The sequence below is a fragment of the Carassius carassius genome, chromosome 34 (assembly GCF_963082965.1).
Source record: "Carassius carassius chromosome 34, fCarCar2.1, whole genome shotgun sequence".
Lineage (NCBI taxonomy): Eukaryota > Metazoa > Chordata > Actinopteri > Cypriniformes > Cyprinidae > Carassius > Carassius carassius.
The window spans coordinates 26,725,702-26,869,880 of record NC_081788.1 but is presented as its reverse complement, the minus strand read 5'-3'; the positions used below and the strand labels follow the sequence as shown (position 1 = coordinate 26,869,880).

Sequence of the window (144,179 nt, the reverse complement as noted above, 5' to 3'; positions counted from 1 at the left end):
TATTCCTTCCACCGTCCAACGACATCCCCAGTTGAGGTCAACAGCTCCCCACCTCTACTGTAAACCGCGTTGGTAGGGCACTGCTTCCCTCTCCTGAGGCGCCGGACGGTTTGCCAGAATCTCTTCGAGGCCGACCGATAGTCCTTCTCCATGGCCTCACCGAACTCCTCCCAGGCCCGAGTTTTTGCCTCCACAACCACCCGGGCTGTAGTCCGCTTGGCCTGCCGGTACCTGTCAGCTGCCTCAGGAGTCCCACAAGCCAACCAGGCCCGATAGGACTCCTTCTTCAGCTTGACGGCATCCCTTACTTCCGGTGTCCACCACCGGGTTCAGGGATTGCCGCCTCGACAGGCACGGAAACCTTACGGCCACAGCTCCGAGCGGCCGCTTCGACAATGGAGGTGGAGAACATGGTCCACTCGGACTCAATATTTCCAGCCTCCCTCGGGATCCGGTCGAAGCTCTGCCGGAGGTGGGAGTTGAAGATCTCTCTGACAGGAGACTCGGCCAAACGTTCCCAGCAGACCCTCACAGTACGTTTGGGTCTGCCGAGTCTGTCCAGCTTCCTCCCCCGCCATCGGATCCAACTCACCACCAGGTGGTGATCGGTTGACAGCTCTGCCCCTCTCTTCACCCGAGTGTCCAAGACATACGGCCGGAGGTCGGATGAAACGACCACAAAGTCGATCATCGACCTACGTCCTAGGGTGTCCTGGTGCCAGGTGTACTGATTGACACCCTTATGCTTGAACATGGTGTTCGTTATGGACAAGCTGTAACTAGCACAGAAGTCCAATAACTGAACACCGCTCGGGTTCAGATCAGGGGGGCCGTTCCTCCCAATCACGCCCCTCCAGGTGTCACTTTCGTTGCCCACGTGGGCGTTGAAGTCCCCCAGTAAAACGACGGAGTCCCCAGTTGGAGCACTTTCCAGCACCCCTCCCAGAGACTCCAAGAAGGCTGGGTACTCTGCACTGCCGTTCGGCCCGTAGGCACAAACGACAGTGAGAGACCTATCCCCGACCCGAAGGCGCAGGGAAGCGACCCTCTCGTTCACCGGGGTAAACTCCAACACATGGCAGCTGAGCTGGGGGGCTATAAGCAAACCCACACCAGCCCGCCGCCTCTCACCATGGGCAACTCCAGAGTGGTGAAGAGTCCATCCTCTCTCAAGGAGTGTGGTTCCAGAGCCCAAGCTGTGCGTAGAGGTGAGCCCGACTATCGCTAGTCGGAACCTCTCAACCTCACACACAATCTCGGGCTCCTTCCCCGCCAGTGAGGTGGCGTTCCGTGTCCAGTGAGCTAGTTTCCGTGTCCAGGGATCGGGCTGTCGAGGCCCCCGCCTTCGACTGCCGCCCGATTGTCTAAGCACCGGCCCCTTACGGTCCCTCCTGTGGATGGTGAGCCCACGGGAAGGCGGCCCCATGTCGCTCCTTCGGGCGGAGCCCGGCCGGACCCCGTGGGGGGAGGCCCGGCCACCAGGCGCTCGCATACGAGCCCCAACCCCGGGCCTGGCTCCAGGGTGGGGCCCAGGGTGCGCCATACCGGGCGACGTCACGGTCCTTTGATTTTGTCTTCTCATAAGGGGGTTCTGAACCGCTCTTAGTCTGACCCGTCGCCTAGGACCTGTTTGCCTTGGGAGACCCTACCAGGTGCATATAGCCCCGGACAACATAGCTCCTAGGGTCATTCAGGTACTCAAACCCCTCCACCACGTTAAGGTGGCCTTTCAAGGAGGGGCATACATACTTTTTAAATAATCATGTTAAAATCCAAAATTGATGGTGAAGAGCTATATTACCCATGATTCTGCAAAGAAATCGTGACAAGCAAATTGTACCAAAAAACCACCCTCTCAGATAGCGCTTTACAAATTGCCTCACATACACTCATTCACACACCGACGGTGATGTCAGCCATGCAAGGCGCCATCTAGCTCGTCGGGAGCAGCTGGGGTTAGGGGTCTTGCTCAAGGACACCTCGACACTTGGTCAGGTGGAGCCGGGGATTGAACCACCAACCTTCCGGTTTGTAGACAACCTACATGAACCACTGAGCCACTGCCGCCTTATAACTCTTTAACAATGACTTTTAAAAATCTCTAAGGGAATAATGAATGGGGACAAAGAGATATATCTGGAACCAAGGGTGCTTAAAAAGTGTTTTACTTTCTAAAGTACAAATGTGAACTTGCCAGTAATTGTTCAATTAGTCGGATCATATTTGAGCATTATATTCTGTTTGTCCCCTAGAACTGTCACTTGTGTCTGGGAATGGGAAGAAGCCCCTGTACCAACTGTGCTGGAGCTGGAAATGTAAGTAAATTTTCTCTAGCACAGACCAAACAAGCTGCATGCCAGGCATTTAATTGTTATCAAAGAAAAATAAAGCACTTGTATTGAGTAAACGTATCTCTTTGTATGGTGACTGGATAGCAATTCAAGTTGAATTGTGCACACAAACCACAGAATGTTTTTTCATTGTTCATCATATGACGTAAACACCCTAATATATGACCTGTTGGTCCTCTATTGTTTTCCATGTGCAGAAAGTCTGTTGGGTGTGTAATGGTTCTGGTAACCGTAGTGGGGATGACCGCTGCACACACTGCAATGGGGGCGGACGTGAAAAGTAAGTCTTCTATAGCAGTATATAATGAGACATTTCTTCAAAACCGGTTTCTCTCTCTAAAAAAAAAATGGCTTATCTTAATTGTGACCCTGGACCACAAAACCAGTCATAAAGGTAAATTTTTCGAAATTGAGGTTTATACATAATCTTAAAGCTGAATAAATAAGCTTTCCCATATGGTTTGTTAGGATAGGACAATATTTGGCCGAGATACAACTATTTGAATATCTGGAATCTGATGCTGCAAAAAATCTAAATATTGAGAAAATCGCTTTTGAAAGTTGTCCAAATGAAGTCTTAGCCATGCATATTGCTAATTAAAAATCAATTTTTATATATTTACAGTAGGAAATTGACTAAATATCTTCATGGAACTTAATATCATAATGATTTTTGGCATAAAAGAAATATTTATAATTTTGGCCAATACAGTGTATTTTTGGTTATTACTATTTTTAATTACATTTATTGTATTTTTATTATATTTTTATAACTTTTGTGGGTTGAATTCAGATTAAATCCTGCAGGGGACTTCAGTGGTTCTGTATTTTTCTAAATTTTGACTTGTTTGGTGTCTTTCAGCTGTACTTCATGTAGCGGCAGTGGCTCCTGCCAGTGTAACACCTGCCATGGAAAGAGACAGCTGCTCGTCTTCATCAACCTGAATGTTAAATGGTACGATCTGTATGATATAACATACGTGTTTGCTAAGGCAGGCATGGCTGTTTACTATATTAACTAGTTCCTCAGTCACTCTTTGTGCTATACAGTGCTCTTCACTAATATTGACACCCTTGGTAAATATGAGCAAAGGTGGCTGTGAAAATAAATCTGCATTGTATATCTTTTTGATCTTTCATCAAAAAAAAATCACAAAATATCTAACACATCATTTAAAGTAAAACAATTGAAAGTGTGTCGGGGGGTTGAGGTGGGGGGCTTATAATTAAATTATTTTTCTCCAATGCATGTTGGCCACAATTATTGGCACCCCTAGAAATTATTTTGAGAAAGTATATTACAATTGATTAAGTTTTTTTTTAAGTGCACACCTGGGTGACTAGGAGCATGAAATTGTACAGACATTCCTGTTCCACATGTTTATAATATGAGGAACACAAAGGCCAAATACTTCTTAAAACCAAAGAATATAGTTCTGATGTGCAGAACAAGATTTTTGAGCTTCACAAAATAGAAAGTGGCACAGATTGGTTGAGATTTGGGGTCAGAAAACCTAAAAAAAAAACAAAAAAAAACAAAAACATAATATATCAAACAGCCCCTAAATCACATGTTGTTCGGGAGGGTTTCAAGGAAAAATTCTCCTTGCTCCTCCAAAAACAAACTCTGGAATATTCAGTTGTCAGACATGACTGGAACTTCAAATGGCACTGGCTTCTATAGTTGGACGAAAAAAAACTAGCTTTTGAGCAGCAAACCCACCAGATAAGTTTAGTACAAATGGGGATAAAAAGTACCCCATATCCAGAGTTAACTATACTGCTGGATCTTTAATGTTGTGGGCCTGTTTTTCTGCTGGAGGTCCTGGACATCATGTTCAGATACATGGCATCATGGATTCAGTCAGATACCTAAAGATAAAAAATCGAAACCTGACGGCTTCCATTAGAAATCTTATAATGAGCCGTAGTTGGATATTCCATCAGGACAATAATCCAAAACAAATATTAAAATCAACACCAAAATGGGTCACTGAGTGCAAAAGAAGCTTCTGCCATGGCCGTCCCAGTGCTCTGACGTGAACCCTGTAGAAAATGAGTGAACTGAAGAGAAGCACCACCATCATGGAACTGGGAATCTGAAGGATCTGGAGAGATTCTGCATGAAGGAATGGTCTCTGATCTCTTATCAGGTGTTGTCCAAACTCTTCAGGCATTATAGGAGAAAACTCAGAGCCTTGGGAAAAGGATGTTGAAATAACTGGGTGCCAATAATTGTGCCCACCGTGAACCACAGAAAACATTTATTTCACATTGAGATTTTCCCCCCACTTTAAATTGTTTTACTTCAATGATTTGTTAGTTTGTGAATTTTTTTTTTTTTGAACGAAATATCAAAAAGATAAATAATGCAGATTTATTTTCACAGCTGCCTTTGCTTCTATTTACCTAGGGTGCCAATATTAGTGGAGGGCACTTTATATATGATAACTGCAGTTTGAGGAGATGTTTGTGGTTCTGTTTTCTAAATGATCATACTCGTAGACTTACATTGAAGTTATTCTTTGCACAAGAGAGCCCTCATTTATATATTAAATAAAAATGAATCAAGTCATTATTATTTATTTCATGATAATCAAAAAGTCTTTCAAACTGAACGGTCTCATTCATAAAGATATTTTCGGATTACTTCAGGAGCATAGAGAAGGATGATTTCGTAGCACAAGATTCAAGTGGTCTTAAAGTGGAAAAACTGCAGGAGGTTTCGGGGAAGGAGCTCTTCAAAGACGCCCAGTATATGGTACGAACATAACATTCATATAGTGAGAGGTTTGTTGAAATTTGTAAGTTCATCAGATGGTTATGTTTACTGTAGGTCTATCCAGTGAGGGGCTTTCCAGATGTTTCTGTTGCACAAGCTTCTGAGCGTTTAGTAAGAGAACATCAGGGGAAATACGCCCAAACATCCCGCATTTTACAACAGGTACCACTCTCTTCATATGTTTATGTGCTTCCAGATCTTTTTATATTTTCATTTTTATCACTTGATTATTACCATTCATAGTTTTCAATTATTAGTATATAATAAAACAATGTTAACAACAAACTGTGCTATATCATTACCAGTCTGTAACTAGAGACAACCATCACGCTGAATCTTTCTGTAATGTAATCTGTTTCAGAGGCAGACAATCGAGCTCATTCCCATAACCAAAGTGAACTACAGGTGGAAAGGAAAGCCTAATTTTTACTATGTGTATGGAAATGAGTTTAAAGTGAACGCTGATGACTATCCCGCCACCTGCTGCTGTTCTGTCATGTAACATCAAATACACCTGACCAGTATAAGTACAATATAAATACTGTACATCCATTAAGATGAACAAGTGTAATGTATTTGGGCTTGATCAATACATCCTATATATCTCAGAATCATGATATGTTTAGCTGACAGACACAAAACTCAAGCTGCCCAAATGGGGCATTGTTTATGCAGCTTAATTCATTTACACTGTATGTAACATTTTATATCACCTTACTCAATATGACCAAATGTGGATTACTAAACCTCTTGTAGATTGCATGCATTTTTCTAACTATTGAAGAATGTGAAATATAGTCTGTAGTAAATCTATAAACAAAATCAATGTTTTAAGTTTAATAGTCATGAGAAAACACCCCAAAACTTTTCCCATTGTATTGGTGTTGTTGTTTTTTAAGACTAGACATTCAAAACCAAACCAGGTTCATACTTCCCAACATTCATTAAATACAACCACAAATCAGAAAAAGTTTGGACATTGGAGTCCCCATGCACACCATCGCTAACACCATATGAAATGGGCCCAAGATCGGACAGTGGATGATTGGAAGAAAGTGGCCTGTTCTGACGAATCAAGATTACTGGTTTCATCAGGTTGATGGCTGAACCCAAATACGGTGATTACCAACAGAGGCTATGACACCTGGGGGGTATTCCAGAAAGCAGGTTATGTGACATACCTGGGTATGTTTAAGGGTAAGTTCGTGGATGACCTCAACGTTCGGTTCCAAAAACAGAGGTAACTTTCTGGGTATGTATGTAACCATAGCAACTGACTCTCTGAAGATAACCTGCTCGAGAGCAGGTTATGTTTCAGTGTAACTTCGTTTCAGAAGGTTGGTGAGCATGGCGTGCCCTTTTGACGAGGATCCTGTGGACGTAGAAGCACAAATTATACGAGGTTTTTTTTCGTCGGGAGAGGGTTATAAGACCGAGTATTGATGTGTTTGCATACCCTAATGAATATTTAAACGAGCGTTATCGTTTTTCAAAAGATTCATTAGTTTATTTAACACGTCTTTTAAAACCGCACATCGCAAAATGTGACAAACCGCGGCTCTGCGCTTAGCACAGAAAACATTCTGTGCATAGCACTTAGGTTTTTTGCGTCTGGCCATTTTTTGTACAGTGTGGGCGATTCAGAGCATGTGGGAAAGGCAACTGTGTGTAGAGCCGTTCGTACAGTGTGTCTGGCACTTAAACAGTTGTTACCCACGTTTGTACAGTTCCCTGGCCATAAACCTCTGCTTGTTATTAAAGACGAATTCCACAGAGTGGCAGGTTTGTCCTTTGTAGTAAAATATATGACGCATATTTAATATTGTCATATTATTAATATCTATACATGTATTCATTATGCACATACTTCATACTTCCATAACTTTCTGTTTCAGGGTTTCCAAATGTAATTGGGTGCATTGATGGCCTACCCTGAACCTGAGCCTGGACCACAGACACTGTTTAACCTGGCTCACAGCCGAACACGGGCCAAGTTGGAGATGACTATAGGGATCCTCAAATCTCGGTTTCAGTGTCTGCGTGGGCTCCGGGTTAGTCCAGAGAGGGCATGCGACATTATTGTGGCTTGTGTTGTGCTTCACAATATTGCCACTATAAGAGGAGAGAGCCACCCTCCTTGTATTGAGGAAGATGGCCCAGAGGAACACTGACAGATTTTAGAGGCCAACAGAGACGGAAGACTTTTGAGAGACAGGATTTGTCAAAATTACTTTTATTCGTTTTTTTTGCACTGGTCTGCCAGGCAGTTTATTTCTTCATTTCCTGAAAAACAATAAAAGTACAATTCATTAAAATGTTTTTTTTTATATTGCTTTACACATACATACAGATAGATAGATAGATAGATAGATATATAGATAGATAGAGACAGACAGACAGACTTTTAACATGCAACAGATTAATATTCAGACAAGTTCTCACCTTAAGGCGATTCTCAAGTAATTCTATTTCAAGTGCTGCTTTTTTAATGAGGAGCCTTTTCTCTTCCATTTGAAGCTGTATAAGGTCCATCTCCATGTCACTTTTTATTTGTTTTTGAAGATGGACCTTATACAGCTCCTTTGCTGGCAACTAAGGTGGAAAATTGTAATAAATGAGATTGTTTGGTCAGACAATAAAATTCAAATATGGACACATGGACACAAGTTCTTACCCTGCTTAGATTGTGTGCTGAGGCTGAAGGACCCTCATCAGCGGGCAAATCCCTAGGTATGTACTATGAAAGGACAATGACAGTTTGTTACTCTAATGCAAAAAGGGGCCATACATCATAATGGTATGCATCATACCTCAGTGGATCTACCAGCATTGTCCACTTCTGTCACAGCAGATGTGGTCTCTTCATCGTCATCATCATCTTCATCCTACAAGACAAATATTCAAGTATACATTATTTGGCAAAAAAATAAAATAAAAAACCTAAAAGTACCTGACAACAAATCACTTACAACTGTGACAGACTGTGTTCTTTCTGGAGAGTCCAATAATACAATCCGTCCATCAGTATCTATAAGAACACACAACCCGTTAAATTCTCAATATTATCAAAAAAAAATAATACATCATATGCAGTTAAATAAAATAAGCCTACATAAAAAATTAATCTTGTTTAAAAAGTCTTTAAGTGACAGAGATAGTAATTTATCAGGACAAAAAATGAAAACAAATCATAGAGGTAAACTTACATGTCACCCTTTTTTCACCATCACTTGTGGTGCATAGTATGTGTGATGAACTGCCCCCTGGAATGCCAGCAACCACTGGTCGCCCTTTATTAAGGGACAGAGCCAGCTCCTCAGATGGGGTGAGGGGAGGTGGTGGTGCCCCCCCACCCCGCCAGTTAGACGGGCTTCAGTCTTCTTTCTGTTAGCTGCATGACAGAATGAATATACTAAATCCTGTTATAATAATAGTTCAGTAATTGTGTAATCAAATATTACCTTTTTGCAGAATGTTTTTGTGTTTCATTTTGACTTGGCTTAAAGTTCTTGTGGCTTCAGAAGGATTACACCTTATTAAATAAGAAATATACATTATTATTTCAAGCTAAAGAAATAAATGGCAGGAAAAGTAAATGCTTTCATAGTGATTTAACAAATTCAAAAGGATGTATAAGTCATACTTCATTATTTTGCATTTCAATAAAACGGGAGCCAATACCAAATTTGTAATTTAATACACTCACGCATTTACTCTGTCCGTTATTTTTTGCCAAGCCAGCTCTCTTGCTTTAGCCGATGCAGCTGTATTGCTTCTTTTTAATATTATTGGCTTAAACTCCTCATAAGCATGCATTAAAAATATGCCGCTCTCTTTTTTTCGCTTTGAGTTTCCATGGTGACTCGTGAAAACGGCGATCCATTGAAAATGTCTTTATACATGCACCGTGCACGCGCATTAACTCTGGATAACCAGTCAGAGGTTGATTAAACTAACTCTTCTCAGGTGTTTTGGAACCGACATACTCATGGTATGCCTGTTTGGGGTAAATCAACCCAGAGGTTATAGTTTATCAAATGGTAAGTTAACCAAGCTTTCTGGAATACCCCCCCTGGGGCCCGTTCTTCGTACGTCGCTAACTCAGTTAGCTGGATTTGATTGTTGACGATTTGGCATGATCTTGGATCGTTTGGTTCTTCGAAGCTCATCCCGGAGCTGCTGTCATAGCAACAGGTCCGTAAGCTTAAACCTACTCCGGAGCAGGCTTATTTCATGTAAACAGGATTAGATCGCTTCTTTTCAATCAGAACTGATACTCAAAATATGTCTGCTACCACCGCTACTTTATTACAAGTGTATCGTACTGATCCAGGGACAATAATTTAAAATAATAATCATTAAAAAAGATATTTAAAAATAATATAAAAATGCTGTGTAATCCATAACAGCCTACTAAAGACAGCCAGTTTTACTCACTGAAATATTTATTTGTCATAAAAGTATTACTTCATAATTGTATTAGAGTCTTACACACATTTGTCGATTTTAGGGACAAAATTAATCGGCACAGTTTGAGAGAGGATCTTGTACACCTTAAGACGTCTGATTGCTCGCTCAATGTGTATGCGGACATTAGCAATGCGTCTTGTGCGAGTGACCTGCTCATTTGTCAGCTGGCATTTCTTGCGCGTAAAAGCTGGCATGATCAAACGAACATGCCGTTCCTCTAGCAGATCTCTAATGGTGAAGCCACGGTCCCCCATCACCTCATCTCCAGCAAATGGTCGAGAAACCCAGAGTTCTGAGTGATGAATCTATCGCTACATTTGCCACCGTAAGCCTCTGAAATGTACATAACCATACCAGATGGAGCAATTGCTACTAGATACTTGACAGTATTGTTTGCATAGTAGTGACTATAAGATTCAGTTCTTGAGTCCAGATTTTTTGCCTTCTGCAAGACACTTTCTGTGCAGTCAATGACACAAGTTGTGTTGGGGAAATTGTCCTTAAAAATTTGCGGCAAAGTGGCTTTTATTGTTTCGCGCGGCAGCCATGGAATGAGATCCTGGGTGTGCTCAGCAATCACATCTATCCAGAATGTCAGTGTTTTACTGACCTGACCAGGTGACATTTTGAAGCGTCTAGCTAAATCGGCAATGACAAAGTTCTGTCTAAGCTTCATTAATGTCAAGAGGATTTGGTCCTCTGCTGAAAATGCTGAAGATGTGGGGGCAAAACGTTGCAAGCAAGACACAAGGGTTTTGAATTCGAGAAGTGGAATCCCTGTGTATAGCAGACAGTCTGTATTGTCTTTCAAAACAGCATCTGCAACAGACAGTGTCCTCTCAGTGAATGGGGCAGTTGTCATACCACATGTGATGGTAGGTGCTTTGAAGTAGGTGTGGTCCTCCATTGTTGGGTCTGACCACTGTGTCTGGGCATCATGGAAGGTCTGTAAAGTAGGATCTGGGTCCCCAGAAACCTGCATCACATCAGGCTCATCTGCTGGGAATACATTAAGTACATATTTAGCTGTGGTGGTCTTATATTTAGCTGGTTAGTCCTTCAATGATGATTTGTTTAGTGGCAGAAAAAAAAAACAAATAATTAGGGGGCATTAGAGTCTTGAAAAACATCTAGACTGCGTTTAATATCATCAATATAGATATTCTGTAACGTTTAATGTTAACTAATAGAGGAAATTAAATTAGCATCTGTCACTGTGTACCATTGAGCCCTCCAAGCTCGTCACAATAAAAGTTCATGCGAGGTAAAAACATCAGGCTACCTGTCTACCATCATGGCACAGTTTTTCATATATTAATAATAAGTAATTCAAGGGCAAAACAAGCTAGTTGACATTACATTAATGTTAAGTTACCTGTTGTTGTTGTTGTGACATGTCGAATCCTAGGTCGGCGTCTCTTCTCCGGTTGCTTCTCGTAACCCAGAAAGAGCGTTGGGTACGGGTTATCCACTGTTGGCTTCTTGTCCACGAAATGAAACGAGCACACAAACAGGTGTTTTGGGGGTGTTTTTAAGTTTAAGTTCTTCCTCCATATTCTAATTGATTCGTCGTCTTTTGGGAGTTGATGGAAACTGTACAATCGTTCACAGGAACACTCAGATTTAGTTTTAGGCTTATGTTCAAAACACTCACGTTTAAGCCACTGAATTAGTTTAGTGCGGTTATATGTACAACCACGAACAGCACATGTTGTCCCTGAGCTCCGTAACGACATCTCTCATTAATGTTTGCGACTTTAAAAAGTAGAAAAATGTACTCGAAAAATACCTAACCTCTTCGCTATGTAACACAAAATACCGTTGATTTACTACTTCCGCCACCTAACCGGAAGTTTCACCCACGTTCTATTTTACAGTAGCGCCCCCGGAAACAGGTGGATACAGATAATAGAGTCGTGCATTATTTTGAGTGATGACTGCTATTATAAGAGTGGCTTGATGGAGTGCAGGAGATGCAGATAACATGATATTGACCCTTAAGAAACTTTCATTAATGCTGTCACGTAACAAATCTGTCCAAATATGAAATGAAATGAATAGATAATTTCTACATTGAAATAAAAATGTAAAGACTGTACAACTATGATAAATTGCGAATATAAATAATTGGGAATCATGAAAAAAAATCTAATAAAATAAAAACATGTATCTATTATCTGTTTCATGTATCTACTATAACATTTATGTAGTTTTGTTTGCTTGGCTGTTTCCTTATAAAAGTCCAGAAATTTGTCAAGTTTTTCGTCGGGTGTAATTTTAAATTATATGACGTCATTACATTGCCGTCTTGCCACCAGCCAATTGCTGCACTGCTGATCATGGTTTCGGGTATCGATACATATCCCCTTTTAAGCCAACACATGAACGCGCAATTATCTCAGATAACTCAATCCAGCGATACTAATCATACACAACAGTTGTGTTCGAAGAACCCAATTAGCCGGATCATGATTAGCACGATGATATCATCTTGGAATGTGTCATTTGATCTCGGATGTAATAAGCGACGTACGAAGAACGGGCCCCAGGATGCACTGTGTGGCTGACGGCAGCGGTGTTATGATGTGGCCCATGTTTTTCTGAGACACTTTTGGCCATATTATGCCAATAGCACAATCCCTAACAGCAAGGGCTTAGGTTTGATTTTGGCAACACACATTTGATTGTTTGATCCGAATTATTGCTTAGGACAATTTAGTATTTGCTGGATATTGGTATGGACATGTAATAGCTTCCCTACTAAATGATCTATATGTGACCCTGGGCCACAAAACCAGTCTTAAGTCACAGAGATATATTTTTAGCAATAGCCAAAAAATAATAATTGTATGGGTAAAAAATATCAATTATTCTTTTATGCTAAACATCGGATATTGAGTAAAGATCATGTTCCATGAAGATATTTTGTAAATGTCCTAATGTAAATATATCAAAACATATTTTTTCATTAGTTATATATACATTGCTATGAACTTCATATGGACAACTTTAAAGTTTTTTCTCAGTCTTTTGATTTTTTTGCACCTTCAGATTCCAGATTTTCCAAGTTGTATCTTGGCCAAATATTGTCCTATCCTAATACACCATACATCAATTGAAAGCTTATTTATTCTGCTTACAGATGATATATAAATCTCATTTTCGACAAGTTGACACTTAAGATTTGTTTTGTGGTCCAGGGTCACATATAATGACAATAAATCAACAATTACTCCAGATAAAATTTAGATATAATATTTGACTTTTTACATGATATGCAATTTTCACCAGTCTGTTCAATGTGTTAATGACACTTTTTGAAAGTGATTTATCTTTAATAATTGAGATATCTGTTGAAATGCACATGTAATTATATACTTGCTCATATCTGGAATATTGTGTTAATAAAAATTATTTTGAAAGAGAATGTTGCAAAGGTGCTAACCTGAAAATGACACTTTTATTGAACTAAACTTTGTAATGTTCAAATGAATGTTTTTGGATTTTTTTTACTTATTTCTTTTATAAAATGTAAGTGGAAAGAACACTGTAGGATCATTAAGCTAACCGTAAAATAATGTTCCAGCAACATTAAACAAACTGGACATTTTAACGTTCTTGGAATGTTCCAAATAACCGTTCATAGAACATTTTGTTTTTAAATGAAAATTAAGTTTCAGGAGTGTTGTAGGAACGTTATGCTGACCATAAAATAATGTTCTGTCCTGGGAACATAAAGCAAACTGGACATTTTAAACATTCATAGGATTATATTTTATGAAATTTAGGTGTTTTAGAGTGTTGTAGGAATGTTATGCTAACCATAAAATGTTCTGGAAAAACGTTCTGGAACGGTTAAGCAAAATGGACATTTCCACATTTTTTAAACATTCAAAATAAAGTTCCCAAAACCAAAATATAACGTTAGGACAACGTTCTCAGAACATAAATTTGTTATCTGGGCATGAGTCCATACCACAGCTATTTATCAACAGGAATCACTTTCAGATCAAATTTGTTCAACTGATTTACAATAAAAACAAGACAGCCAAACAGAATGCACCCAATTTAAAGAGCTTAAGTATTTAAATGGCAGACAGCAAAGCAGCGCTCGCTTATAACAAACAAAACAATTAACTGGCATTTCCAGATTCTTGCTTCTTAGACGGATGTGTTCAATTAAAATTAACATGCCAAAAAAAAGGCTGACTCTGAGGTTTGGACAGATAACCTGTACTGTTGGAATGAAAAGAAACTGCACCAAAATTTTTGCTTGATACAAGACTTCAGCTGCTCAGCACTCCATGATTTTGTTTGTTTGTTTGTTTATACAGCACAATTTAATACAACTCACATTGCCCAAAGTGCTTTACAATCACAAGTTCAGATCTGGACTTGCAGGTAGACCAGTCAAGCATGTTCTCCTCTCTGTGTCTGCCAGGGTTCTCAAGTTTTATCAAAAGCTTGGAGTGAGATTACATATGGTTAGTGGAGGAGCCCTAATGGAGCTCATCCCGCCCCCCAATTTTACCCATTGTTCATAATTAACCAGCACAAATTGAAATTATAACTATAATTAATTGTATTAATTATAATATAATTGCTAAATCTCATAAATGACAGAGCAATTCATCACATCAAATATACTCTTTAATGTTATATGTCAAAATTTCAAATAATCAAAAATTAAAAAAATATAACAAATTGCTCTAAACAGTTTGGAAAAACAAATCTTTTTGCATTTTGAATGTGTCTAGTCGAAATGGTATAATGACTTATTGTGTGGTGGGACATTGTGAACAAATGGACATATTATAGTATTAAAGTGTGTGTGTGTGTGTGTGTGTGTGTGTGGGTGTGTGTGTGTATACAAGAGTACACACTCCAGCTTATGAAATGTGTACTGCTTTCTGTTGTAAGTGTTTGTTGCACATTTTGATGACATCTTTGAAAAATACAAAAGCAATGGCAATTATTAATCAATGTATGTTTTGACAGGATATAAAATATCACCCAGAGCACTCTGCTTTAATACATGTAGCCTTAATGTAACTAGAAATACTATTAAAATACTAAATAAAATGAAGAAATACATCTTCATTCCTTCCCATACCCACTAACATTTCCCTTAGTTTCAGATAATGTAAGCCAAACTGAGCCAAAGATTCTGGTCTGGTTGCAAAGTAGTTGTAGAGTTTTTGCTGCATGAATAATAATGTATACGATGGGCTATATGTTAAATGTTCTAGCCTAAAAATGTTAGACAAGCTTTCTACAGACCCGGAAAGAAGACAATGCTGAATAAAGTCGTAGTTTTTGCTATTTTTGGACCAAAATGTATTTTCGATGCTTCAAAATATTCTAACTGACCTTCTGATGTCACATGGACTACTTTGATTATGTTTTTCTTACCTTTCTGGACATGGACAGTATACCGTACACACAGCTTCAATGGAGGGACTGAGAGCTCTCGGACTAAATCTAAAATATCTTAAACTGTGTTCCGAAGATGAACGGAGGTCTTACTGGTTTGGAACGACATGAGGGTGAGTCATCAATTACATAATTTTCATTTTTGGATGAACTATCCCTTTAAGTAAAAGTGTATAAGAAAGTTCCTAGGAATTCTGAGGCAATCATTGTTCTATGGAACTGGACTTTTCCATAATTGTACTATTCACGCATTTTTCTAACTCTTGTCTTGGCAAGCCTACTTCACTGAAGGAGATCGTAGGATTTCTCAATTTACAACTGTACTATACAATTATCCACCCACTCCTCCAGTGCCATCCAATAGCAGCAGCTCTTGGATCTGTATTATACATTCCTAAATCATAAATACGGGAGACTTAAGTCCATAGTCATTATAGTGCACACTGCTCACTACTGACTTTCTGGAGCCTTACTACAACAAGAATTAGTTATTCAAGAAAAAAGTAAGTTATTACTTGGTGCAGCCTTTAATAATATTTTCAATAGCTTATTTGAAAAGGCTAAGCAGCTGAAGACTTAATAACTGGCTATTTATAAACTATTTGGATTTTTTTACAAATGTATTTTAATAAAGGCTGCTGTGACTGGGCAGTCAGAACCAAATGTTTTAGAAAGCTGTGCAATAAATATATATGAAAGTGTCTGAATGTATAGTGACATGTCTGTGATATTTGAAACAGAATTTTATGAAAGGTTACTACAGTAAAATTCTTTCTTTGTGCATAACCAGTGGAAAAATTCTCTAACTGTTTCTTTTTTCTCATTCAGCCATGGCAAACTTCCACGTACCCCCTTATGCACCACCTGCAGCCATCTTCAATACAGTCCCTGGATATGCTGGAACAATGTCTGGCGGAGGCGGTAAGCGTGAAGTTATGTCTTTAAGATAAGTCAGCAAGAGAAAACATGCTTAGGCTCACATGGTGCGTTTAAATCATGTCAAAAAGATTTTATTTAGAAGTTGACCACACATAGACGTCATCACAAGTGGGAAAGTTTTCTATAAACCTTGAGTTTTCAAACTGGGATTATTTTAGTTGCATGTCTTTCTTGGTGCACAACCAGTGAAAAAAAATCCCTAACTGTTTTTTTCTCTCTTTTTTTTTCTCAATTCTCATTCAGCAATGGCAGCCCCCCCTGCGGCAAGCATCCACACACCCCTTTATGCACCCCCTGCAGCCAATATGTTCAATATAGTCCCTGGATATGAAGGAACAGCGGCTGGTGGAGGTGGTAAGAAGCATGCCAAATTTAAGATATGTCAGCATGAGAAAATGTGCTTAGCTCATATAGAGCATTCAAATCATGCCCGAAAGATTGTATTTACAAGTTGAGTGCACATGAACATCATGACGATTGGAAAAGCTTAATTATTTCAAATTAAGGGGTATTTTAGTTTACAAAATACCATAATATTGTAAAATGACCATAGAATATATAGCCTAACAATTACATTTACAGAACCATCATAGATTTAAAAAAGTATAAAAGCAAAGACACAGAAATGCACATTTTTTTTTATCACTTTGTAGATGTAGAGTTATAAAAATGTTTAATTGAGTTGAATTTTATGTAAAAAATAAATAAATAAAAAAAAAAATAAATATAAAGGTACATCTCGGTCTTGCTTTGAACAATGTTTCAACGCACCTGATGTCATAATTACAACTTCATTCCCAACTAGTAAATACAAACATTAGGAGAACTTGAACTATAAACCTTATAGTGTTCAGAGCATGAATGGGCCCCTAGTTTTGTCTAGGTTGACAGTTTTGACATGTCTCTATTTTCACAGGTGCGTATATTCCACCTCCCCCTCCATCTGTACCGATGCCTGTGCCTGAACAGGCCCCCAGCCAACCAGACTGGCAGTAAGAGACTTTTTTGCTATACAAAAAGCACTGAATGCTTGCATTGAATCTTAAACGCCCACCTATGCAATCATCATAGTAAGTAGGGCTGTGTTTGATGCATCGATACGACGATGTACTGTATCATCCCAAGCACTTAGCTATACGTGTAGATACAGCTGTTTCTGTATCGGTCTCGCAGCACGTGCGCAGTAGCTGTAGCTACCATACTAAATTAGAATACAAGAACAGTGTTTAAATTCAATTGAAAAGTGCAAGGTTTCTAAAAAATTAAAATAAAATAAATTAATAGATAGAGATAGAAAAGACAATATAATATAGGCCACTATAACTAGTTTAATCTGGTCGCAGAGGAATCCAACCAGGTTGACTGATATAGTCAAGTCAAGACAAGTCACCTCTATTTATATAGTGAAAGTGAAAAGTGAAAACGCTTTATATAGCGCTTTAAACAAAAAGTATTGTGAACTGACCAACATTAATTAGGAAAACAGTGTGTCAATAATGCAAAATGACAGTTAAAGGCAGTTCATCGTTGAATTCAGTGATGTCATCATTCAGCTCAGTTCAGTTTAAATAGTCTCTGTGCAATCATTTGCAATCAAGTCAACGATATCCCTGTAAATGAGGTGACCCCAACTAAGCAAGCCAGAGGTGACAGCGGCAAGGAACCGAAACTCCATCGGTGACAGAATGGAGAAAAAAACCTTGGGAGAAACCAGGCTCATTTGGGGGGCCAGTTCTCCTCTGACCAGATGAAACCAGCAGTTCAGTCCAGGCTCAAAGAGCCGTAATCCCCGATACAGAGTTTAACACTTGCGCAATATGGAATTATAAGTGTGTTACTAATTTTTGTCAACCTGGCAACCGTGCACGGGCTCTCTCTTCGCTGTGGATAAAATATAAAAGTGCCAGCTTTCTAAAAACACAGGTAAACTTACAATTTAGCGATATCCACTATTCTATTCTCAGAAAATTTTGATTCATCAAGTTCATTTACGAGATGGAGAGACAGTGCATTTCTCTATTAACAGTAAATAGGTGGCTTTAATTGCTTCAGAAACGATGCTACCAACTCTTTGCTGAGAAAAATAATGTAGCCTACCTCTTCTAATGTACCTCTTTTAATGATGAAATTGCATGGCAACATTGAGTTAAATAGAGATGGAATGTAAGCATGATCTACAGCAAAGACAGCGCATTAGAAGGCTTCTAATTTATGGTTTTATTTTTTTAAAGTAGAAAATGTGTTAATTTGTGCAATGATAATCTACCAGCAATGTAAAGTGATGTTATTAATACACATTTAGCAGACACTTTTATCCAAAGCGACTTACTGTGCATTCAGGCTATACATTTTTTTTTACCAGTATGTGTGTTCCCTGGGAATCGAACCCACAACCTTTTGTGCTGCTAACGCAATGTTCTATCACTGAGCCACATATATATTAGCAGGAGCACTTTATTATTTACGGGCTTAAAAACAAGATGCAAACAATCAGAATATTGTACCTGGTGTGGAGTGCCCAATTTTAACAAGAAACCTAAGCCATTACCTGTATTTGTTATACTGTGGTACAGATAAAGGTGCAGGTTGTAGGACCTGCCACAAGAGGATGCACTATCAAAACAATAACAATCGTGTCGTTTGATGATGCTAAGAAGGAGCGTGGAATGATGGGATGTGTTGTCTTCTACCCAACTGCTGACGGCCATCAATCAGACGGAAAGATAAATCATGGATTTAACGCGAGTTCAACGATTTGCACAAGTAGATTACATACAAAGTCAACGCAAAGACGCGATCAGACGATGGATCAGACGTGTCCTCATGCAGCTCTAGAGATGCGATGCCCCGAGTTTGGCATATATGCCCCATAACACTAATCTTGTTCATCGTTATAATAGCATAAGTTTTCTGTAAAGATACAAATTAAAACAACTCACCTGTCGAGGTGACAGGTGCCGATGCCGATCTCCAGGTGATTAAAACACAAGCGAGATCAGCATCTCTTTCTAGTTGAAGTTTGTCGTGAAGCTACTTCCGCATTTGTCCACGACACTGTTGTCATGTGGTTTCTACATCAGTAAAGGTGATAACGTCTCGGTTACGTATGGTAACCCTTGTTCCCTGAAGGAGGGAGCGGAGACACCACGTCGGTGACCAACGAATATGGGATATCGCTTCGATAGACCAATCTACTTTGAGTGTAAACTAAATGTGCCAATGCACATTGGCATGCAATTATTGCATCCAGCTGCCGCTGATCACTGCGTGAGTATAAGAAGGCAGCAGGTGCAATGCATTCCAGTTTTTCACTGAGGAGCCGAGCCGGGGACCCGGCAGCTCAGTGGCGGTACAGCAACCATGGCGACGGGACGTGGCGTCTCCGTTCCCTCCTTCAGGGAACGAGGGTTACCATACGTAACCGAAACGTTCCCTTTCAGTCAGTCACTCTCGACACCACGTCGGTGACCGATGAATATGGGATCCCTATCAAAGCGCCATGAGTGCTGCCCCTTCCAGTGCCCTGTGCGAGCAGCCTGCACCCCTATTAGGTGTAGGCCGGGGCTCAGAACAAGTAGCTCCACTCACCGTTGTCAAAGCACTACCTCACTGGGTGAGATTGGATAACACTGGGAAAACGTACCCGATCCGCTTGGAACCAGGACGCTGCAGCAGCCCCATCCTTCCGGAAGGAGGTCTCGGAGGCAAATACACATATAGCATCCTTTAAGGAGTATACGGAGAAATTTGAGGTGATTAAAAACCCTCTTGGGAAGGCAGAAGTCTGCCGGGGAAACACAGGCTCTAAGGCTATACCGTGGACTATACACATACGAGTACCGCTTAGGCCTCAATATGGAACCCACCCTTCCATGGTTCTCACGGATACATCATGAAGGCCTGGCGCCAGACGTTCCGCCGAATCCAGCTGCTTAGGGTGATGGAGGATCTCAACAGGGTCTACAGTACGGACACTGTGGAGCAGTTTAAGCAAGCCGACACTAACCGGGGCCTCTCAGTGCCACTACCCGTTTGAGGTGAGAACACAGGAGGATACCGGCTCTACACGAAGGCTATAAAACCTAGCGAACGTGTTAGGGGTCGCCCATAACTCTACAAATATCTGTCAGCGAGGCGCCACAAGCCAGCGCCCAGGAGGATGCAACACTTCTAGTTGAGTGAGCTTGCAACCTGAACGGGCAGGGCACATCCTGAGCCTGATAAGCCAGGGTTATGGCATCCACAATCCAGTGGGCCATCCTCTGCTTAGAGATGGCACTCCCCTTCTGCCGGGCCTTCATAACAGACAAAGAGCTGGTCTGAGGTCCTGAAGCTTTGTGTCCAGTCTATGTAGCACCTTAATGCTCGGACGGGACAAAGCACAGCCAGGGCTGGGTCTGCCCTCCTCCAGGGGCAGCGCTTGCAGGTTCACCACTTGGTCTTTGAAGGGTGTAGTGGGAACCTTGGGCACGTAGCCAGGCCGGGGCCTCAGGATTACCTGGGAGTCAGCCGGCCCGAACTCTAGGCACGAATCGCCGACCGAAAATGCATGCAGGTCCCCTACCCTCTTGATGGAGGCCAGTGCAAGCAGGAGCAGAGTTATCAATTAAAGAAACTTTAGCTCAACTGAATGCAAAGGCTCAAATGAGCCCCGCTGTAGTGATTTAAGCACTAGAGACAGGTCCCAAGAGGGTATACAAGGGAGCCGGGATGGATTTAACCTCCTGGCCCCTCTAAGGAACCTGACGATGAGGTCATGCTTACCCAAAGACTTCCCATTCATGGGGTCATGGTACGCAGCAATAGCAGCAACCTGGACTTTGAGGGTGGAGGGAGACAGCCTTCGATCCAGCCCTTGCTGCAGAAATGACAGCACAACCGCAATCGGGCACCTTCGGGGATATTCTCGGTGAGAAGATCACCACTATACGAACAGGTTCCTCTTCAATGCGTAAGTGTGTCTCATTGACTATGCTCTTGCCGAAGTGATGGTATTCGCTACCTCTTGGGGTAGGTCACCTAGAACCTCCGTGTCCCGTCCAGGGACCAGACATGGAGTTTCCAAAGGTCTGGACGTGGGTGCCAAATGGTGCCCCATCTCTGAGTCAGTAGATCCTTGGTCAGAGAAATTGGCTAAGGAGGGGCTGTTGCAAGGAGCACTAGTTCGGGGAACCAGGTCCGCGTGGGCCAATACGGCGCTACTAGCAAGACTCGCTCCTCGTCCTCCCAGACTTTGCACAGTGTCTGTGCGAGAAGGCTCACTGGGGGAAACGCATACTTGCGTAGGTCCTGCGGCCAGCTGTGTGCCAGTACGTCCATGCCAAGAGTTCCCTCGGTCAGGGAGTAGAACAACTGGCAGTGAGAGGTCTCTGGAGAAGCAAACAGGTCTACCTGAGCGGCTCTGAACCGCCCCCAATTTAGATGGACCGTCAGGGGATGGAGTCGCCATTCTCCCGGGAGCATTGCTCGAGACAGCTCGTCGGCTGTACGACTGAGTTGGCCTGGAATGTGAACGGCACGAAGTGACCTCAGAACCTTCTGACTCCAAAGGAGGAGGTGGCGGGTGAGTTGCGACATGCGACGAGAGCATAGACCACCTTGTCGGTTGATGTACGCAACAGTCGCAGTGTTGTCCATTCGGACCAGCACATGCTTGCCTCGTAAGAGACCTTTGAGACGGTTCAAGGCAAGGTGCGCTGCTAACAACTCTAGGCAATTGATGTGCCACTGCAGCTGCGGGCCCGTCAAAACCCCTGAGACTGCATGCCCGTTGTACGTGGCCCCCCAGCCGGTGGTGGAGGCATCCGTGTAAACCACAGCATGCCTGGAGATCTGCTCTAGGGGCACCCCTGCCCAGAGAAATGCAAGATCTGACCACGGGGTGAGGGTTTGGCGACAGGCCGGTGACACTTGGACCCGGTGAGTGCCGCGCTTCCACCCCCACCTTGGGACTCGGCAATAAAGCCAGTGCTGGAGAGGTCTCATATGTAATAGGCCGAGCGGTGTAAGTGCCGCCGCAGCCGCCATATACCCCAGGAGCCTCTGAAAGAGTTTCAGTGGGACCACTGTCCTGCTCTTGAACATATTCAAGCAGGCTAGCACCGACCGCGCACGTTCCTCTGTGAGGCGTGCTGTCTGTTCGACCGAATCCAACTCCATACCGCGAAAAGAGATCCTCTGCCACGGAGAGAGTTTGCTCTTTCCCCAGCTGACCTAAAGGCCCAACAGGCTAAGGTGCCGGAGCACCACATCCCTGTGCTCGCACAACTGATCTCGAGACTGTGCTAGTATCAGCCAATCGTCTAAGTAGTTGAGAATGCGAACACCCTGCTCTCTGAGAGGAACGAGAGCTGCCTCCGTGACTTTCGTGAAGACACGGGGAGACCGGGACAGCCTGAAGGGCAGGACCTTGTACTGATATGCCAGTCCTTCGAACGCAAACCGCAGAAAAGGTCTGTGGCGCGGAAGGATGGACACATGAAAGTACATGTCCTTCAGGTCGATCGCTGCAAACCAATCTTGGGGACGGACGCACCTGAAAATGCATTTCTGTGTCAACATTTTGAACTGTAGCCGATGGAGGGCCTGATTCAAAACTCGCAGTGGGTTGCTCCACTGAATCAGAGTTGCAAGAGGAGTGGTGGTCCCCAGAGGGTTGGTTCCCTGCGGGGTTTGCCACCACTGTGACCCTCAAACCACCCGCGCTACTGCCGGAAGTGGTTCTCGTCTGTCGGCCGCCAGAACGAGTCCCAGATCGCGGCAACGGGACTCCGCCCCCTGAAGGTAGCGGAGCCTGGTTCGCAGCTCCGAGATGGTCATATTCCCACAGTGAGAACATGACTCATCCACGAAAGCCACCTCAGCGTGCTCGACGCCCAGACATGTGAGGCAGCGATCGTGACCATCACCCGTTGCCAGGTAACGACCGCACCCAGAAACGCAAATGGCATCCTTATGAGGACGATCCGTCGTCTTTACAAAGACACACCCATGAAGCTCTTTTAGAGAAATTTGCTATTTAGGAAATGCTCTTTTAGTGCTGAGGCGCACAGGGGAATTAGCCGCTTGCAACATGACAGGGGTTGTGCAGCCTGAAGTGTGCAATCCACTCGACACAGGAACGACCGCCGCTGAAGCGCCGTCTTGCCAACACACGAAGCTTCCGAGAGCGTGCTGAACTTGTAGTTCACAGCAGACACAGTTGAGCAGAGCGATACTAACGCTCGGCTCCGAAGTGAAAAGCTGGAATGCATTGCACCTGCTCCCTTCTTATACTCACGCAGTGATCAGCGGCAGCTGGATGCAATAATTGCATGCCAATGTGCATTGGCTCGTTTAGTTTACACTCGAAGTAAATTGGTCTATCGAAGCGATATCCCATATTCGTCGGTCATCGACGTGGTGTCGAGAGTGACCGACTGAAAGGGAACAAAGGGTAACCAACGTCATTGACAGGCGACTGCACTGCCCCGTGTCACTGTTTAAAATGGGAATTTTCTCATGATTTACAAGTAGTTGAAAGCATTAGAGATATTGTCAGTAATCAGCTTGACAAAATATAAAACACTAGCCTAGTGGTTTTTGGATATTTTATTGCAAATATCTTACAAATTGTACCTTTAAAGAGGCCGTTCATAATGCAAAAGTTATATAGCAGTGCTATTCAATTGGCGGCCTGAAGGAGGAGTTCGCGCAAGTCGCACATATGCCTTGTGCTAACTAGTTTGTCCACAAGGTGGCATCACTGGCACAGGCCGTTATTTCACAACCAAAAATGAAAAGGAAGAGATGGAACAACTTTCTGAAGACTGCAAATAAATTAAAAGTTATATTTTTCAGAGCCTACTAAATGTTGAAAAATAAGTATTTCAATACTGTAATGTTGAATGGCTATAATTGATGGCTAAAATTGAGGTGAAAATGCATTTAATAGAGATTTATCCTATTTTGAGATTTTCGATATCAAAATGTTTGAAAGCTTTACCTAAAACTTATTCTGCTGATTCACCTTTTTAGCTCATTGGTCTGCATTAATGTGGTGTATCAGCTTAGTAAATCACTTAAAAAGCATCACAGTAGTAGGCTACTAAAACATGTCCATGTCACAACACACCCTGTTAGACATGCAAAGTTCACTTACATATTGATATTTTCTCTTTGATATCAGTATACCCTCCATCTCAGAGGATAGGGCACGTGAAGCTTTTGCAGCATACGTCTCCAGCAAGTGCTGCTATAGTTCTGACCCCGTCAAAGATGGAGTCATAACCAATATGGAGTCCTTTAATACCTACAGGGTGAGACCTACAGTAAATCATCTTCATTATGACCATCGTTTTCTTCTCCAGTATATGGAGCAGAACAGTAGCAACTAGAGTTAGTTTTGGTGTTCATCTGTGGTGTGTCTGCTTATTCTGCTTCTGTTCTCAGTATCGTTTGGAGACGTTCTTGGAGTCCAGATCTACTGAATGGAGTCAGGAGCCCTACACAGGTACCCAGAAGTCAGAAATAGCATGTTTATACTTTATGTTGTCTTTTGCTTTCATTTACACTTGGCCATATCTATGAAAAATGGCCACAAATCTAATCTTGCATTCCTATAATATAAACAAATCCTCCATGATGATGCAAATGGCTAGAAGGGAAATTTTGCTGCATTTAGTGTGGCTTGTAATCCATAAAACCCCAACATTTCTGAATCACATTGCAAAATATTCATTTTTCTTTCATTTTTAAACCATCAGCCATGGCTTTTGGAATTTTTTTCAAAAAAATGTTTCTTCTGTTCAACACAAAAGATGTACAAATGTTATAGAACGGCTACCATCAACTGTTTGGTTGCCAAAAGAACCATGTCATTCTCCCTGTGACTCTCTCTCTCTCTCAGGTCAGCCTGTTGATGGTGGTGTTCAGCCTGCTCCAGGTCCGTGGCTGATTGCAGCTCAACCTCCGGCCTTCTTTCAAGAGCACAAGCAGACCATTAAAGTGCCCTTTACTTCATCAGTCAAGGTTTGACATTTAACCACTTGATCCACAAAAACTAAGAAAGCAGGTCCCATTCGACACACTTTAGCCACTTTTCCACCATTTGACCGAACGGTTCTAAGAGCGGTAAGGAACAGTATAACCTCTTGGGTTTGGCACGGCATGATTGCATGTAGTGTATGTAATAATGTTTACATTTTGTGATGTCTACGTATAGTGACATCACCACTCAGAATTGGTCCCTTGATTGTTGTCTGCCCACTAGTTCTCTCTCTCTCTTTCTCTCTCTCTCTTTCTCTCTCTCTCTCTCTCTCTCTCTCTCTGTAGCTGGCCAAGTGCACTATTTGACTGAAGTCAATAGAAATATCTGATAATCTTCCATAACATGGTCGCAATATACATCGCGTATCGTATGTGTACACTTGTGTTACCAAGGCAACAACTAATGCAATCCAGAATTCATGGTGAATTGCTACATTACCTATGAATCTGCAAAGAAATATCCACCAATCAGAGAACAATGAAAAGCAAATTACACCCCAAAAAAATATAATAATCACCCAGTCAGATGAAGCACTGTGAATTATCTATAATAGTCTCTCTGCACTTCCAGAAAATATACATATATACACTGCCGCTAAAAAGTTTGGGATCTGTAAGACTTTTTTTTTTAAGTTTCTTCTGCTCAAGGCTGCATTTATTTGATAAAAAAAAAAAACTTATTTTAAGTGAAATATTATTACAAATAAAAATAGACATCTTTTGTTACCATATACACTACAGTTCAAAAGTTTGGGGTCAGTATTCATTTATTTTTATTAAAGAAATTTGTATTCAGCGAGGATGTACTAAATTGATACAAAGCGATAGAAAAGACTTGTATTGTTACAAAAGATTTTTTTTTAGCTTATTATTCATGAACAATTCCTGACAAAAGTATCACAGGTTCCAAAACAATATTAAGCAGCACAACTGTTTCAATCATTGATTATAAATCACCATGTTAGAATGATTTCTGAAGGATCATGTGTGACTCTGAAGACTGGAGTAATGATACTGAAAATTCAGCTTTGCATCACAGAAATAAATTACATTTTAAAGTATATTAGGATAGAAAATGGTTATTTTAATTTGCAATAGTATTTCACAGTGTTAAGTTGAAGTATTACATTTTCTGTATTTTTGATCAAATAAATGCAGCCTTGATGAGCAGAAGAAGCTTTTTTAAAAAACAATATAAAATGTGTATTGGCCACATCTTCAAATACTTTTTTTGCTTCGTGCTACAAATCAAAGTTTGTAATTCTTTGATTTTAACACATTTGCATGGCTTAAAACTTAAATAAATAAATTGGAAAAATAAATATGTTTGGAACCAAGGCTGCTAAAAAAGTGTTTTGCTCTAAAGTATGAATGGTTTCTGGCTTCATGCTGTATGTAAACATGCCAGTAATGGTTATGTTCAAAAAGTCAGATCATATTTTTGACCATTATATTCTGTTTGTACCCTAGAACTGTGACTTATGTCAGACAAAGGGAAAAAAACCCTGTACCACCTGTAATAGAACTGGAAAAGTAAGTAATTTTTTACTAGAACAGACCGAACCCGCTACATGCCAGGATTTTAATTGTTCTCAAGGTTTTATTTCACAGAGAAAATGACACTTGTACTGTATAAACTTGTCTGGTGCCTGGAGAAGAATTCAAGTTGAATTGTATTGTAAATGTGCACACAAGCTGGAGAAGTTTTTTTTTTAGTTCATATGATGTAAAATATCCTAAAATATTGTTGTCTGTGTGCAGAGGAACTGTACGTCGTGTAATGGTTCTGGTAACCGTGAATCTGGTCAACACTGTGTGAACTGCAGAGGGACTGGACGTAAAAAGTAAGTCCTTTGTGGCAGGTAGGTTTAAAAATTGGTGTCTCTCTAAAAACAGCTCCTCAGGTCATAAGTTCCATGATTACTCCAGATTTTATTTAGTTTTTTTGTTTTTTTAATTGTTTACTTTTAATTAAAAGTTAAATTCAGATTAAATCCTGCAGGGGGCTTCAGTGGTTTGGTATTTTTCTGAGTTTTTACTTGTTTGGTGTCTTTCAGCTGTCTTAAATGTAGCGGCAGCGGCTCTTGCCAGTGTGACACCTGCCATGGAAAGGGAAAGCTGCTCATCTTCATAAACCTCAATATTAAATGGTATGATCTACATGATATAACCAGAGGTTATATTTGGCTAGGGGGGTCCAGGGCTGAGCCCCAGCACGTTATGTTGGTAACTCATCAGGTAGGGCCCTATGATTTCCATGGTGCGAAAAACACGAATCTTGGAATCCAGTAATAAAAATGGAATTTACTGTTTAACATGGATTGTTAGGGTTAGGGTTAGGGTTAGGGTTAGGACTTCTAGGACTGCTTCCCCCGCGACCCGGCCCCGGATAAGCGGAAGAAGATGGATGGATGGATGGATGGAACATGGATTGTCTCATAATTTGCTAATTAAGAATGAATAAATCAAAAGTAGGTCAGTACACTTAAGTCAAATGGCAATATGGACCAGTGTTTGTGAATATTAAATGGCAAAAAGACTATTTAAATATGAGTACTGCATGTTCTGCGTGTCTCTGTGTAAATGCATGGTGCAGACACACAATTTCATATCATATCATTAACACACACATAGACATAACTCTCCACGGCAACCTGTCAAAATAAAAGTTTGGTTTAACTTGAAGAAATTGTGACACATATTACCATGGTACAGTAGAATGTATGTCTTACTACTATTACTACTGCTACTAAAATATGAAATAGGGCTGTGCAATTAATCAGAAAACTTTATAATAATTATAATATAATTAAATAATTAAATATAATTAAATACTTTCATCGGTCATGTAATAAATGAACGTAAAGAGTTGAGAATGAAAATGCGCATGTAACGGTAAATAGGATCCGTGCGGCTCTTAAAGTGACAGCGTGTTATTTTCCTGCTGCAACTGTGTGCAAACAACAAAAGACAAATTCAAAATCACACACTACTCTTGAGTAAAGGATTTTTGTAGCTTTAATAAGAAACGAAATTTAAATTCTTACAGTGAAGAGTATGCTGTTTTATTTTACATTTGATTATTAATTGCTGTAGTAGGCTGTAAGCTGCATGAGACTTGCATACAAAAGCACAGTTTTCTTCATTCGTATTTTTTTATACTATTGTATTTGTCCTTTGCTTTTTTTTTATTACTGACGGTTTAATTATTTTCAATAATTTTGAGGACCTTTTGTTTGTTTGTTTGAAATTTCGCTGGTTTCTACAATGTAGATGTCATCCTTATTTACAAGAAATACATATTTGACATGAATCACTATATTTAAATAAACCACTCATATAAAGTTTTGGTCATATGGTCATAATCATGTTAAATAATCGTGATTACAATATTGACCAAAATAATCTTGAATTATGATTTTTGCCATAATCGAGCAGCCCTAATATGAAAACTTTATTTTTAAGGAATAATCACACATTTTGTCTTCCATGTTTTAACAGTAATCCTCTGATGTGCAGCACTTTGTCTGACAAAAAAATGAAAGGGTTTGTTTAATTTTAATTTGACTAAAAGATCAATTCAATTAATATTTTATGCCATCATTTGATTACCAGACAAATTAAAGTAAATAACACAAAATGTCTGAAAATGCATGAATAAATAAACTAACAAACTTAATTTGAGAAAAAATAAACATATTTCATAAGTTTCTAAACATTTTTTATTTTTTGCTAAACTTTTAATAAACTTTTAATAAAAGTTGATAATTCCAATGTATAAGTCATGATTTCAATTAATTAGATATGCTTTTTGTTGAATCAGATTTAATTTGAACATTAAAACAGAGACAAAGACAAATTTTAACGGAAAAAAAAGAAAAAAAATGTTTTACACCCTTCTCGTTCTTGCTAATTTAAGCTCTCTTAACCGGTTACATTTAACAGTTTGTCAATTGATATAATAATTTGTGCACCCCTTGAAAGCATGAAACCAACCCCACATAACAAATCCCAATGTAACCCCTGGGTATAACATTCATGTTTGCTAAGGCAGGCATGGCTATTGCTATATTAACTAAGGACTGTGCAATTAATCAAATTTCTAATCGCAATTACAGTTATGGATGCCACAATTATGTAATTGTTGTGGCAATTAATCATTCAAAGTCCACTTATGTTATTCTGCACGCTTAAGAAATGTTTTTTTTTCTTCTGTCTACATGTTATCTTAAGAGGTTTTCCATTGTTTTTGTTTTAGTATAACATTATAATACCATTCATATTTTTACTTTTTTATAATTTAAAGAAGAAACCAGTCCAACGTATATCTAACATTTGAGGCTTAATATTCTAGAAAAGCAATAAAGGTTTTTTAGTTAGAGTGTTTTCAGCTTGTTTATTTTTTTATATAAAAATACGGCTTGCAGTTGCATCAAACAACGGTATAAACATAATTCAATGTAAATTGCGATAATCGTAAATAATAATCACAATTTCAATGGAATAATCGACAGTTATGATTTTTGTCATAATCGTGCAACCCTATATTAACTATAGCTCCTCAGTCACTGTTTGTGCTACAGTATATACATGAATCCTGCTGTCATGACGAGATGTTTGCGGTTATGTTTCTAAATTATCATACTCATAGACTTACATTGAATTTATTCTTTGCACAAGAGAGCACTCATTTACATATTAAATAAAAATAAATCAAGTCATTATTATTAATTATTTCATGACAATCAAAAAGTCTTTTAAACTGAACTGTTTCATGCTAAAAGCTATTTTTGGACTATTTCAGGAGCATAGAGAAAGATGATTTCGTAGCCCAAGACTCAAGTGGTCTGAAAGTGGAAAAACTGGAGGAGGTTTCGGGGAAGGAGCTCTTCAAAGAAGCCCAGTATATGGTACAAACATACCATACATATAGTGAGAGGTTTGTTTCAATTTTAAGTTCATCAGATGGTTATGTTTACTGTAGGTCTATCCATTGAGGGGCTTTCCAGATGTTTCTGTTGCACAAGCTTCTGAGCGTTTAGTAAAAGACCATCAGGGGAAATATGCCCAAACATCCCGCATATTACAACAGGTAATCTTTGTGTTTTTGTGAGCTTCCAGATCTTATTATATTGTAAGATTTTCAATGTAACTCTTTTTTAATACTGTATAACATTGGCATCGCTCAATATGAATAATTATGCTGTTTTGGCTTGAGTCCTAATGCTGAGGTACCCGGTCCTAATGCTGTCCCATTAAGGCCTCTTTTCTATTTAGGGGGTGCTGTTGCCGTACTTGCAATAAAACCAAAGTAAAATACTCAAATAACATTAACATTGTATTTTCTGATTAAATAAACTTTTTCATATGTATTGCAACTCTTTTGCTTTAGACCATTTATAAATGTTAACTCTATAAATAAAATGTTAAGGTTACCACTGCATCTGTCCGAAAACTGCAGTGATTGCTTTATAGTTGTTTTCCAAGCATTTAATACTCTCATTATGAAAGAATTTAAGTCTAACAAGTAAACGTTTGTTAAAAAATATCCAAACTAAAAATAATTTGTTTATAATCTATGCAGAGGAGAGACTTGGTCTTGCTTACAAACAAAATTAAATATATTGGTATCGGCATTGGCCAAAATGACTTATTGTCCAATTATTATCCAATATTGGCAAAATCCAATATCGTGCATCCCTAATTTCTGATTTGTTTTAAAACAATGTAATGCACCGGGCTCCAGACAAACTTTTTAAAATGGTTGTCCGGGATCTGGGAAGGAGGACCCAATTGCAGTGAGATAAGGTTTTGACAAGACAGACTGATACAAGAGGTAGTGAAGTGCACAACAGATACCACAACAGGAACACAAACAGAACAGCTAGGGAAGGCCACTGGGAAGGCTTCAGGAAACAACTGGCAGAATACTTGAGCAACAGAGGGGGCAGCAAAACCAGGCTGATAGAGAAGGCCACACAAGGCACCATAGAGCAGAGCTCAGAAACTTGACCACTGACTCTGGAAACAGACCAGATGCCAGGCTGGTAGAACCAGGGCAGGACACATGGGGACAAGTCAGGAACTCGAACACAAGACTAGACAGGACAAAGCTCCACAAAAACACAAGTTAAATCCAAGACAAAAGAATATAAACCAATGAACTAATAAAAGTAAAGTAACAATAAGAAATTACCAGTTTAACCAACTAAAGAGAGTGATCAAACAAAACCGAGAATCAAGACTAGAAATAGACTTAAAAAAAAAAAAAAAAAAAAAAAAAATTGAAAGCAAAAGGCAAGAACAAGCAAATTACTAAAACAAGGAGCAAGACAAGAACATAGAATAACAAGCACTAGACAAAACAAAGGCACAAGACCAACCAAACAGGGAGGAAGACACGGACACATATTCAGCCACATCCACAGACAGAGGGGATGAGAATGACCACGAGCCAGCAAACACAAAAGGGTAAGGTCCACTATAAATAGGGAGGAAAATACATGAGGGTCAGGTGAGCACAATTAGACCAACTAGGGTAACAAGAGGGTGTGGTAAAGAGGAAAAAAGGTGGAGGGGCTAAAGGAGCACATGGCCGAGAAAATAACTAACAAGGCCATGTGCTGACACTAGACACAAGAAACAAACATAAAACAAAGTGACGGTGCAAAACCCTGACACTGGTTGCACTGCACTGACCCAAAAGTTCGACCGCATCGCATTTAACAGCAGTTTTACAAGTTCACTTTTTGTAAATCACTGTCCATATAAACAATATTGACTTGGAGCCTAAATGATTAACTAACAATCTGTTCAATTTAAAATTCTTTATTTGAACCACAATTCTACAAGAAATTTTACTTACTGAAAAAGTGTCGATGTTTAAAGTGTTTCACTGAGCTGAAATGTAAACTTAAAACATCTGAAGATAAATTAAATAAAAAGAAAATCTAAATTAAGTGTTTTATTCCTCCATTGCAGTGCACATGCCCCTCGGATGGTCAACTCCTGTAGTTTGGCCTTCTTGATCTTTGGCCTTGGCTGAACTTGGCCCCTCTACACTGATTCTACTTAACAAAATAAAATAAATCGAAAAACTCTTTAATTATAATCATAATCTGTAAAGATGCATTTCTCTCTAAATGAGGTGGCAAGTCATGATCGGCAACTTCATCCTTGCAACACAGACTCAGAAAACACTAGGTCACACTCTAGAGCCCTGAATGCACAAACTTTGCTATATCATTACCAGTCTGTCTGTAACTAGATCTTAAATCTGTCATTCTGTGATCTGTTTCAGAGGCAGACGATCGAGCTCATTCCCATAACCAAAGTGAACTACAAATGGAAAGGAAATCCTTATGTTTACTATGTGTTTGGAAATGAGTTTAAAGTGAAAGCTGTTGACTATCCCGACCAATGTTGCTGTTCTGTCATGTAACATCAAATACACCTGACCTGACCAGTATAAGTACAATATAAATACTGTACATCCATTAAGGTGAAAAAAATGTAATGTGTCTTTTGTCCTGTATATCACAGAATCATCCCAGAATCATCTGTAGTTGACAGACACAAAGGTCAACCTGCCCGAATTGGTCATTTTTTTTATGCAGCTTAACTTCCAACCATGTATATTTATGTAATATTCAATATGACCAAATATGAATAACTAAACTTCTTATAGATCAAAACATTTTTCAGAAGACCTAACTAATGAATAATAAGTATATTCTGAAGTAAATCTATATAAAATTTTTATATAAAAATTTTTTTTTATTGATTTATTGTATTTCTTTTTCAAGAAAGAGTCCAAATAAACGAATAAAGTTTTGAGGAAGGACCTTTTTTGTATTTTCTTTTCATTTTTTGAATTAGATGATTTGCTTTGAGAAAGGACCGATACTGTGTCTTAACTGATACATGTTAAAGTATCAATTCAACTAATGGCATATTCAATCTGGTTTTGGAAACATTTGTGCAGCGATTGTTTTTTTGTTTTTTTTTTTCGGTACTGTTTAATGGAAAATGTTGTGTTTAAAAAATTTAGGTCAGTGGTGAGCCTCTGGTTATGTGGTCAAAAAGACCTCCTCGTGAGTCTGTTGTGAACTAAATTTTCATTTAAATGACCACAAACCAATGTATTGAAAAAAAGTCAAGTACAACTGTGTGTCATGGTCTCAGAAGAAAGCTGTGCTTGTGGTTTCATAGCTGAGCTCCTCACGAATGTGGTCTTGAGTTTCGGAAAAAAATAAAGCAAATTTAATTCAATTGTAATTTAATTAGCAGTATACTTCATCAGCATGGCTGTAGATGCTAGGAGTGAAAAAACAGCATATTTCCTTTTATCATTAATGAAGCATTTATTCAGACTGATTGTAGGCTAGGTACTGTATAATTGTGGAATCTACTGTAAATAGTGGTTTTGTTATCATTATGGTGATCAGTTTTCCATTTGACCTTGGTTACTTTTCATTCTTTTTTAATTTTTTGTTTTTGGCATTTTATCTCTGCACCAGTCTGTTAAATATTTCACTGAAGAGCCAGTGGTCATAAGTAATGGAGGTGGGTGGGCGTTAAACCACCAACCTGTAACCTCAAGTTCTTTAACCATCTCGGAAAATTACAAACGTCAGAATGCAAGACTCTTTACAGATATATAATCCTCATCTGTCACTTCTGATTTGATAAGCATCGCTGAGATACAAGAAAGTAAGTCTCTGGTTACCTCTATGTTGAGACAATAGCTTATTTTTGGCTAATAATAGGCGTATGTATTATACAGGATAATGTCTAGTAATGTAAATGCCTAGATTAATTGCTATATAATTATTAGTAACATATGCAAAAAGTATCCTATTTCTGAATATATTTTAGCCATTGCAGATCTAACTTAACGAGAGCTGAACTTAAACATTTAAATAACTTTTTTTCCAATGTTTGATATGAGCTGAAATTAATTTGCAAAATATAATTTATGATAAGCAAACACAAAATTGCATTAATTTGTTATAATCTCTTTCTTGCAAGTATGTTTGAAAGCATCCCAGGATACGAAGGAACTGTGGCTGGCGGAGGGGGTACGAAGCACAAAACAATATTTAGTAGTAATAATTTAGTAATTTAGTAGTAATTTTCCTTAATTTATATATTTTTAAATGAGCTATTATTTTATGTTATTTCATTCTTATTGCTAGTATTAATAGGTACTCTACCATATAACAGCATTCAGCAGTTTGGGGTCTGTGATTTTTTTCATTTTAATTCTGAAAGAAGACTGCCCACCAAGGCTGCATTTATTTGATCAAAAATAAAAACATCTATATTGTGAAATATTATTATAATTTAAAATACATTTTCAATTTTAATATTTATATATATTTTTTTAATTCCTTGTGATAGACAAAGCTGTTTTTTCAGAATTTTCTGAAAGTTTTACAAAGTTTGAAATAGAATTGATATAGAAACTTTGTTTATAATTGTTTTTACTGTCACTTTTGATCAACTGAATGCATCCTTGCTGAATAAAAGTATTATTTTCTTTCAAAAATATCATACTGACCCCAATTTGTTTTTGAATGGAAGTGTATATACGCTTTCATTAAATTATTAATTATATGAATGATCATTTTTTGAATCGCAGAGTCTCACTTGCTAGGGATCCAAGTGCATGCAACACTTTGTGTTAATACTATACTAAACAGATGATGTGGCAACTTTCTTGGTTGCAGTGGTATAGCTTCTAGATTTCAGTATAAAGTAACAGAATTTGGATGCTGGATTGGTTGCTGGAGTTATAAAGAGTGGTTTCTTGTGAATGTTCTTCTAACAGGTGCGTATCTTCCTCCTCCAATGCCTTCTGTGCCGATGCCTGTGCCTGAACACGCTGCCAGCCATCCAGAGTGGAAGTACGTATTTAATTTATATATATATTTATTCAAACAAAGTCACATTTATTTATATAGTTTAATACAGATTGTTTCAGGAAGCAGTGAAAATAGTTTTTTAATAGTAAAGCCAAAGTCTAATGATATCAATTATCATGTCTGACATTGTAGAGAGCTTAACATACTGTATACAGTCATTGCCAAAAATATTGGCACCCTTGGTAAATATGATCAAAGGCTGTGAAAATTAATCTGCACTGTTAATCCTTTTAATCTATAAAAAAAACGACAAAAAGCTAACCTTTCATTGGATAATAAGAATTTAAAATGGGGGGAAATATAGATATGAAATGTTTTTCTCAAATACATTTCGGACACAATTATTGGCACCCCTAGAAATTCGTATGAGTAATATATCTCTGAACAATATTTCCATTCATATTCACAATTTTGAGCACTCCAGGATGATGAAATGAACATGAATTATCCAGCCATGGATAAAAGAAATATAAATAGGAGGGAAAACAAAGCCAAAAATCCATTAATCATCAATCACAATGAGAAAAAACTAAGAATATATTTCTGATGTGAAGCAAAAGATAATTGAGCTTCACGAATTAGTGAATGAAGAAGCTTTAAGAAAAGAGGTAGAGCAGTGAAAATTCCCATTTCCATCATCAGGGCAATAATTAAGAATTTCCAATCAACATAAAAAGTATTGAATAAAAGGGTACCGTTAATTGTGGCCAATGTGTATTAGAGAAAAACATTTATTTCATAATGATATTTCACCCCATTTTAAATTCTTATTATTCAATGAAAGGTAAGATTTTTGTGAATTTTTAAAAATAAAATTAACAATGCAGATTAATTTTCATAGTCTTCTTTGATCATATTTACCAAGGGTGCCGATATTTTTGTCCATAAGTGTTTAAGCATTACCATTCTGATACATTGACTAGTAAACAACCCTATATACAACCCGAATTCCGGAAAAGTTGGGACGTTTTTTAAATTTTAATAAAATGAAAACTAAAGGAATTTCAAATCACATGAGCCAATATTTTATTCACAATAGAACATAGATAACGTAGCAAATGTTTAAACTGAGAAATTTTCCACTTTTTTCCACTTAATTAGCTCATTTAAAATTTAATGCCTGCTACAGGTCTCAAAAAAGTTGGCACGGGGGCAACAAATGGCTAAAAAAGCAAGCAGTTTTGAAAAGATTCAGCTGGGAGAACATCTAGTGATTAATGAAGTTAATTGATATCAGGTCTGTAACATGATTAGCTATAAAAGCTTTGTCTTAGAGAAGCAGAGTCTCTCAGAAGTAAAGATGGGCAGAGGCTCTCCAATCTGTGAAAGACTGCGTAAAAAAATTGTGGAAAACTTTAAAAACAATGTTCTTCAACGTCAAATTGCAAAGGCTTTGCAAATCTCATCATCTACAGTGCATAACATCATCAAAAGATTCAGAGAAACTGGAGAAATCTCTGTGCGTAAGGGACAAGGCCGGAGACCTTTATTGGATGCCCGTGGTCTTCGGGCTCTCAAACGACACTGCATCACTCATCGGCATGATTGTGTCAATGACATTACTAAATGGGCCCAGGAATACTTTCAGAAACCACTGTCGGTAAACACAATCCGCCGTGCCATCAGCAGATGCCAACTAAAGCTCTATCATGCAAAAAGGAAGCCATATGTGAACATGGTCCAGAAGCGCCGTCGTGTCCTGTGGGCCAAGGCTCATTTAAAATGGACTATTTCAAAGTGGAATAGTGTTTTATGGTCAGACGAGTCCAAATTTGACATTCTTGTTGGAAATCACGGACGCCGTGTCCTCCGGGCTAAAGATGAGGGAGACCTTCCAGCATGTTATCAGCGTTCAGTTCAAAAGCCAGCATCTCTGATGGTATGGGGGTGCATAAGTGCATACGGTATGGGCAGCTTGCATGTTTTGGAAGGCTCTGTGAATGCTGAAAGGTATATAAAGGTTTTAGAGCAACATATGCTTCCCTCCAAACAACGTCTATTTCAGGGAAGGCCTTGTTTATTTCAGCAGGACAATGCAAAACCACATACTGCAGCTATAACAACAGCATGGCTTCGTCGTAGAAGAGTCCGGGTGCTAACCTGGCCTGCCTGCAGTCCAGATCTTTCACCTATAGAGAACATTTGGCGCATCATTAAACGAAAAATACGTCAAAGACGACCACGAACTCTTCAGCAGCTGGAAATCTATATAAGGCAAGAATGGGACCAAATTCCAACAGCAAAACTCCAGCAACTCATAGCCTCAATGCCCAGACGTCTTCAAACTGTTTTGAAAAGAAAAGGAGATGCTACACAATGGTAAACATGCCCCGTCCCAACTATTTTGAGACCTGTAGCAGAAATCAAAATTGAAATGAGCTCATTTTGTGCATAAAATTGTAAACTTTCTCAGTTTAAACATTTGCTATGTTATCTATGTTCTATTGTGAATAAAATATTGGCTCATGTGATTTGAAAGTCTTTTAGTTTTCATTTTATTAAAATTTAAAAAACGTCCCAACTTTTCCGGAATTCGGGTTGTAATTCACTTTTACCCTTCTTATTCTGAATCAGTTTCTAGTTCAAACATACATGGCTGAATTAATCCAATATTGATAATATTGTATAGCCGTTTACTACTTCAGTTAACTGAGTGAAAAGGAAGCAGGTAGGTGGAACTGCTGTGGTTGAGCGGAGACAGGGACTAATTTTACATTATAGATTAATGCATTGTGCTTAAAGTATGTTGATTTCTCAACTGAATCATGTTGCAGATGATGCATTATTCAACATGCAATCAATATCTTCTTGTTAGTGACAACATTCCTTCCATCTCAGAGGGAAAAGCACGTCAAGCTTTTGAAGAGTACGTCTCCAGCAAGTGCTGCTATAGCTCTGCCCCCGTCAGAGATGGAATCATAACCAAAATGGAGTCCTTTAATACCTACAGGGTGACGTAATTCATTTTCATTATGAGCTTGGTGATATTATTCTTTTTGAGCATGTGGAGTGGAAATGTATAAGTGAACATGAATAAATATGGGGCTGTTTTGGCTTTATAGAGCCATGTGTTGATAGATGATGTATTCATGAGATCTTGTCTTTTTGTTCGGTTTCTGTTCTTAGTATCGTTTGGAAACGTTCACAGAGTCCAGAACTACTAAATGGAGTCAGGAGCCTTACACAGGTAACAAAAGTCAATAAAGATGTGGTTTCTTAGGCTGCATAAAATTTGCTGAATGAAATCCAATACTCAATTCTTACTCATTTTGGGGCGCAGATTCCAAATTAGTGCAAATGTTTGCTCAAAAACAAAGATTTTGCACACACATCACATTCAACAACCATATGTAAAGTGAAGAAGAGTCTTGTATCCCTTATTCAGTAGAAAAAATGCCACAAATACATGATCCAAATATTATTCTAAGCCAGATTGCAACTATTTATTGAATTCTCAGATGATTTACATATGTAAACTCAACTCTCTCTCAGGACAGCGCATTGATGCTGGTATTCAGCGTCCTCCAGGACCGTGGGAGATCGCAGCTCAACCTCCGTCCTACTTTACTGATCACAAGGAGACCATTAGAGTGCCTTACACTTCCTCAGTCAAGGTTTGATCAGACACTGTCATCAAAAATATCCACTGCAAACAACAGAGCCTGCAGCGAATACTGAATCAGATAACAATAATCTTTAACTGAAGCTTTTGGTAGCACTTAATTTAAAGAAGATCTTAAAGAATTTACGTTTCAAAAAAACAAAAAAGAAATGTACCATATATAGTCATGTAAATTGAAAGTAATTTGTTCCCTTTCAGTCAGTCATGTTTGATGTCTTATCGGTGACCAATGAATTGTGAATCTTGCCAGAAAAACCAATCTGCTTTGAGTGTAAAATAAACAAGCCAATGCATATTGGCATGCAATATTTACATCAGCCTGCTACACCCTGCAGAGTAAGTATAAATAGACATAAAAAACAAATTCAGCTTTTTGCTTCGGAGCCTAGCGGACTTGTTTGTTCTGCTCCACTAATCTGTTGATTGTTTCTAAATAGAAAGTTGGTCTAGGAGAAGCCTCACGATCACTGCCTCATGTGTCTAGGCAGCGGCCGGGTCACCAACTCATCTCAGAAGTGAAAACCTGAATATGCATTGCACCTGCTGCCTATTTATACCCACGCTGCAGAGCTTGGCAGTCAGATGCAAATATCACATGCCAATATGCATTGGCTCATTTAGATTACACGTGAAGTAGATTGGTCTCTCTGGTGAGATTCCCAATACGTCCGTAAACGAGGTGACCTCTGCGTTCCCTCCTTCAGGGAACAAGGGTTACACAAGTAACCAAGACAATTCTTGTTGTATCCTAGAAATGTAACCCATGCAGTGGAATGGGAAAAAACTCTTGTTCTTCCTGCACTGGAACCGGAAGCGTAAGTGACATCTTATTGTGTTAAGAGCAACTGATTATAGGAGGTTGTATTATTCTATGTGAAACTAGAGACTTTTTTATGTCTGTCTTAATGCAGAAAGTGTGCTCTGGATGTAACGGTTCTCGTCAATGTCCTGATAACCAGTCTTGCAATAAATGTGACTATAGCGGCCGTGAAAAGTAAGTCTGCCATTCTTCATGTAGTAACTGTTTGTATTTTTCTATCTTTTAAAAAAAAGACAAACATCTCAAGTCATCACTTATTTACCTAATGTTTACAACCGTTAATTAATGAGCTGATTAAAATTACTCTCCAAAATGACTGCAGAGTAATAATAAATGACCAGAAAAGCTGGAATCTCCAGGAAGCTGAGGTGCAAGCATTCTTGCACTTTTTGGATTATGCTACAGAAATATTCCAGTATAACTGTACAGCATGTAAGGAGATTTTTTTCTGAATGAAGGCTTAACAAATGTATGAGTTTTGGTTACACTTTACATTAAGAGTCCATTTGTTAAACTACATTAATAAACATGAACTAACAATGAAAAATACTTACAAAGTATATATTAATCTATTAATTCTTATTTTAATAATTCATTATTAAAATCAAAAGATGTAACTGTTAATATTATTTTATGCACCTTAGCTGACATGAACTAACAATGAACTGATGCAGTATGAATAACTCTTAATTATTGATTTTGGAGTCTTTTTTGGCCGTTTCACACTCTAAGATCAAAATAATTAATATAAAAAGTTACAAATTTAAATTAATAGTAATATTTTAAATGGCATCTCACTATTATTAATTGACTAATTCTTTGATTCTACATGTCTCTGACTACACTGGTTGTTGTGTGTCCATCCATTAAAGACTCTCATCACATTTGATTCAGAGTCAAAGCTCAACTGCAATGGTGTCCTTGCACTAATGCTTTACTTCCACAGTTTTTAAACAGTTGTAAATGCATTTGTGGTTTGATATTTCCTGAGCCTTTGTCTGACTACTTTTAGATGTAGTTCATGTAGCGGCAGTGGCTTTCACAAGTGTGACACCTGTGATGGAAAGGGACAGCTGCTCGTCTTCATCAACCTCAAAGTGAAATGGTATTATCATCAGGATTTCACTGATAATATCCTGACCCTGTACACTCTGTCAAACTCAACTGTCTCAATCTGAAAGCAACTTTTTGGGCAATTTCAGGAGCAGTGAGAAGGACGATTACGTAGCGCAAGATTCGAGTGGACTGAGACTAGAAAAACTGGGGAAGGTTTCAGGAAAAGAGCTCTTCAGAGACGCCCAGATTATGGTGGGAACAGATGTGCACTGACAGTTAGAGATAAAAGAAAGAATAATAAAGAAGCTGAAGATGATACATTTATCACTATGGTTGTTTGCCGTAGGTTTATCCAGTGATGGGTTTCCCAGATGTTTCTGTTGCACAAGCCGTCTGAGCGTTTAATAAGAGACCATCAGGTGAAATATACCAAGAACTCCCGCATAATTCAACAGGTACCTCTTTTATTTTATTTTATTGAAAGTTGCATTACATCATCATCATGATGACATACTTATGTATGATTTTATGTTGAATCTGGTTCTTTAGATCAATTTTCTCTTATTCCAGAGGCAGACGATCGAGCTCATTACCATAACGAGAGTGAACTACACGTGGAAAGAGAAGCCTTATGTTTATTATGTGTATGGAAATGAGTTGAAAGTGAACGCTGATGACTATCCTGACACCTGCTGCTGTTCTGTGATGTGATTCTGCATGTTCATTTAGGACTGTACATGCAAACATCTAAACTGTACATCCAACATTTCTAACCTGAAACACCTAACATAACCTGTGAGCGATGACTATTATTTAGTATTTAAAAACTGTTCTAGGCAAACCTACATTATGACCATGTAAAAATTTTAACATTTTAAAACATCTCACGAATAAAATGCTAGTTTACTGTAATTTTCTGATGGAAAGGTCTGTAATGTAGCCTGCAGTAAGTCTAAATAAAGTGAGTTTTGTGGATGGAACACATCAATTTGCCTTTTTATTTTTATACAAATAAATCCATCAAATGAAAACTGTTTAAAAATGTAAACATGAGGTTACATTTTCACACTTTGGGTTCGCAAAAAGTAAAGTAAAAAATCGCTGGATATAGAGATATACTCTTTCAGTTTGAGGCAGATGAATGGAGAAATGTTCATTGGTGACCAAGTTTGAATATAATGTTAATTAAAAAAAATTACATTCAGAGAACCGACATTCAACTCTCTGTTAAAGTGGTCATATGATGTTGCTAAAAATAACTTTATTTTGTGTATTTGGTGTTTATTTTGGTGTTTTTGGCGGTTTAAGTCAAGTCACCTTTATTTATATAGTGCTTTGAACAAAAAATATTCTGTCAAAGCAACTGAACAACATTAATTAGCAAAACAGTGTGTCAATAATGCAAAATGACAATTAAAGGCAGTTCATCATTGAATTCAGTGATGTCATCATTCAACTCAGTTCAGTTTAAATAGTATCTGTGCAATCATCAATCAAAGTGTTCCCGGTTACGGTTTACCTAATTAATGCAACCTAAAAACCCTTTAACGGATTTGGATATTAAAAGTGTGCTTAGATATATTTTTGAGATGGAAAAATGCAGTTTTACAAATGTTAGAAACGTGGCTTATCAAATAGCACACCTAGTTTCCTAACTGATGACAAAGAATTTAAGGTTCAAAAAACACATTATTTTCCACATACTGTACATTATTGTTTCTCCTCTATGGCCCGCCTTTCTGAAATGCATAAATTTTTACAAAGCTCATCGACTTGAAAAGCGAGGTGTGCTCTGATTGGCCAGCTATCCAGTGCGTTGTGATTGGCCGAATACCTTAAGCGAGTGATAGAAATGTTAAGCCCCTTAACATATTGTGATGCCACGTCTCGGCTCCCGACCAGACAAAACCAATAAAACCCATTACAAACTAAGCATTTGTTGCATCCATTGGGGACATAATTGCTGATTATAATGTCTTGTACTGTCTTTTTATGTTTTTGAATCATCAGTGGCAAATTTTTTAAGTCAGAACAGCCAACAGATCAGGAAACAGTCCTCAATAAGATGTGTTGCACACATCTGAATATTTTGGTCGAACTGTTCTGGAACAGTGTTGTAAATACAACTTAACCACTGATTTCTAGTCGTGTCTTTGGAAGACCAAACAAAGTAGTTTTACTTTCACAACGAAACTGTCAGGAACACAACTGGACACAGATGCAGGTTACAGTGCGAGACCAATTTATTCAAAAAAGTCAAAAGAAAAGCTCCCTCCAACAAACAAAAACAGGCCGGGAAATGAGGAAAAAGGTCCAACAAAAATAAGAGACTTCAATGTCCTTGCAAAAATGCCCGGCAGGGGGCGCCCAACGGCGCGGCCGCGTAGAGAGCGGTGAGGGGAGGAAGCCACGAGAGAGCCAGTGACGGAGCAAACAAAACTCTTCAGAAGTATGCCGGTGCCCGGTCTAGGAAATGAGGGAGGGGAAAAATAGAAAAACAAAACAAAACCAGTAGCAGCAAACAATGGCACGACAGAACAAGGCTTGACAGGATCAGACAGAAAGACTACACCGGGACTATTGACGAACAACGATCTGGCACCGATAGGCGCGACAGACGAGAATAAATAGAGCAAGAGATGAACAGACATTGAATTCAGGTGAGCGGAGTCAAACAATTAGAAGCGGAAACAGTAGTGATGAGGGGGAGGGATGAACGCCACAGATAGGTGCAAGACGAACGATCAAAACCAAAACCAAACACCATGTGCACACGAGCTGCAGACATATACAGAAACACACGCACACACCGAAGAACGGGGTGATCAGACAGCGGACATGACAGTACCCCCCCTCCGACGGACGCCACCAGGCGCCGCAGGATGGGGCTCACCTCGTCGCCGGTAGAAGTCCTCGACCAGTGTCCGATCCAAGATGTCCCGGGCCGGAACCCAGCTCCTCTCCTCTGGGCCATAGCCCTCCCAGTCCACAAGATATTGAAAGCCCCGACCCCTACGTCGGACATCTAGCAACTTCCGCACCGTATAGACCGGGGAGCCATCCACTAGACGGGGGGGAGGGGGGGTTGGGGCAGAAGGAACAAGAGGGGAATGGAACACAGGTTTAACCCTGGAAACATGGAAAACAGGGTGCACCCGACCAAGCGTGGTAGGGAGCTTGAGCTGTACCGCCGCCGGACTCAGGACCTTGGTGATCCGGTATGGGCCAATGAACCTGGGTGCCAACTTGCGTGAGGCTACCCTGAGAGGCAGGTCCTTGGTGGAGAGCCATACCCGTTGACCACACACATAGCGGGGAGCAGGAATCCGGTGACGGTCGGCCGCTGCTTTAGTCCGCCTACTAGCCTGGGCCAAGGCCGCCTTAGCCCTCTTCCAGGTGCGTCGACACCGTCGGACGAAGGCCAAAGCAGACGGGTCCGCAGCTTCGGGTTCCTGTGTGGGAAACAAGGGAGGTTGATAACCGACAGAACACTGGAATGGGGACATACCTGTGGCAGAAGCCGGAAGGGAGTTATGGGCGTATTCTACCCAGGATAGCTGTTGACACCAGGAGCTGGGATTTTGGGATGCCAGGCAGCGAAGAGTACGTTCCAAATCCTGGTTTGCCCGCTCAGACTGCCCGTTGGTCTGGGGATGGAATCCTGAAGACAGACTCGTAGAGGCCCCGATCTGCCGACAGAACTCCCTCCAAAACCGAGAGACAAACTGGGGACCCCTATCAGAGACCACGTTGACCGGAAGACCATGAATCCGGAACACGTGATCAACCATCACCTGAGCAGTCTCTTTGGCTGAGGGGAGCTTGGGAAGGGGAATGAAATGGGCCGCCTTAGAGAAACGGTCCACCACCGTAAGAATGACGGTGTTACCCTTAGATTCCGGAAGGCCAGTGACAAAATCAAGGGCCAAATGTGACCAGGGATGGGCAACGGGTGGAGCAGACCAACGGGAGGCGCATTGGAAGTCTTGTTCTGAGCGCACACCGAGCAGGCAGCCACGAACTGCCTGACATCCTTGGCCATGGATGGCCACCAGAATCGCTGGCGGATGGCAGCCAGCGACCTCCGGACTCCTGGATGACAAACCAGCCTGGACGAGTGACCCCACTGGATGACTTCAGAACGCAACTTGGTGGGAACAAACAGATTACCCGCTGGACCCCCCTTCGGCACAGGCCCCTTAATTAGGGCCTCCTCTACTCGTCTCTCGATGTCCCAAGAGAGGGATGCCACCACCACCCCCTTGGGCAAGATGGTGTCTGCTGACTCCTCCCTCCCAGGAACCTCAAAGAGACGAGAAAGAGCATCGGGCTTAACATTTTTGGACCCGGGCCTGTAAGACAGCGTGAAATTGAACCGGCCGAAGAAGAGGGCCCAGCGAGCCTGTCGGGAGCTCAGCCTCCTGGCCGAACGGATATACTCGAGGTTCTTGTGATCCGTCCAGACCAGGAAGGGCCGAGCTGCGCCCTCCATACAGTGATGCCATTCCCCCATAGCCAGCCTCCCAACTCCCGATTACCTATGTCGTAATTCCGTTCTGGGGGACTCAGGCGGTGGGAGAGGAAGGCACAGGGATGCACCTTTCCGTCCTCGTGCGACCGCTGAGATAGGACCGCGCCCACTCCGACATCGGAGGCATCCACCTCAACAATGAATTGACGTTCAGGGTCTGGAATAGACAAGACAGGAGCAGAGATAAAACGGGACTTTAATTTATCAAAGGCCTCCTGTGCCCCAGTATTCCACTTGAACGGTACCTTGGGAGAGGTGAGTGCCGTTAAAGGTGCAGCAATCTGACCAAAGTTCCGGATGAACCGCCGATAGAAGTTGGCAAACCCCAGGAACCGCTGCAGAGCTTTACGAGAGTCAGGAGCTGGCCACTCGGCAACGGCCCTTACCTTACAGGGGTCCGCTTTGATCTCCCCCGCGGAAACAACGAACCCCAGGAACGGAACCGACTGGGCATGGAAGACGCACTTCTCCGCCTTAACATAGAGCTGGTTCTCCAGCAGCCGTTGTAACACCTGGCGAACATGCTGAGTGTGTACCTGCAGAGATGGGGAAAATATCAAGATATCATCAAGATACACGAAGACAAAGCGATTCACCATGTCTCTCAACACGTCGTTAACCAGGGCCTGGAAGACAGCTGGGGCATTGGTCAGACCAAATGGTAGGACCCGGTACTCAAAGTGTCCCGTGGGTGTGTTGAAAGCTGTCTTCCACTCATCCCCCTCACGTATGCGGATTAGGTGATAGGCATTCCGAAGGTCTAGCTTGGTGAAGACCTTGGCTCCCTGCAATAGCTCAAAGGCAGACGACATAAGAGGCAAGGGGTACCTGTTTTTAATAGTGATGTCATTCAGGCCTCGATAATCTATACAAGGACGCAAGGAGCCGTCCTTCTTCTTGACAAAGAAGAACCCAGCACCTGCAGGAGATGAAGAGGGTCGGATGAGACCAGCTTTGAGGGATTCATTAATATATTTTTCCATGGCCTCTCTTTCAGGACCTGAAAGGGAAAACAAGTGACCCTTGGGCGGAGAAGTGCCTGGGAGGAGCTCAATGGCACAATCATAAGGGCGATGTGGAGGTAAGGAGGTGGCCCGGGACTTACTAAACACCTGGCACAGGTCGTGGTACTCCACCGGGACCCCCTTCAAATCAGCAGCCTCCACCTGCAAGACAGGACACACAGACACAGGGAAAGAGGCAGCACCCAAACAAGACGCAAGATAAAACTTACTCCAAGACAAGACAGAGTTGCTGGACCAATCCACGTGAGGGCCATGTTGCACCAACCACGGGTGCCCCAGAACTATGGGAGCACTCGGGGATTCAAGAAGGTACAGCGTGGTCACCTCACGGTGATTGCCCGAGACTATAAGATTGACAGGAGGAGTAGCATAGGAGACAGTGGTGATCAAAGTGCCATTCAATGAACGGGCAGGAATAGGTTCGGAAAGAGGAATTGCAGGAATTCCCCAGCGGGTGGCTAGAGAGAGGTCCATAAAGTTGCCCTCAGCTCCCGAGTCAACCAGTGCAGTACAGGAGTTAAGGACATCACCAAACTGAATGGAGACAGGAAGGAGAGTGCGAGAGGAGGGGGGGTGCAATAAAGGGGTAGCGCTCACCAGGATCCCCCTCTTTACTGGTGAGCCTTGACTTTTAGCGGACAGCCTGCTGCGAAGTGACCTGATTTGCCGCAATACAGACATAGCCCTAGGGCGAGGCGTTGCTGCTTCTGTTGAGGAGTGAGCCGAAGGCGCCCCACCTGCATGGGCTCAGGCTCAGTGGTTTCTGTGGGGGAAACAGATGACGACTCCTCAGTCCTCCAGGGTGCACGAACTGCCAGGCGTTGACGACGGCGGCGAAGGCGACCCTCGATCCGCAACGCCATGTTAACAAGATCGTCAAAATCACGTGGCAGGTCCTGAGTGGCCAGCTCATCCTGGATGTCATCCTCTAGCCCAGCACGAAACATAGCTCGACAGGCCTCCTCATTCCAATCGCAGGTAGCTGCCAGAGTCTTGAAATTAATTACATAGTCTGTTACGGAGCGACCCGCCTGACGGAGCCGTGCTAGCTGGTCAGCCGCTTCCTGACCTCTGGCAGAGCGGTCGAATAGCCTCTCCATCTCCTGGCGGAAATCTTTAAAAGAAGCACAACACGGAGCTTTAGTCTCCCAGACAGAGGTTCCCCAGTCTCTAGCCTTGCCGGTTAGAAGAGTCAATACAAAAGCCACTTTGGATATCTCAAGTGCGTATATGCGTGGCTGCAAGGCAAACACCACAGAACACTGGGACAAGAAGGCCCGGCAGGAATTGGGGTCCCCATCATAGGGTGGTGGGTTATTGCATCGGGGCTCAGGCTCATGGCGAGGAAGATGGTGAACTGCACCACCCTGAGCAGCCTCTCGTTGCAGTTCTTGGATGCGGTTGGTCAGCTCAGCCACTTGGTTGGCTAAAAACTCCACCTCCCTTGTGGTGTTCGTCAGTCTGGCTTCGTGCTGGCCCAAAAGAACACCCTGCTGGGTGACTGCGGTTCTGACAGGATCTGCACCTGCTGTGTCCATCTTGGCCAGATCGTTCTGTCAGGAACACAACTGGACACAGATGCAGGTTACAGTGCGAGACCAATTTATTCAAAAAAGTCAAAAGAAAAGCTCCCTCCAACAAACAAAAACAGGCCGGGAAATGAGGAAAAAGGTCCAACAAAAATAAGAGACTTCAATGTCCTTGCAAAAATGCCCGGCAGGGGGCGCCCAACGGCGCGGCCGCGTAGAGAGCGGTGAGGGGAGGAAGCCACGAGAGAGCCAGTGACGGAGCAAACAAAACTCTTCAGAAGTATGCCGGTGCCCGGTCTAGGAAATGAGGGAGGGGAAAAATAGAAAAACAAAACAAAACCAGTAGCAGCAAACAATGGCACGACAGAACAAGGCTTGACAGGATCAGACAGAAAGACTACACCGGGACTATTGACGAACAACGATCTGGCACCGATAGGCGCGACAGACGAGAATAAATAGAGCAAGAGATGAACAGACATTGAATTCAGGTGAGCGGAGTCAAACAATTAGAAGCGGAAACAGTAGTGATGAGGGGGAGGGATGAACGCCACAGATAGGTGCAAGACGAGCGATCAAAACCAAAACCAAACACCATGTGCACACGAGCTGCAGACATATACAGAAACACACGCACACACCGAAGAACGGGGTGATCAGACAGCGGACATGACAGAAACACAGTGTCACACACTGCGGGCTAGACTGAGTGGAGGTCAGCTTGAAAATGGTGCGGCCAGCTGATTTGACGAAAGGAGCTTGCGGCAACCACATGTGACGACCCCGGGTTGGGCTCCAATTCATCCACGTGGACAGCCGATCCAGTGATCCACAGCGCAAAGTTGATGTATTTCCTCAGCGACCAGCACGGATGAGCTCTAGGCATGACGAAGTGAATATCGTCCTCTTTTGGAAGGCCAAACAAAGTAGTTTCACTTTCGCAATAAAACACACAGCATCTCCACAACATGTCGGCACAGCAAAAACAACACTACAGCGAGAATAAAAGTTACGCCTTCTTTCTTTGCATAAACATTTGGGCGGCATTATGCAAACCTTCCCACATTGTGACGTAGACATGTGGGGGCGTGTTAGAATGTGCTGTTTTAGGGGGGCATGGTAGAGTCTTAACTTTTATAAAGAATATCTCTTTGAATTTGAAACTTTAGTCTTTGCAACTTTACATATTTTCTTTATGCACCAAGATCTTGTAACACTCCATAGAGAAAGGAAAAAACTGAAATCGCATCATATGACCCCTTTAAAAGAAAATGCAAGAGCCAACTTCCTCTTTCTCGACATTTCTGCACCACACAGCACTAGGCTACTGTTGCAGCTGATGTTATAGCAATAAAAGTCCTCAGCTGCCAGCTTTTGTTTTTGTTTTTGCACTAAAAAAGCCTTTGTCAACTTTTTCTTGTCAAATAAAATGCCAGCTGTGAACATGCCCTTACATCATTTGCTTACCAGCGGATCCTCTGCAGTGAATGGGCGAGAGTCCAAACATCTGATTAAAATATCACAATAATTCACAAGTAATTCACAGTATTACAGTCTGCATAACAGGACGTCTGGTAAACCACTGTAGCAGTCACTCTTCTGATTGGGAACACCTGTTGGTTTATTGTCACTTATTTGTGTTTCATTTCTTATTTTAGTTATTCACTGCTTCTTAGAGTCCAAAGGTAAGCACCATACACTGCTTCATAAAATGTAAAAATCTAGTTTTTGCATCCATGTTCACTTTAGGACGTTTCCTCATTATACAAATGACAAGGACTGCACTTTAACACAGGAAATATAAAGGAAGTGAAACTGAGCTAGTGCACACTGTGTTAGTAAAGACCATCGTTTGATGCACAATGAAGCTCCTTTCACATGTCCCTTTGCTGGTTCTAATGTTAGCTTCACGTAAGTACTTATACTCACGTAAGTATATTTTCTCCCATGTTTTATATTTTACTCCACAATGTGTAATAATAAACTATTAACATCTGTTTATCCAGAGAAATGTCAGGAATCAGAATATTTTACTGATTATATACTTCAAGACTATGGAGGGGATGTATGTCTTTTCTCAGCCCTAGAATAGAACAAGTAATATTACATGTCTAATATTTTTATGTGCCTTTGTCTGACAGACATTTCTAATCACTGATGACTACACTGAGGAGTATGAAAGTATGAACCAATTTTTTTAAACTGCATTAAAGTTCCTTGAAATACAATGCATGTTTATCATGTTTAGGTTAAGTGATTCTTGCTAGTTGTTTTAATTATTGTTGATGTCTTTTAGTGAACCAAAACACTCTGATTAATTTAAAAGCAACATTAATTACATTCCTCAAAACAACTATTTTGCATCATTTGGCTCCCTTCCATTCACCAGCATGTTGATGTGTTCCAGGTCCAGATGTTCCAGAGCCCAACATCACAGTGTACCGACAGATGGAGGACGGAGAGAATGTGGTCGTACTGTGCGAGTTTACCCAAATGTTTGAATGGAGATTCAGAATTCCGTCATATGAGTTGTCTGTGGAGAGTGAACTGAACTACACCATGGAACTACTGAAATGCTCTTCTGTAGATTCTTCAGAAATATGTGTGTTTCTGGTCACAGTGAATCCACCTGCTTCATTCACCTGTGTGAATGAGTTTAATTCTGGTTTAGATGTCACGAGCCTGCGCAGCCAGACCTACAATTACAGTAGATCAGGTAAACAAATACATCTCTGCAACTATGTTTAATGATGCATCCCTCCCATGATCATACAATATTGCTAAATGTTTGCTTTTTCCTATTTAATTTTTTTTTTTGTCTATCTCTCCCCCAACTCTCTTTCACCCTCATCTGATGTTTCGCATGCATAATTAGCCATTTAAAATTAACATGAATAAGATATAGCTGATCACTGGAGTGTCTATATGAGACTGTTTCAGTGCATGCAAGCCAAAGCATATTTTGACTGTCATTGCACTTCCTTGCAGTCTTTGATCATCACGAGGAAGGACTATCTTTATCCTACATCTGCTTTTCCTCTTTCATTGCTGTTGGTCTGTTCATCATGACTGCAGCAGTGATTGTGACCCACATAAGGAGCAAAACTAAAGGTGTGTGTTTACTAGTTACTCACTCATTTATAGCAGCAAAGAATATTATTAAAAGCCTGATGACCACAGTCAGATTTAAACCTAAGAATGAAAATGCATACACACTGATAGCATTTCAAAATGCTTCTTTATGTATTTCATTTGATTACTGGATCAATCATCCTCTGGCTGCTAAAGATGCCTTTCAAGAAGCTCAAATACTAACATGCAGGCTTTGGTTTTCAGATCTGTAGATTAAAGTAAATGAACTGAGTTTCTCTTCCTTGATCTTAATGCTGATAACCACACATTAGGTGCCAAGTATGTGTGTATATATATATATATATATATATATATATATATATATATATATAGTATATAGTTTTCTGTGTATGTCTGCTTTAAAATCTCGACATGCATTGGTAGTGAAGTTAACTTTTATTTGGAAGAATTTGGGTTTAAGATTAGATTTGGATAAGGCATAAGCTTCATTAGTTTAACAGCACACATAAACTAACCCTGAACTCTTTATTAACCTTTTAACAGACTCCATCAACCCCACAGCAGTTACCAACAATGACTATGAGGAAACATAACCACTTTCAGAAAAGAATAGTACAGGCCTGAAGAAAAAAGAAACAGTATAAAAATTAAATATGAATGAAAAAACTATTCCTTCCCATTCCTATGACTTTTTGCATTTTTTATTTTTTTATTTAGAATTTATGAAATATATTACAAGCACTATTTTATAAAAATTTCATTTGTAGAGGGTTTTTAAAAAATAAATTTTACAAGATTTTGCTTATGCTGTAACATCCCTCATTTGTTAGTATGTTTGGATATAAATCTTGTTATATAAAAATAACTGCTTCCCTTTCTGCTGTAGCTTTGAATTGTATACATTCAGCAAGGGGCAGAAGCTGAGGTATATATCAAATATATTTTTGTAAGAAAATAAAAGTGAATACTTGCATGTATTAATGTGATCTGTGCTTTGTTCTCATCTTGAATAATAAAAATTAAATAACAAAGCAGTATTTAGAAAGTATAAAAGTTAGTGTTTGAGAGTCACTTCTGCTTTGTCACATCTACTCTGCAAAGTGTTCTTTTTCAAACTACAGGTGCATCTCAGTAAATTAGAATGTCGTGGAAACGTTCATTTATTTCAGCAATTCAACTCAAATTGTGAAACTGGTGAATTAAATAAATTCAATGCACACAGACTGCAGTAGTTTAAGTCTTTGGTTCTTTTCATTGTGATGATTAAGGCTCACATTTAACAAAACCCCCCCAATTCACTATCTCAACAAATCAGAATACTTCAGAAGACCAATAAAAATAAAAATAAAAATTTTTTAATGAATTGTTGGACTTCTGGAAAGTATGTTCATTTACTGTACAGTCGTGGCCAAAGTTTTGAGAATTACATAAATATTGGAAATTGGAAAAGTTGCTGCTTAAGGGCCGTTACATAGTCAACGCGAGAAACGCGAGCAAGCAACGCGAGCGACGCGCTCCCTTTCATAGTCTAAACAGTGGACGCAAGCGTCACGGGCGATGCGTTTATGCAATACACCGCTCACGCAACAGGGGGTAGTAGAGTTGGGTGATATTAGTAGAGTCGGGTCGCGTGATATTCAGATCACAATGGTAACTGAAGAGGAGTGTATTCTGTTGCTGATTTTACATCAGCGGCAACAAAGGCAACGCAAAGATAGACGGTGGTATGTTCGCCCTTTAAATCAAAAAAGAGATCAGGATGGGGAGTTTGTGTCTCTGGTGCTTCCCATGTGAAGCCTGGACGAGGAGAGACATTTCCAGTATTTTAGGATGTCGGCGCCAAAATTTGATGAATTGCTTTGAATGTAATTGCGATGAACTATCGTATAAATGTGGATGAATACGTATAAGTTCGCATAATTTTTCCTTATTCAAACCTTCTTCTTCTGTTAACACAATATACTTGAATTAATGTACAATACTTGCAATGTCGCCCCCACCGACAACGCATAGTATTGCGTGCATCGGCGCGTCGCATATCAAAAACTAGGACGACACATTTGGCTACGCACCGACGCATAATGGTGGCCTAAGTGTAACATTGCTTAGCCTCGGGGACGCGTATGCGTACAGATGCATTGACTATGAAATGGCCCTAAGTTTTTATAATAGCAATTTGCATATACTCCAGAATGTTATGAAGAGTGATCAGATGAATTGCAGAAATTCCTTCTTTGCCATGAAAATTAACTTAATCCCAAAAAAACCTTTCCACTGCATTTCATTGCTGTCATTAAAAGACCTGCTGAGATCATTTCAGTAATCGTCTTGTTAACTCAGGTGAGAATGTTGACGAGCACAAGGCTGGAGATCATTATGTCAGGCTGATTGGGTTAGAATGGCAGACTTGACATGTTAAAAGAAGGGTGATGCTTGAAATCATTGTTCTTCCATTGTTAACCATGGTGACCTGCAAAGAAACGCGTGCAGCCATCATTGCGTTGCATAAAAATGGCTTCACAGGCAAGGATATTGTGGCTACTAAGATTGCACCTAAATCAACAGTTTATAGGATCATCAAGAACTTTAAGAAAAAATTCTTGTAAAGAAGGCTTCAGGGCGTCCAAGAAAGTCCAGCAAGCGCCAGGATCGTCTCCTAAAGAGGATTCAGCTGCGGGATCGGAGTGCCACCAGTGCAGAGCTTGCTCAGGAATGGCAGCAGGCAGGTGTGAGCGCATCTACACGCACAGTGAGGCCAAGACTTTTGGAAGATGGCCTGGTGTCAAGAAGGGCAGCAAAGAAGCCACTTCTCTCCAAAAAAAACATCAGGGACAGATTGATCTTCTGCAGAAAGTATAGTGAATGGACTGCTGAGGACTGGGGCAAAGTCATATTCTCCGATGAAGCCCCTTTCCGATTGTTTGGGGCATCTGGAAAAAGGCTTGTCCGGAGAAGAAAAGGTGAGCGCTACCATCAGTCCTGTGTCATGCCAACAGTAAAGCATCCTGACACCATTCATGTGTGGGGTTGCTTCTCATCCAAGGGAGTGGGCTCACTCACAATTCTGCCCAAAAACACAGCCATGAATGAATGGTACCAAAACACCCTCCAACAGCAACTTCTTCCAACAACAGTTTGGTGAAGAACAATGCATTTTCCAGCACGATGGAGCACCGTGCCATAAGGCAAAAGTGATAACTAAGTGGCTCGGGGACCAGAATGTTGAAATTTTGGGTCCATGGCCTGGAAACTCCCCAGATCTTAATCCCATTGAGAACTTGTGGTCAATCCTTAAGAGCTGGTGGACAAACAAAAACCCACAAATCCTGACAAACTCCAAGAAGTGATTATGAAAGAATGGGTTCTTATCAGCCAGGATTTGGCCCAGAAGTTGATTGAGAGCATGCCCAGTCGAAAGGCAGAGGTCCTGAAAAAGAAGGGCCAACACTGCAAATACTGACTTTGTTTAGCAGCAAACTTTTTGAAAACTAATATTTATGTAATTCTCAAAACTTTTGGCCACGACTGTACATGTACTCACTACTTGGTAGGGGCTCCTTTTGCTTTAATTACTGCCTCAATTCAGCGTGGCATGGAGGTGATCAGTTTGTGGCACTGCTGAGGTGATTGGGACCCATGTTTCTTTGACAGTGGCCTTCAGCTCATCTGCATTTTTTGGTCTCTTGGTACTCATTTTCCAAAACTGTGATGACGCGTTTAACTGTCATCAGCATCATAAATCTTTTTTTTTTATGTATGTTCATTAATAACACCATTCTTTGTATTATGTAACCTTTGCATCAAATTACAAAGAAACAGTTAAAGGGTTAGTCCACCCAAGAATGAAAAATCTTCAACTCACCCTCGAAGCATCCTTGGTGACTTTCCTCTTTCAGAATAATCCAATCGAAGTTATATTAAAAATTGTTCTTGCTCTTCCAAGCCTTTCAATGGGGTAAGCGGGTGTTTGTTGTCAACAGTTCAGAAGACATGAAATAAAGTGTGTGTAATAAAACATCCTTCACGTGGCTCCGGGGGGGTGAATAAAATCCGCCCGTAGCAAATCCATGCGTTTTTGTAAGATAAATATCTAGATTTCAAATGTAATAAACACTTTTTATCCACTTCTGCTGACTGCTGGAAACCGGAAGACGTGCAGTGGGGTCTGGCATCATCTATCGGCCCAATCCTAATGTCAGAGCAAGATATTGTCAGTTGAGACCGCTCATACATGCATATTAGTCTGGAAATAGCTTAAGCCTTGTCTGTATAACCAGGGATAAATCTTATTAACTTTAATTTATTTTATTTTAAATCTGTTTTAATACTTTTGGTCACATGAGCAATGGATGGGTTCAAACTAAAGGTGCTATCTTCTAAGTTGTTTATCAGATCCAGATGTAAATAATCTAATATTCTAATATTCTTTTTTTTATTTCTTGAACACCTGACATCCCCGCAAAACAGTTCTCATTCGGGCTTAAATATGAAACGTCCATGAGTGAACGTCATGATTCGGTTCATCTGGAAGAGAAGACCTGAAATGCCGAAGACCTCAGCTGTGTGGGAGCACTTTAAATTGTGTGAGGACAAGACAAAGGCTGTGTGCCAAATATGCGATTTGAAACTGGCCTACCACAACAGCACATCAAGTTTGAAAAATCTTCTACGCCTATAGTATATTTTTGGTGTAAAAGCTGCTTTTATCCGCCATGTTAATAAGTAATTTTACACATGATAAAAACGTGCACTTAATTTGCTTGGAAAATACTTGCGAATACGGAAGTGATAAAAAAAACGTACAGTGCAGCCTAATAATAATTTGTCGTGTCACTAGAACAGTGTGTACGTTTTAAGAGCATATAAGCCCTGCCCGCGTGAAGCACCGCTTCCGGCTCGCGCTGTTCTGTGGTTTAAAAGTTTATTCATTCTGAACATGTCGCGTGTCCAAATTGCACCAAAATGCGACACTGCACTTCTTTTGATCCGCAGCAATATACGGACCACCCATGAAGTCGATTGGATGAACTGTTCTTGGCATAAATAAAATGCAAACACAGACAAACACACAGAGATTCCAGCCTTTTATTCTAGAGAATAATATGTTCAGCCCCCTCGAAAGCTTCGAATATTCGGTGTTGATTACTACCGAAGAATTACATTTTTTTTATTTGGACCAGCCCTACTGTATGCATGCAGTAAAACATTTTCATCAGCTGTACCATGCAAAAATCACAAACAGTCTCTTTTTCTCTCTCTTTCATGCATCTCTGTTCGGAGTAACAATGAAGCTCCTCCCCCTCTGCTCTTCACTCTCTCTCTCTCTCTCTTTCTCTGTGTTTCTCTCTGTTTGGATCTGTCAGTCTCTGTGCTGGTGTTTGGTGGCAGCGTTTCTCTTCACTGCAGAGGCAGCTTCATTCTTTCCTCCAGGATGTCGGGCCTTCTGACCAGCTCTCTTCTGCTCTTCCTCTCCCTGACGCTGTTCCAGATCCCCACACCAGAGGCAAAGGTAAAGCAAACACAATACCAAACCCTCATCGTGTGTGTTTGTTGAGACTGAGTGCGTAATTCACTTTGATTTTTCAATAGTTACATCTTAACCTGCATGTTTTCTTATTTTTTTTTACCTCTATACAATTTGTACAGAGGTTTGCATTTGGTGCTAAATGACAATTTCATTGTGGTTAGAGGCTCTTTTCTACTTCATTTCAATTACTTGTGAATCATTGCACATGGGTCATATTGAATATGTGAAAGTACATAATGTACTATTTGTGTCCTTTTCATATGCTATGCTTGGCTGCGTGTAAATTTCTGCTTAACTGATGTCACAGAGAACAATGAGATCAGTAGAGCCAGATGGCGTGAAATAGGGCGTACAAATCATTATTGCCTGGCAACAACAGAGCACATATCAACAGGGCTTTACTGTTGAATACAATCCTGATTAAATTCTGGAAATTTCTCAGAAAGACAGTGCGCAGAAATAGATGCACAGCAAAAAGCTCTTGCAAATGACCCAAGATCACATTAAACATTGCATTCAGTTTTCAATCGCAGAGCTCCATGTTATTTTAACAAGGTAGACAGCATGATACTTATAACAGATGATGTGTTATGTGTACTTGTTGAATTTACTATTTAGTTATATTGCTGATGAAGACATTTTATGTGGTTTTAAACAAAGAATAATACACTTTATTTTTTTATTATTATTTTTATTTATATATATATATATATATATATATATATATATATATATATATATATATATATATATAAATTTTTTGCAACTAGCACACCAAAAAAGGTAATTAATGTTTAGAATCATTATTGATTCCAGAGCATTGCTATGATGTTTGGAATGTTTAATTGTGCACTGCTATGAATTTGCTAGGGTGATAGGACCTGTAATATACTGGTATCTAGATCCTTTGATCATGAAAATGGGAGTTCAGCCATACTGATGCATTGGAGAGATCTGTAGACACCTGATATAAAGGGCTGTGAATTAAAGTGACATGAGAGTAAGACATGAGAGTGCAAATGTAGCAGTCATTAGTGTGAGCTCATGTTTTCAGCACCATGGACAGCAACAGTCACTGAAACACAGTCATGTTGAGCTGAATGTAAACGCTACAGTCATTTTGGGAACGTGTAAAGGATTAAGGGCCATATCTGAAGGACAACACAGGATAAAATCAATGGCAAAGGGAGCACAATCTCATTAGCAGAACAAACAGCCACTCACTCCAAGCGGAGGAGGAACGCTGCCATGGCAACAGCTTTCGGAGAGCACTCTCAGTTTTCTTCCATCCATCCATCTATACTGTAAAAATGTTTGTCAGTTAACCTAGTAAAATGAGCTTCATATGCTATCATGAAAAAAAAAATTAAATGACTGAATAAATGTGAATATACTGGGCTCAGTGTTAATCTAGTATTATTTCAATACTATTATTTAATATTTTGAGCTATTTTATATATTTTTCAGCTTGCATATTAATTTAAGTTTGTCATTTTATTAGTTTTAGTTTTTTAATCTATTTACCTTTAGGTTTTTTTTTCAGCGTTTGTTTTTGGTAATTATTATTAGTATAAATATTAGTATTTATTACAGTAAGTTTCCAAGGTAACATTTCTAATTTTAATTTTTTTTTAAGTAAGTTTATATATTTAAGTTTTTTTATTTCATTTTAAAAATAGATTTTAGATTTTTGCTTTTTAGATTTAGATTTTTTTTTAGGTAAGGATTTTAAAAAGTAAACAAAACTGATTGGATTGAGTTCTTCTTAATTTTTTTGTTAAATGTTTGTTTTTTATTTATTTATTTATTTATTTATTTATTTTTATCCTCGCTTTTTTAATTACCGAAAACAATTTGTTATTTTTAGTTATAACAACACTGATTGGATTAAGTGTTTTTAGACATTTGTTTTTCATTTAATATCTTTTTTAATTTCATCTTTTTAAATTATCGAAAACAATTTTTTATTGTTTTAGCTAAAACAACACTGATTGGAAATTCACTTAATCTGTACACACACCAAACTGTAAAAAGGTTTTACTGTAAAATGTTTTTTACACTTGCTATTGATTTTTTTTATGCAAAAAAGTGGGTGCATGAAGCATCTTTTTTAGTATCTTTATTAAGTCCAATCCCATGAAGTGAATTGATAATCTGTTAATACATTTTATAATGACACACACAACTATATGCAAATTGATAAAATGACAAAGCACTTTGGCTGGAGTCTACAGGAGCTGTAACGTAACTTTGCAGATAGTTGTTCACATTAGAAACATTTCCATTGGTGCAGAGTGAAGCAGATGGTTAGGAACCGGAGGACATCGAAACCACATGAATTCATGATATTAACAGCAAGATTCATATCACCACACATGCAATGTGTACGTCTGGAGTGCTACAGACATCATAATGCACCAGAATGAGTCATTGATCAAACTCACACAGCGTCCAGAGGAATCCTGCTCCTTTAGTTTCAGACGTCACTATATCTGCTTCATTTATTATTAATCATAACAGCCCTAAATTACCACATAAATGTAAATAAACTTCATTTATCATTCTGACAAACACAGAACTTCCACATATTGTAGTTTTTGAGTTGCTAGTTGTTTCTCAGTGCTCGCTTTGCAATTTAGAATAATTATTTTGCACACAGAGGGTGAAGACATTGTCATGACTCAGCACTTTGTTAATAACCTCAGGCTTGAGCTCTTTTCAGTGATTAACATGAGTAGAGAAAGAGATTCAATGTTCTAGATCATAAATCACTGCTGAAACACAGGTCTCCTATCAGTAATGGACCATAACCAGGTGAGCAGATCACTCTCTCACTATTTGATTGCTCTAGTCTTTATCCACTCATCATCATCATCCACCAATCAGAACACACGAGAACTCTTTGACCACAGCTGCTGTGCTTCAAAAGCTCTTGCAGCAGCTCAACACTGGTTTTCTCTGAGGTGGTCGGATCACATCAGATTGTGGTTAATCTTGCAGATCATGACTTATATCTACTCTTCCTCTCCCTGCAGTTTGGTAATATAAAGATTCCTCCTTTGAACTCCCACCTCTTCTTTGGGTTTTATTGTTCTGGGTCTGAATTTGGGCTCCTGGGATCTCAGAAAAGAAACATTTTCAATCTCCAAGGTGAACGTTATGACAACACACTCTTACAAAAAAGGGTTCATTGGGTTCCTATATAGAACCATAGGGTTCTTTACTCAACTCGAAAGAACCTTTTATGCTAAAAAGGTTCTATAATGACAAGAAAGAACCCTATTGGCACAAAGGTTCTTTAGGCTATTATTCATTCATATATTACATTATTCTGCAATATATTTATATTTGTATATTTTCTATTTGTAATTAAATTATTGTTTGTAGTAACTTAATATCACATTTTAATCATGCTGATTTTTAGAGAAAAACTGAAATGGCACTCTTCGTGTGATATTGATTAACTACATAAAATCATATAAATATATACATTTTCTATCCCCCATATCTTGAATTTTGTGATCATTCACAGGCATTCATAAATGCATTTGAATACACAGAATAATGAGTGAAAGATCGCACTCAAAATGCACACTCGCACTAGTATGACTTCATCATGTAACTTTACATTAGCCTTGATGCGTGCACTTTTTAGGCACGATTTGTTTAGTTTTTGAATATACTTGATACTGTTAAAAGGCACATCATTAAAATAAAAAATAAGAGTTCATATAAATCACACCTAAACATGCTTGGAAAACGTAATTAGAACTAGTATTAAATATTAAAACTGACTCAAATGATTCGCGAACCCCAAACTGACTCAAATGATTCGCGAACCTGCTCCAAACTTCCAAACTGACTCAAATGATTCGTGATCCCGTATCGAACTCCCAAACTGACTCAAATGATTCGCGAACTCGCTACGAACTCCCGAAATGACTCAAATGATTCGCGATCCCGCTCCGAGCTCCCAAACTGGTTCAAATGATTCACACTCCATACTCCGAACTCCCAAAATGACTGAAATGATTCGCGATCCAGCTACGAACTCCTGAACTGACCCACATGATTCGCGATCCCGCTCCGAACTCCAAAACTGACTCAAATGATTCACGCTCCGAACTCCCAAACTGACTCAAATGATTCGCGAACCCGCTTTGAACTCCCGAACTGACTCAAATGATTCGCGAACCCGCTACGAGCACCCGAACTGGCTCAAATGATTCGTGATCCCGGTCCGAACTCCCAAACTGACTCTAATGATTCGCGTTCCCCAACTGATTCAAATGATTCGCGAACCCGCTTTGAACTCCCGAACTGACTCAAATGATTCGCGAACCTGCTACGAACTCCCGAACTGATTCAAATGATTTGCGATCCCCAAACTGACTCAAATAATTCGTGAACCCGCTCCGAACTCCCGAAGTGACTCAAATGATTCGTGATCCCGTATCGAACTCCCAAACTGACTCAAATGATTCGTGAACCCGCTATGAACTCTCGAACGGACTCAAATGATTCGCGAACCCGCTACGAACTCCCGAACGGACTCAATTGATTCGCGAACCCCGAACTGACTCAAATGATTCGCGAACACGCTCCGAACTCCCGAACTGACTCAAATGATTCGTGATCCCGTATCGAACTCCCAAACTGACTCAAATGATTCGCTAACCCGCTACGAACTCCCGAACTGACTCAAATGATTCGCGAACCCGCTCCGAACTCTCGAACTGATTCAAATGATCCTCGAAGCCGCTCCGAACTCCCGAACTGATTCAAATGATTTGCGATCCCCAAACTGACTCAAATGATTCGTGATCCCGTATCGAACTCCCGAACTGACTCAAATGATTTGCGATCCTGCTCCGAACACCCAAACTGGTTCAAATGATTCACGCTCCATACTCCGAACTCCCTAACTGATTCAAATGATTCGCGATCCTGCTCCGAACTCTCAAACTGACTCAAATGATTCGCGATCCTGCTCCGAACTCTCAAACTGACTCAAATGATTCGCGAACCCGCTCCGAACTCCCGAACTGACTCAAATAATTTGCGATCCTGCTCCGAAATCCCAAACTGGTTCAAATGAATCACGCTCTGAACTCCCGAACTGACTCAAATGATTCACAATCTGAAGTTTCCATCCAAATCAAATGACACCGCCAGCGCTACTATTGGCTTAGTTCTCTAATTTCATAAAATTTACAGATTTTAAGGTACAAAAAGTATGTTGTTAACAAATAAAATATCAATATTTCCATTCCGAACTGCTTTCCACGTCGAAACATCCATGGTGGACACAGATCTTCAGTGCCAGTGACAGAACTAATATAAGCTGAAGAGGAGCTGGTTAGTCATACTGTCAGAATGTGCTTGCTATGCACCCTACAGTGATTTCAGGCCCTAGAAAGCATCTTTCATTTCTTCTCAATAGTGTGGTAGTAATTGAATGTCTGACTCAGTGGGGATGGAGAGGAGGTGTAAGGATGGAGTACAGATGAGAGGAGAGGAAACATGCTTACTAATGCTTCCTCTCCAATGCATGAATGATTAGTATGTAAAGTGTCACTGAAGTGGGAGGTGAGTGCTTCTGTGCTCTCAAAGGCAAAAAATTGTACGTCAGAATCTACAAATCATAAAATCTCCAGCCCTTACTGCCATTCATCAGAGTTGGTCCTCTGTAGGAAATACATTACTTTCTAAAACAGATGACATTATTTAATTGCTTTCAATTATTGAACAATACATAGCAAAAACAAAAGTGTAGTTGAACATAACAAAATGATTGTAATCAATTACAGTCCGCCCAACAAAGACACATCACCAGTCAAAATAATAAATCAACGAAACTAATACTGCATCGTCACTTTTTTTTGTAACAACAACAAAAGTGAAGCTGAAATGGCCAAAAAGACTAAAAACCACTAAAGAATCTGTGCTAATTTTAATTAACGTAATTTCACTGCAGGCAAAACCAAAAAAAAAAATGCCCAAAGACACGTCACCTGTCAATATAATAAGTCAACGGAAAATAATTTCTAATAAGTAGAAAAAAAAACAATGGTCATTTCCTGTAAGGGACATTCCATAATATATGCACACCTAATATAAAACCATTTTAAATGGGACCATTAATACTTATTTTATACAAATATGTATAAATAACAATGAGTATAAATAAGATTTTCTGTTCCAAACTGTGCACAAATTTGAAAACATCGACATTTTTCACCAACCAGTTTGATTTCTTTCTCCTCTTCTCTGTATTTGTCAGCCTCTCTCTACCATGCGTGGAGGAGGTCGCAGCTTTGACATCCAGGCAGCTGGAGTCCGTCTGCGAAGAGACCTGCGGGATTCAGTGCCCTACGAGGCCCAGATGATGTCTTACCCCACTGCTGACTTCAGGAGTCGGAGCAATGATCTGTACTACCAACCAGAGGTCTTAAGAGCTCAAGGTCTTGGACAAGCCCTCCAGCGGCTGGTGGAGAACGATCAGAGGCGGGAACAGGAAGCAGTTTATCTGGCTTCAATGCTGCGTCTCCTTAACGAGGCACAGAATAACGGACAGGGCAAAGCAGAGGAAGAGGAGGAGGAGGAGGGTGATTTCCAGGGCCCATACCCTCCGGACTACGATGAGACCGAGCAGGCTGTGAGCATGGCCAAGCCCCAGGCCTCATGGCAGGGCCTTCTGGATCCTCAGCTTACTCAGGCTCTGCTCAACCGCTACAAGCAAGAGAGACTGATGCAGGCTGGACTCGCTCCGAACACCAACAGGATATCAGAGAGAGAGCAGGACAAAGACCAAGAGATGCTCAGGTAATGGAAACATGCCATTCATAACCATACCAATGCCTCATTGTCAAGGTTATTATCATTAACTAAAACTATTAAAACATTTTTGTTTAATGAAATAAGCTGAAACGCTAAAATTAATAACTGTAAATAAGTAATACAATAATAATAAATCTTAACTAAACCCTAAATATAAATATTAGATGAAAAACAAACTATAAGATTAGAAATAAATAGTGATATAAAAAAATGATAATAAAACTGACAAAAGCATATAATACATAATTATGTATAGCTATATCTAACAAAAATTCAAATGAAAAGAGAAATAAACACTCATTTAAAATAATAATAATATTAAATATTAGATGAAAAACATTTAAAAGAAATTTAAAAAGCACATAACAAATTACTAGAAATTATTCTGAAAACTGAAAGTATAGTTCAAATGGTAATTCAGAATATTAATTAAAATAGAAAAAAATTATTAGATGAAAAAATGATAACTACTGTAAATAGTCATATAAAAAACTAAAATGAGAAAAGAACATATCCAAATTAGTAAAAAATATTTAACTAAAATTTAAATTTAAACAAAATAGTAAAAAAATCGAATTCAAAATATTAATAACATAAATAAGACAAAGTATGAACAAAACTAAAATTTGAAATAAATAGTAATATTTAAATAAACTACTACAAATCACAAAAGCACAAAACTAAATTATAAAAAAAACTTTAAAACTTAAAAAAAAATGAAAAACTTTCATCTACAATTAGAAATAGTAATATAAAAAATACCACAAATGTAACTAACAGAAAACAGAAAATATAACAATAAAAGTTCATTCAAAATATCAATAAAATACCAAGCAAACATAAAACTATTTTTTATTTTTTTTGTCTTTATATATTGAAGGTACCTTGTTGAGAAGATCCTCTCAAGCTTGGCATTGGGTGGCAGTCAGGGAGGCCCTTCAAACCAGCGTGCTAAACGGGATCTGATCGCTGTGGCCAACATGGAGCAATCTGGAGGATCCGCCCTAAAACGCTCCCGCCGGTCCCTGGACTCCGCCCCTGGCCCCTCCCCCCATGCCGAGGCATCACTGCTGAGGGTGAAACGGCTCGATGGCGATGTGGATGACGAAGAGGTTGCAGGGCAGAGCAACAGAACACCACACGTTGGCCTACAGAGAATGAAGCGCATAGACACTGACCTGCCGCCCCCCAAAAAACACAGCCGTAAGCGCAGAGCCCTGACCTATGACCCCGCTCTGATCGCCCAGCACATCCTGCAGTACCTGCCAGCCTAGAGTATGTGAAAGTGAGAGGAATTAAAGGGAAATGTTTGGTGAAATAGAGAGAAATGTAGACAGACAGAGCAAGCAAGAGTTTCAGACGGGACTGCAACATTTCACTTGCTTACAGATACGCCAGTGTTCATTGTCGTTTGCCTAAACCTAATCAAGACCTGCTTGCCGAGGTACTCTGATATGATAATACTTGTTTCAATGTTATAATATAATAAATCCCATACACATAACAGCTTATGGAATATGCTTTTTCTTCTTTCTGGCTACATTCTACAGAATGTAAGCCCTTTTTCATCATGGAACAAAACAATTAAAAAGGTAACTGTGACTTTTTTTCTTGCAATTCTGGGTTTACATCTTTGAATTGCAAGGTAATTCCTCACAATGAGTTCATAACTTAAGATTCTGAGAAAAAAAGACACGTAATTGTGAGATCAAAAGTCGCAATTACCTTTTAATTTTTTATTCCGTGGTGGAAAAAGGCTGGCATTAACTGACCATACTGACATGGAAATAATCAGTTATTGGCTTGCACAAGTAGCTTTGTTACTGTTTTGTCAGAAACAACAGGATCAAAGTTACATTTACCTTAATTACGGATTCAGATTTTAAATCATTGCTTGACCAGGGTCATGCAAGAGAGCATTTAGGTGAAGTTTTGTCGTGTGCATTGAGGTTAGTTCCAGTTAGTTCCTACTGTAAGCCATTTGCCACTCGGCAACCCTGAGTTTCTCAGCAGATGAAAGGAGCATGACTGTTTCCTCAGAGATCCAAATATATCAGAGCTTATCTACAGCTACAGTGAGTTTGTTTCATATTGTGAGGAAATTAACAGTAACTCACAGCTCACTCAGTAATAATAACAAGCTCAATCAGTATCTACACCTACAGTACTGTTTTAGAAATTAAACTTAATTTAGATTTTTTTTTTAAACAAATGATTGAGAAACAAAAATGTCTGAAATCTATTTATTGCATAAGATATCCAGTACAGGTTTAAACAGCACAACACATCAGATCAGCTGCTTTATACAGCACTAATCAGCACTACAGGAGAAAAGAGCCCTTCTAAATGTCAAACATGCTCTAAGTGAGTTTCCTGTCCTCTCTTTCTCCAACTGGCTGTCTAAAGTAGTGTGCCATTTTCTTAGTGTCATACGCATCCTATCCAAGCTTGATCAAGTGTTTTTGTCCCTTGACTTGGCTTTGAAACACTCTGTCTGATTATGAATCACTGTCCCAACTTTCTGCCCTCTGGGTTTGTAATCTGTCTATTATGAATTTGTGAAGGAAATCATAGCTATATAATCATATATAAATGCTTTTAGATATTTGTGCAGTCATAAAATCTTGTAAAAAAAAATACATTACTGCAAAAATACAATACTGCAAGTTTTGTCAAACAACAGAAATCACTGTAAGTGCTAATAAAGTGTATGTGAACTACAACATTTTGTTTAAAATTTTGCATTGCTTTTACATTGGAAGTGGATTAGAAAACACATCACATTCAACATGTAATGCAACGGCTTGATAAAGTCAACCTATTAGTATTATATTTGAAACAAGCACAACTGACAATGACTTTTTATATATTAACGGTGGCTGAAGACAATTACGATTACAACAGTGGCATGCAGGTTTAAAGTCAGCATGAAACAGAAGTTGGAATCGACTTTACTACCATTGTGACGTCACGTGTTTCCATGTGAAACTGCTATTAATTATTATTATTTATTTTTATTTTTTTTTGCTGAAAGTTTGTTCACCATCAGGCCATTCAAGATGAGTTTATTTCTTTATCAGAACAGATTTGGAGAAATTTAGCATTAGGGTACACCACTTGCTCACCAATGGATCCTCTGCAGTGAATGGGTGCCGTCAGAATGAGAGTCCAAACAGTTGATAAAAACATCACAACAATCCACAGATCAGCAATTAACATCCTGTGAAGTGAAAAGTTGTGTGTTTGTAAAAAACTAATTCATCATTAATATTTCACTTCCGGCTAAAATACAAGTCCATAATCCATAATTACTCTTCCTCCAGTTAAAATGCCCCTCTTCTGTTGTCCTTTCACATTAAAATCCATTGACATATGTGACCCTGGACCATAAAACCAGTCTGAAGTCTCAATATTTCAAAATGTATATTTATACATCATCTGAAATCTGAATAAATAAGCTTTCGATTAATGTATGGTTTGTTAGGATCAGACAATATTTGTCTGAGATACAACTATTTGAAAATCTGGAATCTAAGGCTGTAAAAAATCTGAATACTGAGAAAAACACCTTTAAAGTTGTCCGAATGAAATTCTTAGCAATGTATATTATTATTTAAAAATTAGGTTTTGATATATTTATGGTAGGAAATTTACAAAATATCTTCATGGAACATGATCTTTACTTAATATCCTAATGATTTTTGGCATAAAAGAAAAATCGATAATTTTGACCAATACAATTTTGTATTGGCTATTGCTAAAAATATACCCCAGTGACTTAAGACTGGTTTTGTCTTCCAGGGTCACACATTTATTTAGAATGACTTCAGAAACTGGATTGTTTTTCCTTGTAAACAGTGAGTAATCCGTGCATATTTCTCTCCTGATTCAGATGAGATGATTTTTTCACTGGAGAAAGCAATATTATGGACAGAGTACTCGTATTTTTGCAATGGTTTGAGTTTTAAAAATGTCTTCATGATAGATTTGTTTCTTATAAACACGCAGCTTTTCACTTTACAAAATGTTAATTGCTGATCTGGAGTGCTGTGGATTACTTGTGGATTATTGTGATGTTTTTATCAGATGTTTGGACTCTCATTCTGACGGCACCCCATTCACTGCAGAGCATCCATTGTTCAGCAAGTGATGTAATGCTATATTCCTCCAAATCTGTCCTGATGAAGAAACAAACTCATTTAAAATTTGGATAAGAAAATAAATAGGCAGATTTTTATTTTGTGCTTACTTAAAGTTATTAGCTACCTTTAGCTTAAAGATGATCAAATCATTAAATCTAAACGATTAAGACTTTACTGACCAAAAACTAAACTAAACAGATTTATAGTAATATTATGCTGAGTTTAAATTCAGACTTAAATTCATGCACAAAAACATCTAGAACATGGAATCCAACATCACAGTCAATCCTCTAAATATCATTTAACTGAAAACCACATGTGATCTGTGATCACAGAGACCTCGACTATACCTCCACTTGGAAATGCACTAAAGAAAATGGCCTTTGCTCTTCTCTATTTAGAGCCGCCATTACAAGATCAGAGTAATGTTCCTCCATCAGGGGAGAAAGGACTCTGTTGCCAGGTGACTGTTTCTATGCAGACAGGTTATGTAAGCAGAATTCACAGGACGGTGACATCATGCTGAGGGGGAAAAGAGAAACATCTCTTCACATGTTTTATCTCATCATTATTTGTCAGGAGAGAAGTTCACAAACGACGTGATGAAACAGCCACCTGAGGGGGTGAGAAAGAACAGTGACATGAGTTACAGAAGAGAGAAGAGGATGCTGGGTCCAATGCTAGTTCAAGAAGAAAAACATGATCCCCAGAAAAGCTAGATTACAGTCTTACCAACAACCTCTGACCACTGCTTTATGCTGCCAGTAACAAGCCAGTCACTGAGAAGAGAGGAGAAAACAACATGAATAAAATATCTCACACTTCACAATAAGGTTTATCATTAGTTATCTACTTTAGTTAACATGAACTAAGCACGAACAATACTTCTACTCTCTTAAAACAGGCAGTAAAACATTAATTGATTTTAGAGATTTTAGCAAGAATAGGTGCAGCATTTACCATCACCATCCTTGGCATCTTCTGGCAGCAGGGCATCTTGGCGATTCCCCAAAACAAAAGCCAGCGTGGACAGTATGCCGGAGTCCAGCACCCCCAACATGGCCAGTATATATGCCCAGTGCACAGAGCAGTTCCCCGGGGAGAAACTACTCACACGGTCCCCGCAAAGCGCCCGCATCTCAGCACACGCCCAGGAGTCTGGGAACAACACACACGCCAGGGCCAGACAGAAGCCTGCATTCAGAAACAGAGATGCAATTAGTAGTACTGTATGGTTTAACATGCATTGTTCACATTTCACGTCAGAAAGAGCACATTTCAGTCGAGATTCAAAAAACTATCTACAAAGAGGTTATGACTGAAGGGTCCCCAGAGCATCAATCTGCATGCAAAGAGGTTAGCCAATCAAAACTGAGGTCATTTACATCCTCCACAATGTCTTAAAGATGTACTGGTAATAGCAAAAGTCAGCCTCTTTAAATCTAAGGGTCAACAAGAGGGTCATGGGACTAAATTACGTTTTTAGTGTAAAAAATGGAATGGGTTATTCAGAAGAAATCACAAGCTTTCAATAATCACTTCTTCATCATCACATACTACACAGATCTCTGGATCATGCTGTATTTTATGTGTATATATATATATATATATATATATATATATATATATATATATATATATATATATATACAGTACAGACCAAAAGTTTGGAAACATTACTATTTTTAATGTTTTTGAATGAAGTTTCTTCTGCTCATCAAACCTGCATTTATTTGATCAAAAATACAGAAAAAAATGTAATATTGTGATATATTATTACTATTTAAAATAATTGTTTTTTGATAATAAACAAAATATTTCTTAAGCATCAAATCAGTATATTAGAATGATTTCTGAAGGATCATGTGACACTGAAGACTGGAGTAATGATGCTGAAAATTCAGCGCTGCATCACAGGAACAAATTATATTTAAAAATATATTACAATAGAAAATAGTAAAGACTCAATAACACAAAAATGGTGTGCACATCCCAAACATCCCAAACAGGACGCAGGTGCAAGACAACTGAATAATATAATCACATAAAAAAGTGAAGTCTGCACACTGATAACTACTGAGCAGTAGTTTTCAGTGTGCAGACTTCACTTCTTTATTTGAATAGAAAATAGTAACCCAGTATTTTTGATTAAATAAATGCAGCCGTGGTGAGCAGAAGAGACTTGATGATTCAGCTGAAGAGTCTCACCTGCTGTGAGCTGCAGCCAAGCACAGATCTTATAGACGGTTGCTGCGTTGCAGAATCTGAACAGACACAGACAGCCCACGCTGGCCCACACCATAGTGAGAGACATGCACACCAACACAGCGGGAGACTGGAAGGCAGGGAGTGGAGTCAGGGTGCGAAGAGAGCCTCGGCATTCTGGGACAGGCCAATCCATCTCCGTGCAGACCTCAAAGAGGCCCAGTGTCCCGGTCGGAGGAGCCGGACCCCCTCCTCGGTAGTGCAGCTCTCGTGTGCCCACCCATGATGGCTGGATGAGAATGACCACCTCTATAATGGCAAAGCAGAGCGTGCAGACGGCCCACAGCATGCCCACCGCCCGAGCGCTCCGGATGAACTCAGTCTGATACAGACGGGCCACCTCAGACGAGTGACGCTGCATGCTGGAGACAGCTGGAGACGCAAGCAGAAGAAAGATAATATGATGCAATGGCATTCTTTAGATCATCTACAGCTTTTAAAAACACCACTTTGAATCTCTGTGTCATTTTTTCATAAAAAAAAAAAAGAAATCATATACTCACCCTAACCACCAGTGTCATTTTAGTATGACAGAGATACTTTTACAGTTTTTATACATATTTTGAATTAATTTTTATTTTTCTGTTTTAATTTTAGTTTTAGTAATGTTTTTGTACGCTTTGTCATTTTTATTAGTTTTATTTTAGTAAATCAAGTTAAACTAAATGAAAATATAAAATACCAGAAATTTTTTTTCAATAATAAGAGATTTTATATTTAAATTTATTTCTGTTAAAATTTTATGAATGATATTCATAAACAACTGTTTCAAACAACAGTAGACCCCACTGACTTTCATTTTGTTTTGATTATACCATTGTACTAAACTATAATTCACGTTCCATAGCTTTTATGATCACACTAAACAATAAGGTAAGTTAATGTTAACAAATTAACTAAAATTAACTAACAAAGGGCAATTTATATGTTACCGGGGTTATTATAGTAATCTAAAACTAAAATCATAAAAAAATGTTACTTAAAATAATATATATATATATATATATATATATATATATATATAAAAAAACATAAAACCTATTTTATTTCAGATAGACGCCAAGGCAACATTTCTTATTTTGAGTTACTCTAGATACTATAATAATTTAAAATAAAAATTAAAAACTAAATAAAAAATGAATAAAAACTACACATTTAAAAAAACAAACACTAAAAATCACAAAATTACTCAATCTAATATAAAAACAGAAAATATAAAAATTAATAACTAATCATTTGAAATATGAATAAAAACTATTAATATCTCTGTGATACTAAAAAAACACTATTTATTAATTTACAGTACTAATAACAGTACTCATGTGGTAATATCAAATGTACTTTTTTGTGCTTCTCATTTATTTACCTTATACTTTAAAGAATATGCTATTACAATGAAGCATGTTCTTAAAAAAAACAAAAAATCATGGTTTTACCATGGTAAAAATGCTAATACCATGGTCATATTTAACCAAAAAAAACTAAAGGGACATGAACCGCTAAGAAAGCTGATGCCTAGACCTGAAAACCTGATCTCGACCTGTTAAAGGATGTAAAGAGATGGAGGAAGGGAGATTCACCTCTCTGCTCTGGCTGACTCCAGGCCTGTTCCTCCCACCACAGGATCTGGGTGACAAAAATCTCATTCAAATTGAATTACTTGACAGCAGCATCACATAACATGTAGGAGTGAAGGAAAGAGAGAAACTGACCTGAATGGAGGGATTCTTCTCCTCCGCTTCCTCCCGGTCGGATCACGACAGGATGTGCGACAGTAAAAACAGGCCCACGCTGCTTGCAACCATCTTCCTCGCACATATGGAGGGAGAGGAGAGTGAGAGAAGGGAGGGGGAGCGCAGGGCCATTCTGATTGGGAGGAGGGTCTCTGTGCACACACACACACACACACACACAGCAATGCAATCCAATGATGCACAATGAGAAAATGAAAATATCTGTCCACCCCTGTGGGGAGAAAGAAAGAGTTACAGCTCATCGATCCTAAAAGCATTACATTTCATACAGAGGGAAGAGGAAGAGAGAGAATAGTACAAGGAGCAGAAGTGACGCATTTCAGATGAGCACAAGATAAATAAAACAATAAATACTAGGGGAATAAGCGTGAATGCTGGAGGAAAGAAGCTTGTCTGTGCATCATTGTGATCGCTCAGCTGACATGAAAATTAATGCTTGCAAAAAACAGTAACCATAAGATTTAAAACAAGAATATCTCACTCTGGGTAAATCTAATCAATATATATATATATATATATATATATATCAAGCTATTTTATCTATCTATTAATCTGTCTATCTATATATGGGTACTAATATTGTAATTAGGTATTTTTGATAACATTAATATTAACGATTTTGCAACATTTATTGGTAAATAAGGTACAAAGCTGTTTTTTTTTTTTTTTTTTTTTTGAAAGGGTATGAGCTTCTTTCTACAAGAGTGTGGGGTCACCAACTGGCCGACTCTGGTCTGAATCCAGACCGCAAAGCTTTTTGACATAATGACATAAATAAATACCAGGCACTATTTTCTAACAAAATCTAATTTATACCAAGCACATCAAGGTCTTGTTTAGGTCCTACAGTGCTATCATGGGCTGTGTTGCTACGGTCAGACGGTCGTGCAGTGAAGAGAGCAGAGAGCCATAAAAAGTCTTAATTCGTACAAGAAAGTCTTGATTTTCCAGAGTTGTAAATGTGAACTGGTGGATCCACAAGAAGATAATGTGTCATAAAACCAATATTAAGATTAATATAATAATTGATTGATAATAATTGCCTAAATTAATATAATTTATACTTTTGACAAAATTTTCAACAACAAATAAAATGGTTTAAAGTCTTAAGTGTGAAGTTTATCATTTTATAAAACCTTTTGTTTTAAAGTCTTAAATATGATCCTAAATATCTTGCAGATAGCCTGGTCTGCCAAAAACCATCAATTAATATTTTTAGGTATATAAATATATAAAGACCTTGGCTGGTGAGGAGGGTTCATTACTGGACTTCAAGCTATTTTAGATGAAGACCCCTGAATTATAATATATATATATATATATATATATATATATATATATATATATATATATTTATATATGTGTGTGTGTGTGTGTGTATATATATATATATATATATATGTGTGTGTGTGTGTGTGTGTGTGTTTACGTATCTCTATATAAAACATTATTGTAACATTTATATATATATACATATATATAATACTATTTATTTAATTTTACATTGGAGTCAGATTCTCCCTTTGATCTTTTCACAAATGTGGCCATAAAATGCAAAATCATGTATAAAATGCTTTTATTTTTTATTTAGAATGCAACAAAGTGAGGGTTTCCAACTGTTTGAGTCATTGTGTTTGTGCAAAAAGGAAAAGAAAAAAAAGAAAAGGAACACAAATAAAACTCTTTACATCCTGTCCTCGGATGCTGTTTAAGTAAAAATTGCACTATTTATTGCTTTCAGGTTACGGTGGTTTTGTAATTTCCACAGTTTGATCACCTTGGTCTGGAGTCTGAATGAAATTCAGAATGAAAACAAAAATGCTTCTCAACAGTGCTGTGCAAACACTGTTAGTTGTGCATTGAGAATGCAATACATCTGAAACACTGATTTGGCTGGTTGTAAAATTGTGATTTTAACACCATGCTACCGTTTTTCTACAAGAACTCTTCATAAAATCAAAGTACTGTTTGGAAAAAAAAGCAACCATTACAATTTGTAGATAGGACACCTTTTAGAGATTTTCTTTAAGATCAAACAAATTCCATTAAAATAAAATCAGTATTTTGGCAAACAACCCCACAATTGGCACAATGAGAATCTATGAAGTATGTTTACGACAAAAGTGAGAAAGGAAGACAGATAAACTGAAGAAACTTGCTTCCACCGCAGCTCAGTTTGGTCTCTTCACATGCATTCAAACAACACACAAACAAACAAACAAACGCTTCCTTCTCTTTGCTGGTTTAGCTGAAAGGAGGAATCTCCTCTCCAAACTTCACAAGGTGAGCGGCACTTTTGGCTTCATGGAGCACCTGTGTGTACAGAGACAGACAGTGACACTGCTGTGTATTGAAAAGATGCATGTTAAATCTAACAGTGACAATTTAATTGATCTCGTAAAGAACAAAAATTAACATGTTGTCATGCATAATTCAGCAATTACAGGCCCTTGATCTGGACGGCACCCACCTTGTTGTGGACGTATGATTCACAAGCGTAGCACCAGACAGAAAGGTCAGCGAAGCTCAGCACCATTGGGTGACCCGACACCTGCCCGTGGGTCACCATGTGCTGCTTCACATAACGCCCACAGAGCACCTGACACAAAACATAAAAAAGTGCTTCAACCACAATAAGTGGTTAATTTTAAATTCATAAAATGGGTCTCATTCACTAATAATTGTTTGGATTATTCATATTTATACATGTTTATTCACAACATGTGCATATTCACATCAATTTCTTCTTCGTGGCCTAATGGTTAGAGAGTCGGACTCCCAATCGAAAGGTTGTGAGTTCGAGTCCCGGGCCGGCAGGAATTGTGGGTGGGGGGAGTGCATGTACAGTTCTCTCTCCACCTTCAATACCACGACTTAGGTGCCCTTGAGCAAGGCATCGAACCCCCAACTGCTCCCCGGGCGCCGCAGCATAAATGGCTGCCCACTGCTCCGGGTGTGTGCTCACAGTGTGTGTGTGTGTGTTCACTGCTCTGTGTGTGTGCATTTCGGATGGGTTAAATGCAGAGCACAAATTCTGAGTATGGGTCACCATACTTGGCTGAATGTCACTTCACTTCACTCACTTCACTTCACTTAACCGTCATGTTGTGTTCCGGTGATTTTAACCTGGAGACGATTTTCTTTTTCTCAAAAGTAGTTTATGTTACAATACCATACAATCAGAATGTGTCCAGATGTACTCCACTCATATATAGACATCGTCATTCAAAACTGCATAATTTCAAGATAAAAGCCAAACAGAGTGGTCTGACTTTAGCTTTGTGAAATTATGCTAAAAATGCAAATTCCCTCTCAGACAGCAGGTGGCGCTTATGGAAGAGTCGAAATATTGTGTTTTTTGGTTATTGCTGTAAACAAAGCAGTTTTGTCAAAGGAAAAGGAAATGAAGCCATCTGAAACAGCTCTGCCGTGTGGAATACAAAAACATGATCCTCCTGAACGACATGCACACTTAGTGAATGAGACCCATGGTGCACCACTGTTGGCAGTGATAAATCTCAACTCTAAACTTCATTGAGCACTCAGTAAGGCTGTTACATGAATGATCTTGGCACATCTATGTGTTGTTTTTGCTGTGATTTTGAGCGTCATTAACTGTTACCTTGTAGCAGAAGAGACAGATCCAGTTTTCTGTATCGCCTCCACACTCTTCACACGGCAGGAAGACATCGATGCCACCTGCAGGAACCGGTCGCACTGACTCCAAGTGTGGGCACCATGTCAGCGGGTCCACCACATACATGGTGTCCTAGCAACAAGAGCCACATGATTAGATCACCACACAAACTCCCATTAGTATTGCCCAGAGTACTGAATGACGCAACAGAATGAAAACAATAAATCTAGCTCTCTGCTACTCGGCAATACAGCAACATAACTGCAACATTCTAAAATGTACCCATATGCAAATACCCTACCCAAAAAAAAAAAAAAAAAAAAAATTATATATATATATATATATTATATATTATATATATATATATATATATATATATATAATTTGTATTACTAGAACATATATATATTATTATGTATCTTTTATTTGTTATTTAATGTTATTATTACTACTAAATATATTTTAATATTTATATTATTTTATATTTATTATTTATTTATATATATAATATATTATGATTACTTATTTATATAATCATGCATTTATTATTATTACTACTATTAAATATCATATATATACACACACGCACACATACAAGCACACAAACATTTCATATGTATTATTATTACTACTATTAATAATGTATTTTAATTGGTTTTTAAATGGGCCACATTTTACTGCATGTGCATATGTTACCAAATCCGTGGCTTGTGCTCCGCAGACACTTCCTAAGACTGACATCATAGTGGCGTGACCACCAGCGGCTTCCAGCACTGAACTCTCCTGGTCATCCACGGATTCTGGGATTGTCCGGTCCTGTTCAATGCATGTTGATGACTGAATACATTACTAGTGGCCAAAATACATTACTAGTGGCCAAAATACAGTACAGACCAAAAGTTTGGAAACATTACTATTTTTTATGTTTTTGAAAGAAGTTTCTTCTGCTCATCAAGCCTGCATTTATTTGATCAAAAATACAGAAAAAAATGTAATATTGTGAAATATTATTACAACTTAAAATAATAGTTTTCTATTTGAATATACTTTAAAAAAATCATTTATTCCTGTGATGCAAAGCTGAATTTTCAGCATCATTACTCCAGCCTTCAGTGTCACATGTAACATCCAGTCTATCACATGATCATTTAGAAATCATTCTAATATTCTGATTCATTATGAGTGTTGGAAACAGTTCTGCTGTCTAATATATTTGATGAATAAAAGGTTAAAAAGAACTGCATTTATTCAAAATAAAAATAAAAATTCTAATAATATATATTCTAATAATATATTTTCTTTACTATCACTTTTTATCAATTTAACACATCCTTTCTGAATAAAAGTATTGATTTTATTTAAAAGAAAAAAAAAAGAAAAATAAGTGACCCCAAATTACTGACCAGTAGTGTATATTGTTATTACAAAATATTTATATTTTAAAAACATAGCTTTTTTTTTTTTTTTACTTTTTATTCATCAAAGTATCCTAAAAAAGTATCACATGTTCTGAAAAAATATTAAGCAGCAGAACTGTTTCCAACTTTGATAATGAATCATCATATTAGAATGATTTCTAAAGGACCATGTGATAATGATCCTAAAAATTCAGCTTTGCATCACAGAAATAAATGATAATTTAAAGTATAATACATTTAAAAACAATTATTTTAAATTGTAATAATATATCACAATATTACAGTTTTTTCTGTATTTTTGATCAAATAAATGCAGGCTTGATGAGCGAAAGAAACTTTTTTCAAAAACATTAAAAATAGTAATGTTTCCAAACTTTTGGTCTGTACTGTATACTGCTAATGACATTAGAGCATGCTTACAGGTGTCTCAGGTTTTACAGCTGTAATCTCTGCATGTGTGCCATCTCCAGCTCTGGCTTTCTCTGGCTTGAGTTTTAGGGGTGACTCTGACTCCCGGCCTGCTGAATCCCTCTGTGGATTGGGTTTCACCTTCCGTCTTGCTCCTCCAATGGGGACAGATGCTGGGCTGGGGTTAGATGAGGTACTTGTGTTGAGATTCAGAGAGAGCAGGTCCTTACTGAGCTCATCAAGGCCAGACTGCTCAAGATGCTGCGGTGTCTGTCCAGGACTCTGGGCAGGGGTGGACTGGTGAGGAGATTTCTTGCTCTTGCCCACCGATGCCCGCTTGCCTTTTGATTTAGGAGACGGCAAAGCCAAACGAAGTGACTCTGGAACTGACATAAACACACAAACAAAAGCATGTTGCATTAAAATAGTCATTCTGTTCGTACAATTCAATTCTTCAGACTTAGGAAGTACTTTTCGATATGCAAACTCACTCTGCATTCTCAAGGATCTCCAAAAGGGGGCGTGTGCACGCAAGACATTGTTAATGGTAACAGTGGCGCTGGTCTTCGGAGGGGGCAGATGGTCTAGAGACGGAGGAGAGTCTCCCAGCAACATACTGGTGCACATGGACATTGACTCAGAGATGGAGGTGAGGTTATATCCCCCCTATAGTGAAAAGGATAAGACGGTGTCCTAAATGTTTTTCAAAAAGTCTCACCAAAGCTGCATTTATTTGATCAAAACATTATTACAATTTAGAATGACATTTTTCTATTTGAATGTATTTTACAATGTAGCTTTTTCATGTGATGCAGATTTCAAGCATAATTTCTCCAGTCTTCAGTGTCTATAAACACTCAGTATAAGCCACTGAAAGACTCAAAAGGAAACAGTGTAAAATTGTGAATGTGTGAGTGAATCTAGCCCACCTCTAGTATGACTAGCACTCTTCCTGCAGCCAGACTCATTAACTGATGGGTGAGGTGAGCGTAGCCCTCTGGGGTCACCTGATACCATCCTAACGGATCGCCTCGTGCTGCATCGAACCCAGCAGACACCAGCACCAGCTCTGGGGCAAACTAGAACACAGACAACACTATTCAGTTAGTATTAAACACCAAACAACATCAGGTAAAAACAAGCATATGATGTGCGTTTACCTCTCTGGCTATCGGCATCACTATGTGATGGAAAGCCGCCATGTATTCTGGGTCTCCCATCTTTCCCCCATTCCATGGGATGTTAACATTGTATCCTGTGCCCTTCCCCAGTCCCACCTTATCATAGTTTGCATCATTTGAACCGGGGAAGAATGTCCCATCCTCATAGCGATGCAGGGAGATGTACAGAACACTGGGAGAACAAAGACATTTGTGACTGATCTCTAACAAAGATATTAATACATGTGACAACATAAAGAGTACACATTAATAATGCAAACCCACCCAGACAAAACAAAACTGCAAAAAACTGGTAATTTAGGAATATTAATGATTATGATGCACCAACCATCACACTTTAGCACTGACTGTTTTATGAATGCAACTTTGTAAACAGGCTATTCTTGAATGATGTGGCAGGTAAACTATATTGAGTGTGACCACAAATCCATTATTAGTCATTTAAAATGCAAAGAGGTTAGCTGATCAAACAAAAAATATAACTTCCATCAGACATCTCATAGTCTCAAAACAGACAGTTTAATTCTCAGGGTCAGAAAAAGAGTAGGAAATGCTTAAGCAAACTTAAATAAGACATTCTGGTGAAAGGAAAATTTCAAATGATAAATTATGGACCTCTTATCGGCACCTGAGTTTAGAATCCAGATACGTTTTTTTTTAAAATATTATTTATATACTATAATAGCATTTATTAATATTTAGAATATTGTTCTTTTATTTTTTATTTATTTCTATTATATTTTTCATTTTAACTTTAGTTTGAGTCTTAGTAATTCTGTTGTGTGCTTTTGTATTTTTATTAGTGTATTATTATTTATATAGTTTTATATATTTTTTTATTTTATTAATATTATTATATTACATTATTTTTAATATAATAATTATTATTCTTTTCTATTTAGCTTTCATTAATATGTTAGTTTTTTCTTTTAGTAATTCTTATTATTTTTTTGTAGTAGTTTTTATATTTTATTTCAGCTTTACGTAGTTATAAAAATCATTTGTAATATTTTTAGTTTGATTTAACAATAACAGCACCGATCCAGACCATTATACTATGGTTGATTATGGTTGTCTGTGGGACTGGTCAAACCTGTCATCCTCCTCAAAGATGTGCTGCGTGCCGTTTCCATGGTGAATGTCCCAATCAAGGATGAGGACACGCAGGGAATCGTGAGTGATGCTCTGGGCATAGCGAGCGGTCAAAGCAGCCGTATTAAAGAAACAGAAACCACAAGCCGTGTCTTTCTCTGCGTGATGACCCGGAGGACGGACTATAGCCACGCCATTTCTCACCTACAAGACCAAACGAAAAATTAAGGACACCTGGGAACAGATTCAAGCTGTAACATTCTAGGACACATTATACGGAAACATATCAAGAAGTGTATTACTTATAAAGATCACCTGGCCTGTGATTATGGCCTGTACAGAGTTAAAGCACGACCCAGCGGCCATCAGGGCGCAGGTGTAGCTCTCATTACAGATGTAGATAGAGTTGTAATCATTTCCCAGTCGGTGCAGATCTCTGGGTTTCATGTGCTCTGTACTCTTTATAATGCTTATATGCTTAGAACTAGACACAAGAGAGAAAAACAGACTTTAATTGAATCAAATGCAATGTACGTCATCAGTTTCAGTAAGAAATGACCACTAAACAGGACTGAGGAAACATTATGTAAATTAAATAAAGATTGTGTTTAAGTTTTTCTACATGAATGTGGTCAACACTGATTTATTCATTTGATTGTCACCTGTGACAGAGTGCCAGCTCTTCTTCTGTTGCTAGACGAGCTGGTATCTGAAGGCAACGGGACAGCAGGCCCAACTCCTCATGCCGGCAAAAGATGCGAGAAATTCTCTGAGGGAGCTCTGGATGATGACTATGGGAATCAATACATCCTCATCTTATATATTACGCACAACCAAATAATCAAAACACACGCAAAATGAGAAAATGGGCCCTTTTCAGCAGTGTCACAGGGGTACAGTGGTGTCTATGTTATTAACGCTCTCACCCGTCCCACATGTTGTGATGAAGCATCATTCTCTGGTCGTAAACCAGTCCAGTGACCGGAGAGGAAACCTTCACTTCTGCACACACTGGAGCGGGCCGGGGAGTGACATCAGACAGAGGACCACCCTCTGAAGAACACACACACACATTCAAGAGCCGAAGAGAACATACAAACCTCTCAATCCTTCTATGCTGTACTGAATCATTTTTGAACAAAAATGGTGATGAATGCTTTCTTTATATTTGATTACCAAAAGTTTGAAGACTCTTCCAAAATGGATACAAGGCTGAGATGGTCTCTGAGATGGACTTCAGGGCACTGCAACAAAACATCAAAATAAAACACAACAAACAGGGAATAACAGAAAGAAATATAAGGAAGCGTAAGCATACCTTTCACTCGGAGCGCCAGGAGAGGTCAGGTAAGGGCAAGGGTCACCCAGCAGTGACCTCACACTAGCACAAACACCCTCTGCTGTGGACTGGAGGTTATATCCACCCTAACAGATGAAACACTAGTGAGTCTGAGTGAGATGTTAACTACAAAGAAGAATTTTGTTCGTAATATGATCGTACCTCAAGAGCCAGCACGAGTCGACCCTGTGCTACACCTTTCAGCATGTGGGTCAGGATGGAGAAACACTGTGGACTCACTCGCATCTCACCCTAGACACATAGAACGTAATAAACAATTAACATGGAATGAGTTTTGGAAAGGGAATGAAGCGGAGCATCTCACCTTTTGGTCACCAATCACAGAGTCAAAGCCGGCCGCCACTAACACCAGCTGAGGCTGAAACTGGGAAGAACATACACAAGAGAGGAGTCGTCATGAAACAGCAAGCTTTAAATCACATGTGCAGGTGGCTGATCTAAAAGCAGTACCTCATACGCCACCGGAAGCAGGAGCTGCTGGAAAGCTGTGACATAATCTCCATCCTCCATCCCTATCTGGAGTTAAATAAAGAGATCAGGCCACATTCAGCAGCACCAACCCAACACACTTCTGAAGCATGTTCAGTTCTCACAGTACAATGTTAGCCTAACCATTTTCAACCTCAATTCTAACTCACTCTAAACAGGCGTTTGTAGCATTTCTACATGTAAATGTAATGGAAATGAGCCTCACAAACACTTAGGAAATGAGTGTGGTGTACCTTGTTCCAGGGCAGGTTGATATTGTAGCCCTGTCCTGGTCCTGAACCCACCGAACTGCTGTCAGACTCCTTGAGATGTGGCCAGAAGGAGCCGTCTTCATATCTGTGCACTGAGAAATACAGCACACTGCCATACAGAAACACAGAGAGTCTTTACAAATGAGGGACATTCAGAGAGAATAAATGTAATGTGATGTTCAGGTGCTTCAGATACGGATGAATTTACCTGGGATCCTCTTCAAAAATATACTGGATTCCCTGTCCGTGATGCACGTCCCAATCCACAATCAGAACTCTGATAGAAGAAAGAGTCGCACCTCATGCAAAAGATCTCAAATCACAGACTTCATTAAAGAAACGGTGTTTGCGAGATATAAACAGCTTTTCTAATTTTACATATTTTCTGAATATTGAGGGAAAATAAATATAGGACCAGACTTTGAATTTGATTAGTTTTTTTAATCTGATTCATGTAATTTATTAAAATCTTCCTTTGCCTATAAAGCCTTAGGCACATGGGTAAAAAATATATTTTAGATGTGACAATTATCAGAAAAATGATGAAAACAAACACTTTTGTCTCTGGATTAAAAGTGTTCTGAAGAATCGCTCACAATAACCCCAGGAAAAATGTATCAGGTCTGTTTCATAATGTACTGTATAGTTGCAAATAAAAGTGTGATTGTAAAGCAAAATGCTCTCTCACCGTTTAACTCCATGCTGCTTCTGTGCGTAGCGCGCTGCTATGGCCAGATTATTAAACATGCAGTAGCCATTCATCTTATCTGCTTGAGCGTGGTGACCAGGAGGCCTGTGTGTACAAGGAAAAAACAGTAACTCAAACGTAGATCAATATTAACTGAAAATGCAGAAATATTAGAATTGCTAAGAATAACAGATGCAACGAGACCTGTTGATGGAGAAGCCATTACGCAGCTGTGCTGTCATCACTTTATCCACCAGCTGGAGAACTGATCCCACCGCCAGACAGGCAGAGGCGAAAAACTCCTGGTAGAATTAAAAACAATTCCACAAAATTAAAACCATGTTGTTTGGCAACCATAAACAAATAAACTACATCACTTTGGAAGAACAATAAATTATTCTGATTATGTTTTATAATTTTATTTTTATTTTTTAAAAGCAATAAGCCGAAAGAGACTGAGAGTTACAGTTATTTTATTACCCTGATTCATGCTTAAAGGAAAATTTAAATTTGATGTTTATCTGCTTACCCCCAGGGCATCCAAGATGTAGGTGACTTTGTTACTTCAGTAGAACACAGACAGAGATTTTTTAACTCAAACTGATGCAGTCTGTCAGTCATATAATGCAAGTGGATAGGAATCACGGCTTTGAAAGACCAAATTCAAATTAAACCCTGCGGCTCGTGACGATACATTGATGTGTTAAGACACAAAACGATCAGTCTGTGCAAGAAACTGAACAGTATTTATATTGTTGCTTACCTCTGAATCACTGAAATAATAATAAAATAAATAAAATAAAAACAAGAATAAAAAAACAAGAAGAAGAAGAGGCGTCAGGCACCGGGTGTTGAGAAGAACATGCTCATGAGGACAGTTCGGACATTGCAGGGAAAATCAGAGGTAAAAATTATATAAATACTTGATTGCAAATAAATGCACAGACACTATTTAACTAAACAGAGATGACATCACTGAATTCAATGATGAACTGCCTTTAACTGTCATTTTGCATTATTGACGCACTGTTTTGCTAATGAATGTTGTTCAGTTGCTTTGACGCAATGTATTTTGTTTAAAGCGCTATATAAATAAAGGTGACTTAACTTGATTTGGCTTCTACTGAAGAAACAAAGTCACCTACATCTCGGATGCCCAGAGGGTAAGCAGATAAACATCAAATTTTCATTTTTGGGTGCACTATCCCTTTAAGCACTTAATAGTCATCAATATTGTTTTCAAGCTGACTTTGAGAAACATCAGGGAATGTAAGATTAACACTGAAACATTGGAACTGGAGTAATAAGCAAACAATAAATTCCTGAACTGGAGAAGATTTGTGATCAGGTGACTTACAGGATGCAGGTAGACAGAATCATATTTATGAGCCAGAGTCTTCAGCTCCTCCTCTGTCATATTCTGTGTGGACTTCATCAGCTCTACATACTCCTTCCTATTGAACACATCACATTGCCCCATGTGACAATCATAAAACCAACGCGATTAACAGTGTCAAGCTTGCATATAAACTTACGTATGAACGAGTAACAGCTCAGCTTCTGACACAGCTCTGGCCTTAAATGCAAAAATAAACCAATTAAAACTCAAAAACAGGAGGAATTCAGGGACAAGCCTGTTAATGATAACATCATCGCTACAGGAGTATCTCTACCTCTACTTGTACGCAGCGTCCCCGCAGACCTTCCGTCTCCAGCATCTCCATCACAGTGCTCACTCTCGCTGGACACTCCGGGTGACTGAAAACAAAGACATCCAACCCACTGTTACAGAATATATTTTATAAACCAATACTAAGTGAACTATTTCAAATGAGGTTAAATACAAGAATAAGTCACTAAAATCACAAAAAACATAATATTTATATTTTATTGCATCGTCAAATGAATGCTCAAATGAATTTTTGAAGGTTTTGTCTTTGAATGCTTTATAGCATCTACTGGAAAGACATAAAGGGTTACCAATTAATTAAAGGAAAAAATGAGACAGCATTTCTCAGTTTTAGGCAAACTATTGTCAATAAATGTAACCATCCTGAAGCATCACCTGGCATCCCAGAGGCAGTGAAAGCGAGTAAAGGCATCTACGTAGACAAGACCTGTTCCTGTTGCTTTAGTTTTACCACGAACATCCTAAAAAACATCCCCAAAAAATTCAAGAAGCCTTTCCAAAAGCACTCCATTTTTGAACATGCAATCTAACACTGATAAAGAAAATACTGCATGTGCTTAACTGAAAATGTGCATTAATGCCAAAGTTGGGGAGCTATATTAAAATGGACTTGCCACACCTACTTGTAATGAAAAGGAGTTAAACACAGTAATGCTATCTTTTTGAAATATGAAAAGCTACTGTAAGCTACTATGTGAGCTAATAGAGAAGGCAAGAATTGAGATAATTGGGCAGAAGAAGGGGGAAGAATTGCATGGAAAATAAAGTTGCAATTGACTAAAATCTTTAAGGTTTTTAAAAAGGAAATTCATGCTATTCATGCATAATTTTGCTTTTTGAAATATAATACAGACGATTCTTGACAAGTTTCATGAGAAAACACAGTGACTAAGCGTGATTAAGCGTCTACCATGTTTTTGAGTTCATTGCTCATCTCTTCCTCTTCTTTACTCCGATCCATTCTGCCCTTCCTCCGCGCCTCCTGTAGATTCTTCTTCTGGTTCGGATTGATGTTTTCTCTCTGGAGAACACAAAGGTCTTTCAGAGAAATCTGCATGCAGCCAAAAAACAGGAATCAATCAATCAAATAAAACACCAGCTCCCACATTGAAAAATGAGCAAAACACTGCGTAGATTAAGAGACTGAACTTCAAGAATATCTGTGGATTATTAACCTCTGAACGAAGCTACTCATGTACACACTGAAAAAAACACAGCAAATGATCAACACACGATGAACTAACAGGTGCTGAACACTGTCTTAAAGGAATACTTCATCCAAAAGTGTTAATATCAACACACCCTCAAGATGAGGATGAGTTTGTTTCTTCTGCAATGAATGGGTGCCATCAGAATGAGTCCAGATGACAAAAAACACAGTAATCCACACCACTCAAGTCCATCAGTTAATTTAATCAGAAGTGAAAAGCTGTGTGTTTGTAAGAAACAAATCCATCAGTAAGGCATTTTAACTTTAAACCTTTGTTTTGGCCAAAATACAAATCCAGCAACAATAAACAATACTTGCACTTTTCACTAGTTTAAAAGGAGCTTGATCTGTGCACATTTCTCTCCTGATTCAGATCCGACAATTTTTTTACTGGAAAATAGCCATGTTATTTGATAGAGGACTGTATCCAGATTATTTTGGCCAGAAGCAAAGGTTAAAACATCTTGATGATATTGTTTCTTACAAGCATGCAACAAATGCTCAGCTATTTGGCATCTCTTTCTGACGGCACCCATTCACTGCAGAGGATTCAAGTGTCTCCAAATCAGTTCTGATGAAATAATAAACTCATCAACATCTTGGATGCCCAGAGGGGGAGTAAAATATTTAGGTGAACTATTCCTTTAAATGGTTAACATGAATGTATTCTGACTTTGGTTTCAGGTGTTCCTCTCGGTGATCGAACAGAACCTTTGGAACCTGGAACAGGATCCATCAGTTTAGGATTTTACAGATTCACACCAGAGACTTTGAGAAGAAGAGGATGTTGTGAAAGGTGCTCAAAACATCTGTCAAAAGTCCCAAATTGCATGAATAAGAAATATAATTTATATGAAAGAACAAATAGTTTGACGATAAATTAGAGATTATGGCAAATGCTAGACTTAGTTTTATTCTATATACAGAATAAATAACTGTTAAATTAGCTATTTTAAGTTGTGACTATGACTGAATATGACTGTATAGCAGTTCATAACATGATAAGGGTTAATGTTATATTATAAAAAGTTACTAAATAATAAATGAAAATATATAACACCATATCCATCCATTCAATCATTCCACAAATTCAATATCAAGAGCAAAATATCTTAATATTTAACGAGATGTACAAAACAGACCATTTAATTTTCTTTCTTAATAAAGAAACGTCTGAAAAAAAAGAAAGTAAAAAAATGACAGATGTCTGAAGAATGTACAGAACAGGTTTACTTACTGCTTTCAGAAATGTGTGGTGTATAAGATATAACCAGATTTGCTGTCAGATTCTTATGCCTTTCGTAAAAACACTCTTTGAAATTCTGAAAAACAATGTGTCGGTCATTTGATTCTAAAGCTGTCTGCTTTCCTAAGTTTCCGTGGCTGTTGTTATTTTCTGGACTGGATATAAAAGTGCAACATGAACGTAGCAAAATGGGGACCGCATAGCAGACACAACTGTAAGATCAATATTAACTAGAAAGGGTACGAAAAAAGCACAATAATGTTTTGTTTAGAAATGCTAACGGCTAACACGCCCAACTGTGCTGAAAAATGACACTAATCTGTGTCTGTGAACCATTTCCTCTGAGACATGAAGCGCTTCGTCCTCTAGGGGGCGCGTGGAGGCTCCGACGCTCAATTAACGCTTATTAAGTCTATTAAAAAGTCAGTGTTATTTCAAATGAAGTGCTTTCTGACTAAAATTAATTTCGAAGACAGAGTAATCTCTATAAAAAGTATTTTCACCTGAACCACTAAACTGCAAAACCTCGTCCATTACCGTAATATAATGTTAAACACAAGTCATACATAGCGTACTAAATCAATTAAAACCCTCAAGCATCCTTCGGGACAAATGTGGGCAAAATATGTATTATTATTTATAGTTTTACTCTTAATCTTAAATGAGGGTTACAAGACTTGGCATCTGAGGTTTGCAAAATTGGGCACCCATATGAAATTAAAGGGAAATATATAATTCAGAGCATTTCTTTATTTGTGCAATAAAAATCTAATAATCGAACACAATGCAGATCATACATACACATAAATGAAGGGCTGAGACTACAACATCCTCAGTGTGCAAACACTCACACCCTCTCTCTCTCTCTCTCTCTCTCTCTCTCTCTCTCTCTCTCTCACACACACACACACACACACACATACACTTCAGTGCCAGATCAAAGTACTAATGTTTGATTACAAACAAAACATGTCTGAAAGATGCTACTTGATAGGTTTATTGTTAATTCTTACCTGTTTGGTACCATTTTACTATTTTGAGTTATTAATTTGTTTATTGTATTTTTTTTATGCCAGAAATAAATGATTACTGTCTCCTACTTTGTCGTTTCCTGTAATTTCACTCAACACAGATTTATATTTTTATTTTTTAATTCAAAAATGTTAACTTGTAAGAAAATCTAAAACTTAAGAGGTTACGCTCATTATAACATTGATTTATACAGATTTCAGCCTATATGCAACCACTGAGTACTACAGACAAATACTGATAGTAAGATGCTAGAGTGTTAAAAAGCACTTCCTCGTCGCTAAACCCCGCCCCTATTGAACAAGCTTTTTACATTTACCAACCATTCTTCCCCTTTCTGTTTCTCCTAGGCGTGAGCATAGACATCATATGGGCGCGAGAGCAGGCGCATTGAAATGACGTCATTAACGCAGAGCGCGTGCTCGCTTGCAGTCTGTGATGAAATCATAAACAGTAAAAGAAACACTGGAGGTCAGTGCTGCGTATTTAACGAAAGTTGTGATTATAAGACAAAATTGTCAATCCGCCTGACAAGAGACTTTGCATGTAATAAAATTCTCAAAGAAAGATTCAGATATATAATTATGCACACTATTTACGAAGGCACCTGCTTATTTTTGTTAGCTTTATTTTTCAGGGTTTTTTTCCTACTTAATTTATGTGAGTGGTCAAGGGCCAACTTGTACAATAATACAATATTTGAAGTTTGCCTTATAGGCTAAAACATGGGACTTTTGTTTTCAAACTGTAATCTGTAAGGTAGTGCTAGAGCTCGGTGGAGGAAAATGAATGAATAAATAAATGCTTAAACATTTGATCAAATAAAATTAATAAATTATTAATAAAAAATTACATCTAACATTACAGTACTATGTTGAAAACAAAAAACATAATAATGTAATGTAATGCAACAAAAACATTTCCCAAATAATATTTTACACATTATTTATAATAGCATATCAATTTTCACAGTACAAATTATAAATTAAAATATATAGTTTTATTTTACAATTCAGGCTGGGAGTCCCTTGCACAAGGATGATCATATTTAGGGATTTTTTCCACCTGTAATTATGACAAAGCCCCTTATTTTCAATATTTGATCTAATAATTGATATAATAAATTAATCAACCATGATGTATTTAGTAATTCAGAAATTAAAGAGCTGCATGTTCTTCATTAAAACAAGTAGCTATTGGGTCGTTTTTTTTAGCAGTTCAATTTGCATCAAAATTAGATTATTTAAATGTATTAATAATACCTTATTAACTGAAATACTTTCAAGTCATCCTAAGTTAGCTCTAAAAAAAAATAAAAAACCGATGAGGCACTATTAAAACAACTACAATGATACAGGTAACTATTTAATCAGAATACACAGCTACATTTGAATGGCTGTCAGTGGAGAAAGATGCTATGGGGTCAATGAGGTCAACGACCTAAATCTTGACTTCTCTAATGTTTCTCACATATTTCATGGCAGTTTGTATTGTGATCAACATTTTTGGCATACAAAAGCAGTTTATTTAGCATACTGAGACATGACCTCTATGGGTTTTAAACAAAAACAAAAACCCCATTAAAGCCCTTCTTGTCTCTGTCAGTCTGTTTACGTGAATGGAAAAGAGGTTGCGAGCGTGAGCGCGGTGGAGCTGGCGAGCGCTAACGTTCGGGCCTGTACGTGTCGGCTGGACCTGTCCTGTGGTTGCTAATCTCTCCCAGTCATTCAGTAGCATTTCCCCCACACTATGGTGCCGACTCCACCAGATAACACGCCTTCACCCTGAATGGAGGAAGCCCATGACAGAAAAAAGCAAACGATGTGCCTTGTGCACCAGGCTTGAAAAAACACCCATGCCATTGCTTGCAACCTCTTTCTGTGCATCTCCCTTTCCCTTTTGCACTTTTTTTTATAGAGTCCGGAAAACCAGAAGCCGCCTGCGTTGCACAATGAGGCTCCACTAGAAGCCAGGGGAGCAGAGCTATGTGGTCAACCATGAGAGATGGAAACAGATGAAGGAGAGGGGAGGGGTGCTATCTGAGATATCATCGCCAACCAGAGCTCAGCTCACACAGACACCCATATTCCATAGCGCTGAGGCCTTTTTCCAGACTGACATGGAACAATGCACGCATTAACGCCAATCTGGTGGCTCAGTGATGCAGGGATTGTAGTTTGCGTGTGTGTTTGGTTGACACTGAATGTCATGTCTGCCATAACAGGTTGATTAGAGTTATGATTTTGACTAGAAAGGAACCACTGAGAACTCTTTTGTTAACATACTGTAACAAAAGCTTAATAACACTAGGAACACCTCAGAAACTGTATAGCAAAACCATGGCAAACTCACACAACAGCCAAACTTTCTCACATGGCAAAAAAAAAAATATATATATATAAAAAAAACCTGGCCAAAATATATTCTACACATGTATTTTAAATAATTCTTAATCAAATATATAATGCTCTTATGCTCAATTAAATATTTTTAGTTTCTACCTTTATATACCAAAATAGATTTCAAAATGTACTTAAAAAAAAAAAAGGCCAAATATAGAAAAATATTTACGTACAGTTAGTATTATATGTTTTGGCCTTTTTCTATTTTGATATAGATATTATATATTTGAAAAGATATTTTAGCCCATATATATATATATATATATATATATTTATATATACATATATACACACACACACACACACACACACATATAGAGAGAGCAACATATGATATAAATAAGGAAGTGGAACATCTATGAATTTGCCTGTGATTTGCAAAACTAAGCTATAATGTGTTTCAGACTATAAATCATACATAATAAAAAAAAATACTGTTGAAGAAATGTTTCTTCCACAGTACAATCTGAACTAATTGTCACTGATACAGCTCGTATGATTTATACATTTTGGCATCACTCATCCCCTATGAGCAGCACTTGACCTGCTCCTCCACTCTATGGAAAGTGCTGGATTTGCATATGTGCTGTCATGGCACATCGTAACTGTTGAACTCCCACTACAAACTAATTCATGCAGGCTGCAGAGTTCACAATGGATTGATAGAAAAACCACAACCACAACTTCAAACATCTGTTATGATGCAGTCACGTCAAGGAGCCTTGCCGGTTTGATATAAAGAATTCAAGCAAGTCTTCACACTCCTCTTGCATCTTGTCAAGATTTGCAGCACATGCAAAAAGAAAACAATGCTTTACAAAAATGTTTAATTGTAAACTGCATTCTTTTTCCATACAACATTTTAAAAACAGCCTACACGTTCACAAAGAAAAGTGTTAAAGAAAGATATAGAAAAGTGATTACAAACACACAAAAACTGAAGACAGTCTATATATTTAAAAGTTTGGGGTTGGTTTTTGAAAGAAATCTCTTCTGCTCACCGAGGCTGCATATATTTGATCAGAAAATAGAGTAAAAACTGTAATTATGTGAAATATTATTACTATTTAAAATAGTTTTCTATTTGAATATATTTTAAATGGCAATTTACTGCTATGATGCAAAGTTGTATTTTCAGCATCATTACTCCAGTCTTCAGCATCACATACATCACAATATTTCTGATTATTATCCATGTTGAAACAGTTTTGCTGCTTTACATTTTTGTAGACACTGCAATACTTTTTTTCAGGATTCTCTGATGGATAAAAAGGTCATAAGAAGAGCATTTTTGTAACATTATAAATGTCTTTACTGTCACTTTTGATCAATCTAATGCATCCTTGCTGAATAGAAGTATTCATTTCTTAAAAAACATATACCTTTCGGAACCCCAAACCTTTGTCAAAATGTTCATGTAGTTTTATAACTGTGGACATGTTCCACTAACGCTTTACCACATGCTTCATAATAGTTTTAATCTTTCAAGCTTTTCAAATCTAACAAACTTGTAAAGTGGGTTTGTTCTGTCTTTCTTTAAAATAAACGCACATGATTTTATGTTTTCTATACAGTGGATTGAGATTCCGACATCATGTGTGACTTAAGCATCCAAATATTTTTAGGGCAACATGTTTTTTTCATGCATCTACATCTGTTAAGTTTTCAAGCATGTTTTTACTGAGTATGTTTACACATGGCTGGGCAGCTGGGAGTGTTTTGTACAACATGATTCCCGTCACACCATGCTGGGTAAGATGGCAGCTGGTGGGTGGCATGGGTAGGGCAGGCTGGGCGTGGAAGGCAGCGGTGGGCGGCAGTGAATGGGATGAGTGGCTGTAGACGCCCAGAGCTCCTGGACTCTGAGAATACAAGTCAAAATGCTGATCAGATGCAGGATTCTTTGAAAAATACAGATTCTCCTCTGTGGCGCTAAACTTCTTCCCTTTCCTGTTCTTGCTAGACATCTTACGGTTGCGCGTCTGGATGCCTTCCTTCTTCATAGTGAGCGGTCTGTTCACCTGATGAGAAGGATTGAAGTATTAGATGCAGAACTAGAGTTAGAGCTACTGTGTGTAATTTCCAGCCAAATGGAGTTGTATAAATTATGATCATCTGGAAGAAATTTGACAAAACTACTTTACGGTGTAGAGTTAGTCAGAAGCTCACTGAAAGTGTTGCAGAGCTACAGGGAGGAAATGACTATGAATGATTTGTTTTTGTTTTGCTCGCAATACACAGAACGAATTCATGCAAATCAGGTAACGGCACAAATGCAGGCAAACATTTGGTGCTGGATGCAATTTGGATGCTGCGATTCCCACTTGTGAGTGACACAACTTTACAGTGAATGAGACCACAGATTTTTACATGCATCAGCTTTTACTCAATTAACCCAATACAATTTGTACATTTGAATAAAAAAGTAAAGTGAAATGAGTGAAGGTGCTCACATTGTGAAGCTTGAAATAGAGTCCGCAAGCGTTACACACGGGCTCTCCGCTGGTGTTGCGTCTCCACAGCGTGGTGGTGCTGGTCTGACAGTTCGCACATTGAGTTCCTGTTCGCTTACTGATGACCTAAAGAGAGAAATATCAAATAGCAGAAAGTCTATAAATCAAAACAGTAAGACTTGTTTTTTTTTCTAAAGAAATGAATACTTTTATTCAGCAGAGACACATTAAATTGTTCAAAAGTGACAGTAAAGGCATTTATAATACTGCAAAAGATATTTGAAATAAATGCTGTACTTTTGAACTCCCTTCCACAAAAACAATAAGCAGCACAACAGCGAATCAGCATATTAGAATGATTTCTGAAGGATCATGTGACACTGAAGACTGGAGTAATGGTGCTGAAAATACAGCTTAACTATCACAGGAATAAATTACATTTTAAAATACATTCAAATTGTAATAATATTTCACAGTTTTTACAGTATTTTTGATCAAATAAATCTTTTTTTTTTTTTAAGTTAATTCTGTAAATCAGTGAATTGAGCATAAGTGAGGTGTACCAGTCTCTTTTTGGGTCGGATGAGGGGTCTGTTCTGTCTATTCATCTTGTGGTACAGACCGCAGGCATTGCAGAGGTAGTGTCCCGTTCCATCACGCCGCCACAGAGGGGATGCAGTGGCCCCACAGTTCACACACTCACGTGGCTCTGTCGCCACAAAAGATCAGAAATAATGTTTACATTGCACATCATTGCCCGGCTTTATCAGAAATACACAAAGAAAAAATAAAGATTTCAATTAGAGCATTTACAGGCCGATGTCCTACTTTTATTTTGTTTGTTAGAAAACCATTTATGTTCATTTATGATTTTTAAACAATTCAGAAACCAATGTACTGATTGAGTAACATCAAAGAACCATGTAGTAACTGAACCACAAAGAACCACTGCAGAACATTCTAATTTAATCTTTTTTGTTTTTACATTTTGACAGTAAAATATAAAGGTAAATACTGGGGTAAAAACCTGTTAGTTGGTTAACAATAAGTTCCCTTATTTTACAGTATACTGTGAAACTGTATCTAAGGGACTTTTCTAAAATACTGTTTAATTTACAGTTTTCATCTTATAATTTACAGTTAAAAACTGTAAGCTTACATTCCCAGAATTCCCTGTGTGACAATTCATTCATCTTAGTTCATTAGGGCACAATGCTACATCTTATGTTAATTCATATTTATTGCATTATTTTAGTGTCATATGTATTAGTTTTTACCTCAGCTTATGGAAAAGATACTTGCAAGATAGTTTATTTTTAAGGTAAAAAAACTGATTTGAGTCATTTTAAATAAAAATGGTTTTACTAAAATACTTTTTTTTTTAATTTAACTATGAAAAATGTTGGGATTTAAATATTGTAATTGTTCTACACTGTGTTGTTTGTTTGGATACTATAATAAAATGTATTAAAAATAGAATAACAATAAAAAGACCAGAATGGCTCGAGTTAATGGATCGCCCCATGAAGGGTTGGACTCTAGAACATTCTTAAATCAAGATACATTTAATTGAGAAGCAAAATTACACAAAATATTTAGCCATTTTCCATAAATAAATAAATTTTAAAAAAAAATTGAAATATTATACTTCCTCACCTAAAGGAGAGAGTTTCATCTTGCTGCATAATTTGGGTGAGAAGGACGAGGGTGTGTAGAGAAGTGAACTGTTGTAGTTCTCTGTGAAGCTCCCATAGGGACTGTAGTGGCTCAGTGACTGCGAGTGTGTTTTTGAGGAGTGTGTCTGCGCATACACACTGGTCAATGAGGGGGAAAACACACCGCCAAACGCTTCCCCACCTCCAGGAGGACTCAGCCTCTGTCCTTTCATGCTCTCCTGCACAATAAGGGTGTCCTTTTGGTCCTGGATAAGGGAGGGAAGGGCAGAACGAGGCGCTCTGGCAGAGGAGAGAGGCGTGGAGCCGTGGAAGGATGAGGAAAACGCACTGCTGTGCCAGGATGATGGGGAGGATGGGAAGAGGTTGGTTAGAGATGGGCCGTTCGAACTTTCCAGCCAGGACAGGTTTCCCAGGAATGGAGAAGAGTAAACGGGATATACTGAGAGAGAGAAGGAGGAAGGAAGGAAGCTTTAAAGAAAGAAACTTAAATTGGGGAAGTCTGTTAATGAAGCTCCAATGGGTGACTTAAGTAAAAAGATCATGTTAATAGCACCAAAGAGACACTGTGATATGTATGGAAGTCTGTTTCTGCCACTAAATAGAAAATAAAACAAGGTAATTGTACTTTTTATCTCTAAATTCTGACTTGTTGTCAGATATGAACTCGCAATTCTGAGAAAAAAGTCAGAATTGTGAGATAAAAAGTCGTTACCTTGTTTTATTTTCTATTCAGTGACAGAAAAAAGCTTCCATAGATATGAGAAAGTATTTGGACATAAAAAGTATTTTTTTTTACTTGTGTAAAAATGCTAAATTAAAAAAGAAAAAAATCTTACAATTGTTAATGCTTATAATTTAATTTAGATCTTCAAAGCACAAATCCTGACTCTTTCCTCTTTCCTCTTATTGAGTAGTTAAGACTTTTATTCAAATTTTAGTCAACTTTTATTCATAACAGCCAATGACATTTAGGAGATTTGCCTTGTGAAGAGACACAACACTATGGAAGCCATTTCCACCAATGAATAAATTCTTTTTAAACGTTATCGCAACCTTTCACCTCACAATTCAGGTTTTTTTTTTTACAGAATTGTGAGATATAAACTCGCAATTGCGAGTCCAATTCAACATCTCAACAAATTAGAATACTTCATAAGACCAATAAAAAAAATAAAACTTTTTAGTGAATTGTTGGCCTTCTGGAAAGTATGTTCATTTACTGTACACATACTCAATACTTGGTAGGGGCTCTTTTTGCTTTAATCACTGCCTCAATTCAGCGTGGCATGGAGGTGATCAGTTTGTGGCACTGCTGAGGTGGTTTGGAAGCCCAGGTTCTTTGACAGTGGCCTTCAGCTCATCTACAAATCCTGCTGGAAAATCAAATCAGCATCTTCAAAAAGCTGGTCAGCAGAAGGAAGCATGAAGTACTCCAAAATTTCTTGGTAAACAGGTGCATTGATTTTGGTTTTCAAAAAACACAATGGACTAACACCGGCAGATGACATTGCACCCCAAATCATCACAGACTGCGGAAACTTAACACTGGACTTCAAGCAACTTGGGCTATGAGCTTCTCCACCCTTCCGCCAGACTCTAGGACCTTGGTTTCCAAATGAAATACAAAACTTGATCTCAACTGAAAAGAAGACTTTGGACCACTGGGCAACAGTCCAGTTCTTCTTCTCCTTAGCCCAAGTAAGACTCTGATGTTGTGTGTGGTTCAGCTAATTCCTTGACACTTCTGTGTGTGGTGGCTCTTGATGCCTTGACCCGAGCCTCAGTCCATTCCTTGTGAAGTTCACTCAAATTCTTGAATCAATTTTCCTTGACAATCCTCATAAGGCTGCAGTTCTCTCGGTTGGTTGTACATCTTTTTCTTCCACACTTTTTCCTTCAAATCAACTTTGAATACAGCACTCTGTTAACAGCCAGCTTCTTTGGCAATTAATTAATGTATGTGGCTTACCCTCCTTGTAAAAGGTGTCAATAGCTGCTTTTCCACTTTCGGACCAGTGCGAGACAGTGCTTTAAATGGGCCAGGCAGGGCTAATAGCCTCGGACCTGTAGCACCAAGGCCAAAATAGCGCTGCATTTCCAGTCGGGCCAGAAGCTCTGCTGTGTTACACTAAAACCCACCCTTTACACGCCCCTCTAGAACAACATCACGCAACCCCATTGTTTCACCAACAAAGAGAAGAAATAAGTCACTGGAACTAGCACGATCAAAAAACAACATGATAAAAGCGGACGTTTGTTTGCATGCTTTGTTAATATTTAAATCCAAAAGCATCAAAGTTTTTTTATAATAAGTGATACATTGATCATAATGAATTAATTTATCCGGATTTAAAATTAGTCACATAGAAATAAAGCGTTATGAACAGCCTGCTATTCAGTCGAGTCTGTTTCTGTTTATTTGTAGTCACAGTATATAGGCTACATCACATTTAGAAAGAATGATCATTTCTATATTTTTATAAAAGCTCCCGAAAAAAAATTATTATATTTTTATGACATAGGCTACAAGGAGCTAAACTCTCGAGATGAGACTTGCGACAGATAAAATATGTTGCTAAATAATTACACAATTGTGATAGAGAATAAGAAGCTGCTGTCTGATTTCTAAAAGTAGTCGTATTTACCATGTTTAATATGGTAACGTTAATGGTAAATACACAATTGTGATAGAGAATAAAAAGCTGCTGTCTGATATCTTAAAGTAGTCGCATTTTCATGTTCATATTGTCGAACGTTCATTCCAAATTATCTTATCAAAGAATCGCCCTTGAGCGCTTTGGCTCATGGGAAGGGCTTGCAACCCCATGATAAACTGATCTGGATTCCAGAAGCAGAGAAAGCATTTAAGAATATACTATTGCTACAAACATCACCAACACTGGGACTCCCAGACCCAGAGAGAAATTTTGTACAAACTGTTGATGAGAGAATGGGTTTCTGACTTCTGTTCTGTTACAGGATCATGGGGGAGACCTGTGGCCTATTTTTCAAGTAAGCTCGATCCGGTAGCAGCAGGCATGCAAACATGCCTGAGAGCTGTTGCATCTGCAGAAAAAAAGCTATTTTAGCTTCAAGAGAAATTGTGGGGTAGTCTGATGTGACCTTACTCGTGCCACACATGGTCTTTGTGATCCTGTTGGAACAGAAAACATCCCATTTGTCAATGGCCAGGTGGCTCAGGTACAGTGCAATTCTATTAGAAATGCCAAACATCACAATTAAAAGATGCACAGTGTTAAATCCAGCTACACTGCTCCCTACGAAGCAGGATGGGAAAGCACATGATTGTGTTGCCACACTTGAACAGGTCTGTCCACCAAGACCAGATTTTAAAAGAAACCCCCTTAGAAAATGCTGACTTAATTCTATTCATTGATGGTTCAGCATCTAGAGACCCAAATAATTGGCAATAACAGAGCAAGCTAAGCCGTAACCACTGCATATGCAACAATAAGGTCTGGAGCGCTCCCTGCGCATTGCTCTGCGCAAGCGACTGAATTGGTAGCATTGACGGAGGCTTGTAAAATTGCTGATGGACAAACAGTTACCATTTTTACAAATTCTTGTTATTCTTTTGGGTTTGTCATGATTTTGGGGCATTGTGGAAGCACAGGAAATTTATAAAGTCTGATGGTAAGCCTGATTTAAACCATGATAAAATAGCAGCATTGTTAGAAGCATTTTTGCTACCAAAGTCAGTTGATATCTTCAAATGCGTCACACATTCCAAAAGTTATGATTTTTTTGTTTTTAGGTAACAAGTAAGCTGATACCACGACGAAGGACGCAGCGATGAAAACAGAACCTTCTTTTACCTGTGTAACATTTAAAAATGAATAATTTACAATCCCTTCTGATTCTCTTACAGCAATGCAAACTTTTGCCACAGCAGAGGAGAAGAAACAATGGGTGAAGGCCGAGTGCAAAGTACTGAAGACAGACCATGTCTGCCAAAACACTTTTTCCACACTATGCAAAACTTGTACATGGCCTAGATCACATGAGTTAAGGGGGAATGAATGATTTGCTAAATCAATATTGGTTCACAAAGGGATTCACTTTCTTTGTGATATTGTCAATCATGCATGATCTGTGCCACAAGCAAAGTGGACAGAGGGCAAATGATGCCTCAAGCGGCACACCCACTTCCAAATTAGCAATTTGATAATATAATGTACAATTGAAAGCAAAATTGATAATGCAAATGAAACCATCAGTCAGATGTGACATTAAAGAACAAATTAATGAAGTGTTGTGAGCAAACAGGACTGTCTTTGGTAAAAGCACTCCCCATTGTGTTAATGTATATGAGAATGAGGAAAAAGAACAAAGTCTAACTTGAGTCCATTTGAAATTTTGTTTGGCATGCTAACTTCCAGTGGAGTAGGAGCAGAACCACAACCACTGTCCTCTACAGCCTTGTGTGAAGAAAACATGATAAATTATTGTCAAAAGTTGTCTCTTGTTCTCTCTCAGATATCTTAGCGGGTAAAGGATGCTCTGCCCAAGCCAGAGGAAGGAGTCTTGCATGGTATCAGGTCTTGCTGATAAAACATAGAGGTAAAAGTGGCAGAGAGAGCTACGAGGTTACACGCAAGTCACTGCAGGTTCGAGCGCCACCAGAGGGCTACAGCTCAGTAATGTTATTGACCAGATGCCCCGTGCCAAGGGGGACGTCTGGATGACTTAGGTGAACAAACATACAGTGGTGTATGGGAGCTGAACACGCAGCAACATCACTGTGTGGGAGTGATCTGAGGTCAGTTTGGGCCAACGGATGACAGCGAGGGACTTGAGCTGTTAGGAAACATACCATCCGACCACTGCAGCGAAACTACACAACCAGCTCGACAGGAGGGAACACAGGCTGTGGAACGGAGCTGAGAAGTTCTTCCATGCTGTAATTCAGGCGCTTGGGGTCAGCCTTCTTCAAATTTAAGTCAAAATCGCAAGGTATGAACTGATACGTTTCCTGAACACTACTAAGGTGATGTGGGAAGGCATCAAGAAGAAACTAAGAGGACTGAGGCTGACTGCACTGCAAGACTGACTTGTTCTGGAGAATATATTGGGTTAATTGCCATCTCAGCACTGGCCATGATTTTATTTTTGCTGTGTATGTGGCCTTGTGTAGTGGGAATGATTAGAAGAGCTGTAAATTCAATCATGAAATCTTTAGTAACGTATCAGAGTAATGTACAATGTCTTGAAAATTATGAAGACAATGAGATGCTAAAATCTGACACCTGCAGCAGCTCTACAGAAGAAGAGTAGTTAGTAAGCATTACGTGCTGTAGAATAAAGAGGGTCTAAAGCAGGTCATTGTCTGTGTTACGAGATGATCCAACTGGAAGGAAAGTTAAGAAAGTTTTTTCTGTTTGAATATCAGACTAAGATTTTAACATATAATCAAATATAAGAGTTATTGTTTTCTTTATAGCTTGCTTATATGTTAGGAATGACTATGTTCCATAAACAACAATGCAAATGCTTTTTTTCGCCCTTATGGTGTAATGGTGTTTTAAATCTTGAATTTACATGATTGATGTAAACTATAAGGGGAATGTGTTCACAAATGTATCTACATTTAATCAATATAAGTTATCAATAATGATCATGACATTTTTAGTTTTGTTAATTTGGCATTGATTGCATTCATCTCATTTAAGCATCTTTTAAACATACAATGAATAAGGTAGCAAATTTAGTCTATAGGGATATTGAGTTATTTTATGTAACTTGTACACGTAACTGCTTTAGGTTGAAAAACAACATTTATGGGGAAACTGTGTACCAGGGACAGGCAGTTTTGTGAGTGACCAGACATCTTCCATGTAATGTGCATGAGATGTGCATGTGTTATGGGGTGATGTGCACTGAGCAACATGATTGGCTCAAAGGTCCTAATCTGTCCTTCAATGTATCTTTTTACATACTATAAAAAGTGGGCTGTGAGTCTGTGTGCACACATCTCTTTGCACACAGACTCAAGCTGTGTGTAAACCAGATCATTCTCTGCAGAGAATTAAAGCAATACAAAGACAAAACTCTGTTTGATTTTTTCATTCTCAGTCTCTACAAATTGTTATTGAATTAGAATTTCCATGACACCATTTTGAAGGCTCAGGAAACCTTTGCAGGTGTTTTGAGTTGATTAGCTGATTGGCATGTCACCATATTCTAATTTGGTGAGATCGTGAATTGGTGGGTTTTTGTTAACTGTGAGCCAAAATCATCACAAATAAAAGGATCAAAGACTTAAACTACTTTAGTCTATGTGCATTGACTTTATTTAATACACAAGTTTCACAATTTGAGTTGAACTACTGATATAAACTTTCCACAACATTCTAATTTATTGAGATGCACCTGTATGTTCTCAGAATTGCAAATGTTAATTTATATCTCACAGTTCTGACTTTATTTCTCAGAAATGCGAGTTTATATCTCACAATTATGACTTTCTAAATCGCTATTGCAAATTTGTATCACGCAATTATGAAAATAATTTCAGAAACGGGCTTCTTTAACAATACATTTGAAATATAACCATTGCTGAAGACGTCAAAATAGCTAGATAGTCCCATACTTTCACTTACATATGGTTTCTCTGTACTAGTATAGGCTTTTTTCTTTATAGGACAATACAGTACATTTTGGACATGTTAATACTATGGCACTGTTCTTAAAGTGGCAAAAAATGTAATAGCATATGAATATGGTAATTGTTCGGTACAGTACACACTGCTATTTGATTAAATAAACGCAGCCTCTGTGAGCAGAAGAGGCTTCTTTCACCTCAAACTTGTGTATGGTAGGTAATGTATTTCAAATACCATGTGACACTGCCATAATATGTCTTGACAGTGTGCTGTGTCCTGTACATGCAGCACTTACCTGAGCTGGTTTGAAAAGCTCCAGATGGACGACCATTGACAGGGCTGCTGAATAAAGAGGGCAGGCTGCTGTGATCGGCATCGGTGTAGGGGTACACTGAACCCTCCTCAGTGTGGACCATATAGCTGGAGTCAGGTGGGTAAGTGGGCATCACTTCTGATGATACCATGGAGGAGGAAACCCAGCGAGCTTGTTCAGCGGAGGTCTCCATGTCTGTCAGGATCTCCTTTTGTACTGTGTGAATAAGGAAATTTAATGCACATGGAAAATGTCACATTATATATATATATATATATATATATATATATATATATATATATATATATATATATTTCACCCTGAAGTAGCATGTTAAAGTGTAGTGCAATGACAGAAAACCTCCTAATTATGCATATTTCTGTTAGTAAGAACAAGAAGATTTTTTTCTATTGAGTGTATCAGTTACAATCAAAGCTATTATTTAATTATTTCAATAACTGCAATAGAATATCTTCAGTTGAAAGCTGAGCCGTATACAAATACATTTCACAAATACATTCTAAGTATGTTTGGAAATCAATCTGCAATCGTAATAACTTTTAAGAATATTTACATTTCAAATGACATTTAACACAAAACCCATAATTTTACATAGCAAACAACCCCTTAAGCACATATCTTACAATAAATGATACTGATTTGAAGAGAACAAGACAAATCACAACAGCAGTGACAGTGTCACCTGTCTATTAACAGAAATTACACTTGGAATCAAATTACTCTAAAAGCAAGATAAGCATCGCTTGCATTGTTTGATTTGCTTATGCAGCTGTAGATATGGTAATGTAGATCTGATTGTAAAGTGGCATACCTGAGCTTATCAGTTTGGTCTTCAGGACAGGTGTCTGTGACAAAAATGAGCACCGCTGATGGTCAGAACTGTATGAAGATGTGAAGATTTCTGTGCTCTGGCATTGTGGGTGATTGAGGTTAGACATGTGGGGACAGTGGGTGGAGCCACAAACAGGTCAGCTTCAGCAAATGGTGTGTCTCATAAGTTCAAATGCACAAAAAAGTCTGGAAATATGCCACATCAGTCTACACTGCAAATGAGAATTACAAATATGCAAAGCCAACATAGAGTATAAAGACCAACATCTAATTCTCAGATCTGCTAAAACACAGAAAGGTTTCTATGTGGAAGTTGAACCTAATTCATCAAGAACATTTGAGTAAATTCTCAAATATAAGCTTTAAACTATTTTACAATTATACTTAAAGTATAAGGCATATAAAACTCAATTTAAAGAAATAACCAAACTTAAAATATGAAAATAATCGAATCACATCTACATCACTCACCCCAATGCCATTCCAAACCTGTTTGACTTTCTTTTGTGGAGCACAAAAGAAGAAATTTGGTCTCCATTGGCTTTCACTGTATGGACAAGAAATTTCTAAATATATTTTGTGTTCCACAGAAGAAAGAAAAACAAAAAGGTTTGGAACAATGTAAGAATGAGCAAATAATGACAGTATTTCTTTTTGCATGAACTATCCCTTTAACTAAACTTGCTATAAATTCTATCAATTCTAACCATCGTAAAACATAAATAAAAATTTTGATAGAAGCCAAACCACCAGTGGAACAAAAGGGAAAGTGGAGCCAATAAAAGATGCAAAGCGCAGCTTAATATGTAACACAAGAGGACAGTTGAGCTGATTACACTAATGCAAATAGAGACAAATGCTGCAATCGTTCTAAAGATGTCCAGCTTCACATGCACACAGAGCAAGGCTGTGGAAGTCATTTGTTAATCAAAGCGTACCGTTTTCTTTCCTTTTGTTTGTTCAGTCTGAAGGGAAATTAGAGCAGTCAATGATGCTGTGTGTTAGAGTGTCTGTCATTTAGCTCAAAAAATGTAAAGTATAACAGACTTCAACAGAATAAAAAGTCCTGGTCTGGAGGTTGTTTGCCTGAAATATAGTGTCCATGTTAATTTAACAGATTCACTGAAGTTACACTATATACTTCCACCTTTGATGGAGAAGTTGTGTGATGTATTTTCACAAGAGATTCACAACTATGACTGCGTTAGTGATTAAAGTAATAAAGTTATAAAGTAATAATGTAATGTAAAAACTGATATAAAACAGAACTGCTTTGCACACTATTAATAGAAACTAGTTGTTTGCATGTTGAGTGATAAGACTAGCTTCCTTCACAGCTTTTCAACAATGTAATGATCATTTGAAAGGTAGAATCTTTCCCTATGGTTATTAATTATATAACAGGGGATGTACACTACTGTTCAAAAGTTTTAATGTTTATAAATATTTATTTTCTGCTCACCAAAGCTGCAGTAAAATTGTAAAATGTTATTAATATTTTGGATAACCGTTTTCTATTTGAACAATTTTAAAATGTAATTTATTCCTGTGATGCAAAGCTGAATTTTCCAGCATCATTACTCCAGACTTTAGTGTCAAACGATCCTTCAGAAATCATTCTGATATGCTGATTTGCTGCTGTGCTGCTTATTGTTTTTGTGGAAGTGATTTCGAAATAAAGGCATTTATTGCAAATATCTTTTGCAGTATTATAAATTTATTTACTGTCACTTTTGATCAATTTCTTTTAATTAGCAATGTTGAAAACAGTTGTGGTGCTTTATATTACACTTATTTCAGTTAACAACAGCATTTATCTAAAAACATTATAATAATAATCTTTTGTAACATTATAAATGTCTTCACTGTCACTTTTGATAAATTTAATGCACCCTTACTGAAGAAAACAAAAACAAAACTGGTGCATAAAACTTACTGGGAAGAGTGTTGACACTTAACTGCATGCGTCGTGACCAAACCTGTTCTGGTGCATCACTGTATAAAGTTACGGCTAACTGAATAAAACCAAAATCAGTTAATTTCCACTGACTGGTGAAAAATGATAAGGTTAATGGTTGTTTGGCAGAAAGGAAGACTCGTGGGGACTCGCTTTTTTTCCATTGGCATTTTACAATCCCACTGAAGTGGAGTAAGTTAAACAGCTTTAGATGATATCAAGTCAAATAGGCTACTACTCGAGCATGTGTACTGTAGCATGTAAAATGAAACGGAAATATTTATATACAAATACAACGAGACATGCCGTTTGAAAGTTCACCAATAGTCTATTCAGTAAAACTGAACATTATACAGCATATTCCTTTTTAATACAGCATTACAATAAATAATCTGAACATTTATTTAGTTTTTCATTCTCAAGAAATGACAAACCATACTTTTGTAAGTGACATGTTTTGACTCTTTGTCATAATTATAATACTAATAATTTTGCATTTTTATTCCATAATTGATTTTCTCTTGAAAATATTTGATGATATTTAAACACATAAATCTAGACATGCCATTTGAGAGTTTACTAAAAGTATGCTCAGGAAAACTGAAACATTATATAACCTATTTCTTTCTTACCATCTAATAATTTTTTTTTTTCTTCAAATTTTTTTTACTTTTGCACTTCCTGGTGTAAAACGAAGTACAAAGCCCTACATTTCTGCTTATACCGCTATCACAAACAACTCTGCGCATGTCTCTGGATCAGACTGGGGTCCACCAAGCTCTCGTGTAAAGGTCGATCCACTGGGAATTCATAAGGGGGTTGCATGCGCTGTCTGGAGTGCTTTCCACGCTGAGGGATGGGCAGCTCTGAGTGATGAGCCGGGAGAGGGTCTGTGAAGAAATACGGATGGAGCAAAGCCTGATGGGAGAGACGGGGCACAATGAGTGTCAGTGGAGTTGCATGACTAAATGAATCTGTACAGAACTTAAAATGTGCACCTGTCTAGCACTGATCCTCTGTTTGGAGGGATAGACAAGGAACTTCTTCAGAAGGTCCACAGCTTGTGGTGAAGTGTCAGGCACGATCTCCTCCAACGGAATGGGGGGGTTTTCTTTAAAAGTGATTTTATTGTAGTCTGGTAGTTCTGTTATTTCCTAGATTAGATCGACAAGACATAGGCAAAACAATGAGCCCACAGTTCACCCATTGTGTGTCAAGTTGTTCTAAACTGTAATGATGAACGGGAATAGTGAATGCAAATGAGAGCTGACTGGCCAAACTTTCTGGTTGGGAGTTCCCAGCACTCGTAACACACAGCACAACTGCTCAATGTCATTCTCTCCAGGGAAAAGTGGAGAGTTATTCAACAGCTCCCCAAAAATGCAGCCCACTGCCCTGAAACAAGCCAGAAGGGACACAAGACACACCAGCTGAGCGTTGAATGAGCACTACAGCCATCTAGTGGACACTCGAGGAAAGAGACAGTTAAGTAGGGATTCAAATATTGGCCTTAAATTTATTGTTCTATGAAATCTGACATTTAGTCACGTTTTAGTTTGAGTTCATTATTTTGGTGTAACTCATCTCATTAAATTTAATAACAAAGACACAAATGTAAACTATACATTTTACATCTACAGATTTAAGAATTGCATAATTCGTTGGATATTTTTAAAGTAATTATAATTATTTATCAATGGATAGAAACAGATATAAATTTAAAACAGAAAAAACATGCCGATGCATTTTAGCTTCCTTATCAGTTGCATTTCAAACAAGAATATCTTTTTAAATATAGGATATTTCCTATATTCCACAATTTCTTACCAGAGATCAACTCCTTCATCATATTTCCGGGCACCATACAAAAGTTCAGGTGCTCTGTACCATCTGAAACACAGCACATTAAATCTTTTTAGCCATTTAATCTATGCTTTAGCTGAAGCTCACCACTAGGACCAGTGTAGCTCAATGCTGGCTTGACCGAAGCTTTAAGTAAACTATCACCTGGTGGCCACCTGGTGACTGTACAGACGATCTCCTTCATTGGAAAAGAGCCGGGCCAGACCGAAGTCAGCGATCTTTAGGTGACCCGTCGAGCTGATTAAAAGGTTTGCAGGCTTTAGGTCCTTCACACAAAAACATGTAAAGCACATTAATAGGACAGATCACAGTGAAGGACAAATGTAGTGACATGAGGAACACAGTCTCACCCGGTGCATGATGGAGTTCTCGTGGCAGAAAGCCACTCCTTTCATCAGCATCATCATGTAACCTTTGACCTGGGATGCGGTGAGAGGACGCTGGGAGTTCCTAATGACTTCTGACAGATCGGACAACATGTACTCGAACACCAGCACAAAGCCTGTGCCGTGGGGGAAGACGTCCTTCAGCTTCACCACCTATAAAGATGATCGAAACACAACTAAAAATACATCTAGATCAAATGAGGAAAATATAAATAATATAAATAATAAGGATTCCAGGTTATCAAAATCAATATATCGCATCAAAGCCACGTTTCTCATAATTTCTGCCACATAAAAAAAAAAAAAAAAAACTTGCTTTGGTAAAGCATAATGATAAGCACTAATGTTCTGATTTTTGGCATAATTTTGACATATGTCATAACTTTGAATTCAAACTCATAAATGACAGTCATGATTTAGACTTCTCATGATTGTCTTCGTCTCATACATGACTATGTCATAACATCATCCTTTCATCTCATAATTTTAACTGTTTTTCATAATTTTGACTTTCTTCCCATAAATAATTTTTAATATGTTAAATGTTTTATTTCATATAAATTATTTAGTATGTCAATTTTGCCTTTTCATCATCATCAGTGTTGCTGTAGCTCAATTGGTAGAGCAGTGTGCTATCAAGCGTAGGGTTGGGGGTTCGATTCCTCGGGAACACATGATAGGTAAAAATTGATAGCCTGAATGTAAGTACTGTAAGTTGCTTTGGATAAAAGCGTCTGCCAAATGCATAAATTTTATTTTGATACATTTCTGCCATGGGTTTGGAATACATTATTTAGACTTCTCATCTCATAAATATGACTTAGTATGTCATAACCTTGACTCTTCATCTCATAATTATGACTTCTTGTCATCACTTCGACTTTCATTTTATAAATTTCTGCCTTGACTTAACGTTACTATGTCATAACTTCAATTTTTCATCTCAGAATTATGACTTTTTATGTCATCATTTTTACTTTATCTCTTAATTTTGCCTTTTTATGTCATAATTTCCATTTCCCATTTTTAACTTTTTCTCATAATTATTGGTTTCCTTTTTTTATCAAATAATCTTGCCTTTACATCATATTTTTGATGTAGTATTGCCTAACTTTTTTTTTTTTTTATGTGGCTTAGATGGGCTTCCACATTCATATTCATGAGTGAGTTGTAAGTTCAAAGCAGAAGAGATGTATCTTTACTACACAGGTCTTCAGGGATCAGTTTCTCTCACATGTTGGTTGTCCTCGATCTCTTGCAGGGCTTTGATTTCTCGAAGGGCCTGGTTCGGGATACCATCTTCAAGTCTTCTCAGAGCTACTTTTTTCAAAGCCACCGTCTCTCCTGTCTGAACAGAAACAGGTCTTCAGCTTTTGTAAACTATTGTCATATACACAGGGTCAATAGAAGATATCCAGAGAACAGTCAAGTGTTACCTCGATGTGTTTGGCTTTGAACACAATTCCGTGAGCTCCTTCTCCAATCCTTCCCAGAATACTGTACTGATCCATTATACTAATACTACACAGCTAGCGGAGCAGAAACGTGTCTTTGTTTCCCACTCACGCACTGGCAAGTGTTCAGAAAAGTAACAGTGCAAAACAAAACAAAATATTAAAATAAAACTGAAGGAAAACAATCGCTAGCAGGACGATAGTCTCGAAGAGATCATCTCCGCTGCAGCGAGCGAATAGCAATTGCCATGGAGACCGTTTCTGTACGGCAAGCGAATGAAGACAAAAGTCTTTTTAAAACGACCACGTACTGATTTATTCTAGTCAACCATATAAATAAAAACGAACAATTTTTTTCTAACAAATATGGAAAGATAATTTTACCTAATATTTTAATTATTATCAATATAATTTTAGTTTATTTCCCCAATGGCTCTGGTATAAACAAAGATCTGTCAGGTGGAAACTGTTACTTTTCTCAGCGCTGTATTGAACGGACAAATCATAATTGATTGCGCTTTGACGCTTTTATCCAAAGCGATTTAACATTGCATTCAGGTTAACAATTTTCCTCTCACTCTCTCTCAGCGATTAGTGAGCTACATTTATGTTAGATACCAGGTTATGGGTAATGTTATCAACCCACGAGTAGAAGCATGTTATCCTGGATATCCTATAACTTAATGGAAAGCTTTTTCCCCATATACATAAGTACATTCGTCATAGATACACACGTGTTTACCGTTTTCTAAATCCATGCTGTACACTTACGAGACAAATAGACTTAACCCTACATGTTAAACATATCAAGTTTTACCTACATTTGAGGGCAAATAAGATACATTTTCGACTCACTTGTAGGATTTCAAGAAAATATTCATGTTAGGATCCCGAAGCCATGTCTTTTCTTTTTCCTGATACATATAATCAAAAAGACAAGAGCATCAGCAATACAAATGGCAAAAACAAAACGACAAACGAACAGAGACAGATTTCCATTACTTTTATATGTCAAGACACAAAAGCAATCAATAGATGACAACATGTAAAAACATTTTGTTACAGATAATTATATAAAAAAGGCAAAGAGTTTTTCGTTTTAACGTCTTGCTACGTGAAATAACTAATTTACAACAGAGTTCAAACTCTGGCTAAGCCAACAATCCATCTGCAACGACTTCCAACCGCTAGAAACAGGAACAAACTGTTTCTCACTTCCATTCAAAGAAAGATATACTCATCAAAACCTCTACTTAATTTCCACCAATTTAGCATTTACACAGGCCTGCATCCCAAAATAAGTCCAAACGGACTTAAGCAGAGAATGAAAATAGTTCAAACTTTTGCTGCACAGCTTGAGAAGAATCCCAATTCGTATCTACCAACTCACAAAACCAAGCGTATAAAAGTAAAATGAGATTCAGAAAAGTAAATGTACAAGAACTATAGACTAATGACATGGGGGAAATAAAAATAAAAGCATCTTTTTTTCTGTAGTATGCTTCTATAAATGCCAAAAAATAAAAAGCTGGGTGAGGAAATAAAAAAGAAAAGAAAAAGTGGAGAAACCTCAAAAGAGGGTCGGTCATTGATCAGAACAAATACATACATTTTACACTACAGTTCCCAAAATAAAGGTCAAATCATTCATGAACACGGGAAACACTGTGGCATGAGTCTACAGGGATGAGGAGAGGTGTGAGGTTTAAAACTGCGCCCTGAAGCACAAATACATGACAAGGAAAGACCTTTTCTTATTTAAAAAAAATTAATAATAATAATAATAATAATTACAAAAATAAACCACACACAAATAACTCCTGTATCACCATTTACTATTTTTTTTATTTTTTTCCCCTCTCTCTCTCTCTATACAAGATCTAGTTGACGCAATGAAAAAGTAGTATGCTTTTCTTTTTATTCATATACATGGATTGAAGTCCTTTTCGTCTTCAGCGTTGCGGTCCACAAATTGTCCCTTACAGCAAATGTATGAACACACAGTGATGCAAAACAGGCTACCGAACTGGAAGTGAATGAATAATTACAGGTTCTCTGAATGAACAGAGTCTTTTCCCTCAGAAGCATCAAGTGCTGTTCGTTTTCATTTGATTTCAATGCATTTCCCTGCTTCGTTTCGCTGTCCACATTCCCTCCTCTGTATCTCCGTCTCCTTTCAGCACGTGGTTGAAATATAGACTTGGCCAAATAATAAAAACATCAACAAACTGACAAGAGAGTAAAGTTATTTTTCTGTTATCTATTGCTTGTATTGAAATAAGCTTAAGGGAGGAAAACAAGAACAAGTATCTGATAACAGTTATGACTAGACTGAACGCTGTTGGAATATCTTTACACAGAATTGTCAGGAAAAGCAAATGCATGTGCTTCTGAGGAGGAACATTTATGGGTTTTAAAAAAATACAGTTGGTAATAAGGCGTCCATGGCACCAAAATGTCCAGTGATGCGAGCAGATTTCTTTTTCTTTTTTGTGTGCGTTTTTCTATTTTTGACTGCAGTTTCCTTCCATTTTGTTTCATATGATTGAAAGGGGTAATAAGTGGAAGCAGGAAGGTCTTTCAGCAGGAGTTGGAGTTCAGTCATGGTTCAGCTCATAAACAGGGTGGGGTCAGGGGTCATGTGAGCTCACTGGTCAGATCTGGCCTTCTTTTGACCAGTGCCTTTCCTTAAAGGGCAAAGTAATGTCCAGTTTCAGTAAAACACTTTAGGTCTGGTCTACAGGTCTGCATTATTCATTTTGAAAGGTATAAGGGCAACACACTCACATATCAGGGGACGAGACCGGCCTTTTTGCTGCAGGTTTGGCCGCAGAGCCATCTTTACTGGTTTCTGCAAACATTAAAAAAAATAAATAAATAAATAAAACAATTTCATTCCACAGCATAAAGGTGTTCACATTAGAGGTCGACTGATATATCGGTCGGCCAATATATCGGGCCAATATTAGTAATTTTTTTTATATATCGGCATCGGCCGATATACATGTTTAGTAGCGCCAATTTAAAGTCAGGCACGTCGGCGGGCAGCCCCGTGTTATTGGTGCGGTGGATAGTGCTGCTGCCGCATGTGAAGCACCCCAAGCCAAAACTTTTGGAAGATTCAACAGCAGTCCTGGGAGATAAAGGTAGTCAGAGAAGCTCACTCTGTAAATGGGGTGATTGAGGGCTCCGTTACTCCGCCCCGCTCACAGACAGCACCGCGCTCGGAGAGACAGCTGTGAATGACATTTGTTCGGAAGCATGGTTTCATGCAGACAATAGCCAGGTTTCCATCCAACTAATTTGCATTTAGGGATGTCAATATTCGATCATTTCCATGATCGATCGTCGTTTAAATTAGTGATCAATTAATAACCTTTAATGCTGCAAAATGCGTCTGCAGCGGTATTATTATTATGTGCAAAAGCCACTTGGAAAAAAGCTTTCTCAACCGAATTAAAAGGGTTTTAGTCTGAATAAAATGTTAGTAGAATGACTCTAAAATGAATAGATGTGATTATGATCATTTGATAAAATGGAGAGATCGCGCCATATGTTTGAGATCATTTTACTTTGCTGACTGTTTCCCGTTGACTGAGACCGCTGAATGTGCCTCTTTAAATGGTTTCGTGATGCTCGTTGTTGTATATTAAAACGCAATTGCAATGTTTTCAAATGACACTATAGAATAAAAAATTTCATTATCCCAAACGTAACTGTGGCGCTTGTGACTGTGCTGCGCAGTCAATGAACTGCTTTTTTCACATCAAACATTTTATGCAAGGATTATGACCAGTACTTTATTTGATCCGGTTCTGCAAAATGTTCGATTTTGAATTTTTGAAATCCGCTAGGCCTATTTGTTTTTAAAAATCCGGCATTTACAGTGCATTAGATCGTGACAGTGCATGAGTGCTTGCATACGAGGACGAGCGAACATGGGTTTGGATGTATTTGGAGGTTATTGCTCACGTCTCGTTCTGCACATATCCAAATGTTTCCATATTCGCAATGTATCTGAATGTAAAAATTATTATTGTTTTTTTTTTAATGTAAACTAGACGGAAAAGATCATCCTCTTCCTGAGCAAAATGTCCTTGGCATAACAGCAGAGTGGACTGGTATACTACGGTCTATTTAAACTGACCTTTTATATGTTTGGTTGACTGTACTTTATTTTAATAATGAACAGACTGCGGTGTAAGTTTGAAATTAGAATGCACTTTAGATGTTCTGTGTCATTTATACCAAACACAAATGTTACTGGTTGCTAGTGTGTTTGCAGCACTTCTATTATTTATTTTTTATATATTAAATGTTTTATATTTTTCAGTTTAATTGATTTTATTTATAAAATTGTATTTCTTTTATTTAAATGTATATTTAAGTTTACATTTATGTTCCAACAAACTGGAAAAAGTCTTCTTGATAAATGCTCTAAAACTTATGTAAATGATTGACATTTATATTTTTTATATATATTTATATATTTTCACATTTGCTCCAATAGCAAAAACAGAAATCCACAATAACATTAGTATTGACATAGGGTTATGCTTGTATTTAAATGTATTGCAATATCAGATTTATATGCTATTACATGGCACATATAAATTCAACAAAATAAAATGGAATTGAAAAAAAAATAAAATACATATTTTTTTAAGGAAATACAAATTAAATAAAATAATTTCTTTTTATAAAATGTAACAAAAAAAAAATACTACATATATCTATACATATTTTTATATGTACACACACACACACACACACACACACAAAAAAAACTTCATTTACATACACACACACACAAATATATATATAAAACATTTTAATATGCCACAGCCTGAAAAGTGTCAATCCAACAAAATGTCCTCACCTTGTAACCACCTGACTTGTGTTGCGGGACCGTAGCCCTTCTCATTGCGTGCGGCGATGCGGAAGATGATGGCGGGTTTGGTGGTGTAGTCAATATGGGCATTAGAGAGACTAGATGACTGCACTAGACAGGATGGGCTGGGCCCACAGTACACCCGCATAAAGGCAAGCTGAGCCGGAGCGGACGCTTTAGCCTCGACTGTTTGTGAGCTCTGGATGGCCAGATAAACTGAATACTCAATGATCTTCCCTGACGTCACTGAAGGAGGCTCCCAGGTCAAGTGAGCACCATCGGGGCTCTAACGGGAGAAGAAAAACTATTTTAGTGACCAAGATTAACCCAACACATAGACCTAACAAGACATTTGCATTGCCCAACCTTGCTGATTTTGATGGCACACGGTGCTCCAGGGAAGCCAGGTAAGCAGGTCTTAAACGCAGAGACCTCAGAGAACGTCCCACGGCCACATGCGTTGATACCGGCCACGCGAAACTTATATGCAGTGCCTGGAGAAAGCTCAATCTTCTTCATTCGGCTGTAATCTGGGATTGCGCCAGAATCATCCTGCATTTTCACAATAAAAATGATGATTAGTGGTCCACTGATACAAATTTTCTCTCTCTATATACATGTATTTTTTTTAAATGAAGATGCATTTTTTATCTCATGCCAATACCTTAAGAGTGCATGGTGACCAATAGACCCCATTTAAATATTATATGAAGTAATTTAAAGAAACTGACGTAATTTGAAAATTTAAAAGGAAAAAAGTTTTGAATTTAGATGGCAAGTTTTTAATTTTGTAATCAATCCTATTATAGTATTGTTCATAAATAAATAAGTTGTAACCAGTACAATCTGTTGTGTTTGAGCACACTGGGAATATTTTTCTCAGAAAAGACCATGTTGCATTAATTTTACATAAAGTACAAAGTGATTATGACATGAGTAACAGTTTATTAGGTGTTTAAAATATTCAAAAACTTACTGGCCATGACAAAATATATCTGTCGGCCAGTAAAGTTGATTTCATTAGTCCTAAATAACACTTCCTATTCCAAAAGACATTTTACTTGAATTGCAGCAAAATACACAAACAACAACATTATCATTACTTACATCAGTAGCCGCTGAATCGTCTGCTGGCACATAATAGTGTGTGACAACCATGTTTGTGACTTTAACAATTCCAACGTCAAACCACTGATTCTCTTTCTTCACTGGTGGCTTTACAACGGCTGGAGGAGCTTCTTGCTTCTATGGCAAAGACAGATGGTTGAACAATAATTTCAAAGTTAACAACATTTGAAATGGATATCAGTGCAGTAGTTCAAATCATTCACCACCAATAAACTTACCCCAGCTGCTGATTGAATCCCATTGGCTACCTCAGCTAAAGCAGTGGCCGCTTGCATCTTGGCAGGACTGGCGACCACGATTGGCTGAGATGGTGCAAAAGTACTTGATGGGGCAAGAGCTGCAGCAAAATAGAGCCATTTTTAGAATGTACTAGAATTTACAAAAAGTGTTTTTGGGAAATTTAGCACCAATGGATCCTCTGCAGTGAATGGGTGCCATCAGAATGAGTGCCCAAAACAGATAAAAACATCACAATAATCCACAAGTAATCCACACCACTCCAGATCATCAGTTAATGATTAGTGAAAAGAAAAACTGTGTTTGTAAAAAAATTTTTTTAAATTAAAATCATTTAAAAAAAGTTTTTTTAAACCGTAACTTTCTAGAATTCTTTCTAGAATATGAGTCCATAATAACAACACTTCCTCCATTAATAAAATCCATACCCTGTTTTTCTCTTGAACTGTTTTGAGACCGTTCACTTGTAAAAGGTGCTTGATTTGTGCATATTCCTCTCCTAATGCAGTCAAGACGACTTTTTCACTGGAAAAAAGCAATATGACTCGTGCTTTAGTGTACTTAAGCCTGACAAACAAGTTCAGTTTTTGTCATTTTGATGGATTTGTATCGTACAAAGATGCAGCTTTTCACTTCACTAGATGTTAATTTTAATTAATGGACTGGAGTGGTGTGGATTACTGATGTTTTTATCAGTTGTTTTTGTGATGGCACCCATTTACTGCAGTGGATCCATTGACGAGCAAGTCATGTAATGCTACATTTCTCCAAACCTGTTCTGATAAAAGAAACAAACTCATTTACAACTTGGATGGCCTGCAGGTGCGTTAATTAATTTAATAATAATAATTCATTACATTTATTTATGGCTTTTCTAGGCACTCAAAGCGCTTACACTGTCAGGGGGTATCTCCTCATCCACCACCAGTGTGCAGCATCCACCTGGATGATGCGACGGCAGCCATATTGCGCCAGAACCCCCACCACACACCAGCTTACTGGTGGAGAGGAGACAGAGTGATGAAGCCAATCAGTAGATATGAGGATTGTTAGGAGGCCATGATGGTCAGAGGCCAATGGGTGAATTTAGCCTCTACTCTTTTCGAAAGACATCCTGTGATTTTTAATGACCACAGAGAGTCAGGACCTCGGTTTAACGTCTCATCCGAAGGACGGTGCTTGTTGACAGTATAGTGTCCCCATCACTACACTGGGGCGCTAGGACCCACACAGACCACAGGGTGAGCACCCCCTGCTGGCCTCACTAGCACCTCTTCTAACTTTCAGCAAACGTTCATTTTTGTGGAATGGGACTATATCGTGTCACCACTCATTTTTGTTTGCACCATTAAAAACAAACATCTCTTACTCTCTGCAGAAGTACGTGGAAGGAGACGGGCCACGGCTCCCATCTCGTGGCCGTTGCTCTCAGATGCTGGGTCGTTGAGACTGTCTGCTGGTGCCAAGGCTTCAGTGGGCAGAGCAGCTGCAGCTGCTGCAGCACTTAACTGTTGGGCTGCGGCCGCCTGCGCCTGCGCCTCCTGGAGCTGCTGCTGCTGCTGAACCAGAGCAGCGAGCTCCTGCTGGGTCAAAACTATAGGAATGGTGGTGGATTGCTGCCCGTCCTGACCTGCGTCCCCCTCACCTGAGACAGGAAGTTAAGTCAAGCTGAAAAGTCAAACTCCACTGCATACATCATAACGCATGTGACAGTCTCTAGTACACTTACTGAGCACAGCCTGCTGAGCCGCCTGTAGGACAGCCTGTATGGCGAGGGCCTGCGCTTCTTCTGTAGCCGCAGCCTGTGCTGCAGCCTCGGCCGCTGCCGTCACAGCCAGCTCCTCTGGAGTCAGTCCAGTCACCATGAGAGTGGTTTGCTGTCCTTCTGCAGACATCAGCTCCTGGGGCAAAGCGAGGGCTTCTGAGTCCTGAGCTGCGAGACTCATTGCTTCTGCGCCCTCCACACCGGCCTCCATCTGCTGTGTGGAGATAACAGGGAATTGTTTCCAGGGATGGAAATTAGCACCCGCCACCAGCCAAATGCGGGTGATTTTGTGTTGCCACCGTGGCAGTGAAATAAAAATAGCATACTGTTTCACCCGGCCGGTGGACAAAAAAGTTAATTTCCATCCCTGGTGTGTGTACAATACGCAATAAAGTGTAATATCATCAGAAGCTGCTCCGTGAAGAAAAGCGGTGTAAACCGGGCATTGAAACGGTGGCATTGTTCCCAGTACAGTGTTTGCAGCTGAAGTTAGTGCCGCTGGCGGAGTGATATATTTGTTGGTTATTTACAGTACGTTTTATAGCACGCGCTCATGATATACAAGATCACGTGAAGAGTTGAATTTATCGCGCAGAAAAATTTCCGCATACTGTCACGTAGTGTTGTCAAAAGACCCGGTACTTCGGTACCAAGTCGGTACTAAAAATATTTTAATGTGACGGTACCAGGTTTCTTTAAGTACCAGTAGTACCGAGGTCCCGTTCAAACCCGGTTCAGCACTATGATTTCCGCGAAGCAGAAAACGAGGACGGAATCTCAAAATACAGTCATGAAAATGAAACTTACATTTTAATATGGACAGTCATGGAATTTGTCAAAGTTAGCAAAAAATAATCAAATCAAATCAAATCTCCATATGGCCCAGTATCTGTAAATGTTAAGCCGCAAAAGTTGTTTGAAATATGAATCTGTGTTCTGCGCGTCTCTGTGTGAATTAATGAATGGCAGAGACGTGTGGGTTTGTTTACTACATAGGCCGAAGCGCATGACGCTTGCATTAATTTCAGCATCTGAGCTTAAGAGTTCTCTCTCCATCAAACGATCTGAACTTTTCAGTTCATCTCAATGGACGCACAGCGCACCTGATGCTCAGTAAACTCTTTATGAAGGCGCACGACTCACCGTCGCTTTACTGATAGCACTGTTTCTCACACATGCAAAGAGAGAGAGAGCGATAGTCTTACCACGCCAAATCGACATGCTATATGTAAACTATTCTTTGTGGTCTTCTCCTGCTAAAATAATGGAGTTCAATTAGAATTATTCATATTCATTTTCGAACAAGCAGAAGACATACCGGTTTCTCCGGTAGTGGGCGGAGCTAATGCGCAAATGGCAATTTCGTTGGCTGGCGCTGATCTATTTCAGCAAATCAGTTTGACCGAACGCAGACAACGTGATTAATATTCATGAACCCAGCAGCTCATCAATTCATAGTGCATTGTATATACATTAGTATGATAGTAGAATTAGTAGCAGTATTATCTTTTAATAATAATTAATATGATCTATTACAATTTTTTTTACATAAACCCTCAATGACCAAAAATATCTTAAGCATCACCACCAGTCTTAAGTTCAGTTAAAATGACAAATATGCATTCATTAGGCCTAAAAGTTAATTTTTACATAAAGGCATTGTGCTAGAAATATTACTATTATTTAGTAAAATGTATGTGATACTGCTACTACTGTTGAAAAAATTTATAAAACTTTATTTTTTTAAAGAAATAAATAACAATATTTCTTCCATGTTTTAATTTTAATAGCAAATCCCCTTTATTTACCAAAAATAAAATGTGTTTAAATTTCATAAATTAAAAGACAAATTAAATTTGGATGAAACTTGTTTACTGGTTTTCATAATTATATAACTTGTAGAAAAACTTAAAAACAATTGTAAATAAGTATAAAGAATGGCATTGGTTTTATTTTTAGTGCTAAAAAGTTTTTTTTTTAAATTAGCATATTTTTGTGTTTTGCTTTGGTACCAAAATTGGTACCGAGAACTGTGGATTTTCACTGGTATCGGTACCGAATACTGAAATTTTGGTACCGTGACAACACTACTGTCACGTCTCGGTCAAACCCCGGTAAGTTCTTTCTCCTCCAGCATTCTGCAACATTTTAGATTATATGGACAGTTTGTGTTTATCTTATTGTTTTTAATGCCATAATAAGCAAACTAACAAACAGTATTATCAGTCGCGTGTCTAATAACTGCTGTCCGGGGGATGCATTTTATTTCCAGTCTTCAAGTACTTTTTCAGAAGTTAGCTCTGTGTCGAGTAAGTTGTTACGCTGTTAATTTTTGTTTGTAGAAACAACATTGTAATGCTACACGTTTGACAGCTCTGGTGTGATGAAACCCATAAAAACGATGTATTAAAAACGCTGTGCGTTCGTTTGTCGACGGCGTAAAAGTTTGCGAGCCGAGATTTCTTTCAAGCCCCTTTCACACTGCATGTTGGCCCCGGCAAATTTCCAGAACATTGCCGGGTCGCCTTCTGTGTGAAAGCAAACACGTCCCGGGATTGATTCTGGGACTGATTCCGGGTCGGGGACCTAGCAACATTGCCGGGTTCAGTCCCGGAACGAGCGCTGTGTGAACAAAATTGATCGCTCAACTCTTTTACCAGGTGTTTTGAAGGAAGGTGTTTTTCGCGACTAAAAAAATGTGCAAACTGTAATGAAGCAGAGATCAGTTAGTTCCTCACTTTCCGCGCTGAAGCGGAGATCATTTGCTAGCTTCAGTGAAAGTATAACGTGCCTAACGTTTTCAACTCGTACATTATACGTCACACCCTGATGTCACGTGTTGTTACGGGACCTTTACGGGTTGTGTGGAACACACGCACATATCCCGGCTAATCACTGGCAGTGTGAAAGTCCAAAATCTAGTGACTCGGGAACAATTGCCGGTACATATTAGCCGTGTATTTGCCGGAATCGCAGTGTGAAAGGGGCTTCATTGATACAGGGTTGAAACAGGGGACTTTTTCCCACGTGTTCCCTCAACCACAAAAAAAAAAAAAAAAAAGACACTTATACTGGTGAATTGGTCTGATCACGACCTCATTCATCATGGAACTGACGTCATTCTACTACCTCATCAGTCATTTAAATAAAATAACTGCTTTTGAGCCCTTTGTCACTTTAATCAGACTGAATAAGCCTTTTTTGCACTAAAAATCTTTTTATCTGCACTATTTGTTCACTTCACTGGTTTGCACTATCTGCCATGTGCCTTGCGCTGCTTTATTTAACTTTATTTTTAATTTTATTACATGTGTTTTTTACATTCCCTTATTGTATAGTTGTGTCTTATATTAGATCTAGATTTTTAGGCTCTACTGTTATCTGTATGCACCGGGGGTCTGAGAGTAACGTAATTTCGATTCTCTGTATGTATTGTACATGTGGAAGAATTGACAATAAAGCAGACTTGACTTGAATCCTTTCCTTAATAAAATAAAATACAACATTATTAATGAATACGAAATGTGTTTAGAATATCGCAAAAATATTTCTGTGCATTAAAAAAGTTCAGTGCAGTGTATCATCCGGTTGGATAGATAGGCAGCATTTTTGAGCATCACTGAAAGAGAAAATGTCAGTATTTCATTGAGACTTGAGATTAAATAAACTGCTTAAGTATTGTAGATCTTGTAGTATTAATTTTCACATGCAGTTACACATTGTTGGTTAAAAACAAGAAAGTGGCTTGTAAAAACATTGAGTGGCTGGTAGATTTTGAAATCCACCAGACACAGTGGCCGGTGGACAAAAAAAGTTAATTTCCATCCCTGAATTGTTTATTTGCACAATTAAACAAATACTATAGGTTCACACAAAAATAGTTTTGAGGTAGGGCTGGGCGATAAAACAATAACGATTATTGTGGGACGTGGGATATTCATATCAAATTTGATTACAATATCACTCATTAGAACATGCAGAAACTATTTTTCTATATGAAAATAACTTTTCTATTAAGATATTTATTAAGGAAAAATAATTGTGTAAATAAGTGTAAATTCACAAATATTAAGTGTTTGTCATGTTCAGACCATAAAGAGTAGTTTAAAACCACAAGTAACCGTCTGGTTTCTACAATTTTCACATGGAAGCAAAAATCTGCCTTAACTTTGACTAGATTTGAAATCCATCAATATGGACTGATGTGAAAAAAAGTTATGATTTTTTTTGGCAATATCGGCTAGCCCTAGTTTAAGGTAAGATTTATTTATTTATTTTTACAGAAATAATGCTTTTATTCAGCAAGGAGGCATTAAAAAAGTGATCAAAAAGTGACTTTCATAGTGTTAAAAAAAATTATGCTGTTCTTTTGAACTTTCTATTTATCAAAGAACCGTGAAAGATAATGCAATACTGTTTCCACAAAAATATTATATATATTATGTAACTGCATTAACTACACTAATAATATGAAATGTTTATTGAGCAGCAAATCAGCATATTAAAATCAGCAAATCACCCTGCTGGTGGAATGACCTGCCCAATTCGGTCCTTATCCATCTTCAAGAAACAGTTAACAATGCATCTCTACCATCATCATTTGACCCTCTAAATCTAGCCCTCTCTATTCTAATTCTAAGAAAAAAAAAATGTGAAGATCGCTGTTGTGACGGCTGCTTGTCATACTCTGCGATTGGCCGTCAGCATCGCAATATTATAATAGTTGTGACAGCACACTCTCCCTTTGTAGAGCTTACAGCTGAGGCGAACTCTTTTCAGATGAACTTCATTGAACTGTGTCACTTGAGCTTAATGATGACATTATTATCTTCTGTTGAATTTGTCTCATCTTTGATTCTGTTATTTACCCGTTTATTACTGTGAAGCAGCTTCAAAACATTGCACTAAATAAAGCTGACTTCAAAGTTTCTTCCTCACCTCAGCCTGATCCTCTTGACTTGGCTGTGCTTCCATGGCGACATGAACCTGAAGCATGGTGCCCTCCTCTCCCCCTGCACTTTCATCTATGGCAACGACCCTGACCGCTCTCTCTTCACCCAGCTCTCCCTGACACTCAGTCTGCATAGGCTCTTCTCCCACTGCTACGGCCTCAGTGCTGGTCTGCTCCATGGCCTCCGCCTCGCCCGGAGCCTCAGCCACTACCACAGATCCAGCCATAGACGAAATTTCCTACATTGTGGAGAAAATACAAACAAATCGTGAGGAAGATGACAAAACATGTAAATCTAGAGCATTTATTTGCATGTCTAAGAACAGAATTCAGGCAATTTGCAAGACTAAGCTAAAAGTGGCTTGCACTACAGCTTATTCTGGTTCAGATGTATCTAATTAGACAGGAAATGCCTGGGTATGTAAAATGACTTTACTAGTAACTTTAAGAGCAAAGTAGAATAAACAGGTATGTTCAATCATCACTTTAGAGGTGTGTTCGTACCGGTACTGATGGTCCTGGAGTGGGCGTGGCCTGTGTTACTGTGGTGATGGCTCTGTTTTGGGTTGTGGGATTAGCTGGTTCTGTAGATGATGTGGGTTCTGAGCTGGTGCCACTGTCACTCTGTCCATCACCGGTCTGCTGGGCTAAAGGGACGAACACAGATGAGCTTAATCACTAGGGATGTACTGACACTGAACAGAAAAGTTACGTTGATAACTGACAGGTAATAATAATTGTTAAGCAGTTGACATGATGACCAACATTACAAATCTGTGCAGTTGGGCAAAAAAAAAAATTTATTTTATTTTTTATAAATGTTCACGCTGGAGTGTGATTCTAAGTAAAATAGGTATCAAGGCATTTTAATTTACAGTAGAAAAGATGGATAACCTATTTAATTCTTCGGAGAGGGTGCAAATAGGGGTGTAATTTAGCCCTGGTATGAACAGCTTGAAATGTCAGGCTAATCAGATCAAACCTGTTTGGGGGGTTCAAAAAATAAAAACAATAAACAATAAAAAAATAATAATTATACACCTTTGGTTACATATACTTTATACATATACGTGACTAAATAGTATAAAACATTTGTACATTTTAAATAGTACTGGCCAACGATTAATCGCATGATTGTCTGTGATTAATCACGCTGTTACACACAAAACTAATAATGCATTCAAAAGTAGTGTATTGTGCACTTTTTTCATTTAAAAGTACTGGTATATGAACAAAAGTGCAATAACATTTGGGGCCCATTCTTCGCACATCGCTAACTCAGTTAGCTGGATTTGATTGTTGACGATTTGGAATGATCTTGGATTATTTGGTTCATCGAAGCTATTCTGGACTTGCTGTCATAGCAACAGGTCCATAAACATAAACCTGCTCGGGAGATTGCATATTTTTAAGCAGAATTGATACTTAAAGTCTTTAATACTATAGACCCAGCCAGTTTTACTCACTGAAAGATTTATTCGTCAAAATAATTACTTCATAATTGTATTTGAGTCTTACATGCTATACAGATAAATGTAGAGTCGTGCATTAATTTGAGTGATGACGGCTATTATGGGAGTGGCTTGATGGAGCGCAGAAGATGCAGATAACATGATCTTAACCCTTAAGAAACTTTAATCAATGGAGTCACATAACTAATCTGTTCAAATATAAAATTAAATGAACTGCTAATTACTACCGTATTTTCTGGACTATAAGTCACACTTTTTTTTCATAGTTTGGCTGGTCCTGCATCTTATAGTCAGGTGCGACTTATCAAAATTAATTTGACATGAACCAAGAGAAATGAACCAAGATAAAACATTATCATCTACAGACACGAGAGGGCGCTCTATGCTCTGTGCACCTGTAGTCTACAATGAGCAGCATAGAGCGCCCTCTCGCGGCTGTAGACTGTAATGTTTTCTCTTGGTTCTTGGTTCTAAATAAATGCGACTTATAGTCCAGTGCGACTTATATATGTTTTTTTCCTCATCATGTCGTATTTTTGGACTGATGCGACTTATACTCAGGTGCGACTTATAGTCCGAAAAATACGGTACATTGAAATAAAAATGTAAAGCCTGTACAAATATTAGAAATTGTGAATATAAATAATTAGGAATCATGTAAAAAAAATTACAATAAAATAAAAACAGTGCACATTTCATTTATAGTGCGATGATATCATCTTGGATGTGAAATTTCATCTCGGATGTAATAAACGATATAAGAAGAACTGGACCTTGGTTTGAAAACACTTTAAACAAATAAGGTGCTTTTTTACAGCAGTATTCCTTTTACATAGTAGCAGTTAAAATATTTATTGTAAATATCAAATTATAACATTAATGTAATTAAATAAAATTTAAAACAAGCTATTTGCCACTGCCAGGACATGAACGTTTTTATAGAAAATATTTTCTAGTTTGTTATAGAAAAACAAGTTATGATCCGAGTCCAGAGCCCTTGATCATAACATTCCGGCATCTTCCAGGTAATATATACTCTATATTAGAGCCCGACCGATATATCGGCCGGCCGATATTATCGGCCGATATAAGCTAATTGCATTTAAATCGGCATCGGCATTTATAACGGCCGATGAAACATGAGAAACAGAGTGTCATGCTTCACTCATGTTATGAGTGTTGCATAGTGTGCCCACCAGAGGGAGCTCTGCAGCTCCAGAGTTAACAACAGCGCCAGAAGTCCACTACAGAAGAAAGCGATCAACTGTTTTGACGGTGAGTCTGTCGTTCGTCATGTGAAATAATTGTAGATTTAGTTCATACCCTGTATATAAAAACTGTGTGGTAGTTCTAGCTAACGGTCCTATCATTATCACTTCTGAATATTCTGTAACATCACTTACAGCAGCTAATGCATTGCTGTATTAGATTAGCCACAAAGCTAATACCATGTTTATCAGTGGAAGAGCGCGAACGTTAATAGGAGGTCAAACTATAACGTTAGCGTTTAACTTATTCTTATTCTATTGCGGTGTGTTTCTCACATAATGACCGCGTAATGGGCCTTTCACACAGGACGCGGTATGCACGGCGCTTGCCGCTGGGTTCAGCGTTGCCCTTCAGATACAACGCGATTTGCGCTGCGCTATGGCATAGGCGGAGTTTTAAAAACGTTTAGCGGGAGCTCTTTCATAGTCTGTCCCGTTGTAAGAAGAAGCGAGCGATAGCGCTAGTCCTGCTGATGAGAAATTAAGAGAGAAGCAAGGAAGAAGATGCTACCCTCAGGTCCAGAGAACAATTTGGTGAATTCAGGCTGGTTACGTTACTCTAACGCTAATAGCTTCCTTTTTAGCAGGCCCCTTAAATGCTTGCTATTAACTTGTTTGAAGGTGGTTCTTCTCAAAATTGACAGCGGTGTGTTCATGACACTAACGTTAACCATTCAACTTCGAATTGATTCCGTAATCTTTCGGTAATAGTAGGCAAGACGATGTTCTGTGAGAGCAAATATAGTGTAGTTACAGTAACTACAGTAGGTGCGTCAGAAATGATTAAACCAGAGGGGACATGTAAATAAATGTGAGCTGAACAAGCGCTTTTTTTTTTACATATTGTTTCAAAGCAGCTTTACAGACATAACAGGAAAATGTTGAAATAATATTGTTAAATATAAGTAGGTAATACCTATTGCTTGACAAAAAAAATATATATATATATTTCTCATTTTTGCCTATGTAGGAGATCCCAGTTTATTATTATTATAATTCTAATGATGACATGAGTAATGATACATGGTGATATTATTAATACACATGCTTATTCTTTCTCTGTCTCTCTTTCTGCCTACAGATGGCTGAAATGGTGAATGCTGTAGCAGCAAAGTGTGGGACTACTTCTGCAAATACTTTAACTTTAGTATTATAATTTATTTAATATTTACAGTACACACACAGACTGTTAAAACCAGCTTCAACTGGAAGAAAGTAAAAGTGTTAAATGTTTAAAACCAGACTGTTTTTTGATCATTAAAAAATATATACTTTTGATGTGCAATTGTTAAGTCATTGAGACTGTAATCTAAGGCTTTTTTTTAACATAGTCCATTCTGGAAAATGGTTTATACAGCCCACATACATAGAACAGGCAGATATTTTGCTATTGAATGTTGTGTAAATGCAGATTATAGGAAATGGGTCTAATATCCAGATTATTTTTAAAATCAAAATATCGGCTTATAAATCGGCTCTTTTCGAGTTAATATCGGCATCGGCACCCAAAAATCCATATCGGTCGGGCTCTACTCTATATATACTCTAATATTGTGAATGTTGATACTTCGCCTAAATAATTTGATCAGGAGCATCCCCTCCTGTGACCCATGGTTTGTCTGTATGTGTATTCAGAGCTAATTAATGTTCGGATTAACAAGTAATGGCTGTCGGCCAGGAAAATTAACCAAAATGAGCATCCCTAATTTACACACAAATAATGTTCAGGTGTTATAGAGATAAATACCTGTTTCTTCTCCAGTTTCTAAGCTACTGGTAGCTGTGGTGGCTGTGTTGGTGGTGCCAGTCTCATGAGTTTCACAGGGAGGATTGGAACACACCCTCTGCACAGTGCCATTCTGTCCAGCACCAATAGAAGATGAGGCCTGGGTTGATGTGTTTGTGGTGCCCGTTTCATGGGTTTCACATGGTGGATTGGAACACACGCTCTGAACAGTGTCATTATGTCCAGAACCAATAGAAGATGAGGCCTGAGTTGGCGTGTTGGTTGTGCCTGTTTCATGGGTTTCACATGGTGGATTGGAACACACGCTCTGAACAGTGTTGTTCTGTCCAGAACCAATAGAAGATGAGGCCTGGGTTGATGTGTTTGTCGTGCCCGTTTCATGGGTTTCACAGGGTGGATTTGAACACACGCTCTGAACGGTGTCATTTGGTCCAGCACCAATAGAAGATGAGGCCTGGGTTGATGTGTTTGTTGTGCCTGTTTCATGGGTTTCACATGGTGGATTGGAACACACCCTCTGCACAGTGCCATTCTGTCCAGCACCAATAGAAGACGAGGCCTGGGTTGATGCGTTTGTGGTGCTGGTCTCATGGGTTTCACATGGTGGATTGGAACATGTGCTCTGAACAGTGTTGTTCTGTGCAGAACCAATAGAAGACGAGGCCTGAGTTGGCGTGTTGGTTCTGCCTGGTTCATGGGTTTCACATGGTGGATAGGAACACAGGCTCTGCACAACGTTGGTTTGCCCACTATCCATACTGGAGCTTGACTGCGTAGCCGTATTGGTCGTGCCAGTCTCGTGTGATTCACAGGGAGAATTTGAGCAGACGTGCTGGTCACCACCGGACACCTCTGAAGTGTTTGTGGTGCTTGTCTCACTTGTTTCACTGGGAGGGCTGGAGCAAATCGGCATCAGCGTAGAGGAGATGGAGGCTTGGCTTTTGTTGGAGCTCTGCACTGTTCCCGTCTGGTCTGAGCCCATGTTGGAGCGGGCAGTAGTGGAGGTGTTGGTGGTACCTGTGCGGAGATTCTTCGGCCGCATTCTGCTTGATCCAGCACTGCTTTCTGAGACGGGTGTTTCTGGTTCTGAACCAGAAGATGAAGATGTAGCTTCCGAAGATGATGTCTTGCTGTTCACAGTTTCCATCTCTTTAGAACCCATGTTGCAGCTGGCAGTGGTGGCTGTGTTGGTGGTGCCCGTATCATGGGTCTCTGAGGGTGGGTTGGTGCAGACCTGCTGTGACGTGCCCATGTTCACAGAGGCCGTGGTTGCAGTGTTGGTGGTGCCCGTCACGTGCATCTCACAGGGAGGGTTTGAACAAGTCTGTTCGGTACCCATTTTGGCAGAAGCGGTTGTAGCCGTATTGGTTGTTCCAGTCTCATGGGTCTCACAGGGAGGGTTGGAACAAGTCTGTTCGGTACCCATTTTGGCAGAAGCCGTTGTAGCGGTGTTAGTCGTTCCAGTCTCATGTGTCTCACATGGAGGGTTGGAACAGACCAGCGTCACAGTGGCAGCACCATCGCCAGCACCATCATCAGCACCAGTGGTGGAGGGCTGCTCTGAGGTGGGAGAGGCCAGGATGGAGACAGGAAGATCCGGTGCAGGCTGAGCCTCAGCACCACTTGGAGTCGTGATCAGGGTTACTTGAGTAGGTTGGTTTGCTGACTAAGAGGGGAAAAAAAACATTAGGAATTTTTTTTAATTGTGCATACCGAAAGGAATGAATAAATAATTGTAAACAATATAATGATTTATTTGAATATTGAAATAATATTACTTATGTTCATTTACACAAATTTAAAACATACATAAATTATAAACATAGATAAATTATAATTACTTGTACACAAAAAAATACACATCTGCTGACGCAAACTTTTAAATAATTAAATGTCTTTGAATGTGCATCAAGACTGCATTTACTGGATCAGAAATGCGGCAAAAACAGTGAAATTCTATTAAAATGTAAAGATATTATTACAATTATTTTTGCTGAATTTTCAGCATCATTACTCCAGCCTTCAGTGACATAATTCTTTACAAATCATTCTAATATTGTGATTTGCTGTTTAAGAAACATTTCAAATTATCATCAATGTTGGAAATAGTTGTGCTGCTTAATATTTTTGTGAAAAAACATTTCTCAATTATTTGATGAATAGAAAGTTCAAAAGAACATTTAAAATAGAAATATTCTGCAACATTAAAAATGGCTGAATAATAGTATTAATTTCTTTTAAAATAAAGACAGAGAAGTGACTCACTTGTATTGTAGCGGTGGCAAGGTTGGTCTGAGCAGCAGATACAGTGATAGCTGTGGGATTGACCACCTGGCTGGACAATGTGGCAATGGAACCAAGTGTGGTGACTGGAGTCACCAGGCTGGCATTAGCGCTTGCCACATTGGCCCCTGCCACGCTACTCGATACAGTTCCAGTTACTGTACCCAGAGTTGTGACTCCTAAATACAGAGAGGGCATTATTAACGATATCAAGAAAAAATACTTGTATAAAACTACACTACAGAGTATACAATCGGAATATTCATACCCGTGGTGCCCTTGACAACCAGTGTGGTAACAGTTGGTTTTCCAGCAGAGACAGTGCCTGGTGAAACCAGACGCACTCCACCCATAGGCACAGTGCGCAGGATAGTGCCTGGCTGTCCGGGCGCCCCCTTCAGGACCACCTGAGAGCGAATGAAATATATTCAAGAACCACTTAAGACACTAAATCAAAACTAGATGAGCTTAAAACGATGCATGTTTATGCTGTGACTGTGGTTTCAGAGTTCAACTAGGCCTCACCTGTGTGACACCTTGTTGTCCTGCACCTGTCAGCTTTGGCACAGCAGTTATGATTTTCCCCGGAGCACCTGTGCCAGGAGTAACAACCTTAGTGGTGATAATTGTGATGGGGGACTTGACGCCAGGACTGCTAGTCAGACCTTGTAAGGAGACAGGAAATAACATCAGAAATCATCTAAGCTTGCAACGATGCATAAAAAAACTGATCTGTTTGTTAGATAAAAACAAGGTTGCGCAGCTTAACTCGAGTGCAAGAGTGAGATACAATTTAACTAAAATTGCAATGACAAATGAGATGAACAGTCAATTGTTAGATGGACCTGTTGCTCCTTGTTGGATAGCAGACATGGGAATTGTTTTAATAATGGTGGTTCCTGGTTTGTTGGTGGTAGTTGGAGAGACTGTGCTGTATCCCAGGATAGTGGGTTTGGTGCCAGTCCCTCCTGCCTGTGTAGTTGTAATGATTGTGGTTGACTTGCCATCAGCAGATGTGACCAGTTTCAGGATGGTACCAGCAGGCAGAGGAGTCTTTGTCTAAGAAAATAAAATAAAATAACAAAATCAACATAAGCTACTGATAGGGGGAAATTCACAATAAATATTTCTGAACAGCAAATCAGAATGGTGAAATGTGACACTGAAGGGTGGAAAGATGGCTGCTGAAAATTCGGCTTGGCCATTTCAGAAATAAATTAAAACAAGTACAAGCGCAAATGACAATAAGCTACTTACTTATTCTAGGCAATTCACAATAGAATGCATATTGACCCCTTAGCAATCCTGTAAAATTGACCTAAAACGCCTAAAAAGGCATACCCAAAGTAAATTGCATGCTGTTCTTAAACTATTTGGAGAATATGCATGGTTTTGGTCTGTTTTGAAAGGTGACACTGAGATTTGTTCCTAAATAGAACAAACCTCAGAATCACTGCAAGTCTTAACTGGTATTGAGTAATAGAACTTTGAACACACTGAAAAAGGAAGGAAACATTCCGCCTACTTTTTTGTAATCAGTTGCCTGCAGATGATTATAGCTGGGAGCTATTAGCTGGAAAACACAATGGGATCACAGCATGAAGCCTTGTTGGCGGTCTGACAAAGACACCTATTGTACCTTCTGTGCTGACTGTATTTTAAAACGGTATGCATCATTTGAATCACAAGAATGTCAGCTGTCCAAATATATGTGCCATGTTTTTTTTCTTCTTTTTTTTTTGTTTGAGTTGTATTGGTTCTTTGCTACTGTCGACTTCGGCTTGCCTAGTTGGGGACACCTTATTTCTGGCAATATTGTCCACTTGATATCAACGATACTATTTGAACTGAACTAATCTGAGCTGGATGATGACATCACTAAATCAACGATGAACTGACTTTAACTGGAAAACTGAGTGTTTTCTATCGTCCTCTTGAATTATCAACACACTATTTTAATACTGTTAAGCTGCTGTGACACAATCTGTATCGTATAAAGTGCTATATAAAGAAAGGTGACTTGACTATGTGATGAAGTTAACCCTCAAAAACATGCAGTGTACCGAGGGCGTTACAGAGACATGCTAACCAGTTAAGAATACACAAGATTAGGTAAGAAATGGACATGCTTAAAATGAGCAGCAATACTGACTTGTATTAGAGTGACAGGACTGCTTCCAGCCTGCCCGGTGACTGCCGAGGTTTGTACTGGTTTGGTCTGGACAACAGACATCATCTTCCCAAGGCTGGAGAGCTGAGAACAGTTAAGGTTAAGTCAAATGCTACAGAAAAACAGGCTCTACCGATAAAAAAAAAAAAAAAAATTGCAAACCAACATGAGAGAAGTCATATAATGATTCATTAAATGTATTCCTTTTGGAATAGTCATCTCATTGGTGCACTTAATATAGATAGGTCACAGTAGAACAAAGAAGAAGCTTTAAAGATTCTTCGTGCATTGGGATTGCCCATGCACTTCTTTGAATTTATGTCACTTAACAAATTTTAAGTCCAGACAATCTGTTCTAGTTTTTTTTTCCCCTTACCAGAGGACCGCTGCCACCCATTGTAATTGGACTCTTAACAAGGGTTATAGTTTTGGTGACTCCTCCGACCATGGTGGTGACGACCTGAGCCTGCTGGGCTACGGTTACGGTGCCCGATTTGTGCACAGTGATGATTGGCCGAGTCGGCGTGTTAGGAGTAGAGATGGCGGAAGTGCCGACCTGAGCCGCAGCTGTTTTCAGCATTCGGGTCGCAGGATTAGTAACCTGGAATAGAAGTAGGAACAAAGACATTAAATCACAAACAGCTACAGGACAGGAAGTGGATAACATGGTTAATTTAAGTCCAGAAGGATGTGAGAAAGGGAAGTTGATGAGACGTTCTGTTGTATTATTTTAGAACACATTAGACAGACATTTTATCCAAAATACTTTTTGCTTACCTACAGTACAACATCTCAATTTATTTATAATAATCCACTTCAGGCATGTAAAAGATGCCAGTAACTCCTTACAATAAGGTTCCAATAGTTAATGTATTAACTTATATAAGCAAACAATGAACAATACATTACAGTATTTATTAATCTTCGTTAATGTTAGTTAATGAAAATACAGCCATTCACTGTTAGTTCATGTTAATTCACAGTGCATGAACTAATTTAAACAAGCATGACTTTTGATTTTAATAATGCACAAGTAAATATTGAAACTAACATTAACTAAGATTAATAAAATGCTGTAGAAGTATTTTTCATGCTTAAATCATGTACATTATAGTAGTTAACTAACGTTAATTAACACTTAAGACCTATTCTAGCAGTCAGCATCAAGTGCCATATATCATTATAAGTGAAGTGACATTCAGCCAAGTATGGTAACCCATACTCAGAATTTGTGCTCTGCATTTAACCCATCCGAAATGCACACACACAGAGCAGTGAACACACACACACACACTGTGAGCACACACCCGGAGCAGTGGGCAGCCATTTATGCTGCGGCGCCCGGGGAGCAGTTGGGGGTTCGATGCCTTGCTCAAGGGCACCTAAGTCGTGGTATTGAGGGTGGTGAGAGAACTGTACATGCACTCCCCCCACCCACAATTCCTGCCGGCCCGGGACTCGAAATCACAACCTTTCGATTGGGAGTCCGACTCTCTAACCATTAGGCCACGACTTCCCCCTGTTTCTTATAAACAGGAGAACTTACAGTTTAAGTTTAACTAATTTAAAGTCTCAATTTTACTTTCGTTTTCTCAAAGAATGAATGAAATTACAGAATTTTAAGAAAGATGCAAGCAACAGTTGGGTGTTTTTTACTGTGTACTCAAACAGAAACTCCTAAAATTTAAGAATAAAGAATATTTTTCTTTAGAAAGTTGTTTCTGGGTGTTTTACACTTCTAAATAAAATTTTGTTTCGATATACCATTCCCAAAGCAGGTTATAGCCATTTATTACAATACTGTTATCTGCGCTTTTAAGTGAAAAACAGGCCTATTTCGTTAACTAACAATAGAGGTGTGTCCAAAAAACATTTTAATGAGTAAAGAAAATGGAAAGAGTGTTATTTTATAACAAAACCAAACAAAAAAGTTTTTTTCTTCTTCTGAGAAATATATTTTCAATCCGAGTATGAACAGTAAAAACAAACTATGCAGCATATAGTAAAAACAATTGCACAAATTGACTTCAACAATACAGTGCAAAAACAGTGCAGATGATTCACAAACTACACACAAAATGATTGAGAAATATTCAGAGTGCAACAGAAAAAAATAGTGCAAACTACCTTTAAGAACTATACATTTATATAATTATTCACACATAATAGACATAACATAAATGATCGATCCGCTGACTGTAATCTGCGTCAGAATCTATTTTACCGGCACATTGCCTAATGCCCAAAGACATAAATCCCAGTGCTTTATCAGATACGTACCACTGTTTCATCCTTGGTTTTGATTTGTTTTATGTCAAAGTTCTCTGTCGTGTGTTTTTTGTGCTTTTTCAGAGTTTTCTCATTCAAATGTGTTATTTTGTGTTTGTATTCATGCACTAATGACAGACTTCACTTTCACTTTGTGTTCGTTCATATTTCCAAAGAAATTTGTTAAGTAGTAGTTCAAAAGACAAGAATATGGGACAGTCTAACCCAATCTGGGCTCGGGGGTGGGACTACGCATCAACAATCATTTGTTTGGCTCAGAGGAACGAAATGCATTGGTTTCTTCTGACGAATCAATGTTGTCAAAATGTGATGACGTAATCACGTACACTACGGTGCCTCTGAATATCCAAATAAGAGAAGTAGGATATCTCTGCTTTACATCACTTTTTAAAGCATTCAGATTGGATTAGCGGTTCAAAAGTTATTAAACATTAAAAAACAACAGTTATTTTTAGCCGCGGGCGGATGTCTCGGTCTTTGAGGGTTAATAAACCTTATTGTAAAGTGTTACCAAGATGCCTAATGCCTGGACGGTTCTGGGACAGAATAAGCTGGAGATCTTACAATGTTTAGTCAAAGGTTTTGTTCTGCAAGACGACACTTACCATTACGGGAGAAGCTACTTTGACAGTAGCTGGCAGAGTAGTGGATCCAGGAGTCAGAGCGACGGTTTTCATGATGGTGGCCCCAGCTGGAACATTTAGCACAGTGGTCGCGGGAGAGGGTGGGATCTTCTGTGTGGCAGCTGCAGCTGCAGCCAAAGCAGCCATGCCACTCATCTGAGGGCTGCTGCCAATTGGCTAGACAACAAAACAGTGTTCCAAATGGTTTAAATGCAAATTCAACATGGGAAACTAACATTTGAGACAGGGCTGAATCCAGGTTTGCGAAGCTTGTTTGTAGGCTTGCACAATTTGGCCAAAAAAAATGTGTGGCCTTGTATCATTATAACAACAACAATAATAATTGTAATCGTTTATTAATAAATAATAAAATGTAGTACCGGTATATAGTTTAAAAAAAAAAAAAAAAAAAAAAAAAAAAAACCTTTTCCACAAATATCACATTCGAATATTTGAGCTCACAAAAAACGAATATTCGAATATTTGTTTATTTAAATTAAGTTAAATGAGTCAGACTTTATTTTTCAGCAACATTTGTTTTCGTCATTTTGAACAAGCTTACAATAAGCTTGAACATTACACATCGTGTTTTGTAGCTGAAAACCTTTAACAATGCGTGCAAACAAACAAAAGTACAGATTAAAAGCAAAAAAAAAAAAAGTGAACAAAGAAAAAACGTAAAGCAGCCTGCAGCAATTAGGCTATTGTACAGAATGTAGCTTACACTTAACTTTTAAACTGTCAGCAAATCTTTTTTGCTTTTTTTTTCTATTGTTTCAAATGTTCTTGTTAAGAAATACGGGCATGTAAACATGATCGGAGGAAAGTCGGCTCCTTAGTCTGTTAACAATAAGGCCGGCCGCGGAGAAAACGCGCTCTGACGGCACAGACGTTGGCGGGACTCACAAATAACGGTGTGCTAAGCGAATACGTTTTGTGAAGCGCTTCGTGTTTTCGTTTCACCACTGAATGGGATTTGTGCCGAGGGTCTAGGGCAGACGCGAGAAGAGGAGTTTTCACTGCATTCTCCAAGTTAGCGGTGTTTATTCGTTGCTTGAGAGATGCTGCAACAATGTTCTTGGATCACTTTCTGTGATTCTCCACGGCATATTTGAAGTACTAGAAGACCGCAGTTCTTTTAGGGGGCGTTCACATATCGTGTCTTTTGCATGCTCAAGTTCGTTATTTCCAATGTAGGCGCGCGGTATGCGCGCTCATAATGGAAGCGACGCGGTCGCGATGCGCACGCGGTGCGACGCGGTCCCGTTTTTTCCAGGCGCGTCCGAACAGCATCGAGTTAAAAACATCTCAACTTTCAGAATCCGCAGGTCATGTGACAAGAACTAAACATTCAGCTTCATCCTTTCCTGTAACAACGTTGAAAGCTCAGCCAAGATGAAGGAACAGCTGATCATAGCTGTATATGGATTGCCATTTTGAAATAAATTTAGTAGCAGAGCTACTGAAAGCGATTTTTTTTGTGCTGCAAATCCAATTATCCTTTGCTGAAATTTGCGCGTCTTCATGGAGAGAACGCGTCGCCTCAGGAGCGCTTCTGCCCGAGCGCTTTGGAAAGAAGGAGAAAGCGGAGCGCATAGCCTTTTCCACGCCTTATTAGGCGCGATATGTGAATGGACCCTTAATCATTCATTAATTATTTTTTGCTTGCATACACCTTCAAATATGCCGTGGAGAATCACAAAAAGGTTTTGTGATTTTTTATTTTTTATAGGTTTTATTGTGAACTTTTTTTTTTTTGCGAAATTCGAATATCATTTTTATTTATCGAATAATTAGAGCAGAACGAATATTCGAATGTTCGACTATCCGTGCACATCCCTAATTATTATTATTAGTAACAATAAATATTTTTATTAAGAATCGTTTTATATTTTTTTAAAAATGAATACATATTTACTTAAAATGTAATTTACTACTAAAATAAACATTATAATTACAAAAAATAAAAAAATACTGAATATTTCTATTGTATTTTACTGTAAAATGACAACATTAACAATTAATTTCCTAATTTTAACACTGGATCATGAGATTGCATGTGTGTAAAAGAACATTACTGCACTTCACTCTAAAACCAGCAGTGCATATATAAAAAATATATATAATAATAATAGCAGACTTTTATTGTGTTTATCACAATAAATCAAATCGCATTTTCACTTTGATTTAAAGTAATTGTCCAGCTCTAATTTAAGAATTACACTGATTATCTACATACCGTCCCCTGGGTACTCTGTGCAGGGACAACCATGCGGACACCTGCAGGAAGTGATGTAACTGTGACTGGGGATTTCCCTCCTGGAGTGGCCTGACGCACAGTAACGACTGATGTCCCGGGGGAAGAATGAGGTGCTGCCACTTTAAGAATAGCTGGGAATTATAAGAATATGTTGGGTTAGGTACCGTCACAATTATTAATATTATTCTTTACAGAAAGTTGCACAGCAGTTTACTGATTGCAAAAACCACAAAGTCATTTGTACCTGGTCCACGAGATGCGGCTGCAAGCGGGCTGCTTGGCATGGCAGTGGTGGGGGAAGGAACCTGTGGCACCATTGTGACCCCAGACAGGGGCAAGCTTTGGCTTGCAGGAGCAACAGTGGCGGGTACCGGACTCTTAGGCGAGTTGACGGGTAAAGACGGGATGGGGTTGATCGTTGGTGATGTTGCAGCTGTTGCAGAAGGGATGTCGTATTTCTGCAGCTGCAGCAGGTAAGTGTCAGCAGTAGGCACCGCCCCCCAGCTCACCTCCAGAGAGTTGGTGTTGGCACGGACCAGCTGCACACGTGACGGAGGCTGAGGACGATCTGTTAGTGAAAGGCGAGATTTTAAACACTTAATACTTTGATTAATTGGAATAATTTGGTTGTTGATAATTTAGCACCATGCCAGCTACTATACCAATATTCATGCTGGAAAACAGCGTTTTTCAAAAAACACCTATTGGGCTATTTGTATTGGGTTAAGTGTATTAAAGCTTCTTCTACACTGAGGTATCAGTTCAACTCACCAGTTTCCAAACACCAAAGATCTTTGCAGCAAACTTGGTTGTTCCAGGCTTTGCGGTAGCCGTCTCTTCCACTCCAGACGTACAGCCTATTGTTTATAGCCATAGCGCAGTGTCCGGCTCTGGCCCTTGGGATATTATCTTCGAGTGTGTCCATCAAGATAGTCTCCCAAGACATTGAGTCTGAAGAAAATGAAGGTTAAGATCAGCAGTGATAAAACATATAAGCTCTGTTCTGAAACATTCAGCATTTTAAGGGATAAGAGGCTGATCTCCTTTAAAGACCATTGGCTTCTTTGTTTAACCTACCTAGATTTAAGCAGGCCAGTGTGTTAGTGCACTTCCATTCCTTCTCGTGTGTTGCTACTTTGACATCATCCATGACCAGAGGAACCCAGCCACCAAACACAAACATCCTAAGAAAACATGAGACCAAAGTTAGTAAAATCCACACTAACTAGAACACTAAACATGGTGTAACACATTGTATTTTTGTGATTACTATAAAATTAAAAACTGTTGGGCTGTTTAATTTTATCCACTTCCAAAAAGGAAATATGTTTTTCAAATATGTGCAAGCTTTACATTAGATAAAAGATCATTAACACAAAGATTTTTTTTCTTTCTTCTTTCTTTCTTTTCTTTTAAACGCCATACCAGCTGGTTTAGATATTATCTGGTTTTAGATATTAGATATAATATCTGGTTTAGATATTCAATATAAACCAGATAATAGATGTAACATGCTTTTTAGCTACATTTAGGTACACTATGTACTTACCATTTAGCTAATTGTGCTATTTATTTAAAAGATAGTAAATAATATGCTGCAATCATTTTTAAATTTCCATAATATTTACAAAATTAAAAATAAATTACAAATAAAGTAATTGTTAAAAGCACATTTTTATGCAGGAAACAACTTCACAGCTCATAACCATAGCAAAATTTGTATAATTAAATATTTAGTAGATATTCAAAGACCTGAAAGTTTAAACAAAGTTTAATTGCTTTAAATGTGCATTTGCTAAATGCTGACACTATATTTGAATATATAATTAATTTAAGAATTTAACAGACTCGTTAGCAGAGGCAGTAAACTATTGAGCTCCTTTGCATCTGACATCAGGTGCATTTTCAGCACGGTAAAAATAAAAGTCCTGCTTCTGACACTCATCATCTAAACAGGAAAAAATAAAATGCCAAATTGTCATAAAGGTCAACTACTAATTTGTTTCTGTGGAATACCATGGACAACAAAACTAAGAACGCATGCTGAAGCAACTCTGAAAGTTGATTATGATTTCAGGTCAACTAAATCTTCACAAAATAAGGCAGTGCTGGTTTCTCATCAGTTGTTTCCAATCTTGAAGACAGTGAATGTTTAAATAAACACTGTATGTTTAAACAAGCTTGAGAAAGTTATAACTAACTTGTTGGTTATAGTTGTGGCAGAGTGGAGACTGCGGGGCAAAGGTGCCACACCACTTATGGCAGGTTTGTTCCAGGTTAATGTATCTACAAAACAAAGCACACGGTTAACGCATGTTATTCAATGTCATAGCATGAACATTTCTTGAACAAATATTTTAAGCCAATACTTTCTCTCACCTATGTCTAAAGTCCAGAGGTCTCCAAGACGGCAACCACTCATGCCTCCATAGATGATGAGACGAGACTTTTTGGACGTTTTCTCTGTGTAGACAACAGCAGTGTGGCTCTCCCGAGGAGGGGGAAGCACACCATATGTAATAGGGACGTCCCAGCCTGCAATGTTAGACCCCGGGCGAAGCTCAAGAGTGTAGAGGTCATTCAGGTATCTGAGGCACAAATAAAGAAACAGTTTAACTGCAGATCTGCTGATCAAACATTTAAGAATTAGTTAGAGCAGAAACTGTATAAGGCTTTTTACCTGGGAATGTTGTTTTTGGGATCCTCACTGTCATTTGCCAATCCACCAAACAAATAGCATTTGTTTCCAACCAGGGAAAAGCTGTGGCCCAGGCGAGGACATGGAGGTGGGCCATTCTTAGGGGCTTTGGGCTTCAAACGTTTCCATTCCCATCTACTGGCCTGTTTGAAGTATTTGACAGAAATGAATGGACTATTATATACGTTAGGACTTATACTTTGAAAAACAACAACTTCTACTGAGCTCAATCTTAAAGCGCCCCTATTATGCCATTTTTAAAGTTCCTAATATTGTTTGAGGAGTCTCCTACAATAGAATTACATGCACGCAAGGTCAAACAACACTTTTGTTTTCTCAAAATATGCATTTAATTCTCATTTTCTAATGATTCTCGAACAATCTGTATTTCTAAACCCTTCCTTTCCATGAGCCTGTTCTGCTCTGATTGGTCAGATGGCCCAGTCTGTTGTGATTGGTCTACCGCGTACAGCCAGTGTCTGAAACATTACGCCCATTTGCATAGTTCCATATTTTGAACGCTCGATAGAAAATAAATATTATTTATCAGAATTACAGGTGGTGATTCAGTGGAGCCAGCTGGTCCAAATAAACCAGGTAGTGAGCCAGCTTTTAACAGTAAGCGTTTTGTAACTCCTGAGATTAGAGAAGCAATTAAAATGACATGTTTGTGGGCGGGGTCAAGTTGTTCACAGCCGGCCAACGTAGAACATAACACAAACTGCATGAAAAGCAATAATGGCACTATAGGGACACTTTAATATGTTGCTGACAGACTTACCTGTAGTTCATAAAGATCATTGCTGTACTTTCCGTACTCAACCATGCCCCCGAACACAAGGAGTCTGGTGCCATCGCACACAAACCCATATGCGGCACAGCCGGGAGGAATGTCACCGCGGACAGCAGGAATAAACCACTGATTGGTGGCTGTTGAGAAACATATAGTTGTGGTTTTGATGAATAAAGTTCTTTCTGTGCTGTGTCGAAGTGCATCATGTTCTGTTATTCTGTGCACAACAAGGTTATTATAGTTAACTAGAAGCATAAAAAACATGATCTTGCTTGAAAAAACTAAAATTTAGAATAAAACACTTAAACTCATTTTAATTCCGGTAATTGGCAAGGCAACATATCATTTTCAATTTAGTTTAACTTGATTTACTATGTGAAAAATAAATACATAAAATAAACTAGTTCATTTTTTATTTTATATATTTAATAATTAATAATAAATGTTTTTAAATCATGATTTAAAAATGAAGAATATATAAAAAAAATAATCATTTGAATTTGTAAAATAAGCATTTGTACTTGATAGCATCTTAAGTCTGTAACCCAATTACAGTATTTTTTCAAAAATAAAGTAATTGTTATAAATCTGCATTTTTATGCAAGCTACAAATGCTCACTCAAGAGGATCTAATAGCTGGATTTGGTAAAGTTTTAAAGGATTGTGGAATAAAATATATACTTTTTTTAAATAAATGAGAAATGCTGCATTAGTAATTAGCCCAATATTAATAAAATAATCTGATGGTCTAACTAACTATATTAATATAAATAGCTTAAATGTGTATATATATATATATATATATATATATATATATATATATATATATATATATATTAGGGCTGCAACTAACGATTATTTTGATAATCGATTAATCTGTCGATTATTTTTACGATTAATCGATTAATCGGTTTATGTACTTATATTTTAGTTTTTCCCATTTTTCCCCCAAAGTAAATTATTAATAAAGGGTCTTTATAATTCAGCATAGATTTTTAAGAGATTTTAATAATTTTGCATTGTCATATCCTCATCACAAATATACCTGGAGTTGTTTTATTATGTGTTAGTAATCCTTTGTCGAACTCTTCTGCAATCAGAACACTGACCCATACTCTAGCAAATTTCACAAGGAGATTTCAAATAATGTTTTCACCATGGCAGTCCTTAGAGCTCCTAAAGTAGTTTAACATCCCGAACAAAGCTTATTAAGGAATCTTTCAGAACATATTTTCACGAAGAATAAGGATAAAACAGAATAAGATTGCAGTGCGTTGTATTTTATTATTTACTGGGAAACAGCTTTATAGCTTATGCTGTGAAATTGTAAACAATCCTTCGAATAAAGTGCCAATGGCATGAAACCTGAATGGAAATCACAATTTAAAGTAAAATCCATCAGCAGGTTGTCCAGAAAAAACGGACACACAAAAAACCTGCTGTGTGAAAAAGAGCAGTGAATACTTAGAAAAAAAAGTGCATTTCAAATATCTTTAAACATTTACCTCTCTCATTCAGTCATAATTAGGCTGCAAGACTGAATTATGAACTGGTAAACGACAAACTGATCACAGAACATGTTTGTAAAGCTTTAAATGTTAACTGTTAAAAAGCAATGTTATCAGCTTTTACGACTAAACATTTGCAAACAACATTGTACTGGAGAATCTGCACAAATAAAAGGCTTAGGGGCCGTTCACATATCGCGCCTAAAAACGCGTGGAAAACGCTAGGCGCACCGCTTTCTCCTTCTTTCCAAAACGCTCGGGCAGAAGCGCCCCTGAGGCGTCTGCCTTTGCTAAGCAACCATGACGCGCTCTCTCCTAGAAGACGCGGAAATTTCAGCAAAGGATAAATGGATTTGCAGCTCAAAAAATCGATTGCAGTAGCTCTGCTACTAAATTTATTTCAAAATGGGAATCCATATACAGCTATGATCAGCTGTTCCTTCATCTTGGCTGAGCTTTTAACGTTGTTACGGGAAAGGATGAAGCTGATTATTTAGTTCTTGTCACATGACCCGCGGTGCGCTTGCTGCATTCTGAAAAGTTGAAATGTTTTTAACTCGATGCGGTGTGCACGCGCCTGGAAAAACGGGTGCGTCGCGACCGCGTCGCTTCCATTATGAGCGCGCATACTGCGCGCCTACATTGGAAATAACGAACATGAGCGCGCAAAAGACGCGATATGTGAACGGTCCCTTAAACAGTTCAGTAGTGCAGAGTTTACAGGTTAATCTTCTTTTTTGAAGGCTCAAAATAAAGTACTCCCACATCCTGCTGAATGCTGCAGACGCAGTTCGGGAAGCACGTGACATAAAACGAGGCCAGCTATTGGCTATTCGCTACTTCTCCTGTTGTACTGGCTGAATAAATCCTCCGGTGGCTCATTACTGCCACACTTTGGTCACCGCAGATTTGAAATATGCACGAAATAAGCCGCTTACGGCAAATAAATTATTTAGCAATGAATCGATGACTAAATTAGTTGACAACTATTTTAATAATCGATTTTAATCGATTAAATCGATTCGTTGTTTCAGCTCTAATATATATATATATATATATATATATATATATATATATATATATATATATATATATATATATATATATATAATAAATGTCAAGAAGTTTAATAAAACTAACAAAGTTAACATTTAAAATTAAACTACTTCAAAATTTGAGTAAAAACTGTAATACTAATTCAAATACTATAAAAGCCTCTTATAGTAATCCTGGTTATGCGTAGCTGTTAATATTTTCCAAAAGAAGAATCCATGAGCAATATGCAAATATAGGGCGTTTTTATATCACTTATATTAAAAATAATCACTCTTTAGCATAGAGTGCAATAATAAAGTAAAACAATGCTTTTTGGACTTTATCTACTTCTTATTTCATAACATTTATCAAGTCATTCCACGACTTTGCAACATAATATAATCTTAAGTAAAATTATCCACACCATAAAAAGTGTGAGTTACATTTTCGCCCATTCATCCTAGAAGCATTTACATGGCAATGCGGGAAATATTGTGGGCGGGGCCTGTGTGTTGTGATGACGCAAGCGGCGTTCTTATTACCCGCCATTTCTCTTTGCATTTTCCAGCCGCACCCACAGCGTTAGCTGGTTAGCTCCCACTTCAACCCAAAAACATCTTAACCTAACAATACACAGATCAGCTAGCAGTGTGCACCTAAATGCATCCCTACATTCAGCAAACGATGCACTGAAATCAGACGCACTAATGTTAGCGCAAACATGTCATGATTATGTGAGTTTTGAATTACACAGTCAAGCTTTATATTTTTGTGCACATTCTTCATGGCTAGTTAGCGGATCACTTATACAGATTTTGTCTAGCCGCTAACTGCGCTAATGTACCTAGCTAAACAATCAGTCAAGCAATTGCTTAATAGATAAAAGGAGTTGTGTGAACTACTATATATGCAATTCATTATTTAACCCGTCTAGGTGTTTGTAATAGAGGCAAACAGCAAATCTGACTAACGTTAGGCAGAAACGACCGAATCTGGCTAATAACACATCGAGCTAAAGGCTACAAAAAAAAACGCAAGTAGATGATCAAACACCACCTGTAAATACTAAATAACAGCATTCTCACCTGTGTTATAGACGTGCAGCTCGTCCACAATGCCTTCGTTCCCTCCGCCGAACACTACCATCAGCTCTTTAATGGCCACAGCTCGGTGTCCGTGTCTCGGGCGAGGAACCGGGCCAGACCAGCCCAAAACCCGCTTCCAGCGCGGCTGCAGAACCGAGGTCCCCGAAGAAGCCATGTCCACTTCTCTAGCGAGACACAAATCCCAGGCACAGCGCTGATTTTAGTTTAGATTCCAACAGCATTCGTGTATCAAAAGCTATGTGCTAACTGGATTAAAATCCCTGGCACAGCGCTGATTTTAGTTTAGATTCCAACAGCATTCGTGTATCAAAAGCTATGTGCTAACTGGATTAGCCCACTAGCACCAGATAGCTTTGCGCAAGCTAACGTAACTAGGTCACCAAAACGCGTTTTTGTTTTTGGCCAAATGCTCCCCGAAATGCACCAAAAGATTATGGTTTAGTAAATATTAGCGTTTAAGCGCGTCGAAATTCGAAAGCATAGAGCGCGGAAAACCGTTGGCCAGTTAGCACGTTAGCTGCTCAAATCTGCGCGAGACGCCATTTTAGCGGCAAAAGACGCTTTTCATCACGAGAAGAAAGTAAATAAGACGGATGCCGGCGGCTATGCAAACGCGAATTCCCGGCGAAATGAAGAAAGGTAACTCGAAATACACAGCGTAACGTGCAGGTGGGCTCCTGCACATTTTTATTAAATATCTTTGTAGTGAGCGAAACCGCGTTTTGGGGTTAAATGTCTCTTGGAGAACAAGATGAAGATGTGTACGCCGCCATCTTGCGGAGGTTAGCACGAGCGCCTAGTTAGCTGCTAAGCGGCTAAGCTAACAAACACAAGCTAGTGAACAGTAATGGGAGGCGGAGGCGGAAAAAAGAAATAATAAATTATGATAATAAATCATAATAATAGACGCAAAGGGAGGTGGCAAAATAAAAACAAAGAAAATCAATCTTAAACATGTGGAACGGGGAAATAAATACAAATAAAACAAAAACTAAAAATCAGCACTTTTGTTGCAATTAATATATAACGAAATCGTATTATAATACTAAATCCGTCAATTAAACCCCTGCCTATAAAAAAAGTTAAAGACTCACAAAATTAAAGCGCGCATTCAAATAAACGCGGATAGAGATTATTAGTGTAACTTAGTTTCATGTGATTTGAGGATTTGTCATGCCTTTCTTGTCTGGGTGCCGCCATCTTGATAAACAAACCAAACAATCCACCCTCTGGTACCAAATAAAGCTTAGCGCTTTTTAGTGATCCGAGGGCACAGTGTAGATAAATAAACAAATACACAATAAAACTCTTAAAATACAGTGATTCTCTTCTAAAACAGCGCTGAAATGTACTTGCATTTGCTGTTGTTAGCTATTAGCCGCATTAGTTAGCTGAAATGTTTAATGAGATCCATTGAGCAGCCAGTTAGCTTCAATTCTAAACCGCTCATTACAACAATGTAAACTCTACATACTCATTTTGCAACAACAGAGAAAATATTACACGTCTCATGTTTATTTACTGTTAAAAATTGCAGGTGTGACTTTTATTCCAGATGCACAGTTCAGTGACTTCTGATATTGTTTCGTCCCTGGCTACTCGCTTAGCTTCCCTCAAGAAAAATGGCGGATGTACCGTTAGCCGTCACAGAGAAAGCTGCAAAAAATCGGATTCCGTCATTGCCTGACAACAAATACTTACTCGTTCCAATTCGTTAACTTAAATAAAAAATCACGAGGAGGACTCAGAGAACGAATTCGACCCTGGGTGCGCCTTTCACTGTAGATATTGCTAAATCTAACGTTACATCTTTTCACGCAGCCCAGGAAGCCGCCATCTTCTTGACAAGCGCTCAGTACTTCAGCGGCCACTGAATGCGTGTGTGTCTGTGCGTGTGTGTGTGGAGGTTGAGACATTTGTGAGTTGTTTTTGTGTGTGTGTGTGGAGGTTGAGACATTGGCGAGTTGTTTTGTGTGTGTCTGTGTGTGTGTGTGGAAGTTGAGACATTGGTGAGTTGTTTTGTGTGTGTGTGTGTGGAGGTTGAGTTTTTTTGGCTGTGTGTGGAGGTTGAGACATTGGTGAGTTGTTTTTTGGGTGTGTGTGTGTGGAGGTTGAGACATTTGTGAGTTGTTTGTGTGTGTGTGTGTGTGTGTGTGTGTGTGTGGAGGTTGAGACATTGGTGAGTTGTTTTTGTGTGTGTGTGTGTAGGTTGAGTTTTTTTGGCTGTGTGTGTGGAGGTTGAGACAATGACTATGTTTACATGCAGCCAATAACCCATTCAAAACCGGAATATTAGCAATAACCCGGTCGCGCACGACCATGTAAACACCGGCAAAAACCCGGATATGCTAATATTATACCTGGGGTACCCCTTTTCTAACCCGAATATTTGGTCTTGTAAACGCGTTTCGGCATATCCCCAATCAAAAGGAATCTTGGTCTTTTTAGTAGAGGCGGCGCATAAAAAAACCCCTTGTGGCACAGTAGTGTCAAGTGCTGCTGGTGGATCAGTACCAGCGCCAAAGCGCAAACAAAGACTATCGCTATCTGCCCCAAACTATTCATTATTCGCCTGCTGCTGCTGTTGTTGTTGTTGTCTTTGGATACAGGAAGAAGAATCGGAAATGACGCATATTGTGTCTTGTTGTCGGTACGTCCAGACGCTAACCGTGCATCGCTGTTTACATCGGAGTATTGGGGACTGATTACACATTCCATGTATACAGGAGTAACTCTCTCTGCTCACGCCTGTAAACGGGTTATCCCGAATGTTTCAGAAACCCGAATAGTGACCTTAACCCGACCATAACTCGAATTTTAACAGCTTGTAAATGTAGTCATTGGTGAGCTGTTTTTTGGTTGTGTGTGTGAAGGTTGAGACATTTGTGAGTTGTTTTTGTGTGTGTGTGTGGAGGTTGAGACATTGGTGAGTTGTTTTTTGTGTGTGTGTGTGTGTATGTGGAGGTTGAGACATTTGTGAGTTGTTTTGTGTGTGTGTGTGTGTGTGTGTGTGTGTGTGGAGGTTGAGACATTGGTGAGGTTTTTTGTGGGTGTGGGTGTGGACATTGAAACATTCGTGAGTTGTTTTTTGGGTGGGTGTGTGTGTGTGTGTGTGGAGGTTGAGACATTGGTGAGTTGTTTTTTG

At 38.6% G+C, this 144,179-nt stretch overlaps 8 protein-coding genes, 1 long non-coding RNA gene and 1 pseudogene across 12 annotated transcripts in view; 4 read left to right on the top strand and 6 right to left on the bottom strand.

Moving 5' to 3' along the window:
• LOC132114914 (protein SSUH2 homolog) overlaps nucleotides 1-5,955 on the top strand; it is a 16,380-nt gene extending 10,425 nt beyond the window's left edge. For both annotated transcript variants that reach the window (XM_059523309.1, XM_059523310.1), the window contains 6 exons: nucleotides 2,253-2,315; nucleotides 2,549-2,631; nucleotides 3,214-3,306; nucleotides 5,007-5,112; nucleotides 5,188-5,295; nucleotides 5,495-5,955. In XM_059523309.1, the coding sequence (XP_059379292.1) occupies nucleotides 2,253-2,315; nucleotides 2,549-2,631; nucleotides 3,214-3,306; nucleotides 5,007-5,112; nucleotides 5,188-5,295; nucleotides 5,495-5,635 (594 nt within the window). In that variant the 3' untranslated portion in view covers nucleotides 5,636-5,955. The remainder of the gene's footprint in view (nucleotides 1-2,252; nucleotides 2,316-2,548; nucleotides 2,632-3,213; nucleotides 3,307-5,006; nucleotides 5,113-5,187; nucleotides 5,296-5,494) is intronic.
• Nucleotides 5,956-7,831: 1,876 nt separating this feature from the next.
• Nucleotides 7,832-8,480, bottom strand: LOC132115256 (uncharacterized). Its single transcript, XR_009425460.1, has 4 exons — nucleotides 8,340-8,480; nucleotides 8,103-8,161; nucleotides 7,944-8,018; nucleotides 7,832-7,870 (listed from the first exon to the last, which is right to left on the bottom strand). It is a non-coding gene; the product is annotated as an uncharacterized LOC132115256 (long non-coding RNA).
• A 7,227-nt stretch (nucleotides 8,481-15,707) lies between these two features.
• Nucleotides 15,708-32,765, top strand: LOC132114913 (protein SSUH2 homolog). Its single transcript, XM_059523308.1, has 12 exons — nucleotides 15,708-15,957; nucleotides 16,219-16,329; nucleotides 16,892-16,967; nucleotides 24,143-24,272; nucleotides 24,406-24,466; nucleotides 24,863-24,984; nucleotides 26,473-26,535; nucleotides 26,764-26,846; nucleotides 27,060-27,152; nucleotides 29,807-29,912; nucleotides 29,987-30,094; nucleotides 32,303-32,765. Exons 1-12 carry the CDS (start codon nucleotides 15,867-15,869, stop codon nucleotides 32,441-32,443), a joined length of 1,185 nt encoding a protein of 394 aa, XP_059379291.1. The 5' UTR covers nucleotides 15,708-15,866; the 3' UTR covers nucleotides 32,444-32,765.
• Nucleotides 32,766-34,839: 2,074 nt separating this feature from the next.
• On the top strand, nucleotides 34,840-41,367 carry LOC132115255 (protein SSUH2 homolog; annotated as a pseudogene).
• Nucleotides 41,368-55,942: 14,575 nt separating this feature from the next.
• pcsk1nl (proprotein convertase subtilisin/kexin type 1 inhibitor, like) lies at nucleotides 55,943-65,684 on the top strand. The gene is made up of 3 exons (XM_059523306.1): nucleotides 55,943-56,113; nucleotides 62,415-62,956; nucleotides 63,852-65,684. Exons 1-3 carry the CDS (start codon nucleotides 56,036-56,038, stop codon nucleotides 64,243-64,245), a joined length of 1,014 nt encoding a protein of 337 aa, XP_059379289.1. The 5' UTR covers nucleotides 55,943-56,035; the 3' UTR covers nucleotides 64,246-65,684.
• Nucleotides 65,685-67,176: 1,492 nt separating this feature from the next.
• On the bottom strand, nucleotides 67,177-71,797 carry lhfpl4b (LHFPL tetraspan subfamily member 4b). Its single transcript, XM_059523305.1, has 6 exons — nucleotides 71,091-71,797; nucleotides 70,959-71,004; nucleotides 69,322-69,750; nucleotides 68,074-68,307; nucleotides 67,846-67,892; nucleotides 67,177-67,728 (listed from the first exon to the last, which is right to left on the bottom strand). Exons 3-5 carry the CDS (start codon nucleotides 69,737-69,739, stop codon nucleotides 67,867-67,869), a joined length of 678 nt encoding a protein of 225 aa, XP_059379288.1. The 5' UTR covers nucleotides 69,740-69,750; nucleotides 70,959-71,004; nucleotides 71,091-71,797; the 3' UTR covers nucleotides 67,177-67,728; nucleotides 67,846-67,866.
• A 1,541-nt stretch (nucleotides 71,798-73,338) lies between these two features.
• Nucleotides 73,339-85,886, bottom strand: LOC132114907 (histone deacetylase 6-like). Of its 2 annotated transcripts, none has more exons than XM_059523304.1 (27): nucleotides 85,794-85,886; nucleotides 84,257-84,367; nucleotides 83,722-83,807; nucleotides 83,330-83,414; nucleotides 83,192-83,232; nucleotides 83,014-83,110; nucleotides 81,861-81,958; nucleotides 81,657-81,761; nucleotides 81,177-81,245; nucleotides 80,951-81,077; nucleotides 80,679-80,744; nucleotides 80,533-80,592; nucleotides 80,370-80,459; nucleotides 80,187-80,293; nucleotides 80,045-80,112; nucleotides 79,795-79,921; nucleotides 79,531-79,659; nucleotides 79,184-79,352; nucleotides 78,870-79,072; nucleotides 77,756-77,948; nucleotides 77,525-77,674; nucleotides 77,087-77,261; nucleotides 76,608-76,981; nucleotides 75,466-75,585; nucleotides 74,755-74,901; nucleotides 73,603-73,731; nucleotides 73,339-73,445 (listed from the first exon to the last, which is right to left on the bottom strand). In XM_059523304.1, exons 2-27 carry the CDS (start codon nucleotides 84,305-84,307, stop codon nucleotides 73,377-73,379), a joined length of 3,135 nt encoding a protein of 1,044 aa, XP_059379287.1. In that variant the 5' UTR covers nucleotides 84,308-84,367; nucleotides 85,794-85,886; the 3' UTR covers nucleotides 73,339-73,376. The 2 variants fall into 2 exon arrangements, with proteins under 2 accessions (XP_059379287.1, XP_059379286.1); XM_059523303.1 differs by lacking the exon at nucleotides 85,794-85,886 and adding an exon at nucleotides 85,230-85,372.
• Nucleotides 85,887-90,422: 4,536 nt separating this feature from the next.
• Nucleotides 90,423-102,033, bottom strand: LOC132114906 (erythroid transcription factor-like). Its single transcript, XM_059523302.1, has 6 exons — nucleotides 101,131-102,033; nucleotides 100,281-100,514; nucleotides 93,344-93,801; nucleotides 92,250-92,405; nucleotides 91,687-91,812; nucleotides 90,423-91,254 (listed from the first exon to the last, which is right to left on the bottom strand). The coding sequence occupies exons 1-6, from the start codon at nucleotides 101,255-101,257 to the stop codon at nucleotides 90,874-90,876; spliced, it is 1,482 nt and encodes a 493-aa protein (XP_059379285.1). The 5' UTR covers nucleotides 101,258-102,033; the 3' UTR covers nucleotides 90,423-90,873.
• A 1,382-nt stretch (nucleotides 102,034-103,415) lies between these two features.
• LOC132114904 (cyclin-dependent kinase 20) lies at nucleotides 103,416-107,083 on the bottom strand. Its single transcript, XM_059523300.1, has 8 exons — nucleotides 106,793-107,083; nucleotides 106,591-106,704; nucleotides 105,321-105,509; nucleotides 105,115-105,236; nucleotides 104,935-104,997; nucleotides 104,379-104,502; nucleotides 104,106-104,261; nucleotides 103,416-104,025 (listed from the first exon to the last, which is right to left on the bottom strand). The coding sequence occupies exons 1-8, from the start codon at nucleotides 106,865-106,867 to the stop codon at nucleotides 103,837-103,839; spliced, it is 1,032 nt and encodes a 343-aa protein (XP_059379283.1). The 5' UTR covers nucleotides 106,868-107,083; the 3' UTR covers nucleotides 103,416-103,836.
• Nucleotides 107,084-107,798: 715 nt separating this feature from the next.
• LOC132114903 (host cell factor 1-like) lies at nucleotides 107,799-142,897 on the bottom strand. Of its 2 annotated transcripts, XM_059523298.1 has the most exons (29): nucleotides 142,736-142,897; nucleotides 141,014-141,198; nucleotides 137,374-137,522; nucleotides 136,575-136,735; nucleotides 136,274-136,482; nucleotides 136,096-136,180; nucleotides 134,972-135,078; nucleotides 134,666-134,845; nucleotides 134,139-134,462; nucleotides 133,874-134,025; nucleotides 131,617-131,811; nucleotides 129,099-129,323; nucleotides 128,705-128,806; nucleotides 128,078-128,125; nucleotides 127,398-127,611; nucleotides 127,078-127,217; nucleotides 126,821-126,959; nucleotides 126,535-126,731; nucleotides 124,270-125,935; nucleotides 120,287-120,429; nucleotides 119,770-120,021; nucleotides 114,796-115,045; nucleotides 114,436-114,711; nucleotides 113,048-113,166; nucleotides 112,809-112,946; nucleotides 112,068-112,253; nucleotides 111,690-111,987; nucleotides 109,598-109,661; nucleotides 107,799-109,497 (listed from the first exon to the last, which is right to left on the bottom strand). In XM_059523298.1, exons 2-29 carry the CDS (start codon nucleotides 141,186-141,188, stop codon nucleotides 109,458-109,460), a joined length of 6,234 nt encoding a protein of 2,077 aa, XP_059379281.1. In that variant the 5' UTR covers nucleotides 141,189-141,198; nucleotides 142,736-142,897; the 3' UTR covers nucleotides 107,799-109,457. The 2 variants fall into 2 exon arrangements, with proteins under 2 accessions (XP_059379281.1, XP_059379282.1); XM_059523299.1 differs by lacking the exon at nucleotides 128,078-128,125.
• Nucleotides 142,898-144,179: the final 1,282 nt, after the last annotated feature.

Bases quoted from the DNA above. Each gene is read 5' to 3' on its own strand.
- LOC132114913 (XM_059523308.1), top strand. From the start codon at position 15,867: ATGGCAAACTTCCACGTACCCCCTTATGCACCACCTGCAGCCATCTTC. The intron at 27,153-29,806 runs GTATGATCTACA...GGACTATTTCAG, and splicing joins ATAAACCTCAATATTAAATG to GAGCATAGAGAAAGATGATT. The intron at 30,095-32,302 runs GTAATCTTTGTG...GATCTGTTTCAG, and splicing joins CATCCCGCATATTACAACAG to AGGCAGACGATCGAGCTCAT.
- pcsk1nl (XM_059523306.1), top strand. From the start codon at position 56,036: ATGTCGGGCCTTCTGACCAGCTCTCTTCTGCTCTTCCTCTCCCTGACG. The intron at 56,114-62,414 runs GTAAAGCAAACA...TGTATTTGTCAG, and splicing joins TCCCCACACCAGAGGCAAAG to CCTCTCTCTACCATGCGTGG. The intron at 62,957-63,851 runs GTAATGGAAACA...TATATATTGAAG, and splicing joins AAAGACCAAGAGATGCTCAG to GTACCTTGTTGAGAAGATCC.
- lhfpl4b (XM_059523305.1), bottom strand. From the start codon at position 69,739: ATGCAGCGTCACTCGTCTGAGGTGGCCCGTCTGTATCAGACTGAGTTC. The intron at 68,308-69,321 runs GTGAGACTCTTC...TTCTGAATGCAG, and splicing joins TTGGCTGCAGCTCACAGCAG to GCTTCTGTCTGGCCCTGGCG. The intron at 67,893-68,073 runs GTAAATGCTGCA...CTCTCTTCTCAG, and splicing joins AGATGCCAAGGATGGTGATG to TGACTGGCTTGTTACTGGCA.
- LOC132114907 (XM_059523303.1), bottom strand. From the start codon at position 85,292: ATGGATCCTGTTCCAGGTTCCAAAGGTTCTGTTCGATCACCGAGAGGA. The intron at 73,732-74,754 runs GTAACAGTTAAT...GTTTTGTGTCAG, and splicing joins TCTGTCTCTTCTGCTACAAG to GTGCTCTGTGGGCGTTATGT. The intron at 73,446-73,602 runs GTGGGTGCCGTC...CTGTACACACAG, and splicing joins AATCATACGTCCACAACAAG to GTGCTCCATGAAGCCAAAAG.
- LOC132114906 (XM_059523302.1), bottom strand. From the start codon at position 101,257: ATGTCTAACCTCAATCACCCACAATGCCAGAGCACAGAAATCTTCACA. The intron at 100,515-101,130 runs GTATGCCACTTT...TTATTCACACAG, and splicing joins GACCAAACTGATAAGCTCAG to TACAAAAGGAGATCCTGACA. The intron at 92,406-93,343 runs GGTGAGGAAGTA...TTCTGATCTTTT, and splicing joins AGATGAAACTCTCTCCTTTA to GTGGCGACAGAGCCACGTGA.
- LOC132114904 (XM_059523300.1), bottom strand. From the start codon at position 106,867: ATGGATCAGTACAGTATTCTGGGAAGGATTGGAGAAGGAGCTCACGGA. The intron at 104,262-104,378 runs GTCAGCTCTCAT...GATCTAATCTAG, and splicing joins CCAACCAGAAAGTTTGGCCA to GAAATAACAGAACTACCAGA. The intron at 104,026-104,105 runs GTGCACATTTTA...CTCTCCCATCAG, and splicing joins AGAGGATCAGTGCTAGACAG to GCTTTGCTCCATCCGTATTT.
- LOC132114903 (XM_059523298.1), bottom strand. From the start codon at position 141,188: ATGGCTTCTTCGGGGACCTCGGTTCTGCAGCCGCGCTGGAAGCGGGTT. The intron at 113,167-114,435 runs GTAAGAGATGTT...ATTTTGCTGCAG, and splicing joins TCCACGTACTTCTGCAGAGA to CTCTTGCCCCATCAAGTACT. The intron at 109,662-111,689 runs GTGAGGACATTT...TAATGTTTGCAG, and splicing joins ACAAGTCAGGTGGTTACAAG to AAACCAGTAAAGATGGCTCT.